Below are 126,091 nucleotides of genomic sequence, written 5' to 3'. Positions count from 1 at the left end.
CCTGCTAACTGAGTGTTAATTCACCATACATGTTTCATTTTAATACACGTATCTTACAAAGGAGTTGTTTAATCAAACTTTAATCTATCTTAATCTTAACTATTTATCTGTACAAGGAATTGTATTTTTTTTCAATTTACTCTAATCTTTCCAGGAAAATGTGACGGGTACTATCTGATGTGTGGAGACATTTCACTGCAGCTAATGTAGAAGGAAAAGCTGTGTACATTTGCAAATCCTGTGCCAAATTATATGTGAAGAATACAACAAAGATGCAGAATCATCTGGCCAAGTGCATAAAGATCCCTCGGCGCTCACAACAAGCAACCTCTGACAAAAGAGGTGAATATTTATGGTGAAAATGATGAATCAGACACCTTATTGATAGCAACAGCTCACGGTCCTCCTCAAATCAGAAGTTTTTTTCCTCAATGGAGGAACGTAGTCAGAGAAATGCTTTGGGATGGAGATGCAATATGGCAGTCGTACCAACAGATCTCATCAGCCACCTGGTGAAAGGGACTTTGTGGATCTGAGGCTCTTTCTCCTGTTGCCTCCATCATCCTCCAAATCCCACAAATATCAGACGCCTCAGAGCGCAACTGGTCTTGTTTGGGAACACACACACCAAAGCGTGAACAGGCTGACCAATACAAGGGTTGAAAAATTGTTGGCCATCCAGGCAAATTTGAGTAATTTTGAGCCTGACAACGAGCCATCCTCAACAAGAAAAGTAGACAGTGACAGTGAAGATGAGGCCCCAGAGTCTAATGTTCAAGAGGTGGACATTGAGGAGGTCCAGGGAGAAGACATGGAAGCCTGAGAGGAAGACAACCAAAGCTTTAGTTTCTAGACTATCATTTTACAGATGTATGTTGAAAACATTTTTGGGAGATGCGATGGATCATTGGGGATCATTCAATATTCCCTTTCTTTTGTTGTTCAGTGAAATCATCCCATGTGAAGAGTCAACTAATTTAAATAAAGTTCAATTCATAACCAAATTGTTTAAAAAAAAAATCTTTGGAAGGATTTAATCATTTGTAATTATATCTACTTATGATAAGGTAAAAGGTTTATGTTTCTGTCTCCTTATGATATGGTAAATATATCCAATGCAAAAACATCTATATTTAAATGGTATAAATATTAATTTGCATTTATTCCCATTAATTCCCATATATTCCCGTTAATTCCCACGGAAAGTTTCCACCTCTGAATATTCCCCAGAATGTGCAACCGTAGTCAAGACTGAACTTGGAACACAGGGGACAAGGAAAAGAGGGTGCCCAAGAAACACCTGAAAGTGGAAGCTTATAGACAGGTTGGTTGTTTAGCAACAAAACCGACTTGTGCACAACTATGGGGCAAAACAGACTGGGTTGTCTTATATTGTTTACGACATGTAAACTACAGTGCCTTGCGAAAGTATTCGGCCCCCTTGAACTTTGCAACCTTTTGCCACATTTCAGGCTTCAAACATAAAGATATAAAACTGTATTTTTTTGTGAAGAATCAACAACAAGTGGGACACAATCATGAAGTGGAACGACATTTATTGGATATTTCAAACTTTTTTAACAAATCAAAAACTGAAAAATTGGGCGTGCAAAATTACCTGGTAAGTTGACTGAGAACACATTCTCATTTACAACAATAGTTACAGGGGGATGAATGGTTCTATTAGCAGCTGGGGGTGATTAGGTGGCCACAATAGTACGAGGACCAGATTGGGAATTTAGCCAGGACACCAGGGTTAACACCCCTACTCTTAGGATAAATGCCATGGGATCTCACCACTGGTGTCCCCCAGGGCTCTGTTCTAGGCCCTCTCCTATTCTCGCTATACACCAAGTCACTTGGCTCTGTCATAACCTCACATGGTCTCTCCTATCATTGCTATGCAGACGACACACAATTAATCTTCTCCTTTCCCCCTTCTGATGACCAGGTGGCGAATCGCATCTCTGCATGTCTGGCAGACATATCAGTGTGGATGACGGATCACCACCTCAAGCTGAACCTCGGCAAGACGGAGCTGCTCTTCCTCCCGGGGAAGGACTGCCCGTTCCATGATCTCGCCATCACGGTTGACAACTCCATTGTGTCCTCCTCCCAGAGCGCTAAGAACCTTGGCGTGATCCTGGACAACACCCTGTCGTTCTCAACTAACATCAAGGCGGTGGCCCGTTCCTGTAGGTTCATGCTCTACAACATCCGCAGAGTACGACCCTGCCTCACACAGGAAGCGGCGCAGGTCCTAATCCAGGCACTTGTCATCTCCCGTCTGGACTACTGCAACTCGCTGTTGGCTGGGCTCCCTGCCTGTGCCATTAAACCCCTACAACTCATCCAGAACGCCGCAGCCCGTCTGGTGTTCAACCTTCCCAAGTTCTCTCACGTCACTCCGCTCCTCCGCTCTCTCCACTGGCTTCCAGTTGAAGCTTGCATCTGCTACAAGACCATGGTGCTTGCCTACGGAGCTGTGAGGGGAACAGCACCTCAGTACCTCCAGGCTCTGATCAGGCCCTACACCCAAACAAGGGCACTGCGTTCATCCACCTCTGGCCTGCTCGCCTCCCTACCACTGAGGAAGTACAGTTCCCGCTCAGCCCAGTCAAAACTGTTCGCTGCTCTGGCCCCCCAAAGGTGGAACAAACTCCCTCACGACGCCAGGACAGCGGAGTCAATCACCACCTTCCGGAGACACCTGAAACCCCACCTCTTTAAGGAATACCTAGGATAGGATAAGTATTTATTCTCACCCCCCCCTTTAAGATTTAGATGCACTATTGTAAAGTGACTATTCTACTGGATGTCATAAGGTGAATGCACCAATTTGTAAGTCGCTCTGGATAAGAGCGTCTGCTAAATGACTTAAATGTAAATGTAAATCTTTAGTGACCACAGAGTCAGGACACCTGTTTAACATCCCATTCGAAAGACGGCTCCCAAAACAGGACAATGTCCCCAATCACTGCCCTGGGACATTGGGATATTGTTTATAGACCAGAGGAAAGAGTGACTGGCCCTCTGACACCACTTCCTGCAGCGTCTGATCTCCCATCCAGGGACTGACCAGAACCAACCATGCTTATCATCAGAGATACACCAGCAGTGGGATGCTGGTTGGTATGCTGGTTGGTATGCTGGTTGGTATGCTTGTTGAAGTGATTACCAATGCACACCCTTGTGAAGTACAGTATTACACATTTTAGCATCTCTTCCCTAGGAGAAATTGAAGGGGACGAAATGCAAATATGGTTCAGTGGTAGTAAGATGTACATTTATTGTATCTGTTCTTGTAGTGCTGAGTCACACACCACACACAGAAACACAAACAATGGTTCATCAGTTACTCTCCATTATCATATCAACCAGCTGCCCTGAGACATAATTTCTGAACAATGGTGTGCCAGCGTGTGCCAGGCGGGCAGGGTGCTGTGCGGAGGAGGGGGAGGTGGGCAGATCTCATGGTCATATAATGTTTAGTATCAGTCAGAGCAGAGGAGGGTATACAGTGCCCTCTGTAGTTATTAGGACAGAGAAGCATTTTGTATTATTATTTTGGCACTGTACTCCAGTACTTTGTATTTGAAATGATACAATGAATATGAGGTTAAAATGCAGGTTTGAGGGTATTTCCATCCATATCGGGTGAACCATCTAGAAATTACAAGAAATGTTGTACATTTTCCGACCGAAAGTATTCACTTATGTGTATTAAAATATTAAAAGTTTAGTATCTGGTCCTATATTCCAAATATGCAATGATTACATCACACTTGTGACTCTTCAAACTAGTTGGATGCATTTGCTGCTTGTGTTTGATTATGGATAGTCCTGAATGAATCGTGAATAATGATGAGTGAGAAAGTTACAGACGCACATGTCAACATAAAAAAAATGTCTTGGGGGTATGATATTTGTATGTCTGTAATTTTGTCACTCATCATTATTCGCGATTCATTCAGTACTATCCATGATCATGGGAGGATTAACATTATTGTAGAATTATTTAGAAACATATTCTATTTTTATTTACAATAAAAGTGACACCAACATGACCCAATACATTATTTAACATACATTTTTATTGGGCACAAAATAATCCGAAACACAACCAAAACAAATAGCAAATGCATCCAATTTGTAGAGCCACAAACTTGATGTAATCATTGTGTGCTAGGAATATGGGACCAAATACTAAACTTTTGACTACTTTAATACACAGATAAGTGAATTTGTGTGTGTGTGCATGCATGTGTGCGTGTGCGTGTGCGTGTGTGTGTGTGTGTGTGTGTGTGTGTGTGTGTGTGTGTGTGTGTGTGTGTGTGTGTGTGTGTGTGTGTGTGTGTGTGTGTGTGTGTGTGTGTGTGTGTGTGTGTGTGTGTGTGTGTGTGTGTGTGATTGCACCCATTGCATGCATCACAATCTAGCTGCTGTACAGTCAGTGTGTGAGTCCCAAATGGTACCCTATTCCCTATATAGTGCACTTATTTTGAGCAGAGCCCTATGGGCCCCTCGACATCCTCTAGGCCCTGGTCAAAAGTAGTGCGCAATATAGGGAATAGGGTGCCATTTAGGACTCAGGACTCAGACAGTGTAACACCACTATTCTGGACAGTGTAATTTTGTCATGATGTCAGCACAGTAAAAGGCCAACGAAAGGCCTCTAATGGCAGTACTAAGCAACGATGAAAAGAATGCTGACAAATTAAGTCAAATGAAGGAAAGTTTAATGCTATATACGATCTTTAATAATAGCCCACATTTGACGTTTCTGCTCAATGAATATCATTAACAGTGTATTAGTGTAGTCTACATATTATCGGCTCCCATTCATTTCTGCCCAGACAGACACCATATAGGGTTGTGGTTAAGTAGTAGGTGCAATGGCCAGTCAAGGTTAACTGGCTGAATGGAGTGGTGAGGCGCATGATTTCCACAGCAGATAGGCTCTGTGCTAAAGAGTGATAAGGGCAGGTCTTGCCCCTTAATAATGAATTTGGATGCCAAAGCTGAATTATCTTGTGACTTTTGTCCTTACTATAGGGGTGAATATGTACATCACAGTTTAAGTCTATGGCCTTGCTGTATGTATATACGACAGCCTGCCAGCTTCGGGACAATTCAGGCCTCCTCACAATTGATTCATATTTGGTTTCAGAAATGGCGTGATGATGCATGGTCCCTCTCCCCATGCAAATGAAATCTTTAAGGAGACGAATTGCCTCTAGTGAAGATTGTATTGTCCGAGCAGTAGATTTAAATATTTATATTAGAGGTTACTGATAATAGGTGCAGCTGCAGATAGGAGGAGATGCATGTGTTTGTCATCTTAAATATCATCATCCTGCACTGCGGACTGTATTATTAACAGGGGCGCAACTTTGGTTTTAGAAGTGGGGGGAGGGGGGCAACTTGGCGGGGGGGTCTTGGGGTCCTCCCATCTTTGGGGACCTCTAAAGCTAATTTCCTGACTTTCTACACAATCTAATATGACCTATGGCCCTTCCAGCTGTCTCGATTTAGAACAAAAAGTAAGGAAAAATTCCCACAGTCATCAAGCTAGGGAAGAGATCCTTATTAAATATGTTTAAGTGATTGATAAGACTGAACTAAATCAATGATAATTCAATAATCAATCATTCAATAATCAAATATCTTTAACCAATAGCCTAACAAATGAACAACTCTTACAAATAAAGTACAAATATTTTTGATTGTCTTGATTTGGACATCCTCAAAATTCAATTTCAGCCATCCCAAGCCGCCAGCACGGCTGAACCCCACCAGTCTAGTCAATAACTCTCTCCCCAACTTCCTTCCCATATTCTTTTTTTAATGTCTCAAGGGAAAGGTTTGGAAAACAAAAGTTTTATAAAAAAACACATTCACCCACACATGAACACCCAGAAACAGTACACCCTCCATGTAATTCATATCACATGCGTAATAGTACTGTAGAGTTCTTTTTACTTGCACACAATATAGCTGGATCACCCCGTCCTGCTCCTAGGGGTCCACGGACAGGTTTTCAAAACCTGCAGCGCTCGAACCCAACACACACCACTCAGTCTGAAAAGTAAGGAATTAGCTAGGGAAACTGACAGATCAATAACGCTACGTTGCTATACTGACTAATAAAACTCACAGTGTACTGAAAGAACATCAGAATATCGGTGTTCAATTGTTTGGCTGCTGGTTTCATTGTTTGATTCAGGTCTAGTGTGATTGAGGCAAAAATAATAGCTAAAGTTAGTGAGATAGCTGACAGATAGCTAGAGGCTAGCTAGAGCTGAACTGGCTGTGGTAGCGACAGTGCATTCGGAAAGTATTCAGACCCCTTGACTTTTTCCGCATTTTGTTACATTACAGCAATATTCTAAAATAGATTAAATCATTTCCCCCCCTTATTGATATGCACACAATACCCCATAATGACAGTGAAAACAGGTTTTAAGAAATTGTTGTACATTTATAAAAAATAAAAATAAATAAAAAGTGGGATACTTATTTACATAAGTATTCAGACCCTTTGCTATGAGACTTGAAATTGAAATTGACTTGAAATTGACTTGAAATTGAGCTCAGGTGCATCCTGTTCCTATTAATCATCATTGAGATGTTTCTACAACATGATTGCAGTCTCCCTGTGCTAAATTCAATTGATTGGACATGATTTGGAAAGGTATTTAAGGTCCCACAGTTGACAGTGGATGTCAGAGCAAAAACCAAGCCATGAGGTTGAAGGAATTGTCCGTAGAGCTCAGAGACAGGATTGTGACGAGGCACAGATCTGGCAAAGGGTACCAAAAAAATGTCTGCAGCATTGAAGGTCCCCAAGAACACAGTGGCCTCCATCCTCCCTAAATGGAAGAAGTTTGGAACCACCAAGGCCAAACTTTGCAATTGGGGGAGAAGGGCCTTGGTGCAGGTTATGAGTAACAACCCAATGGTCACTCTGACAGAGCTTCAGAGTTCCTCTGTGGGGATGGGAGAACTTTCCAGAAGAGCAAACATCTATACAGCATTCCACCAATCCAGCCTTTATGGTAGAGTGGCCAGACGGAAGCACATCTGTAAAAGGCACATGACAGCCTGCTTGGAGTTTGCTAAAAGGCACCTAAAGACTCTCAGACCACGAGAAACAATATTTTCTGGTCTGATGAAACCAAGATTGAACTCTTTGGCCTGAATGCCAAGCGTCACGTCTAGAGGAAACCTGGCATCATGCCTACAGTGAAGCATGGTAGTGGCAGCATTATGCTGTGGGGATGTTTCTCAGTTGCAGGGACTGGGAGACTAGTTAGGATCGAGGGAAAGATGAATGGAGCAAAGTACAGAAAGATCCTTGATATGTTTGTCATGTTCCCCCTCGTCCCAAGTGAAAGTTGCGCCCCTGATTATTAACCTCAACTGAACTGGTGTTAACCACTTGCTCAGATAACACAAAATTTGGTTCTAAGATTTTAAAAGGGGTGCAGTAGGCTATACCCTATCAGGTTTAAGAATATAGGCATTATTTACAATGCATGGGTAAAGTTGTAAATAATTTACAATTGCAGACAATTTCCTCTACCGTATATCAAGTTCAAGAGCAGAATAGGGAGTGAATGCGGGTAAATTCTCTCTCTCTCTCTCTCTCTCTCTCTCTCTCTCTCTCTCTCTCTCTCTCTCTCTCTCTCTCTCTCTCTCTCTCGGGGGATCAGAGCCTTGTGAATGGCAGTTTCACCTTTCTCACCATCTACCATGTCCACCCTCAGCCTCCACAGATGGCTCCTCTGTGACACAGATATCCCAGCAGTACCAAGCTATTACTATTCAGAGAGCTGACTGCTCTCTCACTGAATGAAAAAACATACTATGTGTGTATCCCAAATGGCACTCTATTCCATAACGTAGGCCTACTTTTTTTTACCTGGGCTCACAGGACTATGGTCAAAAGTAGTGCACTCACCTGGATTTTTGAAGGCCTATATGTACATGCCAAGTTGAAAAATGAACTTGACACATTTTTCAAAAACTCCAAAGGAATTGTTTCACCCTCTCTGTGTGACTCCTTAAACACGGGACCCAGTTATGACCCAAATGGCCAAAGGGCACACTATTTCCTTTATGGTGCACTATATTTTTCAATTTAGTACACTATGAAGGAAATAGGGAGCAATTTGCGACACACATATTATAGGTCAGAGGCCTGCTGATCAGAATGTAATACTGTCATGTCTTTTGTACATCAAATGGGATGAAAACATACACGTTCACTAAACAACAAACACAGCCTAGTAACCATAGAGGAATGTTCTCCAGGTGCAGAGTCTATCTCCTAGCCACAGGCTACCCATAATCATTTATTAAAACATATATGCACGGCGCCGCTGTGTGTGACAGAGTGGAGATCAGGTGTTTAGTGGGGATATGAGGTTGAGATGACAGGTGCTGAGGGATATTAGGATGGACAGAGAACTAGCCAACCCTGAGGGAAGGATAACCTACACGCTCTACACCTGATACAATGTCACTCAGAAGTAAACTTACCCCACTGTATAGGACATATAAGAAAAGTAGATCTGGATGTTGGCTCTCTGTTTTTGGAGTATGCATTGAGAGACGAGACAGATAGATTGATATAATGCAGGTGTGATAAACAGTGAGAGGAGAGCAGTTACAGCAGTCAGAGGTGTGGGGAAACAAGCTATAGTATTACTGACACCGCTATATCCATGTCAACTAATATCACAGGTGCTGAGTTGATGGGGGCAATGGTGTGAATAATGAAAGCAGAGGTATTTGTATTTATTATGTGAGCCTGGGGTCCAGCAAATAAGGTAGTTGTACTTTTTAAAAACATTACAATACATTTGCAACAGCCCCTACTCTACCACCACATATCTACACACAAAATCCATGTGTACATGTGTGTGTATAGTGCGTATATTATTGTGTGTTTGTGTGCATGTGTCTGTGCCTACGTTTGTGTTGCTTCACAGTCCCCACTGTTCCATAAGGTGTATTTTTATCTGTTTTTCAAATCTAATTTTACTGCTTGCATGAGTTACTTGATGTGGAATAGAGTTCCATGTAGCTTTATTCAAAGCCAGTGGCATGACATTAGTAAAGATTGAAAAAAGTAAGGGGCCTAGACTGCTCCCCTGGGGAATTCTGAATTTTGTTGTCCATTATAAAGAACACCCTCTGTTCTGTTAGACAGGTAACTCTTTATCCACAATATAGCAGAGGATGTAAAGCCATAACATACAGTATATGTTTTTCCGCACTGAAAAGTCGCACTGAAGTCTAACAAAACAGCCCCCACAATCTTTTTTTTAATCAATTTGTGCTGAAAATATGTTGTCAATTTGTTTACTGTAAAATAGTATTGTATTGTAAGTTTATTAAGGGTTGGTAACTCATTGGTCGGCTATTTGAGCCAGTAAAGGAGGCTTTACTATTCTTAGGTAGGGGGATACATTTGGCTTCCCTCCAGGCCTCAGGGCACACACTTTAGAGTAGGCTTAAGTTGAAGATATGTCAAAGAGAGTGGCAATGCTGTCAGCTATTATCCTCAGTCATTTTCCATCCAAGTTGTCAGACCCCGGTGGCTTGTCATTGTTGATAGACAGCAATTCTTTTTGTCACCTCTTCCACACTTATTTTGCATAATTCAAAATCAAAATGCTTGTCTTTCAGAATTTGGTCAGACATACTTGGATGTGTCGTGTCAGCGCTTGTTACTGGCATGTCATGCCTAAGTTTTCTCATCTTGCCAATTAAATAATAATTAAATTAGTTGGCAATATCAGTGGGTTTTGTGACGAATGAGCCATCTGATTCAATTAATGATGGAGCCGAGTTTGCCTTTTTGCCAAAAATATAACTTAAGGTGCCCCAAAGCTTTTTACTATCATTCTTTGTGTCATTTAATGTTGTTTCATAGTGTAGTTTTTCTTCTTTTTATTCAGTGCGACTAGCATGATTTCTCAATTTGCAGTACGTTTGCCAATGGGTTGTACAGCCAGACCTATTTACCATTTATTTTGGCTCATCCCTCTCAACCATACCATTTTTCAATTCCTTATTAATCCACAGGAATTTAACAGTTTTTACAGTCATTTTCTTAATGGGTGCATGCTTATTAGTAACTGGGATAAGCAATTTCACAAATGTGTCAAGTGCAGCGTTTGGTTGCTCGTCATTACACACCACGGACCAACACATATTCTTTACATCAACATCATAGGAATAACTACAAAACGTATTGTGTGACCTTTTATACACTATATTAGGCCCAGTATTTGGAACTGGTTTTAAAAGATGGCTACTATATTGTGATCACTACATCCAAAGGATTTGGATACTGCTTTCAAACACATTTATGCAGCGTTTGTGAAGATGTGACTACCCTTGGTTGATTGATAACCTGAACCAGATTGCAGGCACTAGTTACAGTTTGAAGCTTTCTCTTGAGTGGGCAGCCTGATGAAAGCCATTCAATATTTAAATCACCCAGAAAAATATTCCTCTCTATTGATATCACATACATAATCAAGCATTTCACACGTTATCCAGATACTGACTGTTAGCACTTGGTGGTCTATAGCAGCTTCCTATCAGAATGGGCTTTAGGTGAGGCAGATGAACCTGTAGCCATATTACTACAAGAGTATTTAACATGAGATCCTCTCTAAGCTTTACAGGAATGTGGTTCTGAATATAAACAGCCATACCTCCACCTTTGGTATTTCTGTATTTTCTTTAGAACTTCTAACCATGTATTGCTATCTAAGTCCGTTTCAGAGATTGTCAGAATTGTCAGAATATGAATGATTTTACAGAATGAGTGATGACAGAGAGAGATTTATCGACACAATGCTATTTGTCACTGTTAGTGTTAACTAAGCAAATCGACAATGTGGTTGTATTGATTCAGGGAGGGAATGATATATACATACCTGTGAATCAAGCAGACTTGAAAGATTATGTTAACATTTATCTGCTGTTTCAATCCACCTCATCCGCCTATGTCGGTCTTCCGCATCTGCGGTTGAAAGTGGCAGAGCTACAGCGCTGTTTGTGAGACCAGGAAACATCCCAAAGATCAGTCTTCCTACAAAAAAACATGTGTAGCATTCGAATGGTTTGGCCTACAGACGATATACCGCTCAATGGAAAGATGAGACTCTCACGAACACAATGGTATTCTCCATTTTGTTGTACGACCCCACAAGTGTCACGGAACTCATCTGAAGTTAACCGAGTACCGGTTTATACAATGAATGGAAGTATGGAAGCAGTTGTCTTTTGTGCCCCCCAAAAAAGGGGTCAAATATGTGTCATAAATGTTTTTTGTTTTTTTTATAATTCTTGAGCTTTCTTTCCTAGATTTAGGACAGACACATCTAAACCTTAATCCTTAAGAATGATTTTTGATTGTATGTTTTGGCATTTATTAATCTGTTATTCAATGCGTTTCTGTGGGCTATAGCAGTAAAGGCCAAATACAATATCAATAATTGTTTTATATATATTTTTTATATACCTACAGAGGTCATAAAATTCCAAATCAAATAGCTAAACGAGTCATGGTATGACCACCTTAAAATAATTCCATATTTTAGCTTAGTATATCCCAACTGCTTTATTCATAAAATATTTCATACGCGAGGTGATCTGTGGACAAATGCAAATTGTAAATAACTGATTATTATTAGTATGGAACAACCCTTATGATCACACTTTCAACAAATAACGACTTTCAAGCCTTCACAAACCTTCATAGACCACTAATGCCTATATGGCCTTTATGAGCTGAAGTTTATTTGAAGTGGGACCTATAACTCTATTCAGATAACAGGGCAATTCTTGTCAAAGTGACATTGATACAGTACTAGGCTACAGCACTAAGCCAGCTATGGGCTGTGAGCTATCAGAGGGTTGATGTAGACAGATGGATTCAGGCTAAAGCTGCCTGCTCCCAACCTGTCTCTAGAAACATAGGCACAAATGGAGTCGGCTGGCCGGTGGGTCACCGTGAAACAGTTGACCCATGCACGTTTATGATCAGAAATGATCTGTGCAATAGGCACGTCAGATAGACACAAAGGCATAATCACAATGTTATCAACGCTCTGGTTCGGTGGAGGGGATAGATTTTCGCCCCGCCGGAGATTTGGCAGGTCTTCTATTATTGAATATTTCCATTGTCACTGTAACAAAAGTGTGAGGATCACTGTTCAAATGCGTACAAAGGAAATGCCATCTTGCAAACAGCATGCTGACCTCGGCAGTTTTGAAGTGAAATATGCAATGATTAGAAAAGCACGCTTGTTTGCCTGTGATGAGTTTAAAAAGTAAGCTGTTGAATTCATTGTGTACAGCCTCTCACTCCCACCTCACTTGCTCCTCTGTCTGATTCTCTACAATGTATTCTGAAAAGCACTGTACATATTTCAATAATAATAACCCCGGACAGAGGTATAATCATTTTGGAATGCATTTGGTGACTCTCCAGAGAATTCTATGTTTCTATTGTGGAACGAGTCAACACCAAGGATACTATTCACTGTAAAAGCTAATGCACTCACTCACACCCATACAAACCACTCATTTGTTAGACTGATATCACCAGAGATTTTATGTGTGTCGTCATGTACATTCAACATTTTAACCAACAAATAACTTTTGTCTGTTATTTGTCAGCCAAGTCAACATGTCCATCAAGGGCAAACTCAGTCTGACAATACATATTCAACTTGCCAGTATCTATTTTCTCAGAACTAGAAAATACCATTCCCATGTGATTCAAATGATTCAACACACATTCAGTGGTGTAAAGTACTTACGTAAAAATACTTTAAAGTACTACTTAAGTAGTTATTTTGTTAGACTTTACTAGGGTACTTTACTATTTATATTTTTGACAACTTTTACCTCATTACATTCCTAAAGAAAATAATGTACTTTTTACTCCATACATTTTCCCTGACACCCAAAAGTACTGGTTACATTTCGAATGATTAGCAGGTCAGGAAAATTGTCAAATTCACTCACTTATAAAGAGAACATCCATGCCCTACTGCCTCTGATCTTGCGAATTCACTAAACATAAATGCTTCATTTGTACATTATGTCTGAGTTTTGGCGTGTGCCCCTGGCTATTCGCAAACAAGAAAAATTGTGTCGTCTGGTTTGCTTAATGTAAGGAATGTGAAATTATTATTTATTTATACTTTTGACACTTAAGTATATTTTAGCACTTACATTTACTTTTGATATATTTAAAAAACAAATACTTTTAGACTTTTACTCAAGTAGCATTTTACTGAGTGACTTTCACTTTTACTTGAGTAATTGTCTATTAAGGTATCTTTACTTTTACTCAAGATTGACAATTGGGTACTTTTTCCAACACTGCACACTTTACCTCTCAAGTGATAACACACTTAAACAAAGTTTATAGTGTGTGTGTGTCCACAAGAATAGTAAGCAACATTTGTTTTGACCAACTGGGCACATTATGCTATTTCTAGGGGGTTTAGGGTTAAGGTTAGAATGAGTGTTTGGGTTAGAATTACGTTAAGGGTTAGGGTTAGGAGCTAGGGTTAGTTTTAGGGTTAGGGTTAGTGTTATCTCTAGCTTATCTGTCAAAGAATGCACATCTGCACAGTTTCACATTGTACATCGCTCTGTGGTTTAATGACATGTGCCACTCATTCTGACAACCCTTTCACCCGTAAAGCAGTGTACTGTCGTAAACCATAACAACGTACAGCACGTCGTACCATACATAACAGTTAGGAGCTAGGGTTATGTTTAGGGTTTGGGTTAAGGTTAGGTTTTTGGGTTAAGGTTAGGGTTAGGGTTAAGGTTAGGGTTAGGGTTAAGGTTAGGGTTAATGTAAGGGTAAGAGTATGGGTTAGGTTTAGGGTTAGGGGTTAGGGAAAATAGGATTTTGAATGGGACGGAATTGTGTGTCCCCACAAGGTTAGCTGTACAAGAATGTGTGCGTGCGCATGTGCGTGTGCGTGACATTCATCTGTCTCTATCAGATATGTATCTTTGAAAAGCTTCGGACCAACTGGCCTTTGTTTTGGGCTCTGTAATGGTTCATTCCAGTTGATTACTCATGTTCTAATGCTAATGGCGAAGAGCTGGTTTAAGGTTTCGGCCCTGTCAGCTGGTCAGATATGTATAATAGGTTGTGACAGCACAGGGACCATGTCTCTTTCACAGGGGATTTAATATGTGGGATGAATGTGGTTACCGTCAATGGACATATTAGTGGCCATTATGAGTCAGAAGTGTTGTGCATTTGTTAAGCCGGGATACTGCTACAGCCATACAGGCTAGATAGGGGTAGTATTTCACAACCAGCAGGAATCAGATTTACTCCCTAGAGTAAAACAGGAGACAAAAGTACTGACTCCTGACTCAAATGTTAATTTTGTGAATTAGTGATGCAACATGAAAATAAATATACAAAATGAAAAACTTTTCATGTGAAATTAAACTTGTTTGAAATGCAAAAATATGCTTATTGATCTTTGTTAAAACACTGACAAAAATGGACAACATGATAGTGTAACAGCAATAGCATGACATTGTTGAGTCCAGCTTTCAAGATAAACTCACATGATATCCCTAGGTGACTGACACTTTGTACCGTCTCCATTTAAAAGTGACAAGGTGTAGTACACAACAGAGTAGCATATCTCCATTAGCTGTTAGCTGGAAATTGATATGTCGTATCAAATCAACAAATTGTATCATCAGCAGAGAGCATACACACTCGAATGCTGAATAAGGTGACTAAACACCTCAGAACAGAAACAAATTACTTTATTGGTTCATACATAGAGTACATACAGTGGGGCAAAAAAGTATTTAGTCAGCCACCAATTGTGCAAGTTCTTCCACTTAAAAAGATGAGAGAGGCCTGTAATTGTCATCATAGGTACACTTCAACTATGACAGACAAAATGAGAAAAAAAATCCAGAAAATCACATTGTAGGAGTTTTAATGAATTTCTTTGCAGATTATGGTGGAAAATAAGTATTTGGTCAATAACAAAAGTTTCTCAATACTTTGTTATATACCCTTTGTTGGCAATGACAAATGAGGTCAAATGTTTTCTGTCTTCACAAGGTTTTCACAAACTGTTGCTGGTATTTTGGCCCATTCCTCCATGCAGATCTCCTCTAGAGCAGTGATATTTTGGGGCTGTTGCTGGGCAACACGGACTTTCAACTCCCTACAAAGATTTTCTATGGGGTTGAGATCTGGAGAATGGCTAGGCCACTCCGGGACCTTGAAATGCTTCTTATGAAGCCACTCCTTCGTTGCCCAGGCGGTGTGTTTGGGATCATTGTCATGCTGAAAGACCCTGCCAAAACAGCCCCAAAGCATGATGTTTCCACCCCCATGCTTCACAGTAGGTATGGTGTTCTTTGGATGCAACTCCGCATTCTTTGTCCTCCAAACACGACGAGTTGAGTTTTTACCAAAAAGTAATATTTTGGTTTCATGACATTCTCCCAATCTTCTTCTGGATCATCCAAATGCTCTCTAGCAAACTTCAGACGGACCTGGACATGTACTGGCTTAAGCAGGGGGACACGTCTGGCACTGCATTTGAGTCCCTGGCGGCGTAGTGTGTTACTGATGGTAGGCTTTGTTACTTTGGTCCCAGCTCTCTGCAGGTCATTCACTAGGTCCCCCCTTGTGGTTCTGGGATTTTTGCTCACCGTTCTTGTGATCATTTTGACCCCACGGGGTGAGATCTTGCATGGAGCCCCAGATCAAGGGAGATTATCAGTGGTCTTGTATGTCTTCCATTTTGTAATAATTGCTCCCACACTTGATTTCTTCAAAACAAGCTGCTTACCTATTGCAGATTCAGTCTTCCCAGCCTTGTGCAGGTCTACAATTTTGTTTCTGGTGTCCTTTGACATCTTTTTGGTCTTGGCCATAGTGGAGTTTGGAGTGTGACTGTTTGAGGTTGTGGACAGGTGTCTTTTATACTGATAACAAGTTCAAACAGGTGCCATTAATACAGGTAACGAGTAGAGGACAGAGGAGCCTCTTAAAGAATAAGTTACAGGTCTGTGAGAGCCAGAAATCTTGCTTGTTTGTAGGTGACCAAATGCTTATTTTCCACCATAATCTGCAAATAAATTCAATAAATTCATTCAATCCTACAATGTGATTTTCTGGATTTTTTTTGTAATTTTGTCTGTCATAGTTGAAGTGTACCTATGATGAAAATTACAGGCCTCTCTCATCTTTTTAAGGGAGAACTTGCACAATTGGTGGCTGACGAAATACTTTTTTGCCCCACTGTACATGTTTTTTTGGAGAGGTTTTGGGGGCTGCCTCACTGAGCGCCCTGGGAGCTGTTGTTGTGGCGGGCTAAATGCCTTAAGTGCCCACAATGGCAGGCAATGGCATCTAGGATTTGACACCAGAAACCCTCCGGCTGCTGGCTTGCCTCTCTAGCCGCTAGGCTACCTGCCGCCCACAGGAAGGACATCGGGAAGAACGTGATTCAAAGCTATAACCCATCTCAATCTTTTTATTTCATTTTGACGTCCACCTTTACCATTAATATGTATATCAATTGTTATTGAACAGGGGAAAAGATAACAGTTTCCACAGCATATCACAGAATAGGATTATTCAACTGAGGTACAGAAGTGGTGTAATGGCCAATCATTTTCTGAAAACCAATGGTAAAAAGATTGACAATGTATTACAGCACCTCAAGTAACAGTACTTCTCTTTACAGTTGGCCTACATGTGCAATGTATGTTGCCTCCTTATTTGAAATGTCATTATTACATATTAGTCATATTTTGCTGCAAGTGTTTGAGAAATAGTAAATGAACATGAATTATTTAAGTGATAATGCCCTCGAAGCCGGTGTTTCTGGGATATATTGGCACGGGTGATGTTAGGCCAGAGACTTTGTCTAGGTCCAATATATACTCCAAACACCGGCTTCGAGGGCATTATCACTTTTATACAACGGGTTACCAACACATTCAAATAATGGTTGACATATTTTCATGAACTTTATTTTGATTAATTTATTAATACTATTTCATCCTACCACAAGATATAGTCCTGACACAAATCTAGGGTTGCTACCCAAGCCGGCTGGTCATCCGTCCTATCGGTTCGGTTGCCAGAGATGCGACCCAGTCGTTCAGTCTTTTTGTTCTACATCTATGGACGTGTCCCAGTCATTCATTTTTTGTAATGCTCCATTGCCATACTGCTAACTTACAGTCATGTCAAACAGTGCAGCCAGAATAACAACAGTAGCTGCATTTGCATTTGTTTAAGCTGTTTTCTAGTGACATTTATTTGGATACATCCATAACAATGAGGTAATGATGCACTATTTCACCTGCCTTAGAACATGTGCTCTCACGTCAGGACACTGTTGTTCTGAGGAGCTAGCCAACAACACAGCTAACACAATCACTTCAAACTGAAGCTGGAAATACTGCAAACTAGCTGCCCTTTGTTTTGTTTTACCTTTTTTCAATTGACATTTCTTTGTATATATCCATAAAAATTATGATTTCGACTGGATGAGAAACGCTGCTGCCTATTTGTTACGTCCCAAAACGTTCATTACTATGGGACAGATGGGACAGATCGAATTTGAATATTGAAACAATGTTGTAAATGTCGAGAGAGTTTATACTGACACAAATCTCCACTGTTGAAAACTAAATGTTAGTCTAAAAGAAATGTGAGATAATGTCTAGATACTTTTTATAGTGGAGATCGAGTTTATAAATTGCCCGGCTGGGCTGATGAGACAGTGGATTGTGTAGACAGATGGAAGAGAGTAAATAGACATTTTAACATCATAGATTTAGCCAGTGGTAACTTGTGGAATAGACACCGTCTGGAATACGGTTTGAACCAATCAGCATTCAGGATTAGACCCACCCGATGTATAAAGTATATTAGTACATTGATATTGACACATCAATTATATATCCGTGTGTTTCACAAAGATATGACAAAGTATGTTACAAGTGAATTCCTCTTCAATAACATAGTCAACACCTCAAAATTCTATTAGAATTATAAAACCGTAACATTAAGCATAATTACACAACCAATAGGCTATTTTACCCATGTAAATAGGTAATAAAAAACAGTCAAACTCTAATAAGCACACTGAAAAGCAGGGAGACTTTACTAGACACTTGACTCCAAATAAGGTTATTATCATTTATAGACAAACTCAAAGAAACTCAGTCTATTCCAACATCGCAGTTAATTTCCTTCAAAGAAGAAAGCTCTAGTCCATCAACAACAGCAGCCTTCCCTCTCCCTAAAATAATATACAGTCTCTTTAATTGGCAATCATTTCCTTCCTCTCCTCCATCAAATGAGTGAAACGGAAGTAAGTCGCTCTTTCTGTATCATTTTCCCCAGGCGGCGTCAAAGAAGCATTGTGTTCTGTACTGGGAAATTTGTCTAGACCAACATTTACACTCCCTTTGGGTGAGCTGGCCCCATGCCCCATTGGTCCAGAGAGGTAAGGCCCGCCTCCATTCTGGATGACTGAGATATCATTGGTCCTCAAGGCCAAATTCTTAGAGAAGGAGTCTGTACAATGGTTCCAGAGACTAAAGGAGTCTCCATTACTGGACCTAATGTCTGGCCTCTGAATTGGCTCTGATAGCTTCACAGGATGGGTTCCCATAAACATCAATGGTCCGTCCACAGACAGTCTGCGTCCTCGCCTGGTGGGGGCACTACTCCACATGTGAGTTCCCATATGGACCTACATGAGGAATAGAGCAATGGTGAGTTTACACTCCTTTTATGAAGACAAATATCACAGTGTAATGATTCGATACACTTAATCTCCTACGATTTAGCAGGTGTGAGCACCTTTTGAAATTGGGAAGGGGAGGGGACATTTGGCCCATAGCATTGACCAAAACTTGCAGAGGGAGGGGGGTGGAGCAACCGCCCTGCTTCCGCTCCCCGTTTTAGTATATTTTCTCATACATCTCCCCAAAAACTGAATTGAGGAGCTGGCGCAAGATTTTTATTCTGGGATGTTGAGACCTTCGTGGGTGGTTTGAAGTCAGATACAAATCTGATTCCTGCCCATGTGACATGTGTCTGTAACAGTCAAATCTAATTTGTTTGCCCTCGAGTGTTTTTTTTAGACTGTTACTTGGCCTATCTCATTGCTTGCTAACTACTCTGTTGACAGTTTGACAAGAACATGTGGTACCTATTTAGCTTGTTCAGGATTTACAAACAAATGAGTGAATGTGATAGAAAGTTAAACAGCTACCTAGGTAGCTAACTCAGTTGACTGCCCTGGCTAGCCAAAAAGGACTTTTGAAAAGTTGTATAATCTTATCCTTCGAGGCTTTAAAAGTGTTCCTACACTATGATTTTGAACATCCAAAGCAACTGGAAACGTCCATGGCAGGCATTGTTGTCACCTTAGCTTGCTACATAACTTCCTAGTGATAGGAAGCCTGAGCACCACCACCAATCAGCCTACACCTCTGTGCACACACCTGCCATTACTATGACAACTAGCATAGTCGTGTCAGGAAATGACTGCTGTCTGAACACACACAAATCCGATGGGGTTACTTGTCTCTTGCTGTTTGGACAGACAGTATTCCAAAATGGATTTGAAAACACAACTGATTTGTGCATGAAGGCCTGAAGTGTGAACAAGCCATTAGATCATGAAGATGGTGCTGGCTAAAGCTAAAACTGGCGAGTGTAGAGAGTATAGAGATATTGTTATCCACGTCGGCACCAACAATGTTAGGATGAAACAGTCAGAGATCACCAAGCGCAACATAGCGCTGACGTGTAAATCAGCTAGAAAGATGTGTCGGCATCGAGTAATTGTCTCTGGCCCCCTCCAAGTTAGGGGGAGTGATGAGCTCTACAGCAGTCTCACAACTCAATCGCTGGTTGAAAACTGTTTTCTGCCCCTCCCAAAAGATAGAATTTGTAGCTAATTGGCCCTCTTTCTGGGACTCACCCACAAACAGGACCAAGCCTGACCTGCTGAGGAGTGACGGACTCCATCCTAGCTGGAGGGGTGCTCTCATCTTATCTACCAACATAGACAGGGCTCTAATTTCTCAATCTCACTAGGATAAAGACCACCTCCATTCCTGTCATTATTGAAAGAGATCATGATACCTCACATCTCAAAATAGGGCTACTTAATGTTAGATCCCTTACTTCAAAGGCAATTATAGTCAATGAACTAATCACTGATCATAATCTTGATGTGATTGGCCTGACTGAAACATGGCTTAACTTAAGCCTGATGAATTTACTGTGTTAAATGAGGCCTCACCTCCTGGCTACACTAGTGACCATATCCCCCGTGCATCCCGCAAAGGCGGAGGTGTTGCTAACATTTACGATAGCAAATTTCAATTGACGAAAAAAAAATGACGTTTTCGTCTTTTGAGCTTCTAGTCATGAAATCTATGCAGCCTACTCAATCACTTTTTATAGCTACTGTTTACAGGCCTCCTGGGCCATATACAGCGTTCCTCACTGAGATCCCTAAATTCCGATCGGACCTTGTAGTCTCGCGCCAGCTCCTCAATTCACATGGAAAAGTCCACAGACCCACTCCAAAAGGCTTTCGGAGCCATCATCGACTCAGTGGGTTTTGTCCAACATGTCTCTGGACCCACTCACTGTCACAGTCATACGCTGGACCTAGTTTTGTCCCATGGAATAAATGTTCTGGATCTTAATGTTTTTCCTCATAATCCTGGACTATCGGACCACCATTTTATTACATTTGCAATTGCAACAAATAATCTGCTCAGACCCCAACCAAGGAACATCATCAAATTCACAGACAACACAAAGATTCCTTGATGGCCTTCCAGATTCTCTCTGTCTACCCAAGGACGCCAGAGGACAAAAATCAGTTAACCACCTAACTGAGGAACTCAATTTAACCTTGCGCAATACCCTAGATGCAGTTGCACCCCTAAAAACTGAAAACATTTCTCATAAGAAACTAGCTCCCTGGTACACAGAAAATACCCGAGCTCTGAAGCAAGCTTCCAGAAAATTGGAACGGAAATGGCGCCACACCAAACTGGAAGTCTTTCCGACTAGCTTGGAAAGACAGTACCGTGCAGTACCGAAGAGCCCTTACTGCTGCTCGATCATCCTATTTTTCTAACTTAATTGAGGAAAATAAGAACAATCCGAAATTCCTTTTTGATACTGTCGCAAAGCTAACTAAAAAGCAGCATTCCCCAAGAGAGGATGACTTTCACTTTAGCAGTGATAAATTCATGAACTTCTTTGAGGAAAAGATTATGATTATTAGAAAGCAAATTACGGACTCCTCTTTAAATCTGCGTATTCCTTCAAAGCTCAGTTGTCCTGAGTCTGCACAACTCTCCCAGGACCTAGGATCAAGAGAGACGCTCAAGTGTTTTAGTACTATATCTCTTGACACAATGATGAAAATAATCATGGCCTCTAAACCTTCAAGCTGCATACTGGACCCTATTCCAACTAAACTACTGAAAGAGCTGCTTCCTGTGCTTGGCCCTCCTATGTTGAACATAATAAACGGCTCTCTATCCACCGGATGTGTACCAAACTCACTAAAAGTGGCAGTAATAAAGCCTCTCTTGAAAAAGCCAAACCCTGACCCAGAAAATATAAAAAACTATCGGCCTATATAGAATCTTCCATTCCTCTCAAACATTTTAGAAAAGGCTGTTGCGCAGCAACTCACTGCCTTCCTGAAGACAAACAATGTATACGAAATGCTTCAGTCTGGTTTTAGACCCCATCATAGCACTGAGACGGCACTTGTGAAGGTGGTAAATGACATTTTAATGGCATCGGACCGAGGCTCTGCATCTGTCCTCGTGCTCCTAGACCTTAGTGCTGCTTTTGATACCATTGCTCACCACATTCTTTTGGAGAGATTGGAAACCCAAATTGGTCTACACGGACAAGTTCTGGCCTGATTTAGATCTTATTATTATTATTATCTGTCGGAAAGATATCAGTTTGTCTCTGAATGGTTTGTCCTCTGACAAATCAACTGTAAATTTTGGTGTTCCTCAAGGTTCCGTTTTAGGACCACTATTGTTTTCACTATATATTTTACCTCTTGGGAATGTTATTCGAAAACATAATGTTAACTTCCACTGCTATGCGGATGACACACAGCTGTACATTTCAAAGAAACATGGTGAAGCCCCAAAATTGCCCTTGCTAGAAGCATGTGTTTCAGACATAAGGAAGTGGATGGCTGCAAACTTTCTACTTTTAAACTCGGACAAAACAGAGATGCTTGTTCTAGGTCCCAAGAAACAAAGAGATCTTCTGTTGAATCTGACAATTAATCTTAATAGTTGTACAGTCGTCTCAAATAAAACTGTGAAGGACCTCGGCGTTACTCTGGACCCTGATCTCTCTTTTGAAGAACATATCAAGACCATTTCAAGGACAGCTTTTTTCCATCTACGTAACATTGCAAAAATCAGAAACTTTCTGTCCAAAAATGATGCAGAAAAATTAATCCATGCTTTTGTCACTTCTAGGTTAGACTACTGCAATGCTCTACTTTCCGGCTACCCGGATAAAGCACTAAATAAACTTCAGTTAGTGCTAAATACGGCTGCTAGAATTCTGACTAGAACCAAAAAATTTGATCATATTACTCCAGTGCTAGCCTCTCTACACTGGCTTCCTGTCAAAGCAAGGGCTGATTTCAAGGTTTTACTGCTAACCTACAAAGCATTACATGGGCTTGCTCCTACCTATCTATCTGATTTGGTCCTGCCGTACATACCTACACGTACACTACGGTCACAAGACGCAGGCCTCCTAATTGTCCCTAGAATTTCTAAGCAGCTGGAGGCAGGGCTTTCTCCTATAGAGCTCCATTTTTATGGAACGGTCTGCCTACCCATGTCAGAGACGCAAACTCGGTCTCAACCTTTAAGTCTTTACTGAAGACTTATCTCTTCAGTGGGTCATATGATTGAGTGTAGTCTGGCCCAGGAGTGGGAAGGTGAACGGAAAGGCTCTGGAGCAACGAACCGCCCTTGCTGTCTCTGCCTGGCCGGTTCCCCTCTTTCCACTGGGATTCTCTGCCTCTAACCCTATTACAGGGGCTGAGTCACTGGTTTGCTGGGGCTCTCTCATGCCGTCCCTGGATGGGGTGCGTCACCTGTGTGGGTTGATTCACTGATGTGGTCATCCTGTCTGGGTTGGCGCCCCCCCTTGGGTTGTGCCATGGCGGAGATCTTTGTGGCCTATACTCAGCCTTGTTTCAGGATGGTAAGTTGGTGGTTGAAGATATCCCTCTAGTGGTGTGGGGGCTGTGCTTTGGCAAAGTGGGTGGAGTTATATCCTTCCTGTCTGGCCCTGTCTGGGGGTGTCCTCGGATGGGGCCACAGTGTCTCCTGACCCCTCCTGTCTCAGCCTCCAGTATTTATGCTGCAGTAGTTTATGTGTCGGGGGGCTAGGGTCAGTTTGTTATATCTGGAGTACTTCTCCTGTCCTATTCGGTGTCCTGTGTGAATCGAAGTGTGCGTTCTCTAATTCTCTCCTTCTCTCTTTCTTTCTCTCTCTTGGAGGACCTGAGCCCTAGGACCATGCCCCAGGACTACCTGACATGATGACTCCTTGCTGTCCCCAGTCCACCTGGCCATGCTGCTGCTCCAGTTTCAACTGTTCTGCCTTATTATTATTCGACCATGCTGGTCATTTATGAACGTTTGAACATCTTGGCCATGTTCTGTTATAATCTCCACCCGGCACAGCCAGAAGAGGACTGGCCACCCCTCATAGCCTGGTTCTTCTCTAGGTTTCTTCCTAGGTTTTGGCCTTTCTAGGGAGTTTTTCCTAGCCACAGTGCTTCTACACCTGCATTGCTTGCTGTTTGGGGTTTTATGCTGGGTTTCTGTACAGCACTTTGAGATATCAGCTGATGTACGAAGGGCTATATAAATAAATTTGATTTGATTTGATTTGAGATCATGTATTTTCAGTCTTGTGAATTAACTGCTTTCTATCCCTCTCAATCGCTCATTTTCTCTTCTCTCAGTCTCAATGTCTTGCTCTGCATAGACTATGGAATATGGTCATTGTAGTTAATTACCACGTTTTCTGAGCTAAACTATGTGGAATATTGGCCTGTTGGAAACTACAACTCCCTACTACATCGCACAGTTCAGGCTTGATCTGATTTATCTCTACAGAAACTGCCCAAGGAGCTCACAGAGCAAATATGAATTGAAAATGGCATTCAAATAATTGAACCGATGTCGGTCAATTAGCTGTTTAAAAACTGAAATATAAGCTACATTTTGGTTAATTATGCAGCACTAATGAATGGAACAACGCCTAAAAAACACAGTTTTGACATTTCTTCGCTAGTCAATCAGTCTAAACCCTATCTCGTAAATGCAAAAGTGGAATGTACCTTCAGATTTCCTTTGGTGGTGAATGCCCGACCACAGACAGTGCAAGCGAACGGCTTCTCCCCAGTGTGAGTCCTCTCGTGGATTTGCAAGGCGCTGGAGGAAGAGAAGGTTTTCCCACAAGTGTGGCAGTAATGCTGCTTGGGAGTTCGTCGAGGTGGCAGGGAAGCGAGCGCTGGGGAGGAGGAGGCTGAGGACATCCTCAAACTCAAACTGCCTTGAAGATCCCTTGGTTCCTCATAGGGGACGCTACCCAGGAAACTGTTAACTTCTGGCTTAATCATTTGGGAGGCCAGAGGATTTACAAAGGAATTGGGGCTGGAAGCAAGGCTGGGAATGGAGGGCTCAAACAACTGGGATGGCAGGTCCCTCATCTGATGGGTTAGCATGTGCTGCTTGAGGTTCCCCTTAGTGGAGAACCCTCTGTTGCACCCTGTGCAAATGAAGGGTCTCTCCTTGGTATGGCTTCGGTAATGGATATCCAAGGCACTTTGGCAGGCAAATGTCTTGCTGCAAATATTGCATGCAGTGTTCTTAAAAATGCCTCGTTGTTCACAGAATGTGTGGACCATATTAGTGGGATTCGTTAGTGGGTTTAAAGATTTTAGGTGGTGAAGAGATGCCATGCCAGTGTTAGTGAATTGCAGAGGGCTTGGATTGATATGTGCCTGGGATAAACCATTCTGGTACCTTTCCTCACAGCTTGTGGGGCTAGAACATACTGGAACACTCTCGCTTGGGGAAAAAAAGTGCTTTGCAGCTGTATTCTCAGAAACAGCAAGTCTCCCATCACTTCGGTCACCGCAAAGAGATGATGAGTCATAGGCATATTGATCCTCTTTTGCCAGTCCCTTTGTCTTAAACCAGCTGACCTGCATCTCCTCCACTGGCCTAAGATAGTTGAGTTTCTTCTCGGCATCAAAGGAGCCTGCTCCTGTACTATCAGAAGGAGACAAGCTGCCAGATAAGGAGTTAATAAACCTGGACATACCTGCAATCCCACAGTCATTGAAGTCCATATCATCATCAGAAAGGTTCTCTAACTCTTCTAATTTCCTTTCATCCACTGAACCTCTGCCAGACTCCATTGACTTTGGGTAGCTCTGTTCAGAGAGAGGAGTGTTGGGAATCTGGCCACCCATGTGCATATGAATATGCTGCTGTAGGACAACAGCGTTGGTGAACTTCCTCTGGCATATGGGACAGGAGTGCTGGACCCTCAGTGGCGGCGTGGCACGATGAACTGCATGGTGCGTCTTCAGATTCCCTTTGGTAGAGAATGCCCGTCCGCACACTTTACACCTGAAGGGCCGCTCTCCTGTGTGGGTGCGGTAGTGCATCCTGAGGGCGCTCTGGCAACTAAGTATGCGGTGGCAAATGATGCACTCATTGAGGTCCGTAATCTTCTTGTCAATGTTCTCCACTAGCTGCTGGAGTTTTGAGGTCTCTGATGTCTGCAGGGGATCATGGACTCCTCCTTCGAAGGGATGTTTGATCTTGAACTGCTCCAACTTGATGGGATTTGTGCTAATGGAAGTGATGTTGGCGGATATATAGTCAGCTGATCCTTCTTTTCTCGAACTCATCCTTGAGACAAAGGTCAAAGGGGGTTTAACCTCTTCTCTTTTCAGATTCAAGGTGGGGACGGTGGGGACTTTTCCAGGCTCTACAAGGTCAACACACTTGGTAGACTTTACCGCACTAGATGATTCACGTACGCCTGGACTGGAAAGCGTGGTTATTGAGACAGGCTGCTCCTCTTTCTTGATAAGAAAAGGTAAGTTGGGTGATACAGTTGGGAGCAACCGGCCAACAGAAGTAGTCAAGGTGGCTAGAGATGATTTACTCTCCAGCCAGCATGTAACTGGTTTTTGTGGTGGCATAGACATACCATAAGGGATTCCTGTGCTGGTTGGGATATTGTCAAGGTGTTCTGGAACAGGGTAAGGGTTCATCTGGATGTGAGGGTACCTCTCTTTGTGCCGCTGGAAGTGTACCTTCAAGTTCCCACGGGTGGAGAAACGATTCCCGCAGATGTTGCACTTGTATGGCCTCTCCCCAGTGTGGGATCGCAAATGGATCTGCATGGCACTGTCACTCCCAAATACCTTAGCGCAAAACCTGCATTTGTGTTTAAAGTAAGCCCGTTCAGAAGACATTTTGCGCTCTAAAGAAGTCGCATTGGTTGGTTTGTCTTTCCTTTGTTGGGCTAATGCCGTCAAAGCATTCAGATCCTCCACAATTGCACTAATGCTTGGTCCAGCACTCGAGAGTGTTTGATTGCTGGATGGTGGCTGAGGTAGACATAGTTTATTCGATGGGGTTAGCAAGATACCTGTGCCAAGTGCTGGTGAGTTCATTTTGGTATGGGCTGAAACATTTAGTTGAGGGTACAGACCTTCAGCATGAGTGTACTTCTTTCTAGAGTGGGGCTTGCTAACTGCTGAAGCTATGAGTTTACCCATGCTTTGTAAGGGTTTGGTGCTGGAGTGCACAATGCTGCTACCAAGGGGGCTCTGTGGTAACTGTACTGTTGCTGTTAATCGTTTAAAGTGACTGATGCTGGCAGACTGAGTGGCGAGACTGTGGGCTAACCCAGTGGCTGCAGCTAGCTGCTGGGATAGATGAGAACTGAGGGTTGTCAGCTGGCTGGCCTGCGTTGATGCTAGACTACCCTGAGGGCAGCTGATGGGTGTCTGTGTTGGAGACTCTGATTCCTCTGACCTCTGGGAGGCAAACAGTAAGACCTGGTGACAAATCTGATCCATCAGCTGCAACTGGTGGATCTGTTGCAGCTGCAGAGCCAGGAGTTTCTCCATCAGAGATGAGATGGCCATCTTATTACTGCCACTGTAGCCGGTGTCCGATCGGCTCTGCTGGCAAAACTGGGCCACGGCCACTTTAGTGCTCTCTAGGTTTTCAATAATGACGTTGCTGTTGAACCATGATAATGTCCCCTGCTGTTCTGAGAGTTTGTTGCCAGGTTGAGGTAGTGAAATTGGGAGAACTGAGATACATGAGACAATATCAGTCAGGCTGTCAGTACTGCTGCTCCGGCTGCTACTGGTGCTATCGAGCCGGCCATTGCTTCTCTTACTTCTGGAAACATCCATAGAGTCTTCATTCCCCTCTGGTTTCTCCTCCAACAGATCACTGCACTCTTCCATTTCAGAGTTGTTGACTGTTTCGCCTGGTGTACTGGGCGACGAGGCTAGAGGGAACATTTCAGCAGACGACACTAGGTCTTCATTGTCATTGACAATCAGGACTAACTGATTGGAAAAGCAATCCCTGACATGTCGTTCCAGATCTGATAGTTCAACAAACTCAGCACAGCATCTACTGCAGACATGAGCACAATAGTCCAAGATGGGGAGTCCCTATACCCTGGTGTGTGCCCCCTGAAACAGACAAGAAGGAAACAAGGGTTATACATAGCGTTGGGAAGTATTTGGGGGGAGGGATGTTGCAAAAAAAGAAATGCCAGGGGGAGGGGGGTGGGGGGTATGTCCCCCCACGCTGAAGATGTCTATATCGCTAATACAGGACTAGTAAAGGCCCAGTGTACTACTTTTGTGAGAGAAAAAAAAAACATTTAATGGATTTCAGTGTTTACCAGCATTTGTAAATTGAGTCTTATAATTAATTACCTGTACAAAAAAAGTTAATCTGATAATACTTGTGGAATATAAAAATACTTGCTCCATATATGTTTTTCAGTTTCTTGAAATACTTTGGAAATGCAACTTCTTTCTATGTGAAAACTGAAATGGTCTTTTCATTCTTTCTCCATTGCAACTTACAGTAGTGAGTACATACATTTTCGTGCTGGTCCCCCGTTGGAAATGAACCCACAACTCTAGAATTTAGAATTGCAAGTGCCATGCTATACCAACTGAGCCTCATCATCACATCATCACAAACCGCTTGATGTCTCATTGTACTCAAGTACTGTATTGTGCATTGTTTTTCTTCACGGTGATGGAAAGTCTACAGGTACAAGCGTAGATGACCAGCCGATGTAGAATACAGTAATGTACAGTACCAGTCAAACACCTACTTATTCAAGAGTTTTTCAAATGTTTTACTTTTATGGAATATTAGTGAAGACACCAAAACTATGAAATAACACATGGAATCGTGTAGTAACCAAAAAAACATATTTATATTTGAGAATTTTCAGTAGCCACCCTTTGCCTTGATGACATATGTGTACACTCTTGGCATTCTCTCACCTGGAATGCATTTAAATGAACAGGTGTGCCTTGTTAAAGTGAATTTGCAGAATTTCTTTCCTTCTTAATGTGTTGTGACAATGTAGGGGTGGTATACAGAAGATAGCCCAATTTGGTAAAAGACCAAGTCCATATTATGGTAAGAACAGCTCAAATAACCAAAGAGAAATGACAGTTTTAAGACATGACCAATTCGGAGAACTTCAAGAATTTTGACAGTTTCTTCAAGTGCATTTGCAAAACCCGCTATGATGAACCTGTCTCTCATGACGACTGCCACAGGAAAGAAAGACCCAGCGTTACCTCTGCTGCAGAGGATAAGTGAATTTGAGTTAACTGCACCTCAGATTGCAGTTAACAGACTTCACAGAGTTCAAGTAACAGACACATCTCAACATCAACTGTTCAGAGGAGACTGTGTGAATCAGGCCTTCATGGTCAACTTGCTGCAAAGAAATCACTACTAAAGGACACCAATAAGAAGAAGAGAATTGCTTGGGCCAAGTAGAGTATGTGAACGGATGATCTCCACATGTGGTGAAATTGGAGATTTTTGGTTCCAACCACCGTGTCTTTGTGATACGCTGTGTGGGTTTGAACGGATGATCTCCTCATGTGTATTTCCCACCGTAAAGCATGGAGGAGGAGGTGTTATGGTGTGGGGGTGCTTTGCTGGTGACTGCGTGGGATTTAGTTCAAATTTAAGGCACACGTAATGAGCATGGCTACCACAGCATTCTGCAGTGACACTCCAACCCGTCTGGTTTGCGCTTAGTGGGACTATCATTTGTTTTTCAACAGAACAACGACCCAACACACCTCCAGGCTGTGTAAGGGCTTTTTAACCAAGCATGAGAGTGATGGAATGCTGCATTAGATGACCTGGCCTCCACAATTACCCATCCTCAACCCAATTGAGATGGTTTGGGATGAGTTGGACCGCAGAGTGAAGGAAAAGCAGCCAACAAGTGCTCAGCATATGTGGGAACTCCTTCAAGACTTTTGGAAAAGCATTACAGGTGAAGCTGCTTGAGAGAATGCCAAGAGTGTGCAAAGCTGTCATCAAGGTAAAGGGTGGCTACTTTTAAGAATCTAAAATCTAAAATATTTTTTGTAAAGAAAAAAATTAAGAAAAACCTTTGACTGGTACTGTACATTTGCATTAAGTGGTTTGTAAGGATAGTGAATTAATACTGCAGACAAATAGGTTGTTTTCCATGTTATTTGATCAAGAAAAATATTCAATTTGATGTGGATGTTTTGTGTCTTTGCCCATAACTTTGCATCTTTTGAGAGTTTTGTTCTTTCTGGATTCCATTAGAAGGACAATCACAGCGAAGGGACAGGGAAACAATTCTTACAATTCCAACTATTGAATCCTGCCAGATACTGTTCTTAATTATACAACTATCTTTTTTGCCAAAGCAGAGATGCTGAATTTTTTTTTAAATCGGGATTTTATAGGGGTGCTGCAGAATCCTCAGCACCGTATACATCCCGCAGCTGTGACTATATATAGAATTTATATTTAGGGGAGAGTGGGGTAAGTTGAGCCAAGGAGGTAAGTTGAGCCACCCTTGTTTCTAGGAAACCATACACCAAATTAATCATTTGACCAAGTACTGAGGAAGAGATGATAATTTCATGGAGTCTGTGAAGGGCTAAACCACATGGTTTCAAGCAAGTTAAGTCCAAAAAATTGATTTTCACCAAGTCAAATTCATTTATTGTGTTAGAGGTTTCATGATGCTTGTATCCAAACCCGAAGTAGATACATGTATTTTAAGATTGTTCTCTATAAGCTTCAATATGAGGTCCTAAACTTCGCGTGAAAGTGCATCCTTGTAGCTGTGTGGGCTAATGTAGTCAAAATGTTTGCCTTTTGAGGTAAGTTGAGGCAATGGCCATGGGGTAAGTTGAGCCAATGGCCACGGGGTAAGTTGAGCCAATGGCCACGGGGTAAGTTGAGGCAATGGCCACGGGGTAAGTTGAGCCAATGGCCACGGGGTAAGTTGAGCCAATGGCCACGGGGTAAGTTGAGCCAATGGCCACGGGGTAAGTTGAGCCAATGGCCACGGGGTAAGTTGAGCCAATGGCCATGGGGTAAGTTGAGCCAATGGCCATGGGGTATGCTGAGTCAATGGTTGAGCCAATGGCAAGTTCATCAAATATAAGTGTTTTCTTCCCAGGTGTAATGCAAGGCATTATCGCTGGGATATGAGGTAACAACAAGGCCTGGTCTATGTTAAAAGTGTAAAAAAAAATAAGTATAAAGTGTTTGTTAGGTGTTAAGCTTTTGTGAAAAGATTATTCAAATTATTAAAGGACAAAAAAGCAATTGTGATTGTCTTGAATAGTGTTTGCGAAGTAAAGATAGACATGGTTTTTAAATATTTCATTCAGTACAGATATTTGTAGGCGGCTTCACTTACCCTGTCCCGCGGCTCAACTCACCCCTTCCCCGTGCCAAGAGACCACTATTTTTGGACAAGTTATGTTTACAATGTTTACATGAATACACAACATCCTGAAATACTGTATATGTAAATAACTTTGTTAGAAAGAATATTATATTTCCCTTGACTGAGTGATGCTGAATGTTAAAAAAAAATGGCTTAACTTAGCCCACTCTACTCTATGACTTTATTTACTATATTCTGTCGAGCACCACCTCATTGACTGACCCATAGCGAAAAAGAAAGGAAGAGAAAAGCAGCTATTGTATGCAATTGTACCCCTTGTAGTGACATTGGGTAATCACTTATTAAACTGTATGTTATAAAGCAATTGCCTACGATCAAAAGTAATAAAATAATGTAAGGGAACCCTTTAGTCTCAGAGCTCAAGGCTTTTCCAAATCTACAAGCTCAGGAGAGATTACACTCACAAAGGTGTCAGGTACAAGAGACACTGCCTGTCTAAGGGGATGGAGGAGTATCTCTGATATTTTGTTCAGATCCCTCCCCACTCTATGGTAAACCTCTGCCACTAATGGCACGTTTTCCTCTATAAATATTATTTCAGTTAGGAGTATCACAAGGACAGCGATAAAATGAATAATAATGTTGGTCATGTAGTCTAATTGCCCACCTTTTTCATCAATTTGAAATTCAGTTAATAAATTCAATATAATTTAATGTAGCCAAATCATTTATTGCCTATATAAAATATTGAAAATGTCATTTCATTTTGATGTATTTACTCAGGATAGTCCAATCAGTAACACCTATTAACTCTAATGACTTTTCAGAATACATTATTTCTGTTAAATTCAAAGGGGCATAAACACAATGTCCGACATGAAAACTGAATCGTGATCATTATTCAAACTTTATTTGGGCATCATTAGGTCTACATTGATAAATAGACCTACAACAATGAAACATACAGACAATTGGACTAAAACTCATGAAAGAAAAGTTGCATGTGAAGACTCTATTGTGAGTCATCACTCAATGAAACAATTATAATTTCAACTTCTAATGTCAGGCTAACATTGCCCCGAACTCAGTACAGAATTGCACACAACTATTAAATTACATACATTTCATTTTCAATTGCACAGTAATAACAATTAAACCTACAGTCTTGTCCCAAACTTACCGGTGGTTTCCAATAAAGACGAATTATGATCCGACTGTACATGTTGAGGCTTAGCTTGCTTCCTGCGCGACATGATGTCCAAGGCGCAAACATCAATTCAGACAGAAGAGAAAACTTTAAAAAATAAAAATGTGTCTTCAGTTACGGAAGCTGAATCCACCCACCCAGTTTGTGTCCTATGAACTCTGTAGTTGTAGGCTAACTGCCAGCTGACTGAGCGTGCACCACCACCAGTTTCTCTTTCAAGGAGCAGTCTGCACTTGACCACACACAGTAGGGGAGACCGGGGTTGGTTGTCTCACTGGTTTGGTTGTCACGGTGTAATAATTTCAAGATAAAAATGTGTGTCCTCTATAGGAGAGGGCATTCATGTGGTCAATTCATTTCAGGATGACAAAACATTGAGGTGAGAGGAATTTATTTGTATTTATTTAAAAAAATGTTTTTTTTTACAGTGTGTTAGAGTACTGTACAGTATAGTTGAATTCAGTATAGCGCAGTAGAGCAAAGAAGAGTACAGTATAGTTTAATTCAGTAGAGTACAGTGGTACTGAACTGTACTTTCCTTCACTGTACCCTACTGAATATACTCTACGGTAAATACTGTGCTCTACTTCTGTGCTGTCCAAACTTAGATGTATATGATTGGTTCAGATTTGGTCTGGTCCGGATCTGCTTGTCAAAACTGTGACTGAAAGTCAGCAACACACACACACACACACACACACACACACACACACACACACACACACACACACACACACACACACACACACACGTTCCTGTTTGAACAAGCATTCCTTTTCAACAGAAAATGGAGTTAACACAAATGTTTTCATCCAAATATCAGATGGTTACTTTTTGTTTATTAAGCATTGATATGACGATTTAAGTGGAGTACGAACTACAATGTCAAATCACATATTCAACTATGTTGCATTTATTTATATTTTTACTATTCAATAAATAAGGCTTTAACTTTTTTTTTCCAAATAAAGGCTTTACTTTTTCAAAAAACTTTGTAAATTGGTTCAATTGTTGCTGAAAAACAACACCGTGACAACCAACCCCATACTGTGATTGGGCTGATTATCACAAGTGAGCAGTGTGTTAAATGGCTTATAACTCCATGTTGAAATAAGATAACACTACATGACCAAAAATACGTTGACACCTGCTCATTGAACATCTCATTCCAAAATCATGGTCATTTATATGGAGTTGGTCCCCCCCTTTGCTACTATAACAGCCTCCACTCTTCTGGAAAGGCTTTCCACTACATGTTGGAACATTGCTGCGGGGACTTGCTTCCATTTAGCCACAAGAGCATTAGTGAGGTCAGGCACTGATGTTGGGTGATTAGGCCTGACTCGCAGTCGGTGTTCCAATTCATCCCAAAGGTGCTTGATGGGGTTGAGGTCAGGGCTCCGTGCAGGCCAGTCAAGTTCTTCCACAATGATGTCAACTAGCCATTTCTGTATGGACCTCGCTTTATGCACAGGGGCATTGTCATGCGGAAACAGGAAAGGGCCTTCCCCAAACTGTTGCCACAAAATGTTGAATGTCATTGTATGCTGTAACGTTAAGATTTCCCTTCGTTGGAAGTAAGAGGCCTAGATCATTATTCCTCCTCCGCCATGCTTTACAGTTGTCATTATGTATTCGAGCAGGTAGTGTTCTCCTGGCATCCGCCAAACCCAGATTCTTTACTCCAGACAACACGTTTCCACTGCTCCAGAGTCCAATGAAGGCGAGCTTTACACCACTCCAGCTGACGCTTGGCATTGCGCATGGTGATCTTAGGCTTGTGTGCGACTGTTCAGCCATGGAAACCCATTTCATGAAGACCCTCACAAACAGTTATTGTGCTGACGTTGCTTCCAGAGGCAGTTAAGAACTCGGTAGGGAGTGTTGCAACCGAGGACAAAGGATTTGTACGAGCTACGTGTTTCAGAACTTGGCATTCCCATTCTGTGAGCTTGTGTGGCCAACCACTTCAGGGCTGAGCCGTTGTTGCTCCTGCACATTTTCACAACACAATAACAGCACTTATACAGTGCATTGGAAAAGTATTCAGACTCCTTGACTTTTTCCACATTTTGTAACATTACAGCCTTATTCTAAAATGCATTAAATATATGTTTTTCAGCAGCAGGGACTGGAAGACTAGTCAGCAAAGTACAGAGAGATTGTTGATGAAAACCTACTCCAGAGTACTCAGGACTTCAGGCTGGGTCGAAGGTTCCCCTTCCAACAGGACAACGACCCTAAGCACACAGCCAAGACAACACAGGAGTGGCTTCGACTTGAACCCGATCGAACATCTCTGGAGAGAGCTGAAAATATCTTGATGAGGGCAAAAAACAACAATTGAATCCATTTTGGAATAATAATAATAATAATATATGCCATTTAGCAGACGCTTTTATCCAAAGCGACTTACAGTCATGTGTGCATACATTCTACGTATGGGTGGTCCCGGGAACATAAGAAAATGTGGGAAAGTGAAGGGGTCTGAATACTTCCTGAATGCCCTGTAGTTGACCAGGTCAGAAATCGTCAACCCTGCTACTTTATTTGGCAGTTAATCAGCACTTACTATAGCATTTAAAAAATTACAAAATTACCTTTTGAAATGGGAATACTTGTTTTTTTCTGAAGTTGAACATGTGCTCTTTATGACATAACGTTTATTTGACCAATTTACACTTCACTAAAGGCACCGAATTGGTGGAACAACCCATCTATCAATAATAGTCAAGCTGCTGGGTAGTGTTGATATCCCAACCAATTGTCCAATACTTGAAAAAGTACACATAAACTAAAGGTGAAATTCAACAAACTTCACAGTTTTATTGAATTGTTTTTGACAATATTAAAATTCAGAACTTGCATTCAATTAAATCACTGGAAGTCCTGTGGAAGTGTGTATCTGCTGGTGCAATGTCACAAATCTGTGAGTGTGTGCAATCATTTGGCTGAAACAGTTTACGCGAATAAGGCTATTGGTTTACTCATTCATCTTAAAATGACAATTAAGTATGTTTTCGTTTTATCTTATTGTAGATTAGAAAACTTCTAGACCACTGTTTGTATACAACATCAATAACTGGCACTTTTTCTGTGTTCTCATGAACAAAAACTTGGGTGACCTGAGTCAGTCAACCAACTACCTTAGAGGTTTGGAATGTGCCTCCTCCTTTGAAGCTCTATGAACATGACAACTACTGTCCACCAAATCCTTTGATTCATGGCGGACTCATTTCGAGGACTGAAATACATATCTGTCTGGCCTGCCTCTTTCACAGGTAAGGGCTGACAGAGAGCGCGCCAGGTGCTCCCTGCTACATCCTATGACTCACCTGCCTACCGTCATTAGATATGAAGGGGCCTGATGGCACATAAACATCCCAGTCCCAGGCCTGCAGGGCCTTAGAAACAGACTCAGGGGCCAAACGGTTGCAGAACAGTGAGGCGTGTAAACATTAAAAAACAGTTTCTTTCCAACCTTAGCTACCTTAAAGAGGCAGTCCAGACAGTTATGTATTTCTACAGCCTACTTACATATGAGCCAGTGTATGAATTAATATTAGAAACATCAGATAACAATGTCTTGCTTTTTTTAAAGGGTGTAATGTAGGCCTAGGTTCTTTCCCTTTTTTTTTAGTTTTCTTTGCCAAGACAACTCAGTACTTAAAGGTAAATTCCTTGGTGGTCAACACTGTACCAACAGACATCCCAAAATTGAATTTACCCATGAAATCTGCCTCTAGATACATTTAAACTTATGAGGACAACACATTCATTTTTAAGACTGGGTGCCTGAAGTATTCTATCATTTTAATTGTATTTCCCCCCATATTTTTCCTCCTTCAGATATGACAGGCAGATTCTTCTGGCTTCACTTCTTTTCAAAAAAGCAAGGTTTCTGTTTCTGTCCCCTTATTCCACTGAAAGGTAGAGCTGTCAAAACCTCGTCTCTTATTGTCTCGCCAAGATGTCCAAGTTTTCCTTACAAGGTTTTTTTCTTCAAATTCCTCTCTGTTGATTAACATTGTGTTATTTAACTAAATCTGGCCATCAGGCCTTGCGGCAGAGGGAGGGAGTTATAAGGTGATTTTCACTGTAGAAGTTAGGCTTTGCTTTTGCATTTCACTGCATCTGAATGGACATCAAGCACAAAAGATGTCTGTAAAGTTCTATTTAAACCAAATTGAAAAGACTAATGGCTTGTATGAATGTGCAGCGGCGTCGCGCGGTGACATAACAGCTTCCCAGTCATTAATTATTCATGTGAACAACGCCTTATAAATTAGCAATAGGCCTATAGCCTTCATAAACCTGGAATTTATTTAATTTAACACCAATCAATAACACCAATCAATTTCAAAATGGGTGGGACATTTCAACATGTACTTTGAGTTATAAGTGATTGTCATCTCATCACTTCGGAGATGACATTTTATTGACTAGAGAGGTTTAACTCAATCAGTTGGCAGAAGCTGATCACTGTCTTGTAAAATAATCCCACTCGGACATAACAAAGAGTTTATTACCATTTATTAGGATCTCTCCACAGACAAGTAGCTAAACATGAAGTTAAGGCTTTCAAGAACGTTCTCATCTATATCACATCTGACATTTTCTTGACAGGTTAAGTTGGACAAATAGAGCTATTACAGCTGTTATTGATTGGGAACCGTTTACATTAGAATATTGCTCACTGCTCACCACTTATGCGTAACAATGACCCATTCCTTATAGCAGATTTCAAATGGCAGCCTGCATTAGTAGCTTAGCTAGCAGGCTAACAATCACAATGAGACAGACTCATCTCTCGCAGCTGTTGCTCTAGCACACTGTACACACAGGGCTCAGAACAAACACAGAATTATGCTCAGTCACTGGTACAAACAGAGAGAAATGTATCACCAAATCGAAGAAATAAATGCATAGCGTCCCAGCTCGGTTGGTAAAACAATGGGCTCTGATGAAATGCCATTGTTTTTACTCACAAGCGTTCATTTATGTGCTTATGGCTGTACTAGATAGACAGACACTGGACTGTTTCATAAAGGGATGCTGGTTGGTGTTTAAAGGACAACGCTCTCATCTGCATCAGTCTCACAGTTATACACTAGCTGGAACTGTGGCTCACGTCTGAGCGTGAGATAGATCCGATGTTACAACTTGCTGCTCAGTACACACAAAACCTTGTGTAATGTACAGTACCAGTAAAAAGTTTGGACACACCTACTCATTCCAGAATTTTTCTTTATTCTTACTGTTTTCTACATTGTAGAATAACTATGAAATAACACACATGGAATCATGTAGTAAGACAAAAAGGGTTAAAGAAATCCAAATATATTTTATATTTGAGATCCTTCAAAAGTAGCCACCCTTTCCCTTGATGACAGCTTTGCACACTCTTGGCATTCTCTCAACCGGCTTCATGAGATAGTCACCTGGAATACATTTCAATTAACAGTTGTGCCTTGTTGAAAGTAAATTACACCACTCCAGCGTTTGAGCCAATCAATTGTGTTGTGACAAGGAAAGGGTGGTATACAGAAGATGGCCCTATTTGGTAAAAGACCAATTCCTTATCATGACAAGAAAAGCTCAAATAAGCAAAGAGAAACGACAGTCCATCATTACTTTAAGACATGTCAGTCAATACAGAACATTTCAAGAACTTTTAAAGTTTCTTCAAGTGCATTCGCAAAAAACATCAAGCGCTATGATGAAACTGGCTCTCATGAGGACCGCCACATGGAAGGAAGACCCAGAGTTACCTCTCTGCTGCAGAGGATAAGTTCATTAGAGTTATACAAGCCTCAGAAATTGCAGCCCAAGCAGAGCCGGTTATTCTGTTTTCATGTTATCCAGAGCATTGGTGTTGTTGCAGTGACGCTCTATTGAAATGGATACTTGCATACTGGAGTCTTTTGTTAAGTTTTAATACGCAATACATTTTTTTTAAAGCTGTGTTAGACAGGATTACCGTACACATACGGACCAGCTCAAATAGACAGAAACGGGCTATGTGGCAGACCAATGCAGAGTAAGTAAACGGAGGATCTCTGCATGTGTGGTTCACACCGTGAAGCATGGAGGAGGAGGTGTGATGGTGTGGGGGTGCTTTGCTGGTGACATTGTCCGTGATTCATTTAGAATTCAAGGCACACTTAACCAGCATGGCTACCACAGCATTCAGCAGCGATACGCCAACCCATCTGGTTTGCGCTTAGTGGGATTATTATTTGTTTTTCAACAGGACAATGACCCAACACACCTCCAGGCTGTGAAAGGGCTATTTGACCAAGAAGGAGAGTGATGGAGTGCTGCATCAGATGGCCTGGCTTCCACAGTTACCCAACCTCCACCCAATTGAGATGGTTTGGGATGAGTTGGACCGCAGAGTGAATTAATAGCAGTCAACAAGTTCTCAGCATATGTGGGAATGCCTTCAAGACTGCTGGAAAAGCATTACAGGTGAAGGTGGTTGAGAGAACGCCAAGAGTGTCCAAAGCTGTCATCCCGGCAAAGGGTGGTTACTTTGAAAAATCTCAAATCTAAAATATATTTTTATTTGTTTTAGTTACTACATGATTCCATGTAGTATTATTTCATAGTTTTGATGTCTTCACTATTATTCTACGATGTAGAAAATAGTCAAAAAGAAAAACCCTTCTGTTCTAGAACTTTTGACTGGAATTGTTTATATATGGGGTTCTCCTACCTGTCTTTGTATTCTATAAAATAGAGTGGATATGCACTTTTCTTTGAATGATGTCATTAAAAAAATATACACTATGCAAGTGAGGGGGAGTCATGATGGCATTGTCACCAGCACAATTGAACTGTCTAGACATCCATGTGCATTAATTATCATTTGCAAAACAAAAACTTACCCAACCATGTACAATGCATTGTCTTCATTTGTTTTGTTGAGTTTTTTTTTTTTGCGTATTAAGATCCTGAAACAAACCTGAAGAAAACACTTTGAACCAAATGATTCTGATTGACTGCTGCCAACAATGTAGCTATAGACAGCCAAGCAAACCTTGATGTAGCCATCCTTTGAACAAGTCGCCATCCAGAGGACATAGCTGGTACTACAAGATGAACAGATCTCAAAAATACACTATGCCAGTTTTTCCTAACCTGGTCAGGCCTCATGCAATTTGTGTCTATTTCACATTAAACCTATGATACTGTGTTGAGCATCCCTCACACAGGCTGAGGGAAGACATGAGCTGCATCTAAATACGTGATTTTCCTCCTAATGAGAAGATGAGAAGACATGACAGCTGAAAGCCAGGGACTTTCTTTCTTCCGCCAGGTATTTTTGTTAGATCAGTGCATATGAAGGAGTTCCCATAAACAGCCAGTTGAACTCATGGAATCACATAGATCCACATAGGCTACACAGGAATGGTGATTAAAGCAGAAATATGTAACTTTTTGGGCGACCCGAGCAAATTCGCATAGAAATGTGTTATGTATCTGTCATTCTCATTGAAAGCAAGTTTAATAAGCGTTATATCTGTTCTATGTGTGCTACTTCTATGATTCCCGATAGAGGTCTGCGCGGGATTGATTTCTTCATCCCATGCAACTTTTCATACCGCGCCACGCTCGCACCCACTGGCTTACAGTCGGACTCCCACTCACTACCAGCAAGAATTGATCCCAAACCCAACCACAGTCCCAAAATGTTATTTTAGGCATGTGTGACACAGCTCACTTGCCAGGCATGGTCCCCGCAATTCTGCACCCTATAGGCAATATCAAATCAGCAAAAATAACTTAACAAATAAGTTAAATTACCAAGTGGTGGAAAAAGCACCCAATTGTAATCCTGAGTAAAAGTAAAGATAATAGAACATGAAAGTCCCCCAGTCCCCCAGCAAAATACTTCTTGAGGAAAAGTCTAAAAGTATTTGGTTTTAAACTTAAGTATCAAAAGTCAATTTAATTGCTCAAATATACTTAAGTATCAAAAGTAAAAGTAAAAGTATGAATCATTTCAAATTCCTTAAATTAAGCAAACAAGATCACACCATTTAATTTTGATTTACTCCTGCTAAGCATTCAAAATGCAACGAGTGCTTTTGGGTGTCAGGGAAAATGGATGGAGTAAAAAGTACATACTTTTCTTTAGGTATGTAGTGGAGTGAAGTAGAACTTTAAAGTATTTTTACTTAAGCATTTTACACCACTGAAATTACCAGAGATTCTCACTTGGCCCATTAGATTAGGTGTATATTACTGGGCTATATCAGCCAATATGCTAGATGTAGTTTGATGTGCTAATATGCTAGATGTAGATGTAGTTTGAATAGAGCAGGGTTGAAGAGACTTGCCCTTTTCTTTTGAGCCGTTTCTTTTTTCCTACCTTATAGGAATGGGAATACTTTCAGACAGAGAAATATGGGGGATCAATATTTATTTATAGGCAATGTAGTAAACAACTATAGCCTAATCATATTTAGGAAGTACATTTCCTTGGATCTTGCAGGTATGGCTACTGATCTTGAAGCAGCAAGAATGATGACAGCCACACTTGCTGCGTTTTTCTTATAGGATATAGACTACCTTTTTAGGAGGAAGGTTTACAGGTAGAAACAAATAAATGGGTCGTCAAATACTTAATGAAAAAGAAAATGTGCAACGCTCGCTCACCATATTAGCCTAACCTATGCGTGTGATGTGCCTTTTCCTTTTCAATGAAAATGGATCGCGCCAACTCACGTTGGTTGAGCGCCCGCCACTTCTTTCCGTTAACAATATTTATGTACAGACACTGTAGTAAACTACAGTCTAATCATATTTAAAGTGGCAATATATAACTCTTTGGGGACTAACCAAATTCACATAGAAGTGTGAGTTATAGCTATGTCATTCTCATTGAAAGCAAGTCTAAGAAGCGGTAGATCTGTTCTATGTGCCCTATTTCTATGCTTCCCATTCATAAGTTTCCTTTTTTCATTTGACAATATTTTTGGTTATGGAGAATATATTCTCCACAATGATTCTCTACACTATACTAGCTTATTTTGTCACAAAAACTGAAATTAGGCAAACTATTAGAATTTTAGCAACCAGGAAATGGCAGAGCGATTTCTGCACAGTGCAACTTTAAGTTAACTGCCATGTGAAGCAATCCCCATGTAGTCAGCCTACTCTATTTCAATGAGACCAAACATATAGTTGTAGTCGGAAGTTTACATACACTTAGGTTGGAGTCATTAAAACTCATTTTTCAACCACTCCACACATTTCTTGTTAACAAACTATAGTTTGGGCAAGTCGGTTAAGACATCTACTTTATGCATGACACAAGTACTTTTTCCAACAACTGTTTACAGATTATTTCACTTATAATTCACTGTATCACAATTCCAGTGGGTCAGAAGTTTACATACACTAAATTGACTATGCCTTTAAACAGCTTGGAAAATTCCAGAAAATTATTTAATGGCTTTAGAAGATTCTGATAGGCTAATTGACATAATTTGAGTTAATTGGAGGTGTACCTGTGGATGTATTTCAAGGCCTACCTTCAAACTCAGTGCCTCTTTGCTTGACATCATGGGGAAATCAAAAGAAATCAGCCAAGACCTCAGAATATTTGTTTATATATTTTTTTACATACGCCTGAAGGTACCACGTTCATCTGTACAAACAATAGTACGCAAGTATAAACACCATGGGACCACGCAGCCGTCATACCGCTCAGGAAGGAGACGCCTTCTGTCTCCTAGAGATGAATGTACTTTGGTGTGAAAAGTGCAAATCAATCCCAGAACAACAGCAAAGGACATTGTGAAGATGCTGGAGGAAACCGGTACAAAAGTATCTATATCCACAGTAAAAACGAGTCCTACATCGACATAACCTGAAAGGCCACTCAGCAAGGAAGAAGCCACTGCTCCAAAACCACCATAAAAAAGCCAGAATACAGTTTGCAACTGCACATGGGGACAAAGATGGTACTTTTTGGAAAAATGTCATCTGGTCTGATGAAACAAAAATAGAACTGTTTGGCCATAATGACCATTGTTATGTTTGGAGGAAAAGGGGGAGGCTTTCAAGTCGAAGAACACCATCCCAACCGTGAAGCACGGGGGTGGCAGTATCATGTTGTGGTGATGCTTTTCTGCATGAGGGACTGGTGCACTTCACAAAATAGATGGCATCATTGAAGTAGGGAATTTACGTTGATATATTGAAGCAACATCTCAAGTCATCAGTCAGGAAGTTAACGATTGGTCGCAAAAGGATCTTCCAAATGGACAATGACCCCAAGCATACTTCCAAAGTTGTGGCAAAATGGCTTAAGGACAACAAAGTCAAGGTATTGGAGTGGCTAGTACCCTGACCTCAATCCTATAGAAAATGTGTGGGCAGAACTGAAAAAGTGTGTGTGAGCAATGAGGCCTACAAACCTGACTCAGTTACATCAGCTCTGTCAGGAGGAATGGGACAATTTATTGTGGGAAGCTTGTGGAAGGCTACCCAAAACGATTGACCCAAGTTCAACAATTTCAAGGCAATGCTACCAAATACTAATTGAGTGTATGTACACTTCTGACCCACTGGGAATGTGATGAAAGAAATAATAGCTGAAATACATAATTCTCTCTACTACTTCCTGACATTTCACATTCTTAAAATAAAGTGGTGATCCTAACTGAACTAAAACAGGGAATATTTACCAGGATTAAGTGTCAGGAATTGTGAAAAACTGAGTTTAAATGTATTTGGCTAAGGTGTATGTAAACTTCCAACTTAAACTAACTATTAAATGACCAATACTTATTATACATAATTTATTATAAATAATTTATACATACAGTGCATTCGGAAGGTATTCAGACCTTTTGACTTTTTCCACATTTTGTTACATTACAGTCTTATTCTAAAATGTATTAAATTGTTTTTCCCCCTCATCAAACCAAACATAATACCCCATAATGACAAAGCAATAACAGTTTTTTAGACATTTTTGCTCATGAATAATAAAAAAGTAAAGAAAACGGAATCATATTTACATAAGTATTCAGACCCTTTACTCAGTACTGTTGTACTGTTGAAACACCTTTGGCAGCGATTACAACATCGAGTCTTCTTGGGTATGACACTACAAGCTTGACACACCTGTATTTGGGGAGTTTATCCCATTCTTCTCTGCAGATCCACTCAAGTTCTGTCAGGTTGGATGGAAAGCGTTGCTGCACAGCTATTTTCAGGTCTCTCCAGAGATGTTCGATCAGGTTCAAGTCCAGGCTCTGGTTCGGCCTTCAGAGACTTGTCCCGAAGCCACTCCTGCATTGTCTTGGCTGTGTGCTTAGGGTTGTTGTCCTGTGAAGATGAACCTTTTCCCCAGTCCGAGGTACTGAGTGCTCTGGAGCAGGTTTTCATTAAGGATCTCTCTGTACTTTGCTTCATTTTATCTTTGCCTCGATCCTGACTAGTCTCCCAGTCCCTGCCACTGAAAAACATCCCCACAGCATGATGCTGCCACCACCATGCTTCACCGTAGGGATGGTGCCAGGTTTCCTCTAGACGTGATGCTTGGCATTCAGGCCAAAGAGTTCAATCTAGGTTTCATCAGACCAGAGAATCTTGTTTCTCATGGTTTGAGAGTCTTTAGGTGCTTTTTTATCAAACTCCAAGCGAGTTGTCATGTACTGAGGAGTGGCTTTTGTCTGACCACTCTACCATAAAGACCTGATTGGTGGAGTGCTGCAGAGATGGTTGTCCTTCTGGAAGGTTCTCCCATCGCCACAGAGGAACTCTGGAACTCTGTCAGAGTGACCATGGGGTTCTTGGTCACCTCCCTGACCAAGGACCTTCTCCCCCGTTTGCTCAGTCTGGCCGGGTGGCCAGCTCTAGGAAGAGACTTGGTGGTTCCAAACTTCTTCCACTTAAGAATGACTGTGTTCTTGGGAACCTTCAATGCTGCAGACATTTTTTTAGTACCCTTCCCCAGATCTGTGCCTCGACACAATCCTGTCTCGGCTCTCTACGGACAATTCCTTCGACCTCATGTCTTGGTTTTACCTCTGACATGCACTGCCAACTGTGGGACCTTATATAGACAGGTTTGTGCCTTTCCAAATCATGTCCAATCAATTGAATTGACCACAGGTAGACTCCAATCAAGCAGGATGCACCTGACCTCAATTTCAAGTCTCATAGCAAAGGGTCTGAATAATTATGTAAATAAGGTGTTTGTTTTTATTTTTAATACATTTGCAAACATGTCTAAAAACCTGTTTCGATTTGTCATTACGGGTTTTGTGTGTAGATTGCTGAGGATTTAAAAAAAAATCAATTTTAGAAAAAGGATGTAACTTAAAATAAAATGTGAAAAATGTCAAGGGGTCTGATTACTTCTGAAGGCAATTGTACCTCCTCTCAGTCAGCAAACGTCTTGAAAATAGCTATGAAAAACAGGCTAGTCCCCTTAGTTGACTCCACACTGAAATACTGAAATAAAATAAACCAGGGGCGCAACTTTGACTTCAGAAGTGGCGGGGACATAATTTGGCCAGAGGGTCCTCCATTTTTTGGGACATCTAAAGTTAATTTCCTGCATTTCTACACAATTTAATATGACCCATGGCCCTTCTAGCAGTCTCTATTTAGAACAAAAAGTAAGAAAAAATGCCCACAGTCATCAAGCTAGGGAAGAGATCCTTATTAAATATGATTCAGTGATTTATAAGACTGAACTAAATCAATGATACAATAATCAATAGGGGAAGGAAAAGGGGGATACCTAGTCAGGTGTACAACTGAATGCATTCAACTGACATGTGTCTTCCATTTAACCCAACCCCTCTGAATCAGTATTGTGTTGCAACTGTTTCAACAGCCTAACAAATGAACAACTTACAAATAAAGTACAAATAAAGTATTAAGACATCCTGTATCAAATTTCAGCCAGACTGCTCAGCCAGCCTGAGCCGCCTGCACGCTCTACCCCCCACCAGCCTAGTCAATACCTCAACTCTCCCCAAAACAAATTCCTTCCCATCTTATTTTTTTCTATCTCAAGGGAAACACACATACACAATAATACACAGAAACAGTAGACCCTCCATGTAATTCATATCACATGCCTAATAGTACTGTAGAGCTCTTTTTACTTGCACACAATACAGCTGGGTCACCCCGTCCTACCCCTAGGGGTCCACGGCCCTGCAGCGCCCCAACCCAACACATCCCACTCAGCTTTAGGAATTTAGTGAAATATTCATTATTGGTTTCAGGTATGTTTGGCCAAGACCAGAGTGACAACCAACAAAACGGTAGACCCCAAGGGCCAGGACTGAGCAGCCCAGCAGCTCGGGATTTTGCCGAAATAGGTATCTCCCCTGATGCGAGTATGTTTTAAATACAGACTCCTTTAGTTGTACAGTATTCCCAATAAGGCATCCAGACCTTGTGAAAGTTGCACAGTATACCCTACATCTTGTAATAAGTCATATCTAGTGATGCATAACTTGATATTTATTGCATCCATTGTGGGAGGATAACCAACCTTCAAATTAATGGCAATGCATTTCTTAGCCCCTATAAATGCTAGGTTACACAGTTTCTGCCATGTCTCCAGTATCAACATTTCCAAGCAAACAAAAACAGGGAGCAGGGACAATTTGTAGATATGCTGTAATAAAATAACATACTCTCATAATTCAGCCAGCCTTCACAAGACCATAATATAAGCAGATACAGTGCATTCGGAAAGTATTCAGACCCTTGACGTTTTCCACATTTTGTTACGTTACAGCCTTAATCTAAAATGGATTAAATATTTATTTTTTCACTTCAATCTACACACAACACTCAATTGATTGGACATGATTTGGAAAGGCATACACCTGACTACTGTACATAAAGTCTCAAAGTTGACAGTGCATGTCTGAGCAAAAACCAAGCCATGAGGTCGAAGGAATTGTCCGTAGAGCTCCGACAGAGGATTGTGTCCAGGCACAGACCGGAGGAAGGGTACCAAAAAATGTCTGCAGCATTGAAGGTCCCCAACAACACAATGGCCTCCATTCTTAAATGGAAGAAGTTTGGAACCACCAAGACTCTTCCTAGAGCTAGCCGCCAGGCCAAATGAGCAATTGATGGAGAAGGGCCTTGGTCAGGGAGGTGACCAAGAACCCGATGGTCACACTGACAGAGCTCCAGAGTTCAAATCAAATCAAATTGTATTTGTCACATGCCCCGAATACAACAGGTGTAGTAGACCTTACAGTAAAATGCTTACTTACAAACCCTTAACCAACAATGCAGTTAAGAAAAAAAGTGTTTAAGTATTTACTAAATTAACTAGTAAAAAAATATATATATATAAATAACAGTAGCGAGGCTATATACAGGGGGTACTGGTACAGAGTCAATGTGCGGGGGAACAGGTTAGTCTAGGTAATTGAGGAAATATGTACATGTAGGTAGAGGTAAAGTGTCGATGCATGGATAATAAACAGAGAGAAGCAGTAGCTTAAAAATGGGGGTAGGGGGTCGGAGGCCGAGCAGTTGCCATACCAGGCGGTGATGCAACCAGCCAGGATGCTCTCGATGGTGCAGCTGTAGAACTTTGAGGCTCTTAGGACCCATGCCAAATTTTTTCAGTCTCCTGAGGGGGAATAGGCATTGTCGTGCCCTCTTCACAACTGTTTTGGTGTGTTTGGACTATGATAGTTTGTCGGTGATGTGGACACCAAGGAACTTGAAGCTCTCAACCTGCTCCCGTACAGCAATGTCGTTGAGAGTGGGGGTGTGCTCGGTCCTCCTTTTTCTGTAGTCTACAATCATTTCCTTTGTCTTGATCACGTCGAGGGAGAGGTTGTTATCCTGGCACCACACTGCCAGCTCTCTGACCTCTGACCTCTATAAACGGTCTCATCATTGTCAGTGATCAGGCCTACCACTGTTGTGTAGTCAGCAAATTTAATGATGGTGTTGGAGTCCTGCTTGGTCATGCAGTCATGGGTGAACAGGGAGTACAGGAGCGGACTGAGCATGCACCCTGAGAGGCAACCGTATTGAGGATCAGCGTGGCAGATGTGTTGTTACCACCTGGGGGCGGCCCACCAGGAAGGCCAGGATCCAATTGCAGAGGGAGGTGTTTAGTCCTAGGATCATTAGCTTAGTGATGAGCTTTGAGGGCACTATGGTGTTGAACGTTGAGCTGGAAATAGCATTCTCATGTAGGTGTTCCTTTTTTTCAGGAGGGAAAGGGCAGTGCAATAGAGATTGCGTCATCTGTGGATCAGTTGGGGCGATATGCAAATTGGAGTGGGTCTAGGGTTTCTGGGATAAAAGTGTTGATGTGAGCCATGATCAGCCTTTCAAAGCACTTCATGGCTACAGATGTGAGTGCTACGGGTCGGTAGTCATTTAGGCAGGTTACCTTGGTGTTCTTCGGTATAGGGACTACGGTGGTCTGCTTGAAAGATGTTGGTATTGCAGACTCGGTCAGGGACAAGTTGAAAATATCAGTGAACACACTTGCCAGTTGGTCAGTGCATGCTTGTAGTACACGTCCTGGTAATCCGTCTGGATTTTTCAGTGGCAGGGACTGGGTGACTCGTCAGGATCGAGGGAAAGATGAACGGAGCAAAGTGCAGAGAGATCCTTGATGAAAACCTGCTCCAGAGCGCTCAGGACCTCAGACTGGGGTAAAGGTTCAGCTTCCAACCGACAACGACCCTAAGCACACAATGAAGACGATGCAGCAGTGGCTTCGGGACAAGTCTGAATGTCCTTGAGTGGCCCAGCCAGAGCCTGGACTTGAACCCGATTGAACATCTCGGAAGATACTTGAAAATAGCTGAACAGCGATGCTGTTTATGTGGTGTTAGTGTGAAAAATAGGGAATTAGCTAGGGAAACTGACAGATAACGTTACATTGCAATACTGACTAATTAAACTCACATTGTGCTGAAAAAACATCAGAATCTAGGTCTTCAATCGTTTGGCTGCTGGTTTCATAATTTGATTCAGGTCTAGTGTGACTGTGGCAAAAACAATAGCTAAAGTTAGTGAGCTAGCAAGCTAACGTTAGCCAACTTTTGGCTAGCTCTAGCTAAATGGTACATCAAATTTACTTGTTTAAACCAGACAAAAAAGGCTACAAATATTTCCATACACACAACAGCTGTTAGAAACTGCTACGCGACAGATAGGCAGATGCTAGCTAGAGCTGAACTGGCTGTAGTAGCTATTAGCTAGCTGCTTGTAGTTCATTCATTTCAGTCCAGAGGGGATGAAACATTAGCTAATGTAACATGTCACTTACACTACTAGCTCAGCACTAGGAATACTTTTTTTCTTCTTCTGTCAAACAGTAGTTAACTTGCCAGGGAGATCAGTCAACCAAAGAGTAGCCAGTTTCTGCTCTGCTTGCTTTTACAACTCTGAGAAAAGGTGCAACAGACAGCAGCTACCTCTGTTCATCTCTCCTATGCTGGTCCAACACAGAAGCTTTGCCTTCACACCGCCTGTCTGCACGCTCTGCTCTGTGGTGTCTGTGCGGTCCTAAATCCAGCCGGCTGAAACCGGAAAACAGCCTACCCGACCTCTCGGAGTTGTCCACTTAGTCCTAAATCACACCAGTGCCGAGTTTATCACAGTGTAATGATAAAACTGGGGGACCAAAAGGAATGTGGGGCAGTTATGTCCCCCCGGTCCCCAGTGAATGTTGCGCCCTGAAATAAACTTAGCTAATTGCCAATGTTTAGCTGGGTCTGTAATTCTATTTAGTGTATCCCTTAATAAAACATGACCTTTATTTGAAAGAGTTAGCTAGCTGGCCAGCTTGTAAAGTGGCAAATTAAAGTAGCCTTTTCTGTTTAGCTAGCTAAGTCAGCAGCTAGCTTACAAATGTGCTAAAATTAATTGAAATAACATTGAAACTTTATCTAACCCCACTGCTACCATGGAGCAGTCTTTCCACAACTTTGAAATCAGCAAACCGCTCACCCACATGTGGTCTGCTGTTGTGAGGCCAGTTGAACGTACTGACAAATTCTTTAAGACAACGTTGAAGGCAGCTTACGGTAGAGAAATAAACATTTTCTGGCAACAGCTCTGGTGCACATTCCTGCAGTCAGCATGCCAATTGCACACTCCTTCAAGACTTGAGACATCTGTATCATTGTGTTGTGTGACAAAACTGCACATTTTAGAGTGACCTTTTATTGTCCCCAGCACAAGGTGCACCTGTGTAATGATAATGCGGTTTAATCCGTTTTTTGATATGCCACACCTGTCAGGTGGATGGATTAGCTTGGCAAAGGAGAAATGCTAACTACTACTTATTGTAAAATATTGTATGTCATCAATGGGAGAGTTGTGGAAAAACTTCAACTGGGGAGAACATTTTCAAAAGAGTGCTAAATGGGACATGTACACGCAGACAGACCAGCAGTTCTTTCAAAAGTTTATTTTAATAATGAGAGACTTACATTTTCCCACTTGCCACTTTTACCCGCAGGGTTCTTGACATTTATATCTATTCATCTTCCACAAAAATATAATTAGCTAAATAATATCAATAATCATATGAAAATACAACTTCAATGCAGGGATTGTACACTTGCTGTAGACAACGCTAAGAAAAGATAAGGAAAATTACCATTCAACAAAACAGCTTTACTGTTCACAGCAATAAAACCTTTTCCCAACTTCAAATTCATTCATGGTTGGAACGCGGAGAGAAATGTTGACTGGTATTGAATTGACAATGGCATACTGAATGTAAATAATAATTTTGTTGACTTCTAGGATGTTTGATGGGTGGCTCGTCTGCTTGAAAAACCAATTCAATGTTGAAATGATTGGGCAGTGAACACATGAACAAATTTGCCGTGAAAGACAAAAACAGGAAGAAAAAAAAACATTCCTTAGTCAAATGAATTTTTGTTATATTCTAATCACATATAATAAAGAACAGGCAATGGGAAATATGCATTTCTTTTACAATATATTATCACTTGTAAAACAATGAGCTACCTTGAAGGTTGGAACAAATGTCTGGACTGCACACAAAATGTTTTGTGAGGACCATTTAAAAAAAAAAAAAATTCTAGGACTAACAGTGGCCCAACCCTTAGTGACATTTTGATGCTGGAATTTATTGGGATGACTCATGTACTGGAGGCCACTGCAGGCTAGTCACTAGCTGGCACAGCCACAGTCAACATCTGATTTGAACCCTAACCCCCAACCACACTGCTAACCTTATCAGAAATCGCTCTGCTTCCAAGACGAGATTCGTCCCAATAAACGTCAACCTGCCATTTTGATAACGTCAAAAGTAGTGCTCTTGTTGAAACTTGATGTAACTTTTAAAATGAATGCAGTGTGTCAGGTGTATAATGTTCTCAATTAACAGTAGCACAATTTATTTGCACTGTCAAAGTTGGGCCTATATTCTTTAGGCGGATCTGAAAGGATTAGATGGGTGAAAGTGACTTGGGAAGAAGCTGCACTCACCCTCGTTAAAGGCTTGGAGGAACTCACCCTCGTTAAAGGCTCGGAGGAACTATCACCATATTGTTTACATCCAGTCCAATCCTTTTATATAAAAGCCAGACAAGGAAGAAGTAAGAGCTAGAGAAAAGGGCTAGAGACAGAAATTGAACAGAGCCAATGACTTTCAATCAGTGGCCTGAAAGCACCGGATACGTAAAAGCAAAGTGTTAGACACCATTTCCAAAACCATTCTGGGGTGTAAGACTTTTAGAACAGAGGCGTCTTGAGATAGTCGGCACAAAATGTGCATCTGAACCCTCTCTTACACACGCATACAGGCTATTCCTAACCTTTCCATCCACAGGGCGTAACATTTACAGATTCATATAAATATACTAAAAAAATAAATACATAAACAAATACAAATCATTTTGTAAATAGGCAAAATAGTGGAGTACTGATGTTTTCATGTACAGGAAGTTTGCAAATTGCAGATATTGTGGCATTTTGTATTCTACCAGTAGGTACATTAGACTGTAAGATATTACGGTGATTAAACAGTATTGTGAAATAGCCATTGAACAGATCATTACAAAAATCATCCCCTTTATGCACGGAAACTGGTCCATTTGGGCTGATCCCTTGGCCTGATCCTTTCGTGATTTTGTGCTCTCATACATGGTACTGTAGTAATCTATTTTGCTGATGGTTGGAGTTGGCACTTAGAACCCACACTTGGACCAGTCCAGGAGAGATGGCAAATCGATATTCATTTTAATTCAGCTGGTGAAAAATATACAATCCCTATCCATTGTTGTTTTTTTGTTGTCTCACTCTAACCTCCATTTCACCTTTTTAAATAACATTTTGCTCTACTTTTTCCATTGCAAATGTAGATGAGTTGCTGAAATACGTACATTTTCAACAACTCGTGTTGTCAGTGCAAGCATTTTGCCCAATATAGCAATAATATCCATAGTTTTATACCATACATTTTCCCTTGTCATTTATGCTGTAAAGTTTAACTGCCAGTATAGACCCAACCAATGCACCAGGGTGTATTGCCACTTCATAAAGTACAGGAACAACTGTTCAGGCTCGACGACCTTCCTCCAATGGGCAGTGTGTTCAAATTACAGAAAGACTATGCCCTCAAGACAAGGATAGCGTCAATCTGCCCATTCAACTAACAGAAAAAGGAGAAATCTCCTTCCAACTTGGCTTTAAAAATATCACGACCAAAAGCCCTGGTAAGAGTAACACGATGGCCTTTGTTTCGGCGGCAGAGAGTGGAGTCGAGTTCTGTGACATGGCGCATCTTATCTACAGAGGTCCTCCACCGCAGGCGCAGGTTTGCGTTGGTGCTGAGGCTTCCTCCTCCTGCCCGTACAGCTCCGCCTGCTGCCTTGGTGGTTCCTGCATGACGACTGTCCTGTTTCTGTGCTTGGATGTGTGTTGGCATGGCTGTTCTGACGAGGCGTCAAACTTTCTCTGTCCACCTGTTGCCAGGAAAACACATAAGACAAGATGAATTGTATTGTCCCCTGATGGGAAATTTGTCTTGGAATAACATTTAGTGTGACATACATGGATGTGTGTTAAGTTAACACTAAAGCTTGTTTGATATAGGGTCGTTCCACCAATTCCCTGTCTTTTGAGACATGTAACTTGGTAAAAAAAAATATGGGTTATCACCACATTTTAACATTGTCATAAAGAGCACATGTTAAACTTTAAAAAAACTTGTATTCCCATTTGCTGAGGTTAAATAAATAAAAATAATACTATAATAAGTGCCTATTAAATTGCAAATAAAGTAACAGGTTGACGATTTCATCTTAAATCAGCCATAAATCCACTTGTGAAAAGACGCAATTGAAAGCAAGATTAATTTTAAATTGTAAAAACATTATAGCCTGTCTACCTATGGGTAATGGGGTTGACGCTCAATTTTCCACCACAAAACACCAGAAAAGGGCCAAAATGAGTAGAACCAGCTCACCTGCCTTTACACTATAATTTGACTATTAGATGTTTAATGTTGCTTTGAAAAAAAGACCAAATGAAAGTTCAGTTCACATAACAGAGTTGACCTTAAAATGAGGGACAGACTAAATTAATCACTAATTGCATGAAATAAATAACATTCAGAAATGACTTTGTCAAAGCAAAACTATGGCTTTGCAATGATGGTGAAAACAATGTTATGACTATAACTACTGTTCCCTGAAGTAGGGAAATTACATACAACATACTATGGGGAGTTGCACTCTCACTACTTCTGTTGAAGTATCTACAATAACACCTGTCCAGGCCAGTGAAGTCCCGCCTTCCACAGGTGATAAGCGTGAGGCTCCGATTCATTCCTTCAATTTAATACCGCTCTTCACCGAGCCCAGGATCGGGGGGCGCGGGGCCAAACAGATGTACCTCATTCCCTCCTTCAGGGAAAAGTAGTTATATTCTTAATGTTACTTTACCTTTCAGTCATTCAATGTCGGTACAACATATTATGGGGAACTAATCACGCCCCATACAGACGCCAACAGATACTAAATGAAAACGCCCCATGGAAGACCACCCAGACCTGACCATGCCAGATGCGGAAGTTGCCTAGTGACTTTACCCTGTCCCAGCCGTAAGCATGCTGTGGTCTACACTGGGAGCAGTGACATCCAAGCAATAAAACTCGAAAGTGTGTGGTGATGCCCAACTCCCCGCATCACAAATATCTCTACAGTCAACACTTTAAACAATTCCCAAGACGCTGTCAGAACCCTGGTGGAGTGGGCGCGTACACTGCTAGGTAAGCATTGCCTCTTGCTGCAAAACTCAGCAAAAAAGAGAAACATCTTCTCACTGTCAACTGCTTTTATGACTAACAGAAATTTAATAATGTGTCCCTGAACAAAGGGGGAGGGTCAAAAGTAACAGTCGGTGTGGCCACCAGCTGCATTAAGTACTGCAGCGCATCTCCTCCTCATGGACTGCACCAGATTTGCCAATTCTTGCTGTGAGATGTTACCCCACTCTTTCACCAAGGCACCTGCAAGTTCGGGGACATTTCTGGGGGGAATGGCCCTAGACCTCACCCTCTGATCCAACAGGTCCGAGATGTGCTCAATGGGATTGAGTTCCAGGCTCTTCGCTGGCCATGGCCATGGAAATCACGCACAGAATGAGCAGTAAGGCTGGTGGCATTGTCATGCTGGAGGGTCATATCAGGATGAGCCTGCAGGAAGGGTACCACATGAGGGAGGAGGATGTCTTCCCTGTAACGCATAGCATTGAGATTGCCTGCAATGACAACAAGCTCAGTCCGATGATGAGGTGACACACCGCCCCAGACCATGACGGACCCTCCACCTCCTAATCGAGTACAGGCCTCGGCGTAACGCTCATTCCTTTGACGATAAATGCGAAGAGTACTTTTTGTCAGTCCTGTCTGGTCCAGCGACGGTGGGCTTGTGCCCAGACCTGCCTAACAACAGGTGCGTCAGGTGAGTGGCTAGCACAATCTATGTGCCCAGGTTTGCCTGAAGCCCAGCTCTTACGGGCATAGAGTGCTCTGGCAATGACTGACGTAGTATCCTGTTTGACCTAGCAAAATGTGGGAGCACTGTCGTCATAGCAATGTTTCTGTGGTGCAGTTGCTCAGGGGCTACTTCCTCATCGGAGGAGCATGCAAGCTCTGCTCGGTCTACCCCTCCCAACTCCAGGAATAGAAAATAAGGATGGGGTTGCCATAGCAATGGGGGAATGCTAGTAAGCTTAATTCACTGAAAGTTATGCATGATAGCCAAAGTTAGTCAAGAGGCTCTTTAGTCTAAGCTAAGCTAGCTAGCCTCTGACCGCAGCACAGTATATTTAGAATAACTACATTTACATTTACATTTAAGTCATTTAGCAGACGCTCTTATCCAGAGCGACTTACAAACTAATTGACATAGCGCTACTTATACTAAACGAGAGCTACCCAAGCAATTCCACCCGGGGGAGACAGGAAAAGCTAGTAGTAGCTAGCTCACCTTGGCAAGTTAGCTAACCAGGCTAGCACGCTATGCAGCATGTGTTAGCTAGTCTGGTCTCGTAAGTCTATTTAGGACCGGATCACAGAGGTGGGACCTGAACCCAGACACAGGCAGCGGGGGGGTGGGGGGGTAAGCCAGGAAACATTTGACCCGACATCAGATTCCGCAACACCGACTCTTCCGAGGTACCGGCATCCGGGAGAGAATGTCACTATCGGAAACACCAAGGCCCCTAAAGAATGCTACACGATTGTCAACAGAACCTGGACCGCGGACTAGTAGGGGAACAGTGCCAGACATCCCCTAGTCTCACATACAAACTGATTTGAATGAGGGCAGCCTGATCATGCACCGAGCCGAGACATACAAGACAACAAACGTGAGTATCTTTCTATTCATTGGGGCATGTTCGTGAAACCAAACCTAGCTTGTTTGCCTTCGTCGTTTCAGTGGCATTAGCCATCTTTACTTACTGCTAAAACCAGGCCAAGCAATTAGAAGATTAACTAATTGTTTGTGATTAGGAAACTTATTAGAACCATACAAACTTCAGCCCACGACATCCAGTGGGAGATCATGCTCTAACACTAAGGGACAGTTCAGTTGGCGCAACGAAAAGACAGTCTCGAGTTCCAATTGTTTGTTTGTGTAGCGTGAATTGTTCCTGTTAACAGAGGTGAAGAGCGGCATAATTGAAGGAATAAACCCAAGCCTCACGCTTATCACCTGTGGAAGGTTGGCTTCCAGCGAGGCACAGATTTCATTGTAGATCCTTCAACCGAAGTCACGAGAGTGTATGTTGTAGCGAAGTTGACTGGCAAAGAGAACGTGTAGAAATGTCAGGGTTAAGTGTTGTCTTCCTAGAAGTCACAAATGGTGTTGAATTTTGGTCTTTTAGCCAGTCTGATTTATTTAATTTTCCATGTGGCCTATATTAAAAGGGCACTTCAGTGAATATAACAGGCCTTAGCTTTTTTATTTTTTTTTGACTGGTGTGATGGCCTGCATCTGATGGTCAGTCTGAGGGGAGGGAGAGAGGAGAATAACGGCCTCTCACCCGACTCACCGTACCTCCGCTCTCACCGAGACAAAGTCTTCCAGCTGATGGCGAAACTCAAGTCGCACTGCATTATTTCGGAATCGTGCAGCAAGTCAAGTTGCTACTCTTATGAACAGAGAAAGTAAAATATTCCTTGATACTAAAAAAAGACAAGCCTCTGCCTCGAATAATAACAAGGCAAGCTTATCGAAACACTTTGCTATACTCACTCATTGCAGCTGCAGTACTGGTTGTAGCATGAGTGAAAGTACGAAGAACACACATTTTATGGCTTATAAAAAAGTGTTGAGCAAGATAACAACTTACACATGGATAACAACTTACACATGAAATTAATTAGAAAAAACAGCAGCTCTTTGCTGTATTCATTGAATCTCTCTAGTCAAGTCTGGAAATCTCAGTCTCAATTTGCTGTGCACTAGAGGCTTCTTTTTACAACAAATGGCTTGAGGAAACTGTGCAGACACAGTGATCTGAGCTATCGGATTGGCCACGGTAGGCCTGCAGGGTAAGCTCTACCGTCAGACACGAAATTATTCAAAATGGGAACACTTTTACCTTCCTGGCACTAGGGCTGCTAAATCAAGTGCATCTACCGCCAACAGAGCTGATCGGAAAATAAAATAAAATAGGAATGCAAGGTTTTAATCGCAGTTTTTTTTACAGAAACGTTTGGTGATCGATTACGGATGCCTTGGAGATCGAGCAGTCGATCGCGACCGACCGGTTGGTGAGCAATGCTAGAGTTAGTCACCTACCTTGCTCTTGTTCGAGTGGCTCACGTGGCTTCCGGAAGAGGAACTTGTAGCCCTGTGATTGGTCAATCCTAGGGGGGCAGCTCTGTGTGCGGATAAGCCCCGCCTGCCACGCGGCAACACCGTTTTACAGGGGCTTCCGTCCGAATCCTGGAGGGTTCAGAGCATCCAATCAAACATGGGCAAAATACAGTTTAACGACAGGTATCTCAAACTTCTAACACATGAAAGGGTAGATTGCCTAAGGGACCTTTCTGATAGACTAACTATTAGTTAGAAAAATATTTCAGAGCTATCTTTAGAGATTTTACATCATAGTTGCTAAGGAAAGGTCAGCACTGGGGCTGTAGGTATTAAGCGTCTCAGAGTATCACTTGACATATACAGCCCCTGGTCTTTAAGGTGCAAAGTGTGTGGAGAGAACACGTTCGGTTTCACAAGGCACCCACAGCATCGCTGGAGCTAGCTGATGAAGACTGCGGCGAGGAGGATGATGAAGAGGAGGATGGAGAGGAAGGAGGAGGAGAGGAGGAGCTTGGTGATTCCACCCCTTCCTCAGAGAGATTGTTGTTGCATTCGTACGTCTGCTGAGGCTCCACCAGCAACGTGACATCATTTCCTGTGACATAGGGGAAACAGTAAGAAATGTGGGGCAAGACAAGTTTACACTGTTTTGATATAGTGTTGTACTTGGACTGGATAACTGTGAAAATCTATTAAAAATCAATTATATAAAATGGGCTTTAAAATGTCTCATCTCCTTACCGTTTAAGGTCAGGGAGTTCAGTGATAGATCAGCCCACTTCATGGTGATCCAGTCCCTGTATTCTGCCACTTCCTGAGTCACCCGGATTATTCTGCCCAGTATACTGCAGGAAACGCAACAAACAATGTTACCACATGTTGGAAAAGGGGACACACGTACATGTGCAATCTTTTTCCCCACTTAATATTGTAACAAAAAATATATACAGTACCAGTCAAAAGTTTGGACACACCAACTCATTCAAGGGTTTTTCATTATTTTCTGCATTGTAGAATAATAATGAAGACCTTAAAACTATGAAATAACACGTACTATCATGTAGTAACCAAAAAAGTGTTAAACAAAGATTCTTCAAAGTAGCCATCCTTTGCCTTGATGACAGCTTTGCACTCTGGGAAATCTCTCAACCAGCTATTCCAACAGTTTTGAAGGCGTTCCCACATATGCTGAGCACTTGGCTGCTTCTCATTCACTCTGCAGTTCAACTCATCCTAAAACATTTAAATTGGGTTGAAGTAGGGTGATTGTGGAGGCCAGGTCATCTGATGCAGCACACAATCACTCTCCTTCTTGGTCAAATAGCCCTTACAAGGCCTGGATGTGTATTTTGGGTCATTGTCCTGTTGAAAAACAAATTATAGTCCCACTAAGCCCAAACCAGATGGGATGGCATATTGCTGCTGAATGCTGTGGTAGCCAAGCTGGTTAAGTGTGCCTTGAATTCTAAATAAATCACTGACATTGTCACCAGCAAAGCACCGCCACACCATCACACCTCCTCCTCCATGCTTCACGGTGGGAAGCACACATGCGGAGATCATCCGCCTCACGAAGACACAAATCTCAAATTTGGACTCATCAGACCAAAGAACAGATTTTCACCCGTCTAATGTCCATTGCTCGTGTTTCTTGGCCAAAGCAAGTCTCTTCTTATTATTGGTGTCCTTTAGTAGTGGTTTCTTCACAGAAATTTGACCATGAAGGCCTGATTGACGCAGTCTTCTCTGAACAGTTGATGTTGAGATGTGTCTGTTACTTGAACTCTGTGAAGCATTTTTTGGGCTGCAATTTCTGAGGCTGGTAACTCTAATGAACGTATCCTCTAGAGCAGAGGTAACTCTGGGTCTTCCTTTCCTTTGGCAGTTTTATCATAGCGCTTGAAGGTTGATGCGACTGCACTTTCAAAGTTCTTGAAATGTTTCTTATTGACTGACCTTAATGTTTTAAAGTAATGTACTGACGTTTCTCTTTGCTTATTTGAGCTGTTTTTTTTATATATAATATGGACTTCATCTTTTACCAAATAGGGCCATCTTCTGTATACCCCCCTACCTTGTCACGGCATAATTGATTGGCACAAATGCATTAAGGAAGAAATTCCACAAATGAACTTACGAAAGCACACCTGTTAATTGAAATGCATTCCAGGTGACTACCTCATGAAGCTTGTTGAGAGAATGCCAAGCGTGTGCAAATCTGTCATCAAGGCAAAGGGTGGCTATTTGAAGAATCTCAAATATATAGTATATTTACATTTGTTTAAAACTTTTTTAGTTACTACATGATTCCATGTGTTATTTCACAGTTTTGATGTCGTCACTATTATTTCTACAATGTAGAAAATAGTCAAAGAAAAACCCTTGAATTTTCAAACTTTTGACTGCTACTGTATATAACATTCCATTGGTTGCAAGAATTTTGTATAATAATTTAAGTTTTGAATCTGCCGTTGTTTTGCATATCAGTTCATAAACCACGTGCCATGGAATGTGTCATGCCCTCAAACTAAGGTGCGCTTGCCTGCGTTTACTTACAGGCTGTTTCAACTTGTCAATTTCAAATGCTTTTATAACTTGTTCTATTTTCTAACCGTTCGAATGGAGGTGTGTTCTGCCTCATTAATTCGTATAAAAGTAGGCCATTTCACTTTCACAAACAATACATTTTTTTAGGCATTTACTGAGCTGAATTTTCCAGCTGGTGACAGCATTGCCTTCATTGTTGTTTTCATTACTACATGATAATAACTTTGGACATGTGTGCGTTTCTATCACAATTAGTGCCTTATTATGTTATAATAGTTTCTGTATGTTGTTTCTACTGTAGCTCACTGTATATGTAAGGAGCATCATTTGTGTGTATTCCTTATAACTGCGGACACGTGAGGTAACGTTACTTATTTCATAACCTTTATGGTGTTATACACAATCGTCCTCACGTAGCTAGCTACATTCTTCTATTAGCTCTGTAAAACAAATGATAATTGCGTCAGAGAAGTATTAGCTTGTGTTGTCCTTTTGAAGCTACCCTGGCCTTATGACTATGGTTGGTTTTCATTCGGCCCGTTTAGCATAGCGCTGTCTTGCCCTGCACAATTGTGGAGCACAACAGCTACCGTTTCTTAGTGCTCTATAACTCATATTTAGGATTTGGTCAATACGATGTATTTCTTTTTTTTTTTTAAAGCAGTGTTATGTTACTTCTTTGTAATATTATTGTATTGCTATATCCTGACATTGTATTCTAATTACAAAATCATTCCTCTTTATTCTGTACTTTCAAAAACCACACACACAAACCGTATTGGACATCATTTGCCAATGTCATAATTGGAGCCGGACATCTTTTGAGGTGAAAATTGAGGACAGCTTTTGTATGCTAGCGTACCCTCAACAGTTTTAATGGATGAAAACCAAGCAAGAAAACACATAGGCCTATATGTAATAGTTGTCTATTTTATTGAAGTACTGGTGGTGGTTGAACAACAACTTGTTTTGCTAGAGGAGAAAAAAAAACTTCCACAAAAGGCCGACAACTTAAGAAAATGCATAACCCATATTGCATATTCATGCAGTGATTGAACAACAACTGCATTTCCACACCCCACCCCTAAAGGCATAGCATCATAGCAGGTCACCTGTCAAGTCACCTGTCAGGTCAGTCAGTCACTAATTGCTGCAGATGTGCTCAATAGTGCTTGAGCATATGATACTCCCCAAAGCATGGTTGAAACACAGAGGTGTGTCGCAAGCTGAGCACATGTACTTTCTCAACCTCGGTTTCCTTCTCCTGGCGCCAGACAGGCAGACTTTGTCGTGCCTCCGTGTGCGACTACCTTGAGCAGCAGTTTGAGGGACTTCGTAGGGAAAATGCCGTGCAGCGAGGCGTAGGGGATTGTCTGCAGCAGCACAGCCCCTAGTGGATGGGCGCCGAGGGGTGTGGTGCTCCTTCCAGCAGCGCTCTCATTAGGTTCTCTCTGTACTTTTGGTAGGTAATTACTTTACCTATGGGGGAGAGGGAGTGTGGAGGATGAGGAAAGGGAGAGGATGAGGCAGTGGGTAGGTGGGTGAGATATTGTCACTATAATTGCATAATGGAACTGTATGTGAACTACATCCAATTACAAAAAATACCTTGTTCAGTAATCATCTCACCTGTCAGTTGGCGGTGAACTATGTGGCCATTGAGGGCAGCAGTGTCGATCAGATGGGAAAATATCTTCTTATACCACTTGGTAGTTTTCAGAGTGCATTTCACAAAGCTGTTTATCATGTCTGCCTTATCCACTGCCCCCATTTTGAGGTTATAGTCAAGCACACAATCTGGTTTGATCTTTCTCACTCCAGTCAGGTGATCCACCTTCCCTGTGGCCGACACGGTTGCTGATTGGACAGTGGAGAGGACATGGCCCGTTTGTCATGCCACTTTACTGCGAGCTGTTGACCGTTCTCCTTGAACTCCACCTCCCCTCTCTGCATCTGAATGCCGGCGCATCCCCTTCCTGTTCGACCTGACTGTGCCACAGGCCCCTGTTGGAGAGCAGATGCTAGAAGAGTGTGGGACTGCTGTACCAATTGTCCACATACAAGTGTGTCCCTTGCCGAGATGAGGAGCCAGCATTGTCATCACCACGGCCCCGATCACCACAAGCCCATCATAATGTTGAATGTCAGTGGTAGAACCTGTGTAAACTATAATGTTCTAGACAAATTCTGTCTTCACCCCCGCCAACCTCCCTTCAGCAAATCTGACCATGACTCCATTTTGTTGCTCCCAGCCTATAGAGAAACTAAAACAGGAAAAGCCCGTGCTCAGGTCTATCCAATGCTGGTCTCACCAATCTAATTCCACGCTTCAAGATTGCTTAGATCGCGTGGACTTGGATATGTTCCGGGTAGCCTCAGACAACAACATTGACATATACGCTGACTCGGTGAGAGTTTATTAGCAAGTGCATCTGTGATGTTGTACCCACTGTGACTATTAAAACCTCCCCTAACCAGAAAGTTTATTGATGGCAGCGTTCGCGCAAAACAAAGCGCGGACCACCGCTTTTAATCATGGCAAGGCGACCGGAAACATGACCGAATACAAACAGTGCAGCTATTCCCTCCAGTGTATTTCCTCCGCAAGGCAATCAAACAAGCAAAGCGCCAGTATAGAGACAAAGTAGACGCAATTAAAAAGCTCAAACACGAGACGTATGTGGCAGGGTCTACAGTCAATCACGGATTACAAAAAGAAAACCGTCCCCGTTGTGGACATCGACGCTTGCTCCCAGACAAATTAAACAACTTCTTTGCTCGCTTTGAGGACAATACAGTGCCACTGACACGGCCCGCTACCAAAGCCTGTGGGCTCTCCTTCACCGTGGCCAACGTGAGTAAAACATTTACTCACTTCCAATGAAAACAATGTGTATTCTTCACCATGTATGTACAATTCAACATTAGAAAACGGCCGTCTTAGTCCGTTTGCTGGGATATGAGGAAAAAGGGTGTATTCGTATTTATCAGGATGCCTACACCTCTGCTGTTACTACAGCTGACAATCTCTAAGTGTTCAAGAACCATATGATTTTTAACCTATCATGAAGCCCGTGACCTTTCCAAGTTATAAGTTGGATTTTTTGGGGGTCTTTACTTGAATAGAATCAAAATCAACCATGTCTGTTCCCCCTATCATTGACAAACCAGATAAAACATTTTAGCCGACATGTCATAGGAGGGCGGTGGGCCTTCCATGGAATGGGATAGTCATAGTATGAATACATAGTTATTATATACATTACATATATAGTGTGTGAGCATGTGGGCTGAGCAGACATTTAACCGAGAACACACAGGAAACATAAAGCAAAGTACTTCTTTGTACTTTGTGGCGCTATGCCGTTTTAGGGCTTTCAAGCTCCAACTCCTCTCCTAATGTAACAAAACAATCCAGAAGACTGGGTTATGTCATTGTACATACATTGGAGGAACACGGACACATAAGAACTGTGGTCAGTTTGTATTACCTTGTAAATTAAAAGTATAGTGGCTGGTGGGAGACTACTTGGGGAGAGTGGGGTCCACCGAGAGGCCAAAGTGGGATGAGTAGAGCCCCACACATACGTCAGAGAAGTGTCTGATGCCCTCCCAGTCACCCCATCCCAATACCGTGGATAGAGCCCCTCTACACTCTCACCAATAACCACCATTGAATCTTAGCTATAATGACAAACAAGGAACAATAATGACTCGACATTCTCTGCTAATTTCTCAAAAATTACATTGTAGTATAGTTAAATCCTTCCTTCTCTACCTCCCAAGCCAACCCTTCCCTCTCCACCGCCCTTTCCCAACTCTCCCCCCTTTACCACACCCAAGCTTGTCCCAACCTCTCACCCTTACACACCCTTGCCCCACCACCTCCGAACCATGCCCTCCCTTACGCGTCCAGGGAAAGTTTATCCCACCCTCCCATCTTTTCCCCATCTCCTCTTCTCAGACACATTTACACCCATCGACTTATCCATTCTCCTTTATTCACATACAACATATACCCTATGCATCCACCTACCCATTCTCTCCCACCCTCATATTCACCCTCCTATTCATATGCACAGACACACAATCACACACACGTCCATACAACAATTATTGACATACGTGTTAAATGTTGTCTTTTGTATTGTCTTTTCTGTGTCCATGTAGTCCATTGGCATCGGTACTTCTATCATTACTTCCTAGAGAAGAACAGTTGCTTGGGGACAGTAGAGTTTCGGTTGTATTGGGGGAAATGGGAAAGAATATGGTCTCAATTTACGTTGGTTTTAGACATCACTGTATGTGCTTATTGCTTTTCCCCGCGTTGTCCTCTCCTCAGGGCAGTGGGCTCTCCTTCAACTGGATAGGTCTCTTGCAGACGGTTTAGGGCTTCGTCGGTGCTTGTGAATTCCAGCTTTTGTGTTCCCTTCCATTCCCACAGCACTGCCGGGAAGCAAAGTTGAGACTTGATTCCTTTTCCTCCAGTGGCTTCTTTCTCAGCTTAGCAGACAGGTCCTGGACAAATGGACTAGCCATGGATTTAGATCTCCTTTCCTCCTGTGCCATCAGAACGTTGACTTTGGTCTGATAGTTCCACAGCTTGAAAATTGCCATGCAAGGGTATTTAGCTTTCTTCTGTTTCACACTGATCCGATGGCATTGTTCCAGAATCTCTGGTGATACATCCACGCCAAGCTCCTCTGATATCAGTTTGACCACGTAGCAGGAAAGGTCTCCTTTGTTCACGTCTTCCGGGAAGGACAATATTCCCATGTTTCATCTCATTTTGTTTTCTTTCTGTTCCAGTTCATCTCCTAAAGTTTGCAACCTTGTTTCCAGAAGGCTAATTTCAACGTCTGGCGTTTATGCGCAAACCTTGTATAAACATGTCTGACATGATAGACTCCACTTTCCTTTCGAGCAAATCTTTTTTTTAACAACAGATTGTGACAGTTTGTTTTGATGAGCATTGAGAGCATTTTAGCGATGTTTTCTGGATTTCCTTTAGCTGTTCATTGCTCTAATTTGCATCTCCAGATTGTTCCTCGTCTTTTCCTCTGAGGAAAACAATGGCTCATTGGGCTCTTGTCGCCTCATCGCTTTACCAACTGATTGGTTCGCTGTTGTACATAACTGACCACTCACTCGCGCCCAGTTGCTTAAGGATATATTGATCTAGCGATTTTAGACACTTAAGTTGAACTCTTGTCTGGCTTCTACATATAACCACAGTTTAATCGGTACAAAACAGAGCTACTCACTCACCTATCTGTATGCGCATGTGTGAATACTATCTGAAGGCACATTTTATACCTATTTTTATATATATTTTTACTTTCTTTGCTTTCAGGCCCACATGGAAAGGGTGGTATGGGGAGAGTTTTTTTTCTGGTCGCCGGGAGGGGGTGGTGGATCAAAGTACTTTTGGAAGATAATTGCCTGTCTGATTTGAAACCCTCACTGAAAAAAATTAAATAAATACACGTTTTGATCAGTCAGGGAAATAAAAGTGCTGAAAAATGTTGGCTCACTATTTAAAAAGAAGACGGAGAGCAAGCTATAGGATGGGAGTCAAATATCGATCCAATATTGTCCAAAAATAATACTGCGATATGTAACTATCGTCTATTTCTGCCATCACTACTGATTATGTGACCGTAACCTTCCCCCATGAGTCCCAGCCCTGCCCTGTACCTCTCGCTGTGGTTGTTGGGGTAGTACTTGGCGATGGGTGACACAGCGTGGCTCAGCACCATGTAGGCATAGTCAAACACCTGCTTCACCTGCATGGCCCCGTACGAGCTACGACCCACATCATTACCTGGGAAACACAGGACAAACAACAAACGCTCACTGTCAGGTACAAACAAACTTGGCAGCTGCTTATTGCATCTGGCCTACCATAAGAGTTCTCAGACATCTCTATAAAACAACTACATCTGGTGTCTTGGTTATGGCAGAACTCTGAAGCACAAGACAATTCATTGAATGCATACTTTTCAGAGACATCATAGCTAGCTAGCTTGCTACCATATTTTGACTACCGTATGCAGCAAGCCAGGATTTCCCAAACTCTGTTCGCGGAACCCAAGGTGTGCACATTTTGGTTTTTTGCCCTAGCACTACACAGTTGATTAAAATAATCATCAAGCTTTTATACATTTGAATCAGCTGTGTAATGTTAGGAAAAAATGTAAACGTGCACCCCTTGGGGTCCCGAGGACCGAGTTTGGGAAACACTGCAGTTAGCAATCTCAGACAAACTAAAGGTGTGTGTATGTGAGCCAGGGCTCACCTGGCTGCAGTGGATCCTCGATGTAGAGCAGGGATGGCCTGTATCCATCCAGCATGCTCTTCTGGACCTCGTCTTTGGAGAGGTAGCAGCCCCCGTCTTTGATCCGGATCCCTGTCTTCAGGTAGTTAAAATGGCGGCCGTACAGCTCAAAGAACTCTATGAGCAGGACGCCAGTGTTGGCGTTGGGACTGCAGGCGTCCTCTCTGCTATGGAGCTGAAACACACACACACACACAATACAGCTTATAACTTGTTTCTACCTTAAGAACACATATTAGTAAGAACACTATACTGCAGGTGACAAATTCAATTTCCCCTCTGGGGATCAATAAAGTTTAAGTCAATAGTACAGAAGTAATTATTCCTTGCTCTCAATGGTTGAGAAAAGGCAGAGAAAATCCTTCATATAATAATTTCACTAGAATACTAGATTGGGAGTGTAATAATTATGATACAGTGCATTAGGAAAGTATTCAGACCCCTTGACTTTTTCAAAAAGAAAATGTACGGTACAGCCTTATTCCAAATGGATTAAATACAATCAATACCCCAAAGACAGGTTGACATTTTTGCAAATGTATTACAAATTTTAAAAAACAGCAATATCACGTTTACATAAGTATTCAGCAGACCCTTTACTCAGTACTTTGTTTTAGCACCTTTGGCAGCGTCTTCTTGGGTATGATGCTACAAGCTTGGCACACCTGTATTTGGGGCGTTTCTCCCATTCTTCTCTGCAGATTCTCTCAGCGACGCTGCACAGCTATTTTCAGGTCTCTGCAGAGACCTGCAGGAGAACCACTCCTGCGGTGTCTTGGCTGTGTGCTTAGGGCCATTGTTCTGTTGGAAGGTGAACCTTCGCCCCAGTCTGAGGTCCTGAGCGCTCTGGAACAGGTTTTCATCAAGGATCTCTGTACTTTGCTCCGTTCATCTTTCCCTCGATTCTAACTAGTCTCCCAGTCCCTGCCGCTGAAAAACATGCCCATGCTGCCACCATCATGCTTCACTGGAAGGATGGTGCCAGGGTTCCTCCAGACATGACGCTTGGCATTGAGGCAAAAGAGTTCAATCTTGGTCTCATCAGACCTGAGAATCTTGTTTTCATGGTCAGAGTCCTTTAGATGCCTTTTGGTAAACTCCAAGCGGGCTGCCTTTTACTGAGGAGTGGCATCCGTCTGGTCACTCTACCATACAGGCTTGATTGGTGAAGTGCTGCAGAGACGACTGTCCTTCTGGATGGTTCTCCCATCTCCACAGAGGAACTCTGGAGCTCTGTCAGAGTGACCACCGGGTTCTCGGTCACCTCCCTGACCAAGGCCCTTCTCCCCCGATTGCTCGGTTTGGCCGAGCAGCCAGCTCTAGGAAGAGTCTTGGTGGTTCCAACCTTCTTCCATTTAAGAATGATGGAGGCCACGTTGTTCTTGGGGACCTTCAATGCTGCAGAAATGTTTTTGTACCCTTCCCCAGATCTGTGCCTCGACACAACCCTGTCTCAGAGCTCTACGGAGAATTCCTTCAACCTCGTGGCTTGGTTTTTGCTCTGACATGCACTGTCAACTGTATATAGACAGGTGTGTGACTTTCCAAATCATGTCCAACCAATTGAATTTACAAACGGTGGACTCCGTTCAAGTTGTAGAAACATCAATGATGATCGATGGAAACAGGATGCCCCTGAGCTCAATTTCGAGTCTCATAGCAAACGGTCTGAATACAGTAGAGAGAGGAAGGCCACCGACCCACCTGTAAGAAGCTGACAGCGATGAGGAAGAGGCAGTAGGAGCTGATTCCTCCTGTAAACACTTCATTCATGTCTCTTTGTAATAAGAACTGTTTCAGGACTAGCACCAGGTATGGAAGCACAGGATATTTCTGAGGAGAGAGAGAGAGAGAGCGAGAGAGAACATTAGAACAACAGTTCAAACTAGGACAATTGTGCTCGAATGCAGATATGAGCTCAAATACGTACGTACACACGTATGCGCGTGCAAGCACACACACTGGGAGCATTGTACCTTTTTATAATCTTTAATGAGGGCAGCAGCTTTAACAGCATTCTTCATGTTGAAACTGATGTCAACTTTGACCTCCGTGAGAGAGTCTGTCAGTTTGATGATTGGCACCTGAAGACAAGGAGAGATCAGATTTGACAGGCATACAGACACGGAATTATTACCAAGTTCACAACATACACACACACACTCGTAACAGGCTTTCCTCCACAGACAGAACACAAAACACCAACCGTGGCCTTGTCCAGCACTTTGACAGAATTCTCCTCCACCACTTTGTGTTTCCTCAGGGCCTCTTCTAACCTCCACAGAGGGAGGCTGTCTCCTTCCCTGAACTTCCCAAACACCACCAGGTCAATGTCACTGCAACACAAAGAATCACATGATCACAAACTCATGCCAAGGTGGAATATAACAGTTATGAAAACTTTTCTAATGACTTGAAAATGGAAGGACAGCTTACCTGGTAGGTAGATAGAGACCTGTGCTGAAACTCCCAAATACCTGAACCTGCAAAGCATTGTTCACAGAATTAGTACATTAGATTGTGACATTGCATATAAAACTCCATGACAGCAACTAGAGATGTGCATCTCTCCTTCCAAGCACGAATCGATGTGCATCTAAATACATGGGCTGAGATACAAGAACGAGTTTGAAACAATTCGATTTGATCAGTGGAGCGAATTGATGCCATTCGGTTTGATACGATGCACTAACAATTGCTGCATTAACACATTCATTTGACATTCTAAATTAATATCTGATGCTTATGGAGCTCAGCTGGATCTGTCTAAGCTCAGTGCGTGTGTGTGTGAGACAGAGAATGACGTAGTGTGTGAGCTGAGCGATAGATTCACATTCTGCCCTATCCGATTAGGTTGGGCAATTTGTTTTTGTCCTCAAACTTATCAGAAATCCTAATGCACCACTGATTAATTTGTCATATAGCAGATTAAAACCATTTCCTGCCCAGCGGAATGTTCTATGTTTTGCTGGACCATGACCTCTGTGTGCATAAATTAGAATAATTTCCTGGGGTCAAACATTTATATTTAAACATGTTACAAATTTTCAAACCTGGAAAATATTTCGTTCAAATGGTATGATATACAATAGCACCACCTCAATCAAACTTTAAATCAGTCAAGAAAAAAACACCTGTGAAAATGTGCATCTTACACAAAAATCAATGCTTTTCTCCAAAACAACTGCAATTTATAAAATTCTCTCATGACGATCGAGGAAAAACTTGGCGAAATTTGAGTCGTCCTTATTTTGTAAGGATTGATCCGAAATAAAAATCGAAATACATTTTTACTGTGAATTTTCTCAAATTCTGTTCTGTGATCAGACACTTTCTTATGTGGATAGTATATTAAAACACATACAGTTGAAGTCAGAAGTTTACATACACCTTAGACAAATACATTTAAACTCAGTTTTTCACAATTCCTGACATTTAATCCTGGTCAAAATTCCAGGTCTTAGGTCAGTTTTGGATCACCACTTTATTTTAATAAAATGAAATGTCAGAATGATAGTAGAGAGAGTGATTAATTTCAGCTTTTATTTCTTTCATCACATTCCCAGTGGGTCAGAAGTTTACATACACTCAATTAGTATTTGGTAGCATTGCCTTTAAATGTTTTAACTTGGGTCAAACGCCTTCCACCAGCTTCCCACAATAAGTTGGGTGAATTAAGCCCATTCCTCCTGACAGAGCTGGTGTAACTGAATCAGGTTTGTAGGCATCCTTTTTCAGTTCTACCCACAAATTTTCTATGGGATTGAGGTCAGGGCTTTATGGTGGCCACTCCAATACCTTGACTTTGTTGTCCTTAAGCCATTTTGCTACAACTTTGGAAGTATGCTTGGGTTCTATGTCCACTTGGAAGACCCATTTGCGACCAAGCTTAAACTTCCTGACTGATGTCTTGAGATGTTGCTTCAATATATACATGTAATCTTCCTCCCTCATGATGCCATCTATTTTGTGAAGTGCACCAGTCCCTCCTGCAGCAAAGCACGCCCACAGACATGTCGATATAGGACTCGTTTAATTGTGGATATAGATACTTTTGTACCCGTTTCCTCAGCATCTTCACAAGGTCCGTTGCTGTTCTGGGATTGATTTGCACTTTTCACACCAAAGTAAGTTAATCTCTAGGATACAGAACACGTCTCCTTCCTGAGCGGTATGACGGATGCATGATCCCATGGTGTTTATACTTGCGTACTATTGTTTGTACAGATGAACAGGGTACCTTCAGGCGTTTGTAAATTGCTCCCAAGGATGAACCAGACTTGTGGAGGTCTACAATTTTTTTTTCAGAGGTCTTGGCAGATTTCTTTTGATTTTCCCATGATGTCAAGCAAAGAGGCACTGAGTTTGAAGGTAGGACTTAAAATACATCCACAGGTACACCTCCAATTGACTCAATTAGCCTATCAGAACCTTCTAAAGCCATGACATTTTCTGGAATTTTCCAAGCTGTTTAAAGGCACAGTCAAATTAGTGTATGTAAACTTCTGACCCACTGGAATTGTGATAGATTATTTAATTTATAATTCACTGTGTCTGTAAACAATTGTTGGAATAATTACTTGTTTCATGCACAAAGTAGATGTCCTAACCGACTTGCCAAAGCTATAGTTTGTTAACAAGAAACTTGCTGAGTGGTTGAAAAACCGAGTTAATGACTCCAACCAGAGTACGTAAACTTCCGACTTCAACTGTATCTGCACCAAAAACTACAACTAGCATTTAGTCTTACATTTGATAAGAAAAGACAAACAAGTGATATAATATTAATAAAACAAGAACTTTATTGAAATAATAATCTTAGCGGAATACATTATCTCATTCAAACCTGAAAATGAAGGCATTTAAAACTGCTATCATAATCATAACAACATTCATTTCAGGGCTACTTTCATCAGAATTGAACTGGAATGACAAAATATGAACAAATAAGGCATTTAACAATAATTATTAGATTTTACAACTTCCATTTCTACATTCAACTAGCATTTAATCTATTACACAAATAATCAGTACAGGAACAATTCCAAAAGCGCAACATTATTTTACACTCATTACAATTTAGAAGTCCGTTACATCCCCAAGGCCATTAGAATCATGAATGAAACATAAAGGGAGGCTGGCATGCAGGATGTCTCAGAAAAGAAAGGGAAAACAACCAAGGAAAAAAGGACATGCAGGTGAAGGGACATGCAGGTGAAGGGACATGCAGGTGAAGGGACATGCAGGTGAAGGGACATGCAGGTGAAGGGACATGCAGGTGAAGGGACATGCAGGAAAAGGAAACATGCAAGAGAGTCCCTTTACTAGTGAACATCTGGGCTACATCAGAGTCCTTTTACTAGTGAACATCTGGGCTACATCCGAGTCCCTTTACTAGTGAACATCTGGGCTACATCCGAGTCCCTTTACTAGTGAACATCTGGGCTACATCCGAGTCCCTTTACTAGTGAACATCTGGGCTACATCCGAGTCCCTTTACTAGTGAACATCTGGGCTACATCCGAGTCCCTTTACTAGTGAACATCTGGGCTACATCCGAGTCCCTTTACTAGAGCCTATTTCTGCTATGAGTCGAAATCAGATGAGTGCCATAACCTAAAACAACGTCGGTCCTCCACGATGCAAAATCATATGCCACACAAACAAACCTGTTCTCTTTTATCTTTCCTGTGACACAGGAAACACAGCCAGCAATTTATAGAGGGCGCCTGTAGACTGGGCACATGCTGTGTGTGAAAAGATGAGCGTACAGTTTTCACAGACAAAGGTCTGTCAAAAGATACCGGTCATTAACACAATCACCTCCTAACTGATGAGAAAGCGTCTCTGAATGTAAACTGGCAGTAACCAATTTGCTCATTTGCCTTGCCAGGTGCTGCGTGATTACACTACCATTCCTGGAACAAAAGTTAACTGTTGATGACTGCAATATCAACACAGTGGGGGGTGGGGGGGTGTTCCCCACCACTTCTGGGTGTTCTGCAAAACAATGGAGGAGTTGATCAACAGCTCAAATTTGAACTTATCAAACCTGTTAACCCTGTCTCTCTACTGCACGGCAAATACATTGCCCCCTATCCTACGCCAACACATATCCCCATATGTAAACCTGTAAAACCTGAAGTGTAGCCTGTGTCAGATGAAGCAATGGCCCATCATTTAAATTCCCCACCTAGTTGGCCACACTTTAAAATACTGCTTGATTCCTGATCGCCCCTTTGATTTGAACATGCACTCATCTAGGTCTACACTTCGCTTTGGCTGATACAGCTTTTTACAGGTCTGTTTCAGGTGGTCCAGGAAGGACCGCAGTTTTCTAAGCCTATCTTCCTTATCCTCAGTGGCAGGATCCACAACGTGTAAAGCAGCCAACAGAGCTTTGAAGTGATTACGCAACATTAAAGCTCTAGCCCAAGAGAGCCCTGAATAGACTTTGCACCCCAGTACCGATGAAGGTCCGGCAGTTCGGTAAATCCCACGTAAATGAGCAGTCAAAGAAACCGGTAGAATACTGTAGGTGTAACCTCAAGCCATGCTTTGACGGAATCACCATACGACGGGCACTCCCGAAACAAGACCCCAACCGTGACTATTTGGGAACCCACAAACCACCACCACCAACGCCTGCATGAAAAACAACAAGAAGTCTCTCCCTTAGTCTTTCCTGAGCCGTCGACCGAACTGCCTGACGTACACTGCCAAGACTTAAACCTGCTGGATGTTCAGGCCTGAAAGAGATGGACTCCGGTGCCTGTGTATCAACATCAACATAGGACTGAAACATGCTATCAGGCAAGACAGCGCATTTACGCTAACGGGAAGTGGAGCACGAACAGAATGACTTGGAGACAAGACGAGAGAAAATAAATTAAATTGTTAGTATGCTCAATAATATATATATATATTTTTTAAAATTGTCCTTAAGATATCTATTATCGGGCCTGATAAATCTAACAATAACACATCTATAGTTACCTTCCAGTTGAAAAGCTTGGCTGAGAGGCCTCAACTGGTGGCTCCACTTTCTCTGGCTCCTTGATCTCATTCTCTTCAGCCTCGTCTTCTCCGAGGAGCTCAGCATCATAGGGTATCTTCCTTTAAGAAGGCCATGTCTTCATTGTCGTCCTCATCCTACAGGACTTGCGTGGCAATGACCCGCAGCTTTGCCATCAGTGTCCTCCTCATAGACAAGGACTGCATTATTCAAATGGTACTGGTCCCCTCTGTCCATTTCTAAAACTCAAAGACAAACAAGGAAAATGTACATTTCAAATGTAAAATCAGTGACAACCCCGCCGAAGAATAGCTTAAGATTGAAAGTTATATTCAGAATACACTTCGGTACATAAAAATGGGAATCATGAATGAAAGTGATTAGTGTATCCACACGTTATCAAATCGCAAGGACAACTGGGAACTCAAATCATGACGTCAGTAATCTGCAGGTCGGAAAGCTAGAGTTCCTGAGTTGAAATTCCAAGTTGGATGACGGTTCATAAATACTTTTCCCCAGTCGGTGCTCGTTTTTTCCCAGTTATCGTTGAACAAACTGAAGTCGGAAGTCAGAGATTTCCAATTTCCCAGTTGTTTTGAATGCATCAAACGGCAATGGAAGGCAGGCTTCATCAGTACGTCACACACCACTTTGCAATAAGCAACGTTTGAAACTTGAATGTTTTAATACATGTGAGGCAAACATTCTGATTCGTTGCAGACTTGTTGTTATTTTACTTAATGTACTGTAGCCTAGGCCTACAGGTTGTGCAACTGTCCCAGAGTCTGTTTGGAAAAGGCCATTTATTTCTCAACAAGCTGACCAATCGAATAGGTAGCCTAAACTTCTCTACAATAGATTGACATAAGCTAGTGGTTTTGCTATTTGTTACTTGTCTTGTTGGCTGAGGAAAAGTAAATGTGGACAGTTATTCTAACTTGTCCAAAGTGCACATCAGAATTTGTTATGTTAATATAAATAATTACCATATTCTAAATGTGATTTCTGTCAGTCTGAGCACTGTGGGTGGACGCCCTAATCAGGTTACGCACCCAACATTTATGAGTCCGTTAAATTTCTCAAACGTCATCAGGGGATGACTACATGGCTTTGGGGATATAACTAGCTACTCATTCCAAAATCATGTATTAATATAGAGTTGGTCCCCCCTTTGCTGCTATAACAGTCTCCACCTTTCTGGGAAGGCGTTCCATTAGAATTTGGAAAATTGCTGTGGGGACTTGATTCTATTCAGCCACAAGAGCATTAGTGTTGGTTGGGCACTGATGTTGTGCGATTAGGCCTGGCTCACAGTCCGTATTCCAAATGTGTTCGATGGGGTTGAGGTCAGGGATCTGTGCAGGCCAGTCAAGTTCTTCCAAACTTATCATCTCGACACACCATTTCTGTATGGACCTCGCTTTGTGCACAGTGACATTATCACGCTGAAACAGGAACGGGTCTTCCCCCCCCCCCCAAGTTGAAAGCACAGAATCGTCTAGAATGCTATTGTATGCTGTAGCATTAAGATTTCCCTTCACTGGAACTAAGGGGCCTAGCCTGAACCATGTAAAACAGCCCCAGATCATTATTCCTCCTCCAGCAAAATGTAGTTGGCACTATGCATTAGGGCAGGTAGCGTTCTCTCGTCGGATTGCCAGATGGTGACGCGTGATTCATCACTTCAGAAAACACATTTCCGCTGTTCCAAAGTCCAATGATCTTAGGCTGAAGCTCCCGATCAACAGTTCTTGTGCTGGCATTGCTTCCACAGGCATTTTGGAACTCTGTAGTGAGTGTTGCAACCGAGGAGACGATTGTTACACGCTACGCGCTTCAAAACTCGTCGGTCCTGTTCTGTGACCTTGTGTGGCCTACCACTTCGCGGCTGAGCCGTTGTGGCTCCTAGACATTTCTACTTCACAACAGCACTTACAGTTGACTGGGGCAGCTCTAGCAGGGCAGAAATTTCATGAACCGACTTGATGGAAAGGTGGCATCCTATGACGATGCCACATTGAAAGTCACTGAGCTCTTCAGTAAGGCCATTCTACTGCCAATGTTTGTCTATGGAGCCAGCCAGCCAGCCGGAACGTATTAGGACCCCTTGATCTTTTCCACATTTTGTTAGGTTACAGCCTCATTCTGAAATGCATTAAATTGACTATTTTCCCAGTCCATGCTGCTGAAAAACATCCACATAGCATGATGCTGCCATCACAATGCTTCACCATAAGGATGGTGCTATGTTTCCTCCAGACTAGAGCTGTGGCGGTCACAAAATTCTGTCAACCGGTGATTGTCAAGCAAATAACTGCCGGCCTCACGGTAATTGACAATTAACAAACACATTTAGCATCTCCTGGCTTCCACACAGTCTACAAGCCACTGATGCAAACCTTTGGAACACCCACCATTTAAAAAAAAAACAACATTTTATTCATATAATATAGCCTACACCTTCACAATAAATAAATTATTTTTTAGACCGGTCTAAAGAAGCATGATTTGAAGAAAATTTAGTCTTTCTCAGAACAACAGAATAGCATACTCTAAGTTGTCCTTATGTTCTGTCCTGATCTGGCTATGCCATATGGCTGTGGGCTAAACTAGTTCATTTAGCAGACAAGATTTGCCTATAATTCCAGGGCATTATTTTATAGTATGAAGAATACAATTGAACAAAGCTGATTAAATATAAAATTTTTCCTCCAACAATTTGAGGGTGTGCGCACATGCAACCATTCTGTGTTGAGCGGTTAAAATAGGTATTAATGTAACTGCAGTTCTATAAACGTTGGGCTATATGTTTTGATTTTAATACAATGTAAGGCTGCATGATGCGACTAATGATTATCTGAAAAAAAGTTGCCCGAGAACACAGTGAACTCCATTCTTAAATGGAATAAGTTTGGAACCACCAAGACTCTTCCTAGAGCTGGCCGCCCGGCCAACCTGAGCAGTCGTGGGAGGAGGGCCTTGGTCAGGGAGGTGACCAAGAACCCCATGGTCACTCTGACAGAGCTCCAGAGTTCCTCTGTGGAGATGGGAGAACCTTCCTGAAGGACAACCATCTTTGCAGCACTCCACCAATCAGGCCTTTATGGTAGAGTGGCCAGACGGAAGCCACTCCTCAGTAAAAAAGGCACATGACAGCCTGCTTGGAGTTTGCCAAAAGGCACCTAAAGACTCTCAGACCATGAGAAACAAGATTATCTTGTCTGATGAATCCAAGACTGAACCCTTTAGCATGAATTACACGTGTCACGTCTAGAGGAAACCTGGCACCATCTCTATGGTGAAGCATGGTAGTGGCAGCATCATGCTGTGGGGATGTTTGTCAGTGGCAGAGACTGGGAGACTAGTCAGGATCGAGGCAAAGATGAATGGAGCAAAGAACAGAGATCCTGGATGAAAACCTGCTCCAGAGAGCTCAGTACCCCAGACTGGGGTGAAGGTTAAACTTTCCAACAGGACAACGACCGTAAGCACACAGCCAAGATAACACAGGAGTGGCTTCGGGACAAGCCGCATCACGTCCTTCAGTGGCCCAGCCAGAGTCCGGACTTGAACCCGATCATACATCTCTGTGAGAGACCTGAAAATAGCTGTGCAGCAATGCACCCCATTCAACCTGACAGAACTTGAGAGGATCTGCAGAGAACAATGGGATAAACTCCCCAAATACAGGTGTGCCAAGCTTTTAGCGGCATACCCAAGAAGACTGCTGTGATCTCAGCCAAAGATGCTTCAACAAAGTACGAAATAAAGGGTCTGAATACTTATGCAAAAAGTGATCGTTTTTCTTTTTGCTTTGTCATTATGGGGTATTGTGTGTAGATTGATGAGAAAAAACAACAAGTTAATACATTTTAGAAAAAGGGCTGTAATGTATCAAAGTGTGGAAAAAGTCAAGGGGTCTGAATACTTTCCGAAAACACTGTACATTCCTTCTCAGCACCCTTCTCTCGTTTGGCTGGCTAGCTACGGTCAAAATATAATATCACTAGCCAGTTAACGTAAACTCATGTAAACTCGTACATCGCCTTGGTCCGTACAATTGCCCTTATTTTAGCGCCCCAAAAACGTAATACTTCCAAGATCAACTGTAATGTTAATACCATTGTAAAGCACAATTTTCTTTTTTTAAATGTCGAGTGGGGAAGCGAAACTAATGCGTGATAGTGAGAAGGAGATGTTGTGTGGGAAAATTGCTTTTGATCTGTCCAACTTATCGCCTCTAAAATGTAAATAAAACACTATAAAGAGTTTATATAATATGTCATTACGCCGCACCAGTATCTCTAAGGATTTTAACCGGACGCTGAGACGCTTCGTCATTCATTTGGGACACAAACCCCTCAAATGAATGGTTCATAACTGCGGTCGGGGACTGGGACTTTCAAACTACAGTTATCCCGAGGAACCTGTTTAGTTTCAGACCTCACAACCGTACGAATTAGCCCAACACCTGTTGGCGGCTTGGCACGAAGAAGCATCCCTTGTTTGCGTTTTAGCAGGAAGCAATCATTAATCATATGTCCCACTTTGTGACAATAGAAACAGGGACGCTCATTCTTCTTGATATACTACGTGCTTTATATATTCTACTGCTGGCCGACTAGGGCTAAAAGTAGGCAACTCAGTAGCTCTACTCTATGCATGCTGTACGTTACGACATAACACGTCAAGACGTAACGGACGGTCAGTTTTGTCAACTTTTCTCCAATACTATAGAGCCATTACCATGTCGATCAATGCTTGAATAGAAACCTAGTTCACACCCCCGAATTTGAAGGTCAACACAGTCGCTACAGTCCCATTAGTTCTTTGTAGCCTCGTTTGAATGTTGCAGTTGCGCACATTTGTATGTAATGGGGTGAGTTTACGTTAGTGAAGCTCTAATACCTAATGAGAAATGCATTTTATTTTGTACAGTTATCAAAGAAAACATGAACATCACGAAGGCAAGAGGAGAGATAAATCAAGTACTGTTAGCATACCTTGCTCCATTCCATCTTGAGTGACTGACTAGACCAACACAGGCTAACTAGTCATCATAGTTATAGCTAGATTGCTAGTTTATCTGAGGATATGTTTTAAAAGCTTTGATTCACTTAATAAAGCTTTTCATGTACTTCAAAAATCATGTCGTCATTGAGCAGATATTAACTTTTACCTCAGAAATAGTCAACTCACTTTCAAGCAGATTTTACTTTTCAAGTCGACTCGGCTTGGTAGGTAATTAGCTCACCAGGTGTCAAAAGCTCATTTTGCAGGCGAACATCTTATCAATCGGAAAAAGTACTCTAAAATGCAAATATTATTATTACCAACATAAAAATAATTATATACAATTTCTTACCTTGATATTGTCGTCCAAATCGGCATGGTGGCGCTGCCAAAGTTCATACCCTATCCGATTGAGTGGGGGAGAAACGTCTTCCTGCGCCAGCAGCGTCAAATGAGCCATTTTCGTGTTGAGTTTTACCTTGAGAGAAAGCCTAATTCCCGCCCCTGAACCAATCATATATCGTTGATGCAGACATTGTAAACTATCAAAAGAGGGGTTTTATGTACACCTACTCATTCAAAGTTTAATTATTTTTTACTATTTTATACATTGTAGAATAATAGCGAAGACATCAAAACTATGAAATAACACATATGGAATCATGTAGTAACCAAAAACATTGTTAAACAAATAAAAATATTTGAAATTTGAGATTCTTCAAATAGCCACCCTTTGCCTTGACAGTTTGGACACTCTTGGAATTCTCTCAACAAGCTTCATGAGGTAGTCACATAAAATGCAGTTCAACTAACCTGCCTTGTTAAAAGTTAATTTGGGGAATTTCGTAGAGGTAAATGCGTTTGAGCCATTCAGTTGTGTTGTTACAAGGTAGGAGATAGGGCTTTCTTCTGTACCTATTGGGTAAAAGACTATGTCCACATTATGGCAAGAACAGTGCAAATAAGCAAAGAGAAACGACAGTCTATCATTACTTTAAGACATGAAGGTCAGTCAATGCGGAACATTTCAAGAACTTTGAAAGTTTCTTCAAGTGCAGTCGCAAAAACCATCAATCGCTATGATGAAACTGGCTCTCATGAGGACCGCCACATGAAAGGAAGACCCATTGTTACCTCTGCTACAGAGGAGAAGTTAATTAATTAGAGTTACCAGCCTCAGAAATCGGCAATTAACTGCACCTCAGATTGCAGCCCAAATAAATGTTTCAGAGTTCAAGTAACAGACACATCGCAACATCAACTGTTCAGAGGAGACTGCGTGAATCAGGGTGGCGTGAATCAGAAACCACTACTAAAGGAAACACGAGCAATGGATATTAGACCGGTGGAAAGCTGTCCTTTGGTCTCAAATCTGAGATTTTTGGTTCCAACCGCCGTGTCTTTGTGAGACGCAGACTAGGTGAGTGGATGATCTCCGCATGCATGGTTCACACCTTGAAGCATAGAGGAGGATGTGTGATGAGTCTTTACTGGTGACACAGATTTATTTAGAATTCAAGGCACACTTAACCAGCATAACTACCACAGCATTCTGCAGCGATATGCCATCCCATCTGGTGTGCGCTTAGTGGGACTATCATTTGTTTTCAACAGGACAATGACCCAACACACCTCCAGGCTGTGAAAGGGCTATTTGACCAAGAAGGAGAGTGATGGAGTGCTGCATCAGATGACCTGGCCTCCACAATCACCCAACCTCAATCAAATTGATTGGGATGAGTTGGACCGCAGTGTGAAGGAAAAGAAGCCAACAAGTGCTCAGCATGTGGGAACTCCTTCAAGACTGTTGGAAAAGCATTCTAGTCACTACACCCCCATATGCCATGTCTCAAAATATGCCGGCAGATGAATTAAAAAAGTACTTTTACATTGCAATACTTCTGCCCACAACTTCCTACCTCTGCCCACAACTTCCTACCTCTGCCCACAACTTCCTACCTCTGCCCACAACTTCCTACCTCTGCCCACAACTTCCTACCTCTGCCCACAACTTCCTACCTCTGCCCACAACTTCCTACCTCTGCCCACAACTTCCTACCTCTGCCCACAACTTCCTACCTCTGCCCAAAACTTCCGGACTTTATAGCACTCCCAGAAAGCATGACCTATTGAGTCATTCTTACTTTGATACTTAATACATGACTCTGCCGTTATGCTGTAGAATTTGTAGAATACATTCTATACATTAGGTTATACTGGATTAACACACATCTTCGCTAACTGTTATTTTGTTAGCTATGCACCAACTTTCCCTCCATCTTGTGCCAACAGTTTTTAAAATGTTGGGTTCCAATATTATCATTTTATTTATATTGTCTTGGAAATGAATGTATTTCATGCTACTAAGTTTTGTACTACTTCTATGCCTTTAGTTTTCCATGTGGACCAATTTATTGGTGAATTCTGAAAAGCTATCCAAGGATTGTTCCATAAGGTTGTGTTTTTAGGGAGTGATATTGACAACCATCGGAAACATGTTTCCGATTTTTTAATGGACGGGCTGGAAAGGGTCAAATGCTTTGAGCTAGTAATATGTCAATATTTAACTTTAGAAATTAGCTATGAAAACATAGGCAATTAATACAACACAGCTTTGGATTTCACCTGTCTCAGAGCGAATAGTTTTGACCGTTTGGAACTTTGAGGAGAGCTGCTTGCTTCTCCCGTTCCAACCAGTCCTGCTTGCAAAAATGATTGCTGTCCTTGTTATGAAATTCCACCTTTACACGGTTCATGTAAACGTTACCAAATGCAATGACTCTTTAAAGCAGAACTACCAAAAATATTTTGTACGGTGAACCTGACAATCGAAAAGCCCCAATGAGCAGTTAGATGTGCAATCAGCAAGATGCGAGTTGTGTTCATTCCGGTAGTCTACACAGCTCTGCCGGTAAAACACAATTTTCCACAGCGCATTTGGTAACATTGGCCAAACAACTTACATGGGGTTGCCCCTCAATTAATAAAGCCCATTTTTAATATTACAAAAGCCATTTTTACAAACATCTGAATGCTGAAGGTGCCACACAGATGTAGCCTATAAATATAAAACAGGGATAGGGTAGGCCTTCCTCTCCTTGGTGCGAGCAGCTGCGTCTCCCGCACTGTGCGCACAGTTCTCATCTGACTTGTAGATTAATGTCATACGGTGTTAACATGCATAAAAATGTGATAGGCTGAAGGAGAGGACGCATGAATTCAATCACAACAGATTAAAGGTATTTCGTAATAAAGAATAAAAATGTTTTTGTAAAACCTGTGATTCCTAAATGTTTTAATTGGTTTTCTTACCGATGCATGCTTAATTTGGATCGTTTTAGGCTCCCGCGGACCGATGCACTCGCATTTTAAAGACATTTGAACCGGGAACCAATGCGTTCTGGTGACTCGTTGCATCCCTAACAGCAACCATAAGCTACAACATTATCATACTGGTATCCAAATGTAAATCAGAATTACTACACCATTTCAAATCCAATAAATAACTGGACAAGGAAGTCAACAGTCAAGGGGGTTTTACATGTTTTACGACAGTGAAAGGGATTGACTTACGTCAGCAGTGGGCCAAAGGTCCTTAATAACCCGCTCTATCCTCTCCACCACCTCCCTCCTCATCCTCTCCTCCTCCGGCCGTGGAGACATGTAGGCATAGAAATCCTGGATCTCCTCATGGAGCCTACAAAGTCAGACACACACACACACCGTGGTTAGAACACGTGTGAAATCCCTAAATAGTAATGCAGTCAGGGGTTCCCTGGCAGGGCCATGAAACTGAAAAAACAAACTTTTCATACGATTCATTCATTTAAATCTGTTTATATAAAGTCTAGAGCGTATTGACAAACAGGTAGGCCAGACACCCATTACATTTTATAGGTTTCTGTTATAGCCAACTAATCCCGTAGCACTACAGTATGTAGCCTAGAAGTGGCCTTCAGTCTGTCAGTGTGCTATGAAGCCTGTGATTACAGAGCAGGGAGTTACTATAAATACACTCTAGTGGACACATATGCAACTATACTAAAAGAGCAGCAGTGCGTATTCCCAAGAGGACATGTAATGTGCGCCAGCCCAGCCAGCTGCTTTTCAATATGTCATCCAGAGTAATAAAGCACTTTAGAATAACCCTCTTCTGCATGGTGTACAAGAAACGGTTATGTGCTGCATTACGCTAGGCCGAGGGTCTCCAACCTTTTCTAGCATGAGAGCTACTTTAAATTTCTTACAAATAGGCAGATTCTTATCCTTTCCCTTGCAACTCTTCCCCAGGTCTGTTGTGTACAAGAAAAAGTAGCACACTGTTGTTTTCTGTCAATATACCCGGTAAAATAATGGTTAATAAACTAAGAATCTGAGATTTCCCCCACAAAATCTGTCATTTTCGGTTTTTCCACTTTCAAAATTACAATTGTTAATAAAGAAACAATGGAATTGGAATGTTGAGTCCATGTCAATGCTTAAATCACATCAACACACAATTTGTTTTACATCTGGTATTTTGTTTTCTTTTGATTTGGCACTTTAATTGCATATCTAGCGAGTGAGTCTAGCAATGGTTCTGAACTGCTGCTGCTCATTTCATGACGAAGTTATCAAACAACAAATAGATACAAATGCTACACAGTGCCTTCGGAAAGTATTCAGACCCCTTGACTTTTTTCACATTTTGTTACGTTACAGCCTTATTCTAAAATGTATTAAATTGTTTTTTCTCCTCATCAATCTGCACAAAATACCCCATAATGACAAAACAAAAACATGTTGAGAAATGTTTGCTAATTTATCCCCCCCCCCCAAAAAAATGAAATATACATTAACATAAGTACATGGACCCTTTACTCAGTACTTTGTTGAAGCACCTTTGGCAGCGATTACAGCATCAAGTCTTCTTAGGTATGATGCTACAAGCTTGGTTACTGTATTTGGGGTGTTTCTCTTCTCCGCAGATCCTCTCAAGCTCTGTCAGGTTGGATGGGGAGCATTGCTACACAGCTATTTTCAGAGCTCTCCAGAGATGTTCAATCGGGTTCAAGTCCGGACTTTGGCTAGGCCACTCAAAGACATTCAGAGACTTGTTCTGAAGCCACTCCTGCGTTGTCTTGGCTGTGTGCTTACGGTCATTGTCCTGTTGGAAGATGAACCTTTGCTCCAGTCTGAGGGCTCTGGAGCAGGTTTTTAATCAAGGATCTCTCTATACTTTGCGCCATTCATCTTTCCCTCGACCCTGACTAGTCTCCCAGCCCCTGCCGCTGAAAAACATCCCCACAGCATGATGTTGCCACCACCATGCTTCACCGTAGGGATGGTGCAAGGTTTCCTCCAGACGTGACGCTTGGAATTCAGGCCAAAGAGTTCAATCTTGGATTCATCAGACCAAAGAATCCTGTTTCTCATGGTCCAAGAGTCTTTAGATGCTATCATGTGCCTTTTACAGAGGAGTGGCTTCCGTCTGGCCACTCTTCCATAAAGGCCTGATTGGTGGAGTGCTGCAGAGATGGTTGTCCTTCTGGAAGGTTCTCCCATCTCCTCAGAGGAATTCTGGATCCCTGTCAGAGTGACTGTTATGGATACAGGTATTCTGTGTGTGTATCCTGTGTGTGTGTGTGTGTGTGTGTGTATTTCTTTTCTCTCCTTCTCCCCTCCTCACAGGTGGCAATCATCATTCCCCAATCTGTCGCTAATCAGAAGACACTTCCTCCTGTTTCCATTACCCTATCACATTCCCTTTCCCTTGGTTTAAAAACCCATTGTTGTTTCCTCTAGAGCTCAATCTCTCTGTCAATGCCATCTGTATGTAGATCTCGTTTGGTTTTTGCATCTACATGTCACTTTGTCCCCACCTGTGAGTATTGGTTTTGTTATGGTGTTTGTTTGAGGGTGGGAAAAGGGGGTACCAAGATAAGTCGCCCATGGGCATACATTACCCGTAGGAATACTTTGTATAAAAACACTAGTTAGAACTGGGATTACCACCAACTGTATTTCTGGTTAGTTAGTTAGCTGTTGGTGAAGTAGGCTAGTCTAGCTTGGGGGTGTTTTTGGATACTTATTATTCCTTTCCTTGGGTCCAGCTCAGCCCCTTTTCCTGCTCCCCCCATTACCGTGTGTTTTCAAATAAACCATGAGTGTTTGACGGTCATTTAATTGTCTGTGGTTATTTCGTTCTCACTCTTTTTCACTATTATAATTTGCATGAGTCATGTTACGGGTCTCGTTACCATCCCCCTTAGATTGTCAGGCCAAAAGGGATTCATAACAGTGACCATCGCATCCTTGGTCACCTCCCTGACCAACGCCCTTCTCCCCCGATTACGCAGTTTGGCTGGGCGGCCATTTCTAGGAAGAGTCTTGGTGGTGCCAAACTTTTTCCATTTAAAAATGGAGGCCACGGTGTTCTTGAGGACATTCAATGCCACAGATACGTTTTTGGTACCCTTCCCCAGATCTGTGCCGAGAGACAATCTTGTCTGAGCTCTACGCACAATTCCATCGACCTCATGGCTTGGTTTTTGCTCTGACATGCACTGTCAACTGTGGGACCTTACATAGACAGGTGTGTGCCTTTCCAAATCATGCCCAATCAATTGAATTGACCACAGGCGGACTCCAATCAAGTTGTAGGAACAAAGGATGATGGAAACAGGATGCATCTGAGCTCAATTGAGTCTCATAGCAAAGGGTCCGAATACTTATGTAAATAAGGTATCTGTATTTGATGTTTAATAGATTTGTAAAAATGTCGAAAGCTGTTTTTGCCTTGCCATTATGGGGTATTGTGTGTAGATTGCAGTATTTTTTTATATCCATTTTAGAATAAGGCTGTAACGTAACAATTTGGAAAAAGTCAAGGGGTCTGAATACTTTCTGAAGGCATTATACTTACTTTTGGTCATGAAGTTCATATGAGTATGTGGACACCTGCTCGTCAAACATCTCATTCCAAAATCATGGGCATTAATACCCAATCAACCCGGTGGGTTCGGGCCTGTTACGTTTGAGACTCTGCATCGACTTGGAATGCTTCATACAGGCTGAGCTCTTCCCGAGTACGGCAGAATCATATTACTCTTGGTTCCGACTAATGGTACTTGGGCCAAGTCCACATCAGCATATCTGGCACAATAAACATTTTCAATAGTAGGGCCATATGAGGTTTTTATTCGGCAGGTGATGGAAGAACAAAAACAAATTCATGTAATAATCTCACGTTGAATTTGCTAGCAAATGTTCAGCCTATAGGCTATCAGATGGAGATGGCCCCTAGAGAATCTATGACATAAATAAATGAGATTTTACTACAGATGTTTTTTTGGAACACCACTCACACCAATTCTATTAATTTCAGTCATTCATTCATTCATTCAGCCAACGCTGCTCTAATATGAAATGGCATTGACAATTTTTATGCATATGGTGGAGGCCACGTTAAATATAGGACGACTTGGGATACATGATACACAACAGACATCACATCAGTGTCGTAGGCTATAGACTATTTTTCTATGGACGGCCCATCTGTAAATGCTGATACATCCTGACAAAATACACCATTATGAGTGGACTAGTTTCACTTTCTGGACCTTGTAAACGGTCGAGAATAAACCCATAACTGATCCAAATGGTTGTATAAATCAGGGCTTTATTTCGGCATGAAACACAAAAGGACATGTGAGCGGTTTTTCAAAATTAGCCTACATCACTGCAGTTTACAGCCAAATTTACAGACAAATTGTGTACTAACAATAATACATTCCTCATTACACTGGGTTGTTGTAGCCTAGGACGTAGAATAATTGTATTTTCTAAAAAAAAAAAAAGGCCAAAATCTTCCATTTGATAATCTGTTACCTTGGCTGAAAGAGTGATGGACCCTACAACCATGCATGTTGAATTACCGCAAATTACTATAGTCTATAGCCTATTAAAATAGCCAAATAAATAATGACCATAATGGGGGAAAAAATCATGGCTTTCAAAACATGATTGTGGGTTCACTTCCCGGGGCCATGAACGCATGCATACTGTTGCTTTGGATAAAAGTGTCTGCTTAATGTCACATGTATTATTTTTGTACACCTCGTGTGAGATATCAAGCAATTTCCTGCATGGATCTTTTGACAGTAGTTATGGGTTGCCTGCGCTTTCTGAGAAGACAGAACAAAATGTAACTATCACCAACTGTGTAACTTTGACAGTGTTTCTTTGTCATAACCCAAGTTTGCATGCCACATTTTTGCTGAACCTGAACATAGACAAAGTTTAATTCAAGATTGAGACCTCACATCACCAAGTCAACAATAGGCTACTATTTCCTGTCTGTTTTACAAATCTGTGATTGTAATTTTCAACATAGCAAATAGCAGCATACATGTATCGTCAATTACCCTCATCAATGCTTTCTGAAGTATCATTAATCATTAATTAACACACGATGCAGCAATGGTGGCCTCTGCTGATGAGCCGTCTGCCTTGCAGCTCAAGCCTGCCAAGCCAGCCAGAAAAGATACCAAAAAGTTCAAAATAGGTCATTGTAGCTATTGTATTTGTAGCAGTGTATTTCGTTGCTGTCGCTAATTAGTTTGTGACATTGTAGCTAGCTTAATTTCTGGACTGGTCATGGTTGTCAAAGTTTCTTCGTTAATGTCAGCCAACTAGCTATCTTAGCTAACTGTTAGAGCAGAGCAGAGCGAGCTAGCTAGCTAAGGCAATATGTTTAGGGTCTAGCCGATGTGATATTGGGTAGCTAATTAAGCTAGCTAGTGTTTTTATTTGTAAAACATTGGTAGTCTAGCTAAGACTAGGAAAGCACATGATCTACATAGCTAGCTAACAGTGACAGTTAGCTAGCTATCATTTGCTTGCTAGCTATCATTTGCTTGCTAGTTAGCTAACTAGGTCCAGTGAGTTAAAGGACTTGCGCGACCCCAACTGGCAAAGAACGCGCCAAGATTCAATGAGAAGTTTATTTAGTTTCATGTGTACTATGGCAGCTAAACGCTGAATTACAGTACCACATAAAATATATTTATACATATTTCTTTTTATATGGTCCCGATGGTTCTGTGTAACATTTGCTACCTGAATTATTTGGAATTAGCTACTGTTTTGACTAACCCCACTCCATACAAATTTGTGCAACCACGGCATTCAAACTAGACTGCAATAAAAACTAATGGGACTGTAGCGACTGTGTTGGCATCAACATTTGGGGTGTGAACTACGTTTCTATTCAAGCTTTGATTGAAATGTAACAGCCCGATAGTATTGGAGAAAAGTTGGAGAAAATAAACCCACCTCGCCGACGCTGTACGCTAAATTGTGTAGTGTCATGACGTAACTTACAGCACGCATAATGCAACTCATTCTGTGTTGTAAGGCCTCTCTCCACCAGGTGTTGCACTTCTCTCACAGTTTAAAAATAAGAAAGGGACAGGTGGGATACCTAGTCAATTGTACAACTGAATGCATACATTTCTTGCGTCATCACTGCAAGCCATCATGACTTTCAAGAGCCGCTGTTAACTTTAGCACCGCCCTAAAAACCTGATTCAAATTCAACACAAACCTTCAAAAACAGTTGAAGTCGGAAGTTTACATACACGTAGGTTGCAGTCATTAAAACTCATTTTTCAACCACTCCACAAGTTTCTTGTTAACAAACTATAGTTTTGGCAAGTCGGCTAGGACATCAACTTTGTGCATGACACAAGTCATTTTTCCAACAATTGTTTACATACAGATTTCACTTAATCACAATTCCAGTGGGCCAGAAGTTTACATACACTAAGTTGACTGTGCCTTTAACCTCTAGGGTAGGGGGCACTATTTTCACCTCCGGATGAAAAGCGTGCCCAAAGTAAACTGCCGCTACTCAGGCCCAGAAGCTAGGATATGCATATAGTAGATTTGGATAGAAAACACTCAAGCTTCTAAAACTGTTAAAAATCATGTCTGAGTATAACAGAACTGGCAGGCGAAAACCTGAGAAGAAATCCCACTTCCTGGATGGATTTATGTTTGTAGATTTCCATTGACTGCCTATACAGATTCCATTGACTTAGGACTCAAATTGCACTTCCTATGGCTTCCACTAGATGTCAACAGTCTTTAGAATTTTTTTCACGCTTGTATTCTGAAAAATGAGGGAGTAAGACCACTGAATGAGTGGACACCGCAGTGTCCCAGTGGTTTTTCCCATGCGTGCGACCGAGAGCGCGCTTTTCTTGTTTTCCTGTTATATTGACAAAGCTTTTGTCCGGTTGAAATATTATTGATTATTATGACTAAAAACAACCTGAGGATTGATTATAAACATCGTTTGACATGTTTCTATGAACTTTACTGAGTTTTCAGATTTTACATCTGCCTTTGAGCCTGTGGATTACTGAACAAAACGCACAAACAAAACTGAGGTTTCTGGATATAAAGAGGGACTTTATCGAACAAAACAAACATTTATTAAGCAAATGGGAGTCTTGTGAGTGTATGAAGATCAATGGTAAGTGATTAATTTTATCGCTATTTCTTGTGTAACTCCTCTACTTGGCTGGTAACGGTTTGTAATGATTTGTCTGCTGGGCGCTGTTCTCAGATAATCACATGGTATGCTTTCGCCATAAAGTATTTTTGAAATCTGACACAGTGGTTGGATTAACAAGAAGTTCATCTTTAACTTCTTGGATATAGGAGGCGCTATTTTAATTTTTTGGATGAAAAACATTCCCGTTTTAAACAAGATATTTTGTCACGAAAAGATGCTCGACTATGCATATAATTGACAGCTTTGGAAAGAAAACACAGACATTTCCAAAACTGCAAAGATATTGTCTGACTTTCCCAAAGCACTGTATACCCATTGATTCTTGAAGAAGATAAGTTATGTTGAGCTTAGTTGAACTGTTCTTCCCCATCAGAACCAAACATAAGCCTGTTTATCTGAAAACATGGTTAAAACTATAATTTGTATATAATGGTTAGCCAGTCCTTGCATCCATAGCTCCTACATGTTTATGGTCAGTGCTATCTGGAATCCTTGGGACATCCCTACCCTAAATCATAACCCTAACCATTTTAAAATGTCAACTTCAAATGGGGTAGGGAAGTCCAAAGGATTCTGAATAGCAAGGACCATATGTTTATCACCTGAGAGCTTTATCCATGAATACTGGGCAAGGGGACACAAGACAAGAGACTGGTGTGAGAGACAGACTGTGGCCTGACCATAGAATTAGGATACTATTATAACATAGCCTGACAATAGATCACAGAGAACAATAATTTTCAGAGGGAAATTGATCCGAGGCCTGTGTGTCCCATGGGCTGCCTGTTGCCCATCCCCGACCTACAGTCCTGAAATTCTGTGCTTCGGTCCCTGTTCTCACAAGGAACAAATGTGCCTCACGGACCCTCAAAGTATGCCATGATGGATTTTCCGCCATTTTGAATTTGAAAAACACTTAAATGACATCTCTTCCGGAATCACAGGGCCGATCTGGATGAAACTTGACCAAGGTCTTTCAACTCAATATTTGCCATGCTAGTATGTCAAATCTGACCAATAAACATTCATGTGGACGTGGTCTGGAACATAAACGCATAGAAAATCAAACACAGATACTTGTATTGTAACCAAACTTGGTACAAGTTCCAAACCCCGTCAAGATTCAACACATGCAAGCACATTCAGATTGAACACACGGTGGCGCTACAATAGGCACATAATACTTAATTTGCAAATAAATTCATTAAAAATCCTACAATGTGATTGTCTGGATTTTTTTTTCTCATTTTGTCTGTCATAGTTGAAGTGTATCTATGATGAAAATTACAGGCCTCTCTTGTCTTTTTAAGTGGGAGAACTTGCACAATTGGTGGCTGACTAAATACTTTTTTGCCCCACTATATCTCTTGATCTGTTTGACGCAGTTTTGAATTTTAAAACCTCGTTGGTTTTTGTGTTGATGTGCTTCCCATTTCAGGTCTAGATTGTGATTCCAAGGATGTTTGTGTGGAGTCAAAATTTGAGTAATTTTGTAACTACTTTTTTAAATATTATTCAAAAGGAGAAACACTTTGACATTCAAGGCTACAAGATGGAGAAGTTGGTCATAAAGTGACTGCAGCTTGCACCAGACGGAGACGGAGGCAGGAAGGAGAGGACCGGACACAGCAAGGAAAGGGCAGATAAACCCAGAGAGACATACATACTAGAGGTCGACCGATTGACATTTCAACGGCAATCATTGGAAGACCAAAAAAAATCTGATACCGATAAAAACGTATTCAAATTTAAAAAACGGCCAATTTTCACATATACACACATATATTTGTAATAATGACAATTACAATACATCAATAAAATCAATTTAGTCTCAAATATATAATGAAACATGTTCAATTTGGTTTAAATAATGCAAAAACAAAGTGTTGGAGAAGTAAAAGTGCAATCAATATGTGCCATGTAAAAAAAAGCCAATGTTTAAGTTCCTTGCTCAGGAAATATGAAAGCTGGTGGTTCCTTTTAACAGGAGTCTTCAATATTCCCAGGTAAGAAGTTTTAGGTTGTAGTTATTATAGGATTATCTCTCTCTATACCATTTGTATTTCATATACCTTTGACTATTGGATGTTCTAATAGGTACTTTAGTATTGCCAGCCTAATCTCAGGAGTTGATAGGCTTGAAGTCATAAACAGGGCAATGCTTGAAGTCATAAACAGGGCAATGCTTGAAGCACAGCTGCTGGCAAATGTACGAAAGTGCTGTTTGAATGAATGCTTACGAGCCCGCTGCTGCCTACCACCGCTCAGTCAGACTAATCTATCAAATCATAGACAATTATAATATAATAAACACAGAAATACGAGACTTACACGGAACCAAAACCGGCTGCGTGCGCTATCGTGCATACATTTATTTTGCCCCCCCACACCAAACGCGATCACGATACGCAAATTAAAATATCAAAAAACAAACTCTGAACCAATGACATTAATTTGGGGACAGGTCGAAAAGCATTAAACATGTATGGCAATTTAGCTCGTAATATTAGCTTGCACCTGCTTGCTAAAGTTAATTTGTCCTATTTAGCTAGCTTGCTGTTGCTAGCTAATTTGTCCTGGAATATAAATATTGAGTTGTTATTTTACCTGAAATGCACAAGGACCTCTACTCCGACAATTAATCCACACACAAAACGGCCAACTGAATCGTTTCTAGTCATCTCTCCTCCTTCCAGGCGTTTTCATTGTTTAACTTATATGGTGATCGCATCTAAACTTTCATTGTATTACCACGACTACCAGCAAAACAGTTCGTCTTTCATCCACCCAAGTGGGTATAACCAATGAGATGGCATGTGGGTACGTGTTTCTATAAACCAATGAGGAGATGGGAGAGGTAGGACTTGCAGCGCGGTCTGTGTCAGAAATAGGAATGAGTTCTATTTTAGCCCTTGGCGTCGCAGACGTACGTTGGCGCACGTGAGCAGTGTGGGTGCAATAATTGAATAACAAGGATTTCTACATTTATTTTGCGATGTGTCCGGTCTGATCAGCATGTTAGGTCATTAATATGGTCAAATCCAGAAACTATAATTTCGAAAACAAAATGTTTATTCTTTCAGTGAAATATGGAACCGTTCCGTATTTTATCAAACGGGTGGCATCCATAAGTCTAAATATTGCTGTACATTGTACAACCTTCAATGTTATGTCATAATTATGTACAATGTGAAAATTAATTACGGTATTTGTTAGGAAGAAATGGTCTTCACACAGTTCGCGTCGAGCCAGGCGGCCCAAACTGCTACATATACCCGGACTCTGCATGCACAGAACGCACGAGAAGTGACACAATTTCCCTAGTTTAAAAAAATGAATGTTAGCAGGCAATATTAACTAAATATGCAGGTTTAAAAATATATACTTGTGTATTCATTTTAAGAAAAGCATTGATGTTTATGGTTAGGTGCAACGAATTGCTTTTTCCGCGAATGCGCTTGTTAAATCAACCGTTTGGCGAAGTAGGCTGTGATTCAATGATAAATTAACAGGCACCGCATCGATTATATGCAACGCAGGACAAGCTAGATGAACTAGCAATATCATCAATATCTGTTGTGCCCATGAACAAGGCAGTTAACCCACGGTTCTTATGCTGTCATTGTGAATAAGAATTTGTTCTTAACTGACTTTCCAAGTTAAACAAAGGTTACATTGAAAGATTTTTTTATTTTTATTCATCTACAACCTAGACCCTATAATGACAAAGCAAAAACAGGTTAAGAATTTATTGATAATTTATTAAAATAAAAACAGTAATACCTGAAACATAGTTTAAGTCCGAAGTTTACATACACCTTAGCAAATTACATTTAAACTCAGTTTCACATTCCTGACATTTAATCCTAGTACAAATTCCCTGTCTTAGGTCAGTTAGGATCACCACTTTATTTGAATAATAGTAGTGATTTATTTCAGCTTTTATTTCTTTCATCACAATCCCAGTGAGTCAGAAGTTTACATACACTCAATTAGTATTTGTTAGCATTAAATTTAAATTGTTTCACTCGGGTCAAACGTTTTGGGTTGCCTTCCAATAGCTTCCCACAATAAGTTGGGTGAATTTTGCCCCATTCCTCCTGACATAGCTTTTGTAACTGAGTCAGGTTTGTAGGAAACCTTGCTTGCACACGCTTTTTCAGTTCTGCTCACAAATTTTCTATAGGATTGAGGTCAGGGCTTTGTGATGGCCACTCCAATACCTTGACTTTTTTGTCCTTAAGCCATTTTGCTACAACTTTGGAAGTAGGTTTGGGGTCATTGTCCATTTGGAAGACCATTTGCAACCAAACTTTAACTTCCTGACTGATGTATTGAGATGTTGCTTCAATACAGCCCCACATCATTTTCCTTCCTCGTGATCTATTGATCTAGTTTGTGTAGTGTACCAGTCCCTCCTGCAGCAAAGCAACCCCACAACATGATGCTGCCACACCGTGCTTCATGTTTGGAATGGTGTTCTTCGGCTTGCAAGCATCCCCGTTTCCTCCAAACATAACATATGGCCAAAAAGTTATATTTTTTGTTTAATCAGAACAGAGGGCATTTCTCCAAAAAGTATGATCTTTGTCCCATGTGCAGTTGCAAACCGTAGTCTTGCTTTTTTTATGGCAGTTTTGGAGCAGTGGCTTCTTCCTTGCTGAACGGCCTTTCAGGTTGTCGACATAGGTCTAGTTTTACTGTGGATATAGATTGCACTTTTCGCACCAAAGTACGTTCATCTCTAGAAGACAGAATGCGTCTCCTTCCTGAGCGGTATGATGGCTGCGTGATCCCATGGTGTTTATAGTTGCGTACTATTGTTTCTACAGATGAACGTGGTACCTTCAGGCATCTCAAAATTGCTCCCAAGGATGAACCAGACTTGTGGAGGACTATAATTTTTTATCTGAGGTCTTGGCTGATTTATTTTGATTTTCCCATGATGTCAAGAAAAGAGGCACGGAGTTTGAAGGGAGGCCTTGAAATACATGACGGTACACCGCCAATTGACTCAAATGATGTCAATTAGCCTATCAGAAGCTTCTAAAGCCATGACAATTTCCTGAAATGTTCCAAGCTGTTTAAAGGCACAGTCAACTTAGTGTAAACTTCTGACCCCTTGGAATGATTCTGACCCACTGAAAGATTTTTTCATTTATAAATCACTGTCTGTAAACAATTGTTGAAAAAAATTACTGACTGCAACCTAAGTGTATGTAAACTTCTGACTTCAACTGTAGGTATTGAGAGCCTTTCCATTGACCCTTTACTCAATACTTTGTTGAAGCACTTTTGGCAGCGATTACAGCCTTCTCCTTGGGTATGACGCTACAAGCTTAGCACACCTGTATTTGGAGAGTTTCTCTTCTCTGCAGATGTTCTCAAGCTCTGTCAGGTTGAATGGGGAGCATTGCTGCATCGCTATTTTCAGGTCTCTTCAGAGATGTTCGATCGAGTTCAAGTCCGGGCTCTGGCTGGGCCACTAAAGGACATTAAGAGACTTGTCCTGAAGCCACTCCTGTGTTGTCTTGGCTGTGTGCTTAGGGTTGTTGTCCTGTTGGAAGGTGAACCTCCGCCCCAATCTGAGGTCCTGAGCACTCTGGAGCAGGTTTTCATCAAGGATCTCTGTACTTTGCTCCGTTCATCTTTCCCTCGATCCTGACTAGTTTCCCAGTCCTTGCCACTGAACAACATTCCCCCACAGCATGGTGCTGCCATCACCTTGCTTCACCGTAGGGATGGTGCCAGGTTTCCTCCAGATGTTTTGCTTGACATTCAGGCCAAAGACTTCAGTCTTGGTTTCATCAGACCAGAGAATCATATTTTTCATGGTCTGAGAGTGTTTTACTTTTACTGAGGAATGGCTTCCATCTGGCCAAAAAAGGCCTGATTGGTGGAGTGCTGCAGAGATAGTTGTCCTTCTGGAAGTTCTCCCATATCTACAGAGGATCTATGGAGCTCTGTCAGAGTGACCATCAGTGTCTTGGTCACCTTTCTGACCAAGGACCTTCTCCCGATTGCTCAGTTTGGCCTGGCGGCCAGCTCTAGGAAGTGTCTTGGTGGTTACAAGCTTCTTTCATTTAAGAATGATGGAGGCCACTATGTGTTTGAGGACCTTCAATGCTGCACACATTTTTTGGTACCTTTCCCCAGATCTGTGCCTCGACACAAACTTGTTTCTGAGCTCTACGGACAATTCCTTGGTTTTTGCTCTGATATGCACTGTCAACTGTGGGACCTTTATATAGACAGGTGTGTGCCTTCCAAATCATGTTCAATCAATTGAATTTACCACAGGTGGACTCCAATCAAGTTGTAGAAACATCAAGGATGATCAATGGAAACAGGATGCACTGGAGCTCAATTTCAAGTCTCATAGTAAAGGGTCTATAATGAATACTTATGTAAATTTGAGAGTATTTTTTATTTTTCATACATTTGCAAACATTTCGAAAACCTGTTGTTGCTTAGTCATTATGGGGTATCGTGTGTAGATTGTGAGGTAAAAAACAGCTTAATCCATTTTATAATAAGGCTGTAATGTAACAAAATGTGGAAAAAGGGCAAGGGTCTGACTACTTTCTGAATGCACTGTACGAGACTAACTAGATTGGCATCTGTGTTGGCTCTAATAGCTAAACTCACATTAACTAAGGCTTTCTCTGTGCTGTGGGAGTTACAAAAACCAGATTGGAATTTTTCTAAAATAAAGTTGGGACTTAACACGTTTCTCCAGATTTTTCCTTAACAATGGAAGGTTGGAAATTGGCTATAAATTTGCTAAAATCAGAAGAATCTCGATTACTTTTTTCAGAAGGGGTTTCACCATAGCAGTTTAGTGCAGTGGGGAAAGTGCCTTTGAACAGTTAGAGATTAACAATAGCTTGCACTTCTTCAGATATGAAGAAGGTGGTGGGGATAGCCTCGAGAAGGCAGGTAGAAGGCTTAAGTTGTGATATCACTTTCCAGTGCATGTCTGTGCCAACCTGGGTAAATAAATCCATAGTCCCTTTGCGTGGTAGCCTAGGACACATATCAAAATTCTCACCGGGTCTTGCTTGACTGATACCCAGGCTAATGTTAGTTCTCTGTAATATGGCGCAAACTCATTACATTTAGATGTGGAGGAAAGTTCAAAGATTTGCGGGGGTAGGATTTATCAAGCCATCAATGGTCCAGGAGAGCACTATCTGATTATTCTGATAAATAGTGAGCAAGTTATAAAAATGAGCCCGTCTGGCATTTCTAAATTGCCTTGTTATATATGCCAAGTTGCCCTTATTTTGCAATTAAAGTGATCAGCTAAATCATCACAAGATGAAGGCAGAATAAGTGGTGGTGTATTGTTCATACACTCAATAAATTCTGTAGCAACTTCACAGGTAAGATAGTGTTTCTTAATAATGCGTTCAGTATTACCCTGTGCAATAAGGCAACGAGGTAGTAAAATAATACACAGTGGTGATCAGATAAAGCAACATCAACAATAGAGGATACGTCAATAGAAAGCCCTTTGGTAATAACCAGGTCCAGAGTATGGCCGCATTTATGGGTGGGCCCAGTAACATGCTGGATAAAGTCCATAGAGCTCAAAAGATTCAGAAATTACATGGCTATGGAGTCAGTATCTTGGTCAACATGATTATTAAATGCACCCAACAGTTATTTTATCATAGTTCTCAAAGACAATAGTTCAGTTAAAATCAGTAAAGAAAGTGGGGCAGTGTTTTGGCGGTGGTAGAAAAAGTACCCAATTGTCATACTTCAGTAAAAGTAAAGAGATCTTAATAGTAAACGGCTCAAGTAAGTCACCCAGTAAAATACTACTTAAGGAAAAGTTTAAAATGTATTTGGTTTAATATACTTAAGTATCAAAAGTAAATGTAAATCGCTAAAATTAACATAAGTATCAAAAGGAGAAATAAAAATAATTTCAAATTCCTTATATTATGCAAACCAGACGGCACTATACGCATTTTCTTTCATTTGTGGATAGCAAGGGCACACTCCAACATTCAGACATGATTTACAAACAACGCATGTGTGTTTATTTAACGAGTCCACCAGATCAGAGGCAGTAGGGATGACCAGGGATGTTCTGCTGATAAGTGCGTGAATTGGACCATTTTCCTGTCGTGCTAAGCATTCAAAATTAAACGAATACTTTGGGTGTCAAGAAAAATGTATGGAGTAAAAAGTACAATATTTTCTTTGGGAATGTAGTGAAGTAAAAGTTGTCAAAAATATAAATAGTAAAGTACCCAAAACAACTACTTAAGGTAGTACTTTAAAGTATTTCTGCTTAAGTAGTTTTACACCACTGTGTTTTGGTGGCCTATACGGGGTTATGGCAAAGCACGGGTGCCTGAAATTTAAACAGTACAGCATGATGCTCAAAAGACCCAAAGTCGCCAAACAAATGGTCTTACAGCTGAGAGAATTAGTAAAAAAAAACAGAGGCTGCCCCCCATTCCCTTTTCTGATAGAGTATGAAAAGCTGTTGTCTGGGTAGGGGGGGATTGGTTGGAATAACTTATTAACGTTACAACCATGTTTTCTGACAGTCTCTTATCTATCAGAGTGGTAGGAGATGACAGTTTGTATAAACTCACTAGAAGGCAAAGTTAAAGGGAACATAAAACTAGGTTACTCACAATAACCAGTGCCATTTTAACAGGAGTTGATAGGCTTTCCAAGTTCTCTGTTGCTTATTTCTGACAGGGCGAACTGGAGCACTAATAGACCCTGTCCGTCAGTCTCAAAACAGTTTGCGATGATGCTGGAAATAGTCATGAACCGCTGCGGTTAGGGCGAATCTTGTCTCTTTTAAAAAGTGCTTGTTGCTCCCACAGCAAATCAAAAAGTTGTCACAAAAATAAACATTCCTGTCATTACAAAGTTTCTTCGTGTACTCATTCAGGGCAAAGAGTCAGCTAAAAAGTTATGAACCCCTTCGGCAACACGGGAGGGGGCCATAGATAATTATCATCTTCCCTGTGCTAGCGAGGGTGTTTGGAAAATGTTTCTCAGATCACCTAAAAAAAAGGTAGTTAAAACCTGTGTGAGTGACAATGGTGTCAATATTGGAGTAGTTGGCCAGAACCGTGGGCAGGGGGGAGTTGATGTCATGGACACAGGCTCCTGGGTGACAGTGGACCTTGGTCAGTCCACAGACCGTAAGCAGGCCAAAATCTCACCGTCGAGCTGCTCACAATAATGGTGTTGATGGAATCTGATGGGGAAGCGATCTGCTGAACTGTAGTGGCTGTTAGGGAGGGTGCCACCGGGCACCTGCCGGCTGTTAGTATACACCCAGGATCCGTGCAGACTCCAGGGGCTGGTTGGTCCGTCTCAAGAGGGGCAAAGCTGTTAGATAGATGGATCGGATCTTTCGTATAGATGAAAGTGTGCCCAGACTGCCTCCCCAATCCTCTACGCCTTGCGAGTGTCCAGTCTCCCGTGGACTGCGGAGTTGAGCTTTTACATCTGTCCGTTGGATTGGGACAGAGCAATACCGCCCGACTCAGCAACAGCTTTGCTATAGGAGGCATTTAAAACTGAGATTCGATTTGCCTGGGTTACAGAGGTTTACTCAGAAGCATGTTATCCTTTTTCGCAGCTGAGCTAACAGACAGAGGATCTCTTCCCTAAGCTGCTTGATGGTGGTGCATTTAGGGCAGCACTCAAAATTGGCTCAGATTCTCCTCTATTCAATACTGGCCATGTAATTCTGACAAAGTGAAAATATATATTATTAGAATAGCCTAACTGACCATCTCAGTGGCCTTGTGGTTAGAGTGTCTGCCCTGAGATTGGAAGGTCGTGAGTCCGACTGTAAAAATGGGACATGATGCATCTCAGTTTAGCTCTCAGCATTAAGGAGAACGATTGGGGGTAACATCACATTGTAAGAAAAAAATAATAATAATAATCTGGCAATCAACTGGACCTTGATAAGCTGACTGGTGTGTTTGAGCAGGGTTGGATAGTAGCTCTCCAAATGGAGGGTTGACAGACCACATGGTTTTGAATCAGTTGCCCATCAGTGTAGTATTTTAATTTGTGGGGGTTAAGTGCCTTGCTCAAGGCCACAACAGCAGAAGATATGATACATTGTCAATACCAGTGACAATAATTAAGGTTATTTTGTACAGTGGTTCCTTGCATCGTACAAAAAAAAGAAAAAAGTGTCACCTTTTTTGGGGGGGACAAGTAAAGAATCAGTCCTACTTGCCCAAAGGCAAAAAAAAAAGTGAATGTCAAGCCCTGGATAATGTCAGTGTTGCATTGATTAGTAAGTAGCTGGGAACTTGCGGGGTCTGATACTTGTGAGATTTGTTTATGACAGTTTACAGTGGAACATAATTCTTTGGTAAGCTACTCATAGGTGTGCTGCGAGCTACTGGTACTGTTGGAGACCCCTGCGCTAGGCTATTAATACAGCAGAGGAGATAAGATTAAAATGAAAAGGATGGTTTCATTTCTACATGTTCAGGTCTCAGATCAGTGGTGGGGTTAACTGAAAAGCTCATAGAATGGGGCCCTAGCCATTTTAATAGTTTCGGGTGTAGGACCTACTACTGATTCTGAAACTATATAGGATAGCGATGAAATATACATAATTCAAGGAGCACATACTATTATAAAATCATAAATGGAAAATTGAGGAATGCACGCTTCTCACTGAAAAACACTTGTACCACAAACTTCTCAGTATGTCAAGTAGGAAGGAGTTTGTGGAGTCTGAACCAGATGAGTCATTGGAATGTAACAGAGCTGAGCTAGCCTTGTGTGGTGCCAGTTCAGATCTACCTGGTCATGTTCTGAGGAAGGAAACAAAACTGAGGGTAATAACAGCGGTCCACTCTAATGTGGACCCCTACTCTTTCAACTCACATGATCCCAAATGTGTGTTTGCATGAGTCTTATGATAAGACTTCACAGATTCTAAACAACTGTTGCTGAATAGTACATATGATGTTCAGCGAAAGTCATCTTTATCACTGACGAGCTAGAAAAGACAAGGCAATATGTGATTATTCTGTGTGAGAAATCTCCTCATGTAGATCAACTTATCAGGTGGCTATAACTTATTGGCAACACACACACCAATGTCCCTCCCTGTGTTCTGTAATACATTGACATCCTGCCAGTTCAAACATGACACGTGTGTATAGAGGAGTTCTGCTGCCCCAGGCATCCTTCCTTACCCCAAAATCCCTGCAGAGTAGTTCCTGGTTTTCCAAGGCGTGCCTGTGTAACCAACTCCACGGCACCCAGCGTCGTCCACTGCAGAGTTACTGCCAATACTCAATAAACTGCGGTTAAATCCGAAAGTGCTCGCTTGGTTGTCTCTTCTCCGTCTGTTCCCAAGTCCACATTCTCTCTCTCGTTCTCTCCAGCTACCGAACGCAGTGCCACCCACTACCCAAGGTCCACTACTACCCCTCCCCGCAGGATGCTGGTTGATATTTGCTTCCAATAGGTCGAATTTATGTTCTATTTCATTATCGCCTTTTGGATTTATCGTCCCTTGCATCCTCGTCTCACTGCTGCTCGTGACAGCGTCGGGGACTCCGTTCTGAATCACGTTGCCCGTGCCCCAGTTCACGGATACCGTTGTACGAGGGCTCGTCTTGGTAGTGGGCGTGTTCCACACAGCAGAGCCGTGGTTGTTATGATTACTCAAACTCAAATTGCCCAGACCTTGTGTCGTTTCCCAAATATTCATCCACGCGCTATTGGCAGGGCCGAGCTGTTCTGGCTGGAACCAGGCGATTCTTGGATCCATGGAGTGGAGCACACGGGCGACGCAGCCGTGCACGACACGCTCGCTGCTGGCTAGGTGTGCGTAAGCTAGCTAACGATGCAGGAGGCTTGACAACTTCTGCCGTACAATTTATGCAAATCCAATCATGTAGATGTAAACAACCGTATGTATTAACGACACTAAATTCAGTTGTGAGAATACATGATCTAGACGTCGAATACTTACTAAGAACAAACGCGACAGGCTATGTGCAATTTTCTCCAGCGACTCCGTCAATGGCGGAGCTGATAACATTGCGCAAACTCCACTCTCGGGACAGTAGACTGGAGGTGGGCGGAGAGGGGTGTTTCCGAAGTCACGGAGCTTGACAATTAAATCACTCTGGCTGCTGTGAAACAATCCCATCTGCTTAAAATATGAACAAAATATGAACAAAATAGACAGACATTGATGTTTTATCTTATATTCGACGTTATTGAATATTTCCACAAGTATTTATTGCTATCTGTTTTGGCTGGCTATTAACCACTTAATTTCTCCACGACTTGGAGTAGTTGCCCAGCTTTAAAGCCATATTCGGACGGGATTCGTTTTATTGGGGTAACGTAATTATGTGCACAAGCACAACACAGCACATCTGTAATTTTCTGTAATTTTATTGCCGTTCAAATCTGCCATGTCAGTCATTTTTACATGGCAGGAGAGTAACAATTCCAGCCAGATTAACCTACTGTTTTTTTGGCAAACTCCAAAGTCCTCTGATAATACTTGCCCCGTGCGAATCGACATCCCTGAGAAATGTCTGAGTTTGACAGTTGCTTGAGGTTTGAGTAAGAAAACAGTAACTGATTCGATAAATTAAACGAAGTGCTGAATATAGTAGATATATATATATATATATGAAGGGCCTATAGTACATGTATCAACTTTCACAGTGAATGCTTTTTTAAATACGTTTTGTGCGAATGAATTGAACAAACCAAATGCATCATAAACAAATATTGCGTCTATTTAATGCAACCCTTGCTGTTAATAGATCGCAAAGCAGCATACAACTGAGCTAAACGTTTGGAAATGACAAGTTCGCTTTCTCATCCATAGCCTAAAAATGCATATCAAGTGCAAGTGCGCTGTTTGGCTCACATCTGAAGACTGATGGAACCTCCAGGATTCAGACAGAACTGTCAATTTATTGAAAAAAGAGAAAGAATTAGAGGTGGCAGTTTGGGGAAAAAATGGTCCCGCCCGAATCGTGCTCTGGAATAGCGGACATTCTGGGTTTATAATTACATAACCAAAATTATTTAGTAATACTCTTCCCGTGCGAATAGGTCTTTAGACACAGATCAGATTACCTCCAATCAGATTACCTCCAAAAATCCTAACCTTCACCGTGAGGTAGTAACATGCAAAATGATTTTAGATCAGTATCTATAGTGGTAACTTCCTCTCCAATGTGAGAGCTGCAAAGATAAATTATAGATCGATTGGTAGTCTGAGTTTATAGATATAGAGTGGGATGAGTATTGGGTCCCTGATACTATGGTATCAAAGCAAATTGGAAGGTAGGCATAGTGATTGAGGCCAAAAGGTTGATCTGAAGAAAAGAGGAAAAAGTTTAAGTTTATCAGTGCTACTGAGGTTTGAGAAGGTTTTTCCTGAAAAAAGGGGCGACATGTAGCCTAGTGCGTTGGGCCTGTAACCGAAAGGTTGCTGGATCGAATCCCTGAGCGGACAAGTTACAAATCTGTCATTCTGCCCCTGGACAAGGCAGTTAACCCCAGTAGGCCGTCATTGTAAAGAATTTGTTCTTAACTGACTTGCCTAGTTAAATAACAACCCTCATCGAATATTAAAATCAAGATACAATAATGAGCAGTATCCACCAATCCAAAGAAAGGATAGGCGGGAGCTAGACAGCACACTCGCGTCTCACAGAGTAGGCGTTCCCTAACGGAAATATGAAAATATATGCTGGAACGCGCCAATAGGATCTCGCTAGCTCGTGCTTGGCTCTGCCTACCTCCTTGCCTGTTCTGCCAACTATGACTAATTTCTTCAAATTTGAAACGACTGGCTGTGGCCTATCTTGGTTTAGTTATTAAGATCTTAGGGAAAGTAGTGGGCGTGTTGAATGTAAAGTGGGTGCGTTCTGCTATAGTTAGACGGTTTTGATTGAGGTTTTTATTTCTTCCGTTTCTTACCACAATTGAGCTACGATACTGGGAGAGTTTGAACTTATGTTTTTAAGCCAGAGGATGAGTCTGAGTCCTATCTCACTTAGTTTTACACAAATAAGTGTACATTTTCAGTTATAAAATTGGCACCGTGACTGTCACCCTGATATTGGCTAAAAGGTAGCTACTTCCCATACCTTTACCAGACAGTAGGGCTTGTCAAGCTCGAGCGAATGGCACTGTGTCCCGGTTTTGTTGCAGTGTTTTTGCTGCATGTGCCCTCTTCATTGATAGTAGACTGTATTTATGTACAGTACCAGTCAAAAGTTTGGATATACCTACTCCCTCATTTATTTTTAATATTTACAATATTGTATAATAATAGTGAATACATCAAAACTATGAAATAACACATATGGAATCATGTAGTAACCAAAAAGGTGTTAAACAAATCGAAATATATTTTATATTCTTCCCTTTGCCTTGATGACAGCTTTGCATACTCTTGGCATTCTCTCAACCAGCTTCATGAGGAAATCACCAGGAATGCATTTCAATTAACTTCTTCGAGATAGATATAGCGCTCTTTTAATTTTTGGATAAAAACGTTCCCGTTTTAAACAAGATATCTTGTCACGAAAAGATGCTCGACTATGCATGTAATTGACAGCTTTGGAAAGAAAAAACTCTGACGTTTCCAAAACTGCAAAGATATTATCTGTGAGTGCCCCAAAACTAATGCTACAGGCGAAACCAAGATTCATACAGGAAATGCCCCAGATTCTGAAGGCGCTGTGTTCCAATGTCTCCTTATATGGCTGTGAATGCGCCAGGAATGAGCCTGCCCTTTCTGTCGTTTCCCCAAGGTGTCTGCAGCATTGTGACGTATTTGTAGGCATATCATTGGAAGATTGACCATAAGAGACTACATTTACCAGGTGTCCGCCCGGTGTCCTGCGTCAAAATTATTGCGTAATCTCCAGGTCCATGCGCGTTCCATTTCTTCAGAGGATTAACTGAACTGCCACGAATGACTTATCATCGAATAGATATGTGAAAAACACCTTGAGGATTGATTCTAAACAACGTTTACCATGTTTCTGTCGATATTATGGAGTTAATTTGGAAAAAAGTTTGCGTTTTAATTACTTCATTTTCGTTTTCTTTCTTACCTAAACGTGATTAAGAAAACAGAGCGATTTGTCTACACAAACAATATTTTTGTAAAAACTGAACATTTGCTATCTAACTGAGAGTCTCCTCATTGAAAACATCTGAAGTTCTTTAAAGGTAAATTATTTTATTTGAATGCTTTTATTGTTTTTGTGAAAATGTTGCATGCTGAATGCCAGGTTTAATCCTATGCTAGGCTATCAATACTGTTACACAAATGCTTGTTTAGCTATGGTTCAAAAGCATATTTTGAAAATCTGAGATGACAGTGTTGTTAACAAAAGGCTAAGCTTGAGAGCAAATATATTTATTTCATTTCATTTGCGATTTTCATGAATAGTTAACGTTGCGTTATGGTAATGAGCTTGAGGCTGTATTCACGATCCCGGATCCGGGATGCCTAGAATCAAGAGGTTTTAACAGGTGTGCCTTGTTAAAAATTCATTTGTGGAATTTATTTCCTTCTTAATAATGCATTTGAGCCAATCAGTTGTGTTGTGACAAGATAGGGGTGGTATACAGAAGATAGCCCTACTTTAACCTTTTCATATGTGAGTTCCAAATATATCTAACGGTCACCCCAGCGTGAGTTGTTTTATGCACGTGATGTCAGAATGCACTCACTGTTCCAAAATGTGATTATTACGCAACAGGACAGTTAACACGCGCTGACTGCTAATTATCTATAAACTGTGTTTCAACTTGTCAATTTCAAAATATTTTCTAACAAGTTGTATTTTCTAACAGTTTTAATTAAGCTTTGTTCCGCCTCCTCATTAATTCACATAGAAGTAGCCCATTTCAATGTTGCGGACAATTTATGTTCGAGGCTTTACTGATCAGGACAAACTTCTCTCTTTGAGGAGAGCCCACGCACTTCACCAATGTTTGCGCAGATCATGTTTGCAGACATTTGTAGTCTTGCACAAATTGGAAAATGTTCTGGCTTGCGCCCTCCTTTTTGTTTTCCTTACAAATAATAACTTTGGACATGTGTGCGTTCCTATCACAGTAAGTTCCTTATTTTCTGTATATTGTGTTGTTGTTTCTACTGTAGGCGTATACAGTATGTATGTATGTATGTATGTATGTATGTATGTATGTATGTATGTAATGTATGTATGTATGTATGTATGTATGTATGTATGTATGTATGTATGTATGTATATAATGTATTTACAGTTTTATTCACATGTTTTCAAGTACTGGTGACAAATAATGCATCGTGATTATTGCATAGATTGTAATGGACACCTATGATGTGTGTAAAATACGTTTTTAGGTTGTACTGAGATAATGCTATGCTATTTGCCAGCTGTCAGACCAAAGATGTTATAATGAGTTGAAGGAATGGTTCACTCATCTTTCGGGTAAACTTCCGGAAGTGAATGAAGAGAAGTGAATGATCTTAGAAGACACACCCCATTCAACATGCATACTATACATGCATACTATAAACAGACAAAACTCATCTTGTCTCCTCTTATCTTTGGTTTATGCGAAAAAACAAACATGGCGGCACGCACAAACTACCCATCGTCGGATTACTTTCGATTTCTAGAAAGTGTTTTACTCAATTATTTACATCAATGGTGAGCTCACCCATGATGTGATTAATTACAAATAGTAATTGCTATTAGCTAATTCATATTGTAGTTTCTGTCAGATGAAAGTTATGACCACTTGTTATGTCAATTTTTTTCTCCATTAGCACTAGGACAAATGTAGCCTACATTTTCCAGGTTGGATGATTGTGTTATGCTGTAGCTACTTCTGTGAATGTCTGAACATTGCATCCAAAAATAAACTGGTCACATTCTGGACATAACTTTTTATGTGAGAGAAGTGTGGGCAGCTCAATTGCTGATTGTTGCATCAACCGAAACTTGAAGTTCTAACCACATTCTACAGTGGTCTACGCTGCAGAGACCACTGTAGAATAATTACACCCCTTTGTTGGTATGTGTGAAAAGGTCAAGGCATGAAGGTCAGTAAATGTGGAAAATGTCAAGAATTTGGCAAGTTCCTTCAAGTGCAGTCGCAAAAACCATCAAGCGCTATGATGAAACTGGCTCTCATGAGGACAGCCACAGGAAAGGAACACCCTGAGTTACCTCTGTTGCAGAGGATACAGTCATTAGAGTTAACTGCACCTCAGATTGCAGCCCAAATAAATGCTTCACAGAGTGCAAGTACAGACACATCTTGAAAGGACAACAGGTGCAGACACTTAACTGAAAAATGCAAAGAGCTCTTCAATATCAGGTTTGTCCTAAATCTAAATGTATATTGTTTAATATGATACCATCTATCTTTTCATATTTGTGCCCATCGTTCTAAAACAGAAAATGGACACAATTCAACAGATATCAACGGGCAAGAATATGTAGGCTATAAGAATATGTTGAAGGCTAGCTGTATTGCATGCAGATATCTGAACTAGGGATGTACGATATATCGGTGAACATATCTGAATCGGCCGATATTAGCTAAAAATGTCTAGTTTAACGTCGATGTGCAAAACCCAGCATTCCTACACTAGCCCACAATGTCTGCTGTGTGGATCGAGCAGTCAACAAGTCAAGCAGTCTTTTGAAAAAGTAACCCATTTTCAGCGAGACAACTCATAGGCAAAATCCATCAAAGCCAAGATAATGGAATTCATTGCCCTTGACAATCAACCGTTTTCTGTCGCAGGTGATGTTGGCTGTCACCGACTGGTCGAGCAACAGTACACACTACCAAGTGCGCTATTTTTCAGATGTTGCCCTAACGGAGTTACACAGTAATAGCTTCACAACATACATACTATGGAACGTCGTTTGGGTCTTTGGGTGTCAAAAGAGATACAGTACCACTGTCAAAGCTGTACAAAACAAGTCTGAAAACATGCAAACACCAGCCACGAACTATGTGTTTACAATACCGCATTGATAATAAAGCATAATTTGTTCGACCGCAATTTCTGGGGTAGCTAGCTGTAGCTTGGTACCTAGTTAGTACCAATACAACCAGCCTGAAAACAATGACCAGTAGGAACTGCAGTCATTTTCATTATTCTTAGCAATGATTTCGGAATCCTTGTGAGAAAGTATTTGCTAGGTTGCCACTTATTGTTAATCTATTGAAATTGAACTTCAGTTCATGAAAATAAAAAGCTAGCCAGCTCCTTAACCCTGTTGCCCAAATCTAACCCCAATAAGCAGCCAGCTAGCGTAATCTGGCGAGTGAGGCAAGGCCGGACCGGGTTATGTGTTGTGAAGCTACCCACAATAAAGATTAGGCACAATAGTGGAATTTGTGGTTTGCCTTCAAAATAAAAGTATGTCATTGACAATGATGCAAATGAATACAAATAGTAAAATTATTCCATACTTTTATTTTAAAGGCTAACCGCAAAGTCCATTATTGTGGCTAATCCTTATTGTGGCTAGCTTCACATAGATGGGTCCGACCACCATTAATCAAATAAGAACTGTCTTATAAATAAGGGCTATTTTAGATGATTACACCTAGCTATATAGTTAGCTATATTCATGTCCTGATTGATCAACAAGCTTTTTTGACACACCAAATAGTGTTATTTGACACACCAAATAGTGTTATTCGACACGTCCAATAGTGTAAAATAGTATTTTTTTTACATGCAAAGACCCAAATGGCGTTCCATAGACATCCTGGTTGAGAATGAAACGACTGAACAAATGAACAACAAAACAGCACAGCTGTCACATTCTGACCTTAGTTCCTTTGTTTTTGTCTTTGTTTTAGTATGGTCAGGGCGTGAATTGGGGTGGCAGTCTATGTTTGTTTTTCTATGTTGGTTTTTGAGTTCGGCCTAGTATGGTTCTCAATCAGAGGCAGCTGTCAATTGTTGTCCCTGATTGAGAATCATACTTAGGTAGCCTGGTTTTCACTTTTGGTTTGTGGGTGTTTGTTTCCATGTGAGTGTTTGGACCACAAGGTACTGTTTCGGTTTTGTAAATACACGTCATCGTTTTTGTATTGATTCAGTGTTCAATGCTTTCTTTTATTAAAATCATCATGAACACTTCCCACACTGCGCTTTGGTCCTCCTCTCTTTCTCCCGACGAAATCCCTTACAGAAACAACCACCACAAAAGGACCAAGCAGCGTGGTAATGGGGAGCAGCAGCAGCGATGTCAAGACTCCTGGACATGGGAGGACGTTTTGGACGGCAAGGGTTGCTACTACACATGGGAGGAGATCCTGGCTGGAAGTGGTCGCCTCCCATGAGAACAGGTGGAGGCAGCTAGGAGAGCAGAGGCAGCCGGAGTGAGGAGTCAGCAATACGAGGGAACACGGCTGGCAAGGAAGCCCGAGAGGCAGCCCCAAAAATGTCTTGCACACGGGGATTGTGGCGAAGTCAGGTAGGAGACCTGCGCCAACTCCCCGTGCTTACCGTGGAGAGAGGGCGTTGTACTAGTGAGGCACCGTGTTATGCGTTGGAGCGCACGGTGTCCCCAGTACGCGTGCTTACCCCGGTGCGCTACATCCTAGCTCCTCGTATCGGCCGGGCTAAAGTTGGCATCGAGCCCGGTGCCATGAAGCCGGCTCTGCACATCTGGTCTCCAGTGTGTCTCCTCGGGCCGGCATACATGGCACCAGCCTTACGCATGGTGTCCCGGTTCGCCAGCACAGCCCAGTGCGGGCTATTCCACCTCGCCGCACTGGCCTGGCTCCGGGGAGCATTCAACCAGGTAAGGTTGGGCAGGCTTGGTGCTCAAGAACTCTAGTGCGCCTGCATGGTCCGGTCTATCCGGTGCCACCTCCACGCACCAGCCCTCCGGTGGAAGCCCCCCGCACCAGGCTGTCTCTCCGTCTTCTCCCTACAGGTGCTCCCGCCTGTCCAGTGCTGACAGAGCCTTCCTCCTCTCCAGCGCTGCCAGAGTCTCCCGTCTGTCCAGCGCCGCCAGAGTCTCCCGTCTGTCCTGAGCCGCCAGAGTCTCCCGTCTGTCCTGAGCCGCCAGAGTCTCCCGTCTGTCCTGAGCCGCCAGAGTCTCCCGTCTGTCCTGAGCCGCCAGAGTCTCCCTGTCCTGAGCCGCCAGAGTCTCCCGTCTGTCCTGAGCCGCCAGAGTCTCCCGTCTGTCCTGAGCCGCCAGAGTCTCCCGTCTGTCCTGAGCCGCCAGAGTCTCCCGTCTGTCCTGAGCCGCCAGAGTCTCCCGTCTGTCCTGAGCCGCCAGAGTCTCCCGTCTGTCCTGAGCCGCCAGAGTCTCCCGTCTGTCCTGAGCCGCCAGAGTCTCCCGTCTGTCCTGAGCCGCCAGAGTCTCCCGTCTGTCCTGAGCCGCCAGAGTCTCCCGTATGTCCTGAGCCGCCAGTCAGCCAGGAGCCGCCAGAGCCGCCAGCCAGCCAGGAGCCGCCAGAGCCGCCAGCCAGCCAGGAGCCGCCAGAGCCGCCAGCCAGCCAGGAGCCGCCAGAGCCGCCAGCCAGCCAGGAGCCGCCAGAGCCGTCAGCCAGCCAGGAGCCGCCAGAGCCGTCAGCCAGCCAGGAGCCGCCAGAGCCGTCAGCCAGCCAGGAGCCGCCAGAGCCGTCAGCCAGCCAGGAGCCGCCAGAATCGCCCTTCACTCCGGAGCCGCCGGAGTCTCTCGCCTGTCCGGCGCTGCCAGAATCTCCCGTCCATTCGGGACCCATGGCTTGGGTCCCCAGTCCAAGGTCGGCGGCGAGGGTTGCCGCTCTAAAGAGGCCACGGAGGCGGGCTAAGAGGCGGACAAAAACTAGGGTGAATTGGGGTCCACAACCCGCACCAGAGCCGCCACCGCGGATAGACGCCCACCCACACCCTCCCCTATAGGTTCAGGTTTTTCTTCCGGAGTCCGCACCTTTGGGGGGGTACTGTCACGTTCTGACCTTTGTTCCTTTGTTTTTGTCTTTGTTTTAGTATGGTCAGGGCTTGAGTTGGGGTGCGCAGTCTATGTTGGTTTTTCTATGTTGGTTTTTGAGTTCGGCCTAGTATGGTTCTCAATCAGAGGCAGCTGTCAATTGTTGTCCCTGATTGAGAATCATACGTAGGTAGCATGGTTTTCACTTTTGGTTTGTGGGTGTTTGTTTCCATGTGAGTGTTTGGGCCACACGGTACTGTTTCGGTTTTGTAAATACACGTCATCGTTTCTTGTTGTGATTCAGTGTTCAGTGCTTTCCTTTTTAAAATCATCATGAACACTTACCACGCTGCGCTTTGGTCCTCTCTTTCTCCCGACGAAAACCCTTACAACAGCAAGTAAGTGAAAGAAATAGCTTTTGATTATGTTTTACTGGTAATGGGGACATAGGTAATTGCCAACAAAATAACTTTTTGGTGTGTGTGTGTGTGTGTGTGTGGTGTGACCTTTATTTAACTAGGCAAGTCAGTTAAGAACAAATTCTTATTTACAATGATGGCCTACCCCAGCCAAACCCAGATGACGCTGGGCCAATTGTGCGCCGCCCTATGGGACTCCCAATCACTGCCGGATGTGATACAGCCTGGATTCGAACCAGGGACTGTAGGGACGCCTCTTGCACTGAGTTGCAGTGCCTTAGACCGCTGCGTCCATGTGGGTGTGTTAACTATTTAACTGTACTAGAATGCTTACGTTTTTAAATATTGGTTATCGGTATCGTTTGTTTTTGCCAAAAATGCTCACTTTTGTGTCTGTCTGCAGGTATACAGACAAGGGGGCATATACCTACACCTCTGATGAATATAACAGGAAACCTGCTCGATCACCATTCGCTGCAAAATCATTCTGGCTATAGATACGGAGAACATCAACACGCCAGAGGATATACCCATTGGACTTTGCTACTAAAATCATAACAAACACTGAGAACTAGAAGATTGTGTTGTTGTTATTATTATGCATATTATAATGAATAATAATAATAATAACTGGGCTGGTGGGGTATGTAAAACAATTACTCAAATTTTATTCAAAAGGTTCTTTGAGGATCCATTAAAAAGGGTTCTTCAAAGAACTTATAGGGGTACCCCCACCGTTTCAATTTGAAGAACGCCTAAAGGATACTCCAGGAACCTTTTCTTAAAGGCAAACTGAAATCTTATGAGAAATATTTTTGATTGTTATCACAGTTTTTTATTTCTTTAAAACCAGTCAACTGGTTGTTTGGAACTTTTTTTCTGCACCCAACTGTGAAAACATTGTTCCGCTGTCTCTGTGAATGGGCATGAGTTAACCCTGCAATTTTTGTAAATGTGTAATTGGTGCTACTGTTGTTTTTTTAATTGCATTTTGCCATAGGCCTACGCGCCTGTCGAAGGGATTGAATTAGTCAAATTTATTCATGTTAGACAGGGTTCTTGTTTTGTCTTTCATTTATTTTTTGTAAAAAAAGTACAGTGTTAATTATTATAACACTTAACTTACCTGTTTACTTCGCCTCTTCCTCTCTGGTTTTAGGCTATTTAAATTACACAAGCTATCGTCAAAGAATATGCCTATCAACGAAGAGAGTGCGATGCCTAAAACCAGGGGAGCTGTCAAGGCTGCGCACAGCAGAAATGTCACTGAAATATTCTAGTTTATACATATGTATTCAAATAAAATATGCCTTTTTATAAGTTGATAAGCAAATGGGCAGTATCATGCACATGTAAGTCCTCTCTAGAATACACATGTATTATTCCTAGTATGAAAATGCAATAATTAGGTGGTGTGTACGTGTGTGCACATTCGTTTCAGCATGTTTTGGGAAACACAGAAGTCCGAGTCAAATACAAAAATCCTGGAGTCGTGTACCACCAGTTGCATCAGTCTATGGAACGCTGTTTGGGTCATAAAGCACATGGTCAAAACAATATTTTTTTTAACGCTACTTATGTAAAGTAAGCAGGTGCAGGCACTAAATGAACACGTGCACGCGTTAAATTAGCGTCTTCACTCGCTAAATTAAGCTCGTGCAAATGTGCTTGCAGGTGGTCCAGCATGTGCTAAATAAACGTCTGCAAGCGGTCCTGCACATGTCAAATTAACGCCTACATCTGCGAAATATACAGGGACACATGCTAATTTAGCCGTTCTTTAATGTTCTTTTACCATCCAATTTCCCTAGGTCCTCCTTTCAACCAGATTTCACAGTTTGAAGGAACTTCCTTTTCCACTGCTAGCAGAGTATGAACCTTCACAAGATAACGATTTTGTCGTTGAAAATTGTTGTTACTGAATCATAATGTTTATCAGCTAGTTTGCAGTGGAAAGATCTGTTTCTCATCACTGGCTATAAAATTCAGTTAACAATCAAGCACCAGGATCAGTCGTGCTTAGCATAAAATAAGTCAGATACTGGCTAGCTAATTTAGCTAACGTAGGTAGCCTCGAACCCCGGCCATATTATATTATAGTTAGCCTCAACCTCTGCCCGGCCATACTGCTAACCGCAGTGAACGGCACCATCTTGTGTTTTATTAAAAGTCTGAAGAAAAAACATCAACTACAACAGCCATGGGAACACATTGGACTCTGTTAACACTTTCGAGATAAATTACATGCTAGCAAGATTGTTGCTTGAATGCAGGGCCAGGCATATATAGATTAGACAACAGAGATACTCCAAAAACACCCTACTCATAATCCTGGTAGTTGTTGATTTTTGTACTATGTTGTCTCTTTTGCTTTATCATAGACTAAAGGAAGACAAGCTACCTAAATGTGACTTATCAGCCAGCATTGAAGGACATGTTTTTGAGTTACGTTTTTGCCCAAAACCTTGTATTTAAGCAAAACAACAGCTGAAGGTAGGCAACTTCTTCAGGCTGACTGGCTGTCATTTCAATGCTAACGTTAGCTGCGCTAGTTCTCGATTAGCATGAAGACACTGAAAAGCTCACATAAAATAAATTTGTCCAGTGACAACCTTGTAAAACCTTTGCTAACATCTACAACATATCCGTTTCCGAACAGAATAGACTTTAATGTGGACGTTCACTTCGTTTTTTGAATATTTACATTCCATCAATGCCTATTAGGGTAAAATAACAACTTCAGGCATATACCCAGTACTATATAGTACTGCTACAAATGAATAGGGTTCCTTATGCTTTATTTTCACACAATTGTGTCTTGCAGAAGGGAGCCATGAAGAGGAGCTTGGAGTGGGCAAGGGAGAGGCTGATAAAGCAGTAGAGAAGACCTGATTCATCAAGTATCACAGTTAATTCTGGTGATTATGACCTGGTTGGAATGCGCAACACGGCAAGGTATGCAACATTAAGCCCAATCAAATATCCAATGCTATTAAAACATGTATCCCAATCTATTGTCAAGCAACGTTTAATGTCAGTTGTGTGTTAATGTAATGAACTACAAACAATCTACAGTTCTTGGAGTCAATAAATTAATTGAAAGTGACTACAATTAGGAATGATTTAAAAACCACTGTGCCAGTAAATATTTAAAAAAAGGGATCTGCTCTTATGGTTCTGTTTACATTTTTTCCAGACACTTCAATCCGACACTCTTGTTAATGTTTGACGTCAGGCAAAACGTCTTCAGCCACCGTAGGATGGAGAGCCGCTGGTTGGCATTTTTGACAGCGGTGTCTGTGTGGGTGTACCAGGAAAGGACGTTAGAAGTTAGATCCCCATGATATCAAAGCTTCTTACCATCTTCACTGCAGCCCAGTCAATATCAATTTTAAAAACTGGAACAATAGATATCGTGTTGCACATGGCAGCAAAGATTCACTTGACCAACTCCAATTTGCCTATTGTCCCAACACATTTGTCAATTATGCATTTTTACCTACGTCATAGCGTGGTTTCTTTTATAGCTCTGCTTTCAACACCATCCTGACCCACAAACTGGTTGGCAGACTCAGGCCTCTGGGTGTAAACCCTGTAAAACGAATTACATTTTTTACATTATCACAAGAATGTGTATCCCCAGAATGGATGCAACACCTAAACATGCTGACGACAATACCATGGTACCACCTGATCACGAGTACATGAAGGTGCTGTGGGATCTGACATAATGGTGATGATAATGGACAACAGCCTCAGCCTAAGCAAAACAAAGTAGATGGTGAGACTTGACCATTCTCCCATCTACTGTACATTGACATGGAGATGAACAGCAGCTTCAAGTTCCTGGGCACCCTGATATCCATTTCTGCCCTCAGTCACTTCACTCAAAGTCCCACCAGTGCACCTCCACTTTCCTCATCAACTTGCTGCACCACAACCTATGTTCCAACTACAGTGTCTTTTATTGCCGTAACACATGTAAATGAAATGTTGTCCATATTTACTGTAAGATTTATTTATGGTAACATTGAACATATTGTAACATTATAGTCAGTTGACATACATGACTTAACTACTTAGCATAATGCTCCGTTTACCGACTCTACTAAGAAATCATACATTTATTAAAATATTAAAGCTGCATTATGTATTACTGTGTGCAACCGATTCTGGTTGGTTGTAATGTTTTTGAAAACCTTCGCTAAACAACTTTCTTTTGCTGATGGCCGATCCTGTCTGAAACTTTCATAATATATCAATCCTCTTGGGACACATCACCAATTAACATTGGCTGCAGTATTCCAAACTTTACTAGGGTGTATTGGCAGCCTTAAAACAATGCTGCGTGTATTTGCTTCCGGGAAGATCCTGGCAGCCTCATTCTCTTGTTTGTGTAAGAACTGTAGCTCTGGCTCCACTGGGAATTCCAGCGTAGGAATGGCCGAAGCCCCCGAAGTGAAAATGAGAACCTCGTCCAGCGTTAATAAATGGTATGCGTTCCCCTCTGAAAAAAATAAGGGGGGCATTAAAGTCCATAATTAACACTTATTGGAGAACACAATACTCTAAGTGAAAGTAGTTAGGGATTTAATTGATCTATTACGTTCTTAGGGGGGCCATGAAAGAACAAGGCTATAAAATGCTGTCCCACAGCTGTGAGAGTGATTAGGTGATACATTTTGACGTGGGCCGTGTAACTTTAATGATCATGGTTTTGCATCTAACTTTCCACCTCCAGCAGCCAGTCCCTTCAGAAACATACGATTCTGCTCTCTATTGCTTTTTGATTGGTACCATGTGGGGAGAGCTCTGCTTTGCAGAGAGAAGCTTTGTCTTTGGCCAAATGAGGCTCAGTGAAGATGAAAACCTCTCTGAAGAGGCCTGAGTGTCTATTCATGTAAGGCAGGAGACCTAGACACTCCAGACCCTCTTTGAATCGATAAAGTTTTTTAAAAAGCCACATAATGAATTTGCCCTGAAGAATTTAGCTCAGCTTATGATATTCCTTAGATATGTGGAAACTCACAGCTCAAGAACATCCCGGAGCCTGCTTTCTAAGTAGAACTTTGTGGCTGACTCCACCAGGGCATCCCTCTCCTCCAATGTCCAAATGTATCGCATTGAACCCAACATGACCAGTTGTTCGGAGGCCTCCATGACTGCTTCCTGTGGCTCGTCAATAGTTTGTGCTAAATGGATCTTAGCTCAATAACAGTGTTTTTGACAAATTAGCAAAACACTAAACTGATTATCAATACCCTTAAAAAGATTGACTGCCGACAAAAGGAAACCAAATCAACGTGGAAAAGTATTCATAAACAACTACAAGCCTAATGTTTTTTTTACTGCAAATGAAAAGTAACATCACATCCATCACAGTATAAAGTGACTTACCTTCTCCAACTTCTCTCTGAAGTCATATTCCACAATTTCTTTCAGTTCTGGCACAGGAGGTTGTAGGCTACACACGTGCCTGTATAGCCTCTCTGAAAGAAATTGTGGCTCTACACCCCCATGTACCAGACAGACAGCAAACATGCAGCCCGCCTGCTTGTATACGCCATCATAGAGTGCTGTCACACAGAAGATAAACAGTAAATAAAGGACACCTTACATAACATACAAAAATCACTTCGTACTGAAGTCCTACATATTGCCATAAACAAATGTGCCTTTGTTGGTGTAAAAGTGTAACTCACCTTGAGAGTTGCAAGAAAGGCATTGTTGCCAATCAGGTCCCTCAAATATTGCAGAGGATTGGATGGCACTCATTAGCAGCCAGAGAAATTCTCTTGAGGGACCACCCTCATCAGCTCATCAGATTGTGCTCTTGGGACCACTATTCTCTGAGCGGTATGACATCTAAAAGGCAAATGTTAATCAAAAAAATGAATAAGGGCATACTGCTTACGAATGTAACAACAACAACAACGGTGGCAAATGAATCTATAGCACTAAAATATTCTTACCGCCTGCAGCAGTGAAGCGCTGGACTCCTGCCCTAAGAAGACTAACCCTAAACGTAGCGGTTACATTTCGTCTTTGTGTTGTCAAGGAACGAGCAGGTCTACTCTGCGACTAGGTCTACTCTGCGACTGCTCATTTCTGAAAATGTCAAACCTATCAGCAAAGTTAATATTATATTATGTGTTACATCAAGGACAAGTTATTTTCCAGCTTTTCAGAGTGAAAATAAACGTTTGTGGAAAATGCAACTCTTCGGAATAGTCCTTTTGAATTTGGCAAACTATCAAATACGATTGGTTTGTTTATGATCATAAAGACTGCTCACACTGTCCATCACAACAGCGAATGACCATTAAGATCACACACGTCTTACCTGTGTACCATTTATGTAACGCTTATCAATATTTATTTTCTATAAGCTTGAGTGAGAATTACTTTTGTACTGAGAGCGAGGTTACTTCTGTTCTATGTCTATAAATATAACTATGAGGGCACAAGGCGAGACCCAGATGCAGACACAGGAGGCAGATGTTTAGAGTCCAAGATATTTATTAACAATCCAAAAGGGGTAGGCAAGAGAATGGTCGTGGACAGGCAAAGGTCAAAACCAGTTCAGAGTTCCAGAGGTAACGAATGGCAGGCAGGCTCGAGGTCAGGGCAGGCAGAATGGTCAGGCAGTCGGGAATGGAGTCCAGAAAAACGGGCAAAGGTCAAAACCGGGAGCAAGATGAACAGACACAGAGAGACAGGAAATAAATACACCGGAGAAAATAAGCGACACCTGGAGGGGGTCGAGACAGGGACATGAGAAACAGATCAGGGCGTGACAATAACTGAAGATAATTGACAATAGCACATATGTTAGCATTTGTTAACCTCTGTAATTGTTATTAAGAACACTACTAATGACACCTACTGCAGGCCAATATCCAACCATACAAAAGACTTCGACTTAATGCCACTGACAAATGTATGACGGACCAAATACCATATGCTCATTTGGCTAACCCTATTAGTAAAAATGTTTATATTAGACAATTACAAAATTCTCTGATTGATGCAAAGTTCAGCTAAAAAGAAAAACATTTGTTGTATAGCTGTAGTCTACGCAGGTTTAACGGGAATGGCTTCACAGTCGTAGACATTTTTTGTGGATTTGTCTGCAGAAGGTTTTTGTGATGTCAGTACTATTTTGATTGTTTAATTAAGCATTAAATCACCCGGAGAAATTTTATTTTGTAGCTCTAGTCCAGGTATTCCCAAACTGGGGTACAAGCGCAATGCCGTCGGGGTCATCGGGGTACACCAAATAAAAATGTGATTCACATGAAACATGTTTTTATATTTAAAAAAAAAATTCAAAATTAAATATAGATCTTCACATTTTCAAACAGTACATTAATATGTTCCAACAGAGCTATGCATTTAGGTGAGTTTTTTCCTCATTTTTTAAAATTGAAAGACAAGCTTAAAGTTTACTTTACTGACCATTATTTTCACTTGTCTGACCACTTGCATGATGATGAGTTTCTCACACAACTGGCCTATCGGGGGATGTTTCTTCTCACCTGAATGATCTGAATCTAGGATTACAGGGACTCTCCGCAACTATATTCAATGTGCGGGACAAAATTGAGACTATGGTTAATAAGTTGGAGCTCTTTTCTGTCTGCATTAACAAGGTCTTTCCATCATTGTATGATTTTTTGTGTGCAAATGAACTCAAGCTTATGGACAATATCAAATGTGATATAGCGAAGCACCTGAGTGAGCTGGGTGCACAATTACACAGGTACTTTCCCGAAACGAAATGGACGACACAAAAACTGAATTTAATCAGAGGCCACTGCCAGATTTCTGGATAGGGCTGCACTCAGAGTTTCTTGCCTTGGCAAATTGAGCTGTTAAGACACTGATGCCCTTTGCAACCATGTACCTATGTGAGAGTGGATTCTCGTCCCTCACTAGCATGAAAACTAAATACAGGCACAGACTGTGTGTAGAAAATGATTTAAGACTGAGACTGTCTCCAATACAACCCATCATTGCATAGTTATTTTCATCCTTTCAAACACACACTTCTCATTAACCTGTGGTGAGTTATTCACCATATTGATGAACAAATAAGGTTTTATATGTAATAAAGAGCAACATGATTGATTATATTATTATTTTTGCCCTGGTCCTATAGGAGCTCTTTGTCACTTCCCACGAGCCAGGTGGTGACAAAAACTCACACTCATTCTTATGTTTAATAAATGTATCCTATAGTGTGTGTGTGGCAGGCTTACAATGAAGGCAAAAAAACAACATTTGCAGGTGCGCTGACCCTGATGCTACAGGGGGTTGAATGTTTGAAGGGGTACGGGACTATAAAACGTTTGGGAACCACTGATTTAGGCTGTATATATTGCCTTCGGAAAGTTTTTGTTATGCACGTGAGTGAGGACCCAAAAGCGGTTTAACAAATACAGAGTCCTTTAATGTCAAAACACAGGGAAGACATAGATCCTCTTCAGATGTATATAATGGCAAAATAGACAACCCGCAGAGAGGGCGACAAATGAATCATAAAGTCCTTCTGATAATTACAGAAGAGTCCCCTTCTTAGCAGCAGAGGAGAATAGCTGGGTAGAGTCCCCTTCTTAGCAGCACAGGAGAATAGCTGGGTGAGCGGCGACAGACTGCTGGTCTCTCTGGGTAGGCGCGGGTCGTAGAGGACAGAGGTACCTGATCACACGTAGCATCAGATGAACAGGTAGATTCCGACAGGACGGGACAAGGGTGAAGCAAACAAGACGATAGTTTGGTTCTGGCATGAGAAACTCAAACGAGAATCTGACAAAGACAGAAGCAGGAACAGAGAGAGAAATAGAGACCTAATCAGAGGGAAAAAGGGAACAGGTGGGAAAAGGGTGAACGAGGTAGTTAGAGAAGATGAGGAACAGCTGGGGGAAGGAGAGGAAGAGAAGGTAACCTAATACGACCAGCAGAGGGAGACGGAGTGAAGAGAAAGAACAGGAACAAGACATAATATGACAATACATGACAGTACCCCCCCACTCACCGAGCGCCTCCTGGCGCACTCGAGGAGGAAACCTGGCGGCAACGGAGGAAATCATCGATCAGCGAACGGTCCAGCACGTCCCGAGAGGGAACCCAACTCCTTTCCTCAGGACCGTACCCCTCCCAATCCACTAGGTACTGATGACCACGGCCCCGAGGACGCATGTCCAAAATCTTACGGACCCTGTAGATAGGTGCGCCCTCGACAAGGGTGGGGGAGACGAGCGGGGGCGCGAAGAACTGGCTTAACACAGGAGACATGGAAGACCGCACTGCGACAGGATTAATGATCTGAGAAATACGGAACGGACCAATGAACCGCGGGGTCAACTTGCGAGAAGCTGTCTTAGGGGGAAGGTTCTGAGTGGAGAGCCATACTCTCTGACAGCGACAATATCTAGGACTCTTAGTTCTACGCTTATTAGCGGCTCTCACAGTCTGCGCCCTATAACGGCAAAGTGCAGACCTGACCCTCTTCCAGGTGCGCTCACAACGTTGGACAAAAGCCTGAGCGGAGGGGACGCTGGACTCGGCGAGCTGAGACGAGAACAGCAGAGGCTGGTACCCGAGGCTACTCTGAAAAGGAGATAGCCCGGTCGCAGACGAAGGAAGCGAGTTGTGGGCGTATTCTGCCCAGGGGAGCTGTTCTGACCAAGACGCAGGGTTACGAAAAGAAAGACTGCGTAAGATGTGACCAATAGTCTGATTGGCCCGTTCTGCTTGACCGTTAGACTGGGGGTGAAAGCCGGAAGAGAGACTGACGGAAGCCCCAATCAAACGGCAAAACTCCCTCCAAAATTGAGACGTGAATTGCGGACCCCTGTCCGAAACGACGTCTGACGGAAGGCCATGAATTCTGAAAACATTCTCGATGATGATTTGTGCCGTTTCCTTAGCAGAAGGGAGCTTAGCGAGGGGAATAAAATGAGCCGCCTTAGAGAACCTATCGACAACCGTAAGAATAACAGTCTTCCCCGCTGACGAAGGCAGTCCGGTGATAAAATCTAAGGCGATGTGAGACCACGGTCGAGAGGGAATGGGAAGCGGTCTGAGACGACCGGCAGGAGGGGAGTTACCGGACTTAGTCTGCGCGCAGACCGAACAAGCAGCCACGAAACGACGCGTGTCACGATCCCGAGTGGGCCACCAAAAACGCTGGCGAATGGAAGCAAGCGTACCCCGAACGCCGGGGTGGCCGGCTAACTTGGCAGAGTGAGCCCACTGAAGAACGGCCAGACGAGTAGGAACGGGAACGAAAAGAAGATTCCTAGGACAAGCGCGCGGCGACGGAGTGTGAGTGAGTGCTTGCTTTACCTGCCTCTCAATTCCCCAGACGGTCAACCCGACAACACGCCCCTTAGGGAGAATCCCCTCGGGGTCGGTGGAGACTACTGACGAACTGAAGAGACGAGATAAAGCATCAGGCTTGGTGTTCTTAGAGCCCGGACGATAAGAAATAACGAACTCAAAACGAGCGAAAAACAGCGCCCAACGAGCCTGACGCGCATTAAGTCGTTTGGCAGAACGGATGTACTCAAGGTTCCTATGGTCAGTCCAAACGACAAAAGGAACGGTCGCCCCCTCCAACCACTGTCGCCATTCGCCTAGGGCTAAGCGGATGGCGAGCAGTTTGCGGTTTCCCACACCATAGTTACGTTCCGACGGCGACAGGCGATGAGAAAAATACGCGCAAGGATGGACCTTGTCGTCAGAGAGGGAGCGCTGAGAAAGAATGGCTCCCACGCCCACCTCTGACGCGTCAACCTCGACAACGAACTGTCTAGAGACGTCAGGTGTAACAAGGATAGGTGCGAATGTAAAACGATTCCTGAGAAGATCAAAAGCTCCCTGGGCGGAAACGGACCACTTAAAGCACGTCTTGACAGAAGTAAGGGCTGTGAGAGGAGCTGCCACCTGACCGAAATTACGGATGAAACGACGATAGAAATTCGCGAAGCCGAGAAAGCGCTGCAGCTCGACACGTGACTTAGGAACGGGCCAATCAATGACAGCTTGGACCTTAGCGGGATCCATCTTAATGCCTTCAGCGGAAATAACAGAACCAAGAAATGTGACGGAGGAGGCATGAAAAGTGCACTTCTCAGCCTTCACATAAAGACAATTCTCTAAAAGGCGCTGGAGGATACGTTGAACGTGCTGAACATGAATCTGGAGTGACGGTGAAAAAATAAGGATATCGTCAAGGTAAACGAAAACAAAGATGTTCAGCATGTCTCTCAGGACGTCATTGACTAATGCCTGAAAGACAGCTGGAGCGTTAGCGAGGCCGAAAGGAAGAACCCGGTATTCAAAGTGCCCTAACGGAGTGTTAAATGCCGTTTTCCACTCATCCGCCTCCCTGATGCGCACGAAATGGTAAGCGTTACGAAGGTCCAACTTAGTGAAAAACCTGGCTCCCTGCAGGATCTCGAAGGCTGAAGACATAAGAGGGAGCGGATAACGATTCTTAACTGTTATGTCATTCAGCCCTCGATAATCTATGCAGGGGCGCAGGGACCCGTCCTTTTTCTTAACAAACCGGTGCGGAGGAAGAGAGGTGGCCCTGGACCGACTGAACACCGTGCGCAGATCGTGATATTCCTCCGGCACAACCGTCAAATCACCAGGCTCCTCCTGTGAAGAAGAGACAGAGGAAACAGGAGGGATAGCAGACATTAAACATTTCACATGACAAGAGACGTTCCAGGAGAGGATAGAATTACTAGACCAATTAATAGAAGGATTATGACAAACTAGCCAGGGATGGCCCAAAACAACAGGTGTAAAAGGTGAACGAAAAATTAGAAAAGAAATGGTTTCGCTATGATTACCAGAGACAGTGAGGGTTAAAGGTAGCGTTTCACGCTGAATCCTGGGGAGAGAAGTACCATCCAAAGCGAACAAGGCCGTGTGCTCCCTTAACTGTCTGAGAGGAATGTCATGTTCCCGAGCCCAGGTCTCGTCCATAAAACAGCCCTCCGCCCCAGAGTCTATCAAGGCACTGCAGGAAGCTGACGAACCGGTCCAGCGTAGATGGACCGACAAGGTAGTGCAGGATCTTGAAGGAGAGACCAGAGTAGTAGCGCTGACCAGTAGCCCTCCGCTTACTGATGAGCTCTGGCTTTTACTGGACATGAAGTGACAAAATGACCAGCGGAACCGCAATAGAGACAGAGGCGGTTGGTGATTCTCCGTTCCCTCTCGTTAGTCGAGATGCGGATACCCCCCAGCTGCATAGGCTCAGCACCCGAGCCGGCGGAGGAAGATGGTAGTGATGCGGAGAGGGGGCAACGGAGAACGCAAGCTCCTCTCCACGAGCTCGGCGACGAAGATCAACCCGTCGGGTCTATGCGAATAGCGAGTTCAATCAAGGAATCCACGCTGGAAGGAACCTCCCGGGAGAGAATCTCATCCTTTACCTCTGCGCGGAGACCCTCCAGAAAACGAGCGAGCAAAGCCGGCTCGTTCCAGTCACTGGAGGCGGCAAGAGTGCGAAACTCAATAGAGTAATCTGTTATGGATCGATTACCTTGACATAGGGAAGACAGGGCCCTGGAAGCTTCCTCCCCGAAAACAGAACGATCAAAAACCCGTATCATCTCCTCCTTAAAGTCCTGATACTGGTTAGTACACTCAGCCCTCGCCTCCCAGATTGCCGTGCCCCACTCACGAGCCCGTCCAGTAAGGAGAGATATGACGTAGGCGATACGAGCTGTGCTCCTGGAGTACGTGTTGGGCTGGAGAGAAAACACAATATCACACTGGGCGAGGAACGAGCGGCATTCAGTGGGCTCCCCAGAGTAACACGGCGGGTTATTGATTCTGGGCTCCGGAGATTCGGAAGCCCTGGAAGTGGCCGGTGGATCGAGGCGGAGATGGTGAATCTGTTTTGTGAGGTCGGAGACTTGGGCGGCCAGGGTCTCAACGGCATGTCGAGCAGCAGACAATTCCTGCTCGTGTCTGCCTAGCATCGCTCCCTGGATCTCGACGGCTGAGTGGAGAGGATCCGAAGTCGCTGGGTCCATTCTTGGTCAGATTCTTCTGTTATGCACGTGAGTGAGGACCCAAAAGCGGTTTAACAAATACAGAGTCCTTTAATGTCAAAACACAGGGAAGACATAGATCCTCTTCAGATGTATATAATGGCAAAATAGACAACCCGCAGAGAGGGCGACAAATGAATCAAAGTCCTTCTGATAATTACAGAAGAGTCCCCTTCTTAGCAGCAGAGGAGAATAGCTGGGTAGAGTCCCCTTCTTAGCAGCAGAGGAGAATAGCTGGAGTCCCTTCTTAGCAGCAGAGGAGAATAGCTGGGTGAGCGGCGACAGACTGCTGGTCTCTCTGGGTAGGCGCGGGTCGTAGAGGACAGAGGTACCTGATCACACGTAGCATCAGATGAACAGGTAGATTCCGACAGGACGGGACAAGGGTGAAGCAAACAAGAGGATAGTTTGGTTCTGGCATGAGAAACTCAAACGAGAATCTGACAAAGACAGAAGCAGGAACAGAGAGAGAAATAGAGACCTAATCAGAGGGGAAAAGGGAACAGGTGGAAAAAGGGTGAACGAGGTAGTTAGAGAAGATGGGGAACAGCTGGGGGAAGGAGAGGAAGAGAAGGTAACCTAATACGACCAGCAGAGGGAGACGGAGTGAAGAGAAAGAACAGGAACAAGACATAATATGACAATACATGACAGTTTTCAGACCACTTGATATATTCCATATTTTCTTACGTTACAGCCTTATTCTAGAATTGATTTTTTAAAATTATAATAATCCTCAATCTTAACATGATACACCATAATGAAAAAGCAAATGGATTTAAAAAATATATATTCAAATCCCAAAATGTAAATACCTTTACATAAGTATTCAGACCCTTTTTACTCAATACTTTGCACCTTTGGCAGCAATTACAGCATCGAGTCTTTTGGAGTATGACGCTACAAGCTTGGCACACTTGTATTTGGAGAGTTTCTCCCATTGTTCTCTGTAAAATCCCTCAAGCTCTGTCAGGTTGGGAGAGTTTCTGCACAGCTATTTTCAAGTCTCCAGGGATGTTCGATCAGGTTCAAAGTCCGCGCTCTGGCTGGGCCACTCAAGGACATTCAGAGACTTGTTCCCGAAGCGACTAGGGCATTTTTTGGGGATGTGTGCTTAGGGTCGTTGTCCTGTTGGAAGGTGAACCTTCGACCCAGACTGAGGTCCTGAGCACTCTGGAGCAGGTTTTCATCAAGGATCTCACTGTACTTTGCTCCATTCATCTTTCCCTTGATCCTGACTAGTCTCCCAGTCCCTGCCACTGAAAAGCATCCCCACAGCATGATGCTTCCACTACCATGCTTTACCGTAGGCATGGTGCCGGTTTTCCTCCATACGTGACACTTGGCATTTAGGCCAAAGAGTTCAATCTTGGTTTCATCAGACCAGAGAATATTTTTATTTTTTTATTTAACCTTGACTTTAACTAGGCAAGTTAGTTAAGAACAAATTCTTATTTACAATGACGGCCTACCCCAACCAAACCCAGACAACGCAGGGCCAATTATGCGCCGCCCAATGGCACACCCAATCTCTCAAATTTGGCCTAAATTGACATACCCAACTAGCTGCCTGTAGCACAGGACCTGAAGCAAGGATATGCATATTCTTGATACTATTTGAAAGGAAACACTTTGAAGTTTGTGGAAATGTGAAATGAATGTAGGAGAATATAACACATTAACTTGAGTTAGGATGCTAGGTGTAATTTATATTTTGTCCACAAGATGGCATCCGTGTGTGTAAAGTTTCCGACTGATTAAGTGAATAATTACATCACTACACAATATTTTGTATCATGTCTGCCAGGAGTTTGCCCAAATGTGCAGAATTGGTCAGTTTATACATATTCAAGTACATAATTATAGAGAACATATAAAATGCTAAGGTAATAAAACATTTAAGTTTAAACACTCCCAGGAATGTCATACATGATGAATCATTAGCTTCCCTACAGAAAATACACTAACTTTCACACATCTAGATGGCATAGGCAGGGTGGGTGTGTAGCCAGAGACAGCAGTGGGGTCAAACTGTAGACCCCAGTTCCTACATTTGAATATAAAAATGGATTTTATCAAACAAAATGATTCTACATTTTATCTTTGGGACCTTCAGGATGACAAATCAGAGCAAGATTACTCAAATGTGAGTACATTATTTACCTTCAGAGGTGAATGTATCAAACCAGTTGCCGTGATAAAAGTGTTTTGTTGTGCACTATCCTCAAACAATAGCATGGTATTTTTTTCTGTAATGGCTGCTGTAAATTGGACACTGCAGTTAGATTAACAAGAATTTATGCTTTCTGCCCGAAGAGATATGTCTATGTCCCGGAAGGTTGGCTAGTCACATTATCGCATATTGAGCAACCGGTTTAGGGACACCAATCTCGTAGAGGTTAAGCAAGTCAGCCATATCAGCTATGTTTTTTTAAAGGCAGTAAATGAGTCTGAATTAACTGTTTTAGCTGTCAGACAAGGCTCCGCTGATAGCCAGGTGTAGCAGTGGTAAGATGTTGGGACTGCATTTGGGACTGATTTATGTAAGCCCTAACAGTTTGTGGGCACCGTTTGTCACCATTATAGTGCAATGAATGTGTTGTGTAGAGGCTTTCGCACCATGCATCCCACTTTATTACATTTTTTTGCTCCACCAAGATTTATATGCTAAAATCGCTACTGTCTCACACACAGACTCAGAACCCTTTTAAAACAGACCCCTGGGAATGATCAGTCTAGTGGGGACTAGACTATAGCCTACTAGAATATTATATATCTACCATGACTGGGGGAATCATTATTGTGTTGTCAAAATATTTGTAACCCCACACCCCTAGATCCCCCTGCTCAGTACTCTTCAGGACATTAGATTGATGAACGGCAGCAAAGGTTTACATAATGTTTAGACTACATTTAAAACTTTTTTTTTTGCTTTATTCCATAGAAACATCCAAACATTAGTGGGGCGATACATCCAAGTAAGTCAACAATGAGTTTTGAGTTTTAGTCATATAGATTACTGTAAGTGACATCCACATGCATGAGCCCTTGTTTTATGTTATTTTTCTTGCAGTCTGCCTGGCTGGCTGGGCTGTATCTGGCGCTTCTGCCTGTCATGCATGTGTTCATTATGGCGTCAAAATAAAATGTATACTGTACTTTGTTTTATATACTCTAAGTCACTTCCCTGACATAATGGTTTTTCAAACCTTATCACAGTTTCACAGATTTACACAAAGTAGTGGTGCCCCAGAACAAGAAAATCCAGAGTGCTGAAACAGGGATCAGTCAGTGAACGTTTCAACATGAAATCTGAAAGTGGTGACAAGTTGATCTCACCATTTCATTTGGGCATTTTAATTCCATAATTCCATAAAATAATTCCTATATTAAAGGGCAGTGAGCATGTATAGTAGTGTTTTGACCCAGACTGATCTTAAA

At 42.1% G+C, this 126,091-nt stretch overlaps 2 protein-coding genes and 2 long non-coding RNA genes across 4 annotated transcripts; 1 reads left to right on the top strand and 3 right to left on the bottom strand.

Annotated features, from left to right (window-relative positions):
* Window positions 1–16,643: 16,643 nt before the first annotated feature.
* On the bottom strand, window positions 16,644–28,123 carry LOC118400726 (sal-like protein 1). Its single transcript, XM_052474611.1, has 3 exons — window positions 28,118–28,123; window positions 24,504–27,881; window positions 16,644–18,815 (listed from the first exon to the last, which is right to left on the bottom strand). The coding sequence occupies exons 1-3, from the start codon at window positions 28,121–28,123 to the stop codon at window positions 18,381–18,383; spliced, it is 3,819 nt and encodes a 1,272-aa protein (XP_052330571.1). The 3' UTR covers window positions 16,644–18,380.
* Window positions 28,124–49,800: 21,677 nt separating this feature from the next.
* Window positions 49,801–100,300, bottom strand: LOC118400986 (terminal nucleotidyltransferase 4B-like). The gene is made up of 12 exons (XM_035798055.2): window positions 99,403–100,300; window positions 81,202–81,325; window positions 68,037–68,083; window positions 67,807–67,936; window positions 67,577–67,684; window positions 67,305–67,433; window positions 65,562–65,775; window positions 64,961–65,087; window positions 57,458–57,561; window positions 57,142–57,311; window positions 56,696–56,842; window positions 49,801–52,345 (listed from the first exon to the last, which is right to left on the bottom strand). Exons 1-12 carry the CDS (start codon window positions 99,981–99,983, stop codon window positions 52,166–52,168), a joined length of 2,061 nt encoding a protein of 686 aa, XP_035653948.1. The 5' UTR covers window positions 99,984–100,300; the 3' UTR covers window positions 49,801–52,165.
* LOC127910580 (uncharacterized) lies at window positions 70,380–77,694 on the bottom strand. Its single transcript, XR_008075298.1, has 2 exons — window positions 72,597–77,694; window positions 70,380–72,462 (listed from the first exon to the last, which is right to left on the bottom strand). It is a non-coding gene; the product is annotated as an uncharacterized LOC127910580 (long non-coding RNA).
* A 9,177-nt stretch (window positions 100,301–109,477) lies between the features above and the next one.
* LOC118400987 (uncharacterized) lies at window positions 109,478–110,557 on the top strand. Its single transcript, XR_004829148.2, has 3 exons — window positions 109,478–109,550; window positions 109,673–109,870; window positions 109,975–110,557. It is a non-coding gene; the product is annotated as an uncharacterized LOC118400987 (long non-coding RNA).
* Window positions 110,558–126,091: the final 15,534 nt, after the last annotated feature.

This window comes from Oncorhynchus keta, chromosome 22, assembly GCF_023373465.1.
Source record: "Oncorhynchus keta strain PuntledgeMale-10-30-2019 chromosome 22, Oket_V2, whole genome shotgun sequence".
Taxonomy (NCBI): Eukaryota; Metazoa; Chordata; class Actinopteri; order Salmoniformes; family Salmonidae; genus Oncorhynchus; species Oncorhynchus keta.
The sequence above is the reverse complement of the archived record's forward strand: the minus strand, read 5'-3'. Positions and strand labels throughout refer to the sequence as shown.

What these genes read in the sequence shown, in the direction of transcription:
- LOC118400726 (XM_052474611.1), bottom strand. An exon ending in CCACCAAAGGAAATCTGAAG is followed by an intron (nt 18,816 to 24,503) that starts GTACATTCCACT and finishes TTCCTCATGTAG; the next exon opens with GTCCATATGGGAACTCACAT.
- LOC118400986 (XM_035798055.2), bottom strand. Translation starts at nt 99,983, where the DNA reads ATGGATCCAAGAATCGCCTGGTTCCAGCCAGAACAGCTCGGCCCTGCC. An exon ending in TACTCTGCAGGGATTTTGGG is followed by an intron (nt 81,326 to 99,402) that starts GTAAGGAAGGAT and finishes CTGACTTTGTAG; the next exon opens with GCTCCATGAGGAGATCCAGG. An exon ending in CCCAACAACCACAGCGAGAG is followed by an intron (nt 57,562 to 64,960) that starts GTACAGGGCAGG and finishes CGTTTCCTGCAG; the next exon opens with TATACTGGGCAGAATAATCC.